Source organism: Schistocerca nitens, chromosome 1 (assembly GCF_023898315.1).
Source record: "Schistocerca nitens isolate TAMUIC-IGC-003100 chromosome 1, iqSchNite1.1, whole genome shotgun sequence".
Classification (NCBI taxonomy): Eukaryota; Metazoa; Arthropoda; class Insecta; order Orthoptera; family Acrididae; genus Schistocerca; species Schistocerca nitens.
Window position 1 is genome coordinate 689,607,719 of NC_064614.1, and position 144,179 is coordinate 689,751,897.

Genomic DNA, 144,179 nt, shown 5'->3' on the forward strand with positions numbered 1-144,179 from the left:
GGGACGAATGGAGACGTGTCGTCTTCAGCGATGAGAGTCGCTTCTGCCTTGGTGCCAATGATGGTCGTATGCGTGTTTGGCGCCGTGCAGGTGAGTGCCACAATCAGGACTGCATACGACCGAGGCACACAGGGCCAACACCCGGCATCATGGTGTGGGGAGCGATCTCCTACACTGGCCGTACACCACTGGTGATCGTCGAGGGGACACTGAATAGTGCACGGTACATCCAAACCGTCATCGAACCCATCGTTCTACCATTCCTAGACCGGCAAGGGAACTTGCTGTTCCAACAGGACAATGCACGTCCGCATGTATCCAGTGCCACCCAACGTGCTCTAGAAGGTGTAAGTCAACTACCCTGGCCAGCAAGATCTCCGGATCTGTCCCCCATTGAGCATGTTTGGGACTGGATGAAGCGTCGTCTCACGCGGTCTGCACGTCCAGCACAAACGCTGGTCCAACTGAGGCGCCAGGTGGAGATGGCATGGCAAGCCGTTCCACAGGACTACATCCAGCATCTCTACGATCGTCTCCATGGGAGAATAGCAGTCTGCATTGCTGCGAAAGGTGGATATACACTGTACTAGTGCCGACATTGTGCATGCTCTGTTGCCTGTGTCTATGTGCCTGTGGTTCTGTCAGTGTGATCATGTGATGTATCTGACCCCAGGAATGTGTCAATAAAGTTTCCCCTTCCTGGGACAATGAATTCACGGTGTTCTTATTCCAATTTCCAGGAGTGTATAAGGTAATTTATATCTGAATTTATGTACCTACCTTGATTTTTCTCATCATAACACCTCTCAGGTTCCTCTCCGTTTGAACTAAAGTGATTTCCGAGTGTCCTTACTGAAAGAACATTAAAGCCCAGTGTTTTGTAATTGATGCCTCTTGAACATAGTAAAAAGAAAGTTAAAATTAATGTGTCAAGAGAGTGAGTTAAAGTTAATGATGCTTGATGAAAATAATTTTCTTAGTAAAACTGCTTATTAATGTGTTGTTGCCAACTTCAAATTAAAAGTTCTTAAGACTGAGGCTTATAAAGTTTTGCTTAGTAAATGATCACATTACTGCCTGTTGCAAATCGTAGAAGGTGAGCCAGTATCTTACATATAGGTTAATTTTGTCTCTCACGGTAGTAAAAGTGGATAACTGCAGTTGTGAAACGTTATATACTCATGTTTGCTAAGTGTTTGTCTCTCTTGTGTATTAGAAGTGCATATTAATAGTATAACAGGATCCACAGTTTGTCTACTGTGTTAATGCTAGGTAACAAGTAACGGAAAGACCACTAATTATGAAAACTATAATTTCTTTATTCGAATCATAGTGAGAAGCAACTTTTTAGTGGATTTCAATTAACTTTCATCTTTAAATAGTAAAGTATTTAACTGAGAGAGACTTAACTTATGTCCAATTTATGACCCTGCAGTGAATGTTAATATTAATGTTATAAACACCGTTCAGTTTGAACAAGCCCTGAAGGTAATAGTGTGTTTCGGTATCTGTTATATTTTTGCAAATAGTTTGTGCTGCTCCAGTTGTTAGTTTCAATCTTACTGTAAACATATGTATGTGTCAGAGTTCACTGCACTCGCGTGTGGCAAAGAATAGGTTGTGTTTATCCGTTAAAGTTACTAATAACTATTTTCTTGAACGAGAATGTTAATCCTTCTCTTGCCTAGTTAGGCTGGCGACCGTTTTCTTTATCAGTTAAACAGTGCAGATAGGCAAAATTTTGTTTGTTACTGTTCAAATATTTACGTAATTGTGACTTTCATTTCCGATAAGCCACCTCCGTTAGGTACAACACGGTCAACATAACAAAATTCCTCTCAGAGGGTAACACTGCTCTGTTGCTTTATACCGTAATTGCTTGAACAAGATAGTTTTATTTCACGACCTGCCTACAACTTTAAGGGTATGGTATAGTAGCTACGTAAATACGCTGTTGCAGTCCACTATAAGATGCCGTCGAAGCTGGTGAACGAATCACTGTCAGTCAAGTATCTTCCTTAATTGCCTCTGTGATGACGCTGATAAAGTCTTGTTCTGGTCTATAGGCGTTGTTGCAAGCTCTTCTCTTGTGGACAGACCATTTCACGATACTAAAGAAGTATTATTAATGGTCTGTTCTTCACAGTAAACCAGTCTGGCTTCAGTAGCAGCAAGGCATTCCCAGGCATAGATGATTAAGAAAAACAGATGGCGAAAAGGAAGGCAGGAGATGAGGTGCTGGCAGAACTGAAGCTGTGGGGACAGGCCGTGAGTCGTGCTTGGGTAGCTCAGACGGCGGCACGGCTCTTCTGCGAACCTTGCCTACGAAAGGCAAAGGTCCCGAGTTCGAGTCTCGGTCCGGCATACAGTTTTAATCTGCCAGGCAGTTCCACTGAGAGTAGTTTCGTAACAAGAATCATACCAACTGGAAAATGGTTATCGTCTTGGATGAAAACTACAAAAACTATGTCGTGAAAGCTACAGAGCGCTGGCGGAAATTCTCGCCACAGACGTGTTCACATAATATGAATTTTCGTATACAGTTTTGATCATGGGCGAATAAATTGACAGCGGAGAGCTTAAGTTATTGCTGTGATGTGAAAGTTGCCTGTGTCATATGTTTTTATCCGACAGCTACTTCCTTAACTGAAAAAATCAGTTTAGAGTCCTCTACTGCGTGTATAATTAAGTCCATAAAGATTTGGATTCTCTGCAAGAACAAAACTTATTTAGGCTATAGTAATAGAACAGAATCAATAGTGTTATTAATGTTTGCTTGGTTTCTAGACACCTAGTATATTCACTTTCATAAGAATTGGTGTGTTGAAAATAACTCCGCTTGGCATGGGTATTGATACTCTAATATTATTAAAATTGAAGAATAATAATGATAAAAAGTTATAAAAGTCATAGACCTATACCATATGGGTTGCTCTGAGAGGACATCATCGGGCATTCAAGTGTGTATTTTCCATTAGGTAGCAAAGAGTACCCACAAGTAGGGGAGAATGTTCTGCCTGGAGAATAGTACACATAAGAACTCATGACTTTTCCTGCTTCGTCTTTCAATCCAGTGACCGAGTGTAGAATCAGATCATGGAACACACAATACGGACAACCCTTAGCATTTCCTACTGTTCTTGTTGTTGTGAGACATGAGATCGAATTCTGTACAGCCTGTTATAGGGATGTATTAGAGGCAAAAAGCTGAAAAGGTATTGATTCCAAAGTACTGATTCCATCGTGTAACACCCTTCCCTATATAGAAAACTCTTCAGATCGATTATAGAGATCTTTGTGATATTGCTAGAATTGACAGGATCTTATAGTACCAAAACAAATGACCTGTGGAGTCATGATAAGGAAAAATTATTCACGCTGTTCATACAAGGGAAAAAATTCTCATTTCTGTAATTACTATCCACCTACTCTGTTTGATAATTAAATAGTTGGACACTGTAGACCGGCAGTACACCCGTGGATATTTTGATTATCAAATACGCCGGGAGAAACTCAAGAATCACAAATAGCAAGAAGTTAGCATTGTTGCTACCCAGTAACACGGACAAGAGCTAAAGAAGGTACTTAATTTCCTTGATTTTAATATGCATTAGAACAGTCAACTTACGAAATAACCTCGAGGCGAAGCTACATTATCTGCTCATCTTCCAAACGGCACTTCAAAACATTTAATGTAATATGTTTGTTGTTGTGTTGCAATATTTGAAAGAGCCGAATACTTTATTCCTTGAGTTCGTATTCAGTGCAGACAAGTCAGTACCTCTACCGTGTATTTACGTGAATAAAATTAAAGCTACATTTTGATGTCACAGACGAGGAAAAAATAAATACCATAAGTCTGAAGTAGATGGCAAGTTAAAGCATTTTCTACACATAACGGGATTTTCGCACCGTTCTCAACACAGACTCGTTTTAGTCAACCGGTTGCGCTTTTCCACCATGTTAGTATCGGCATCCAATTGCCACAGTACCAGGTCAAAGCCGTGGGATGAACCCGTGAGAGACATTTATGCCCTGCAAGTCGCATTACAGTGTGTGGGAGAGAGAACTCATTGAACCACTTTACCTTTCCAACTGCGAATTGTACTGAGAAACAACAACCATCACTAAGTATCGATGTAACGTCAATAAGCTCCAAAATTAATATCTGGGGCAAACATGTATTTAAAACACTCATCGGTATCCGTGCATTATTGTTTCTATCTAAGACGTACTTATGTACTTGTGCTGTTTTTATTATTATGTTTAAATCAAATGTGGTAACAGCTATGAGCTGCAGAGAGTCTCTACGTAACTTAAAATATGAACATTATTTAAGAGTTTCTTCATGATTGGTGCCGTAGCCCTGCTAAAGCGGTTCAGCGAAGTTCTTCTCCGTTTTGTGAGTACTCACAAATATAATGTCACAGACGGCCTGTCTATCACGTGCGTTAAAGCGCAATAGGCTGATGTAGCCTCAGCTCAGTATGTCTTGCTAATAGATGCTCCTGTCTCAGAGTTTACGTATAATTCACATGGCTGACTAGCAGCGTTGCTCCACATATTTCCTAGATGTTTGCAGTTGGAAAGGGAACCATTTTAACACCGGTTGTAGCTTAAATTTAAAAGAAAAAACATTTAAGAGCCGAAGCGGATCCACACTGGTGGATTTCACCGAATCACCATTCTCAGTACGACGGAACACGTCTGTCGCTAACGCAATCACTGCAGATTAAAAATGTATCGAGCTGCGAGGTCAATCCATCCAATCTCTCTCCTGTTTATAACACGTCCACACGCCAGTCAACTGAGCAGATCCCAGACTAATGAAGCAGTGACAGTGGAAAAGACAGCAGCAGCGCACGTCAAAATCTCTGTCTGCGCACACTAGTACATGTCGTTTCAAGAGAGATATATGATTCGGCATTTAATTGTATAAACTGAGCAGTCGCTGTATCCCCGCCGATGTGTGTCCGAGTGGCTTCTGCGAGTCTGACAGTCCTGAATTATGAATGAGCCCGAGTTCTCCCGCTATCTCCACATTGCCTGCTATACTCGCGGAACCCTACCATCAGCCGCAATCGACTGTTACGCCGGCTTTTGCTCGGATTGAACCGGAGGCATTTTCTATACCACCGCCCACGTTTTATTCGGTATATCAATACAGTTTAACATAAGCACACAGCGTTCTCGCCTCATACAGTCATCTCTTTCCGACATTATGCGGATAACTTGCCTACTTTTGGCAAAAAACAGTCAATACCGTCACTGCGCGATAGCGATGGAAATGTTACTGATGATGGTGCCACTAAAGCAGAGTTACTAAATACAGTTTTCCGTAATTCCTTCACGAATGAAGACGAAGTATATATTCCAGAATTCTAAAGCAGAACAGCTGTTAGCATGAGTGACATAAAAGTAGATATCTTAGGAGTTGCGAAACAACTCAAATCACTTAAGAAAAGCATGTCTTCTGGTCCAGATGGTATGCCAATCACGTTCCTTTCAGAGTATGCAGACACAGTAGTGCCTTTCTTAGCAATCATAAACAACCGCTCACTTGACGAAAGGTCTGTTCCTAAGGACTGGAAAGTAGCACAGGTCACACAATATTTAATAAAGGAAATAGGAGTAATCCATTGAATTACAGACCCATATCACTTACCTCAATTTGCAGTAGGATTTTGCAACATATACTGTACTCGAACATTATGAATCACCTTGAAGAAAATGACTTATTGATACATAACCAACACGGATTCAGAAAATATCGTTCTTGTGCAACGCAGCTAGCTTTTTATTCCCATGAAGTAATGAGTGCTGTCGACAAAGGATCTCAGATTGATTCCATAATTCCTAGATTTCCAGAAGGCTTTTCATACCGTTCCTCACAAGCGGCTACTAATCAAATTGCGTGCGTATGGAGTATCGTCTCAGTTGTGTGACTGGATTCGTGATTTCCTCTCATAGAGGTCACAGTTCGTAGTGATAGACGGTAAATCATCGAGTAGAACAGAAGTGATATCTGGCGTTCCTCAACGTAGTGTCATAGACCCTCTGCTGTTCCTGTTTTACATAAATGATCTAAATGATAATCTCAGCAGCCCCCTTAGATTGTTTGCAGATGACGCTGCAATTTACCGTCTAGTAAAAACATCAGACGATCAATTCCAATCACAAAATGATCTAGGGAGAATTTCTGCATGGTGCGAAAAGTGGCAATTGGCACTAAACAAAGAAAAGTGCGAGGTCATCCACGTGGGTACTAAAAGAAATCCGATAAATTTTGAATATACGATAAATCGCACAAATCTAAGGGCTGTCAATTCGACTAAATACCTAGGAATTACAATTACGAGCAACTTAAATTGGAAAGACCACATAGATAATATTGTGGGGAAGGTGAAACAAAGACTGCGCTTTGCTGGCAGAACACTAGAAGATGCGACAAACCCACTAAAGAGACAGCCTACATTACACTTGTCCATCCTCTGCTGGAATATTGCTGCGCGGTGTGGGATCCTTACCAGGTAGGATTGACGGAGGACATCGAAAAAGTGCAAGGCGGTTTTCTTTGCGGCAAGATTTATTTACGAAATTTCAATCACCAACTTTCTCTTCCGAATGCGAAAATATTTTGTTGACACCCACCTACGTAGCGAGAAATGATCATCGCAATAAAATAACAGAGATCAGAGCGCGAACGGAAAGATTTAGGTGTTCCTTCTCCCACGCGCCACTCTCTGTCAGGCACTTAAGTGTGAATTGCAGAGTAACCATGTAGATGCTGATGTAGAAATACTGAAACCGCACGTAGATCGACAGATCACATTTCAACATACATTTTAGATCAATATATATTTCAGGAATGGCTCAGCTTCAAGTGATAAACACTAGAAGTAATCGGAAATTTCGAGAATGTTGCAGTTAGCAAGTGATACGGATGAATTTCTCAGACTCATTTTGTTGTCAATCAGACAAAACCGCCTTAACGAAGCATCGTCCGTACAGGCAGGGAAGGTCATTCCCTCCCCTTTCCCTACCCGACAGGGCCAAGGTGTAAACTAAGTAACTCAGAGTCTCTTGCTATCCTTACCTATTCCTTTACCAACTTCTTCATCAGAGGGTTGCTTTGAGGCCTAGTGAAGCCAATATTCCTAAGGGAAGAAAACCTTGACGACAAATCCTGACCCTCCAGGTTGAGGGTTATGCGATGGGACAGCTCCCCATCCATATAAAAAGATAGCCAGCTTAAGTACCCAGTAACATGCCTCGCTTTTCGAATATTTTTAATGGAATTCCACAACGGAAACGTAAATGGACTTTAAATTTTGCTATGTGGAACGTACTGGGAATGCGTAACAAACAAGAATAACGTCTAACGGATATATGACAGCACAACATTGATGTATCTGTACTTTCCGAAAAAATAAAGGTACTGGTTACGAATATCTTCTTGAGTTTCCGCATTGTTTTAGAGGAGTAGACAAAAGCAGTAGGGCGAGTATCAAAATGTCTGAGGAATGTGTTTATGAAAGGTTGATGAAGCTCAGTCTGAGAGCTAGAGCCATTAATGTTCTGATATTGGGAACGCATGCCCCTACCAAAGACTCGACATTGAAAGAAAAAGAAGATTTTGGGCAGATGCTGATAAATTCTATAGAAGTCGTTCCAAGTGCCATGAATTTATGCTGGGAGGAGATTTTCATAACAGAGTACGGAAAGAGAGGAATAGTAGGCTACTGGTATGTATTGGGAGGATGTTAGGAATTATAATGGGAAAAGGCTGGGGGGATTTATTGGACCAGTAAGAATTACGAGTAGAAAATACACGCTTTGCTCACAAGGATATACATCAATTTACATGGTTTAACCATACAAGGGGGTTGAAATCAATTATTGATCATCTAATCTTGAGGCAAAAGGCCAATTTAAAAATTCAGGATGTGAGAGTTAAAAGAGGGGCAGATTGTGGAAGTGACCATCGTTTGGCGGAATGTAAAATTTATGATCCCTATACCTTCCGGATTAGTGGCGACCAGATGAGGACGCAACATGCTGACCAGCATGAGATCATCAGGTATAACTTGGACTGTTTAAGGGAAGGTAGCGCTCATACCAACAGCGGTTGGCAAACAAGCTGGAGAGTGCACAGAGAATAGTAGAAGAGGAATATGAGCTCGTAAAGAAGGCCATAAATGAAGCAGCGAAACAAGCTCTTGGAGAATATGAGCAAAAGACGGAACCAGTTTGGTGGGAGGCAGAAATAGTGGAGAAGACTGAAAGGGAAAAAGAAGCTTATTTGGCGTTCCCGAAGATGAATGACAGTCAAAGTAGAGGCAGATATAGGACACTAAATAGAGAAGTAAAAAGAGAAGTGTTAACAAGGAAAACAAGGTGTGGGAAGAAATATGTGAATATGCAGAGAGGATGATCGGTGGGGCTCGTAATGCTGAAGCATGGAGAACAATCAAGCCAATGTGAGGTCATGGTCAAAGGACAACGTATTTTAAGGATTTATTCGAGGAAAATCGGCCTGAAATTGCACATATTTGTGAGGTGTGAATGCAACGAGGAGTTATGGCGTTTAGATATAAAAGTTCATCTACAGGCGTGAGGAGCTGTAAAATGAAGAATGCATCAGGAAATGGATCAATATATACAGAGCTGATGAAGTCTGGTCCTCCGAAAACGTTTGGGATGCCATGGAGGCTGTCTGAAAGAGTATTAAATGGAGATGATGTTCCATCGGAATGTAAAACATGCTACATAACACCGGTGCATAAGAAAGGGTAATGTAATGACACAAATAATTATTGAGGATTGACAGAGATCCCTTTTAACACTATACTCGGAGGTACTAAAAGATCTGGTAGAGAAAGAAAAAAACTCACAAGCAGCAAGAAGAGGAAGTAGGATTCCGAGCAGAGAGATCGTTAATGGACATCATCTTCACTATGAAACATATATTTGAAAAATGCACAACGATTGGACTGGAGATGTATGTTGCATTGATCGATCTACAGCAAGCATATGACAATGTACCACCGAGAAACTATGAAAAAGGTGAAAGAGATAGAGTTAGACAAAGACTGCTAAAGGCTGTTATGAAATACAGCTGCAGTAAGGACTGGTAATAGTTGAACAGAAGAATTCGAGGTGCGTAAGGGTCTGCGGCACGGATCTGGGCTGTCACCGATCCTTTTTAAGCTGTATATAGGAGCAATCCTGCAGGCTTGGCGTAGAAAATGTCAAGTTATGGGAGTGACAGTAGAGGACAGGAAGTTATTTAGCCTGTCTTTTGCAGATGACCAGATTGTACTAGCTTGGCCATGTGAGTAGGATGAATGAAGATAGGATATCAAATAAGATAATACGATGAATACCATCCCAGCTGAAGAAAAAGAGCCCACCACGAAGCAACTGGCAAAATGACGAGGAGGAGGCAATGGAAGAAAGGAATATGAACGTTGAGGAAAGCCACGACAGAAAAAGATGGCGACTAGGGATGGAGAAGCGGGGCCAGCCGCAGGTAATCCACAAGAAAATGAAGAAGAAGAGAGTGAGTGTGCAACGACTGGTCACTAAAACACTCATAAATTAATTTTATTTTTCCTTAATACGTTAGACCCAATAAGTCGCCTTCTTTACGATACTTTGTAACAGGATTAGCCATGCCCTGTACGCCGGCCGGAATGGCCGAGCGGTTCTAGGCGCTACAGTCTGAAACCGCGCGACCATTACGGTCGCAGGTTCGAATCTTGCCTCGGGCATGGATGTGTGTGATGTCCTTAGGTTAGTTAGGTTTAAGTAGTTCTACGTTCTAGGGGACTGATGACCTCAGAAGTTAAGTCCCATAGTGCTCAGAGCCATGCCCTGTACGAACAGTATAATGGGAAAATGACTTTACTAACTACCTACACACGCTCCAATTTTTTTTTTTTTTGCCGTATTCACATGATCCATGCCTGAAATATACAACAGAATCAGTAAAACTGTTGCACAGTCTATCGAGAACTTCTTAGTTTTACAGATTACGGTTAAAATCCCTTGAACGCCCCTTTCACACTTCCGTATGGGCTGCACTGACCAGTTACGTTAATAGCTGAATTCCTTCAATATCTGCCGTCAAGTCTACCTGATAAGGGCTTCGAAAATTGCAACAAATATGTTTGAGATTTTACGACAGTTCTTCTGTTTTGTAATACCTTAATTAAGTGTTCTGAATTTACCTTTTAGGCAGAATATTACTGAGGGTCAATCAGTTCTACGAAACACAAACAGTCCCCTTGCATTTCTGATGGTACTGTCGGAAATACCGTGATCTGGTTTTGGTAATGTGTTCAGTATTACTGCGCAAGACTGTTTCCTTGTCGTCTAGTTTCAAGCTTTCAATCTGTTATCGGTGCTAAAAAAAAATAAATAAAATTGGCTACAACTATTAAGTAAAGTTCCTTAACAAATACTCACAATTCATGGTGTTGTCATATGACGCCCATAAGGCACAATTCATGAATTATGCCTCGTGATGTGCATTAGTGACCTATGGACACACTGTATGCATTTCGCCTGATGTTAACAGGGTGAAGAAACTCTTTTATCAGTTTTTCAAAACGGAATTATCGTCACCTTTTGCGTTAATGGAATAAGGAATTATGGCTAAGAAGACAAAGTGTATGAAATGTAAGGGCGCCTCTGTGTTTATTGTAAAAACCCTATCAGTGTGCGTTACGAAGCGTTGTGAAGCCCCAAGAGTTCCTCGTTTCTGCTTACAAAGTCAACTACAAGGCACGTGAAGGTCAACCAGTATGCTACAATTAGCCTCTCCCTACCTGTCTTCACCTTTTCCGTAGATTTAGGCTCCGCTCTAGATGCTCAATAATCTAAGCCCTAATGATTTCTGTTCCCACAACTTTGCATCTCCACTGTTCCTTCCAGCCTCAAAGAAGCACTCAGATCCCGAGCGCACACCAGCCGCTTCTTGCGTTTAGGGGTTCCCGTACAGGCTACTCAAACTCCCTTATTTGTTCTTAGTATCTCTTCACTTCTAATTTCTCCTTCTTCTCCACGGCCCAGATTTCACTTGTATGCAAGACTTGGTACAGATTATGCATTACAGAAACATCCCTTTCATGACATTTGACAGTAGTAGAACTTTCTTCACTAATATACTAAAACTATCTCTGCTTAGTTTATGTACATAATTTAGCTCCCAAAACAGTAGAATTCTCTCTGAGTGTGCTTTACCCCACTTCCATAATTACCGAAGGTTTTTTCTGTCACAGCGAAGCTCTGTTTATGATTATCAGCCACCTGCCCATTCATTTATTCTAAATGGTTCAAATGGCTCTGACTATGGTACTCAACATCTATGGTCATCAGTCCCCTAGAACTTAGAACTACTTAAACCTAACTAACCTAAGGACATCACACAACACCCAGTCATCACGAGGCACAGAAAATCCCTGACCCCGCGGGGAATCGAACCCGGGAACCCGGGCGCGGGAAGCGAGAACGCTACCGCCAGACCACGAGCTGCCGACATTTATTCTAACACTATCCTACTTTCTGCTAGAACGGCGCTGCACTCATGGAATTTTACTAATAACGTTGGTGTCTGTTCCCACGGACTTAGTCTTACACTGAAATTTTCATGCATCTCATTCACCACTTATTTCAAATACAACTGGGGAAACGACGGTGGTAAGATGCAAGCCCGTGTCTAGCTCGAATACGAGAACTTTGTGAGTAAAAATTTACAGTGACGTGGGGACGGTATTCCGAAGTAAAGCCAGCCACGCCTGAAAAGGCCATGTGTGTAACTGACTAAGAAAGGCAACACGGCGAGAATGTGGCGCTCGAGAAAGTACTGCTACAGGGAGGTGGCTGGTCCCTACGGTTCGACGCGCTGAAACGTCAGTGACAGAGTTACTTTAATCGAAGTGTACTACCCTCAGTTGATTTTCGATTTTCATTTCTTTATAATTTATATTCATGTCTTCAGTCTTTATTATCCAGTAGAGAACTTCCACGGTCCATCTACCATCCGCTCACTGGACTGAATGCCCAGCCCACCTACGTTTAATTTCATTACGGTTGGTACTTAAGCCTTCCAACCCAGGCAGTTCTCTCGGCCATTTGTAATTTTCCCTGCCTCTCCCAGAAGGTCCTAAAATACTTCTGTCCAGTGATGATTGAGCATCTCACTGTTTCTTTAATGGTTTTCGCATGTGCCGTGATTCCGCGACAAGTTAAAGGGCCGTCCCACTCAGCTGGTGGCACCAAGGGTGGAGCAGTTTATCACTTTGCCGAGAGAGCGCCGGGATCGGCGGGGGAGCCAAATCCCCACCGCGCAGCAGCGGACAAACGAGGCAACGGTCCCAAACTGAAGGCTGCCATTTTCAGGGACGAATATGAATATTGACCTAGGATTTAAACTGTATGAGTGACAAAGAAAGGAAATCAAAAGAACAAAATAAAAGTATGTTTATTTCACGATTCCTGTTAAGTAGCAAAGTCTGTCTTATATGAATCCAGTTTCTTACTTTTCTAGAGTTGTAAAACTACTGTAGGCTGCCGTAGACTATCCTACGTAAGCGCAGACTACGGTATTTTTCCCAGTAGCTTTTGCCAGTTAAGATCGAACCTGCGTTACCTGTACGTTCGGTGTGTTGCATAACAATTGGACTTTATCTCATATCGATCGCTTTGTTTAAAAATGCCATCAGTGTCTTGCCAGAGACCCTAGATACGGGAAAGGTGAACAGTATAGAAACTTTACGAGGATGCTGCGTAACCTACGTGACATTTATGTTCTGCATAATCATTCTCCTGTTTGTTACTTAAAAATAAACACTGTTTTAGAAAAATTGAAACTTTCAATGTTAATGTAGGTATTATCTGAAAATTGTTGATTTGTTACGTGAAACAGAGCGATCATGCAGTAAAAATTTAAAAAAAGAAAAGGAATACAGATATGTCATTAGCGCTCGAAGGAGCAAATTCCTAAAAAAACTTTGGAATTTATCAATAATAACAGCGGACTCTTGTTTTTTATCTTGATGAAGAACGTTCTATTGAGTATAAAATAATAATAACTATATCGATTTTGTACGTTCGTGCATGTAAACTGTATTTATATCAAAAGTAATTGCTTTGGTTACGTAAAAGCGCAGAAGTTACTTGATCTACTAATTTTATTGCTTATAAAACGTAGTTTATGCTTTGTAACCATATAAAATACATAATAGACTAACAATGTATGATGTGCAGTTCTAATTATGTGCCACACATGTGGTATCAACGTTCTGTACCACACTTGTTAGGGGTTGCAGTTATCGACCGCGGTCCGTAATAATATCGTTGGACCCGTGAGTCGCAACCAGCGCCGCTCCGCGGCTTGTATCAAGTTTATAGCGAGCTCTCGTACACTCTTGCTCGGGACGTCAAGTAGTAAAGTAGCATAGAAGAAATTAAGAAAATCAGCCTTCATGTTCAAGATAACATTTTATTAGTTTCGATGCCAATAATGGTATCTTCTTTTTATTCTGTGACATGGCCGACGTTTGGCCCTCAAAATAATTGAGTTTCTGATCTGGTCGTAATTTTTGAGCTGGTCGTAGGTTGTGTTCCAAAACTGAACAGCATAGAGACAGAAGTGATGGCACTTTCTGCAGGACCTGATCATCATTTTGCAGGACAATGCTCAAGCACGTCCAGTGCAAGCTGTTACTGATTTGTTTGACTGATGGGGCTGCTAAGTGCTATACCACCTACTGCACTCCCCTGACTTAAGCCCTCGTGAGTTCAACTTGATTTCTGAACTGAAGGAAACACTTCACGGCATTCGCTTCAGAGCTGCTACAGATTCGCCCGGCAATTGACGGCGCCGCTCGAACTGTCAACACAACTGGCACTGCTAAGAGTATCAAAAAAATGGCTCTGAGCACTATGGGACTTAACATCTGTGGTCATCAGTCCCCTAGAACTTAGAACTACTTAAAACTAACTAACCTAAGGACATCACACACATCCATGCCCGAGGCAGGATTCTAACCTGCGACCGTAGCAGTCGCGCGGTTCCGGACTGAGCGCCTAGAACCGCTAGACCACCGCAGCCGGCTGCTAAGAGTATCCTAAGACTTCCACATCGCTACCAACGGGCTATACACAATGCTGGTGGCTACTTTGAAGGTCAGTAAAACTTCGAAACACGTATCCATTTTGTACGAGCTGTAAATAAATAGTTGCCACTATTGAAGTTCCAACCCTCTCATGTTTCTATTTAGCATTGGTCACCAGTCAACATTGGCAACGACTCGTTCGTCGTCATCACAACAAAACAAACAAACAAACAATAGAAATGCTACGGATACTGCCGGTAGTCTTACCATTTAATACGTCATTTATTAATGTGCAGAAACTACTGCACCATAGTTTTGGCAGAGCGCAACTCCATACTATCCTCTAACAGTCCTTCATCAAGAAATGGGCGGTAAGAATACAGGGTTCGTTTCTTACAAGCAGGAGCGAAAATGCGTCATATTATCGTTTCAAAATACTTGCATGAAACTTACGAATTGGCGTATAGGGACATTATTTTATCATCCCTTAAGTATTTCACTTCCGGCTCCTGTTTACTGACTTTGGCACATAAACTACGTCTGTCTCTTACGCTTATTTTTCTCCCTTCAATTTGTTTCTTATGACTTAATTTAATGTACCTTCCTTTCCACAGTTTTATCATATTTTCCTTTCAACTAGCTTGGACTCGAATAATTGTATAACTTAAACTAGCCTCTCCATTTTCACAATTCTTTCTAAAAACAGGCATACAGAGTGGGTATGAACGTATATTAAGTCATTGTGTATTCAACTTTTTATCAGATATTTGACATCATTTACTAACTGCAAGCGTTGCCCTGGAACTGGCGGCTTCAGTATGGGAACGCTACACTAGCGCCGGTGAGAGGTTTAGTCATTTTCAGTATTTTTGTGGGAGGAGACAGCGGCGGCGTGACCCGTGTCGACAAGCGAGTCACTGCGGCGACCGGAGTGTGAATAGCAGCGGAGCGGATTGGTCTTGGCAGTGCCCCACCATCGAAAACGAATGGCGGCTGGCGGCTGACGTCACACAAGACAGCGGCCCCAAATGCCTGTGTTGCCCTGGTACCCGAGAAGTCTGCTCCTACAGTGCACAGGCTATGTACCCTGCGTATAGTCCCGAGGACCATGGACTTTAATGCCAATGGTTTTGTCAGAGGAAGTAAAGCAGGCACTAGTGCTAAAGCACATTTACGTAGCTTAGATTAGCACTAGTTCTAACTTTGTGGGAAATTATGTCGCAGACTAATAGTGTTACAGAATTCACTTACGCGTTAAGATTAAGGATTACAGCCTCTGCCTGATTTTCTATGTAGCTGTCTTAGTTTTAAGCACGAGTCTCGTGCCTGACATTATTTCATGCAGTTCTTGTAAGAGCTATTGTGTCCAACAAATTTTGTATGTTTACTTCGGTTATACACTTGCGCCTGGAATTTAAATTACTTTTTGTAGTTTAAATTTCAATTTTGAAGGATATCTTATGGATTTTAAATTATAATTTATCTGCTTACAGTTTGTTTTATGTTTTTCGTCTGAATAATTTGGGAAATTCAGAATGGGACTCAGTGATCCCATGGATTTTGTAAAGTTATTTTTAAGTGTAATTTAATTCTGTTGCTCGTAAGAAAAAAACTGTTCTACTACCTGCTTGTGTCTCTCTCGATCGTTTCGTTACCTAATGCTCGTGTCAATTCCTTTTTTTATTCAATTATCCAAATAGCGTCAGCTCGATTTATTTACACGTTCTCATTTGATTCAAGCAATCTTTGCCAACTTTTCAGTGCTATGAATTGGTGTGCTGTCGATCGATGAGCTCTAATTGTACTAATCGATCACAATATTATTGCACCTGGTAGACAGAACACTTCGGTCGGCTGATCATGAATCAGCACGTAATTGAGGCTTTAGTATATGCATTAATGGCTTGAAATCATTGATAATGCAATGCGTTTTCCTTACTTACAATTCTACTTGTAATGTCATAGCGTTTTTCCGATAATGGTAAAGTACAATAATTCGTGGCTGAATAATATGTACTTTTTAGGATCGTAATGTCTGTTTTATTCGAGTCTACATATGATATTCATGTGACTAGTGCTTGTGAAAATTCACTATTGACCTGTAATTTATTTTTAGCTTTAAGTATGTCAAATGTGACTGTGCGGAAAGACTGGACTTAATTTCACCTTGCTAGTACGAAAAAAAAAAAAAAAAAAAAAAACTGGTACTTTGCTATCATGGACTGCACATGAAGATTCTAGGCGGATTCCAATCTCAGCAAATCACAGACAATGGTAAGACATACTCTAGACGTAAAAGCGATTAGTGGAGGCTAATTACTATACACAGGGTGTTACGGAAGTGATAGTCAATATGTAGGGATATGACAGGAAAGATCATTCGAAACAAGAAGGTCAAGTATACATAGGCTCTACAACGCATACCTTAAGAGCTGTGAGCAGTTCTTAATCTTCGATACTGTGAAACAAATCTCTTCTACTGCAAGTTCTTTTCTTTCCATACTTTGGAAAGTGGTAGTATGGACCAAAACAAGGAAAGATTGTTCAGTAAACGTGTACCGTAAAATGCGTATCTTAAGAGCTATGAGCACTTGTTCATCTTCGCTACTTTGAAACACAACTGTTCTAATGAACAAGTGCTCATAACTTTTTAGGTATGCAATTTAGAGCATTTATTTACTGGACTTTTTTTTCTTTTTTGGGTCCATACTACCACTTCCAACAGTATGGAAAGCAAAGAGCTTGCAGTAGAAGAGATTTGATTCACAGTATCGAAGATCAACAATTGCTCAAAGCTCTTAAGGCATGCGTTTTAGAACCCAACTTTACTTGACTTTTTGTTTCGAATGATCATTCCTGTCATATCCCTGCGTATTGACCATAACTTTTGAAACACCTTGTATAGTGGTTAAAAATTGTTCCATGAATATCTGTGGAGGATGAGTAATCATAAAAAAACTGAAGAACCATGTTGTTGTTCTACTTCAAAAGAAAGGCTAGAGGCCAATAATTTTAAAAAGGTTATAGACCTATCAGTCTCATCTGCATGATGTACAAGATACTTTAGTTATCAAGAGCCACATAGAATTAAGATCAAAAGCTTAAGCTCGCTTTAAGAAGTGAACTAAGACCATTTGATATTGATAGAAATTGTAGAACACAGGAATGAATGTGAACTTACACGTTTCCTGGGACTCAAAGTTTTTGGGGAAAATTTTGATTAAGTTTTAACTAAATCTGTAGCAACAGGCATTGTGAAACATGGTAGTGATTCAACCTGTGTTAGAATATTGAAGATTATACACGTTAATGTTACAGAATTCATTAGGCTTTATCAGGGTAGTGGAAAATTCAGAACCAATAGAACAGTCGATTAAAACTACAGAGGACGTTTTCGGAATGCTAAATTGGATAAGTGGAAATCAATCCGTCTTAATAGAACCTATCGATATCACATTCGTTTTGTTGCATTGCAGAAGTATGTCAATAGTGACTGGAAGAATTTAGCACACCAAGTATGAAAAGTGGCATGAAAATCGACAACAGGAAGACTAAAATCGATGTACGATCAACACGCAAAGGGAAACAGTACGAATTGACAACGGAGTGATCGAATCAATTGCTGAGTTTTTATGTTTAGGAAATACGAAAACATTGACAGGATCGATAGAAAAAAGAAAAAAAATCAACAGAGTGAAAATGACGTTGACTGAGTTTGGCGGACGGAGCGCGCTCTAATTTGTAATAAATAACTCAGAGTATGGCAGATCATACAGCTATGAAATTAGTAAGAAAGTTCTAGAACCTTTTAGAAAATATAATTTTCAGCATTCGTCTGTGGCTTCACTTGGTGAACACACAAAATTAATATTGAAATTGCTATACTTAATAACTAAGAAAGTTTTTAAATTAATTTTTAGGTTTTATCATATCTTCTACTTAATTCTAAATGTTTAATGGATATTAAAATATATCACCGTTCTCTGGCATCTCAGTTACTGTCGGAAAGTCATTTCAGTATTTACTGTCTGTGTTCCTGATTCACCTCCTGAACTACTCAAACATTAAAAAAGTCTTCAAATAATTGTACAATTTTCTCCCTACATTAATCAGACGAAAGTTGTATTTGGCTCGAATAACAGACGTAGGGTGTCCCTGGAGGAATGGTCATTATTCACGGACGTGACAGCAACGACCATTCGGAGCAAAAAAAGTCCATAAACATGAGCTCTAAGAGCTATAAGCAGTTCTTCATCTTCAATATTGTGAAACAAATATCTTGCACTGCAATTTTGTTGCTTTCCATGTTTTGAGGGGTGATAGTGCGGACCAAAACAATAAAAAAAAAGCTCGAGTAAATATTGACTTTGAAATGCATACCATAACATCTACGAACACTTGTCCATCTTCACAACTGTGTAATACATTTCTTCTACTGTACATGTAGCCATAGCTTTTAAGATACGCATTTTAGATGCCATGTTTACTAGACCTTTTTGCTTAGAATTATCGTTCCTGTCGTAATCCTGAATATTGATGATTTCTCTTGAGACCACGCGTTGTGGTTTCGGGGTGGTGCTCGATGAAATGGTCTTGTAAGTGCCACAGGAAGGTATTAAAATCTTCTCTGGTGATCTCAGTCTTCGTGTTAGGTCGGAACCCAATGGTAATTGACACAGCGGCAGAAATGGCGCAAGTGTAGTTGATGAAGTTGGTAAGAGGATACTTACCAGATTTTGCGAAAGCTGCATGGTCTTAGTTATCACATGTTTCTCAAAAAATGAATCTCGGATCTTTGGACAGTGTAGTTGCAGCAAAGGCCTAACACAGCAGCTCGTGAGCGTGATACCCGTGGCCTAGCAAAGGAGCGGCGTGGGCGTACAGCAGACAGAGTAATTCTGTGGCATCAATGACAAAGAAGCTAAACTTCTCTATGACAAAAAGAAGGCAGCAGAGCACTGGCCGCCGTACTGTTGAGGAGTTTCCGCATTGGCACTGTTCAAGGACCCACCATGTACATCATCATGCCTGCAGTTTCAGATGCTCTAGGGAAGATTAAACGTTATAAGGGGTCTGGGCCATATGATCTGCCAGCAGAACTGCAAAGATCAAGAAAACTGAATGGCTGATGTGTTCCCTCAACTACATCATTAAAGAGGAAAAGGTAACAACCGAGCGGATATTGAGCATTACAGTCCCAATTAGGAACCAGAAGTAAATCTTGGCTGAATGTTCCATCTACCGTTCTGTACGCTTCCCACCTCAGACAAGCACGGTTTTCAAACGTATCACAGCAGAATACGCAAGGCTGTCAAAATTTGATTTGTGAAAGGCTGTGGGGACCACCGATGCTAACCACGCAGCTCATGTGCTAATTGAGAAACACTGTGAGAGTTATAATCATTTCCGTGTCCCTTTGCTGAACCTGTAAATGCTTTTGACGGAGTGCCACGTGATTTCATATAGTTTAAACTCCGAAACGATGCACTAACTGGAGAACTAATTGTTGCTGGCATTTCAAGTGACTTTCATGTTTCTGTGGGCGCCCATCAAACATCTGCTCTTTCTCTTCTTTTCTGCCGGCCGGTATGGCCGAGCGGTTCTAGGCGCTTCAGTCTGGAGCCGCGCGACCGCTACGGTCGCAGGTTCGAATCCTGCCTCGGGCAGTTAGTTAGGTTTAAGTAGTTCTAAGTTCTAGGGGACTGATGACCTCAGATGTTAAGTCCCATAGTGCTCAGAGCCATTTGAACCATTTTCTCTTCTTCTCTTCATAATGCTAATGGAAATGATGACTAGAGATCTACAGAAATTACCACCTTGGACTCCGTTCTATGTTAACGATTTTCTTCTAGCAACTGAAAACTATATTGACCTTCGACGACAATCCCAAGATGGAAGAGCCACCTTTAACAGTTCGGACTGCGCCTCTCTACAGAGCAGAGGGAATAAATGTCAACAACAGTAAAATACTCTGACTTCACAAAAATCAACGCTAGATCAGCCAAGGCAAATATCTTGAAGCACCTGGATTCTGGACAGAGTCAAGCGGAAAACATATCGCTCTACAATGCGCCCAGTTGTCTTTCACGGTGCAAACTACAAGGATCAGTGACATTCATGTGACCACCACCTATGTTCCAAAGGAAATAGTATTAATTTCATACCTTCAGCTGCTGATGGTCGTTGATATATATCAACGGGGGCGGATGGAAATGTGTGCCCCGTCCGGGACTCGAACGCGGGGTCTCCTGCTTACACGGCAGACGGTCTATCCATCTGAGCCACCGAGGGCTTCAAATGGCTGTGAGCACTATGGACTTAACATCGGAGGTCATCAGTTCGCTAGAACTTAGAACTACTTAAACCTAACTAACCTAAGGACATTATACACATCCATGCCCGAGGCAGGATTCGAACCTGCGACCGTAGAGGTCGCGCGGTTCCGGACTGAAGCGCCTAGAACCGCTCGGCCACAACGGCCGGCGCCACCGAGGGCACAGAGGATAGTGTGACTGCAGGGAGTATCACTCTCACGCCTCCCGCGAGACCCACATTCTCACCATATACGTCCCCACACTACATTCGTAGTGTCCCTACCAACACACTCATTACTCGTGGAAGACTTTCTTACCAAGTCCCGTAAGAGTTCGGGTAATATGAGTGCATCCGCAAAGAATAGGTAGGCTATGGCCGGTATTACCAGAACTATATACTTATATGGATATGGTGTCTGTTCTTTCGGACATGTCCGAAAGAACAGATACCACATCCATATAAGTATACCTATGTTCCACGTCAACTCACAGACGGCACTTGGCAGCTTCGGCAGTGAAGGGTATATAAAGCGTGTCGGGAGGAAGCGGAAAACAGTGCGGTCGATGTCGCAATGCGGAAACGGAGCGATTTATGTGACGCGCGAAGGGTCGTGATCATGGGCTTTCGAAACAGCAAAGTTTTTAAACTGTTCCCATGCCGTTGCGGTTAAAGGATACCGTGCACAGCAAAACGGCACTGTTGAAAACTGGCACTGCAGCAACTGTGATGCACCACGAGCCGTAGATCACACGAGCGAAAGACACTGCGGATATGTGTATAGTTGAATAGACGTGCAACTGTTGAGAAACTGACCACCCCGATGGACCAAGCGGCTACCTTTCAGCGTACGTTGTTGCCTATGAGCCTGCGCAGCAGACTCCTGGTTAATATATCCGTGCTGAGTGCTGTTCATCAGCGACGAAAGCTGGATTTCGCACGCCAGTACCGCAACTTGGCGTCCACTGAGAAGCGACAGGTGGGGTTTTCAGATGAATCACGTTTCCTGCACCATCGAACAGATAGTCGTTGGCGTGTACATTGCATGGGGGCTTAATTAAGATGAAAGGACTAATATTTATGAATAAATGCAATAATTTTACTAGCTGTTTGACCGGTTACGAAGTCTCGTAACCGGTTGGCCCTGACTAGTATTAGCACGCAATCTGACTGCATAAAATGAATGACAAGGAATTTCCATTAACAGAATTGATTAATTAAGTCCCCTGCAACTATAAAAGCTACGAAACAAAAAAACCACAAGTGTAACTGTTCTGTGTGTGGTAGTGTGACTCAACGTACATGTATCTGGCTCGGTTCTTTCTCAATACGACAAAATATTTTAAACACCATTTATAATGAAATAATTGAAAAACCAGAAATACTACAACTGCACATAAAAACTAGAATTACAAGTCTAATAAATGAACACGAGCCAGATGCTTTGTTGACTGTACCTGTGAGCAAGAGGGATTGTCATTAAAGAAAAGTGTAATACCTTTTTACCTTATTATATATTGACGAAAATATCCCATTACACCAGCATCATAAATCAAAAGCGCATCTCCTTTCTCAAATATATTCTGACAATTGCAAATTCTTCCCTCTATACATTACACCAACCGAACAGCGTCTACTCTCTCGCCCAACAGAACAACAACTGTCCTCGACATCCTTTGAACTACTACTGCCCAGTGGCGGCGGTGGAATAATAATCTTTGACGCAATCTCTGGCGCTGTAACTCAGCGTAGCCACCTTTCAACATCTGAAAGCAAAGATCCTGCGTCCCACCCCTACATGCAGTTTAGTTTTGGCAGTGTACGTGCGTGGTTTGAAGACCACCAGGACGAGATTACCGTACTCCCCTGGCAACAAAACTTCTCTGATTTAAATCCAATCGAGAATCTGTGAGACCATCTCGATCGGGCCGTTCGCGCCATGGAACCTCAATCAAGGAACTTAGAACAGCTGGTCACGGCAGTGGAGTCGGCATCACTTCACATCCTTTTCGGTACCTTCCAGACCCTCAATCATTGTTTTCCTGCACGTCTCGCGCAGTCTGTACTGCAAAAGCTTTTGACAAGCGGTCACAATCATGTGACTGGACGGTGTAGCCCGCATCTCGTGGTCGTGCGGTAGCGTTCTCGCTTCCCACGCCCGGGTTCCCGGGTTCGATTCCCGGCGGGGTCAGGGATTTTCTCTGCCTCGTGATGGCTGGGTGTTGTGTGCTGTCCTTAGGTTAGTTAGGTTTAAGTAGTTCTAAGTTCTAGGGGACTTATGACCACAGCAGTTGGGTCCCATAGTGCTCAGAGCCATTTGAACCATTTGAATTTGGACGGTGTATTGACCCGCAACATAAGAAGCAGAGCAATGATTCGTTTTTATGGAAAGCGGAATGCATAGGTGGGCGTCTGACCAGACATTTAATGACCATGTGGCCAAGTATGAAATTAGCAGATGGTACATCGTGGCACCCGTCCTAGTTTATATGAAGGAAAGTCGTCTACGTTGGTACGGACGTGTACTTCGATTAGATTGAGCAAAACGCGGATTTTCGGTATAAGTCGGTGGTAAACGATCGTGGAAACGTTAGCTAAATACCCCTCAATGTAGACCTCAGTGGGTCTCCACCCTGAAATCAAATGATCATGGCAAGACGAGAGCCAAAAGGGCTAACGACGCGCTACAACGCAGGACAACCGTTGAGGAAGACGAAGGAGAATAGAACAGAAAAACTGTGTTCATAATAAATGAATTGCTATTTCACACCAACATTTCTCTTTTTCTTTCTACTTATTCTCATCGTTTCCAGGTGTCTGCCGTGCATCCCCTGAAAGCCTCTCGTAGGTATGTGCGAACAGTTTAGTTTAATATATGTTAAATACAGCATTGAGCCGTAACGTGGCGATAGTTGGGTGTACAGTGATGCACGCAAGCTGAGAACGGGCGGCAATACTGTACTGTGTGCATAGCACTGGCCACAGCTGGGAGTGCGGTGTAGGGTAGGCGGTAATCGCAGGGCGCGGCTGGTCCCCCTTACTGCCACACGATCGCCATGTGATCCGGCGCCGCCAATTAGCAGCCGTTCAGCCCCCGGCCTGCCACAGGCGCCCCTCAGGCATCCTAGCGGCACGTCTGCTGTAATGCCACTGCAGAGGCGCGAGTGCTCGCTACACGATCCCAAGCTCAAACCGTACGTTCTACATTTCGGTTCAGTGTTTCACAACTTCTGAACTGTTTTTTATATCTAATCCAATAATACTTACTCGTATAGTGCTTTTACCTGTTTGCCATTTCACTGAGAGCCTTAATTTTGTTGTTGCTTTGTATGTGGCGTGATATCAAGATTGCATCGAACAAATGTTCGGCTGACGATGTTCTCTCCAACATTCAGCCCTTCATGAGTCTTATTCCATAGTCAACTTACTCCAAAGACTTTAATATAGATAATCTTTGGTGTTCGTTTCTTAGAACGTATTCTTAATTTCACTTTTGGGGAAGATTACTGCCTAAATACAAGTTCGTTCAGTAGAACATTATTGCCTCTAGCGTGTTTATTGTAGGAGTTGCTATTGTTTCTTTATTATTTCTGGATACAACTTCGCCCTTGCCTCGTATTTTCGGAAACAAACGTATTTTCTTCCGTGGAATAAGACGTTTAACATTTATTACGCAAATTATTTTTAGGGTTCCGTACTTCAGTAGGTAAAAACGGAACCCTTATAGGATAAGGCTGATTGTCCGTCTGTTTTGTCTGCCTGCCTGTCCGACTGTTATGAAACATTTTTCGCAGGAGCGGGTCGCCATATCAGGTTGAAACTTATGTCACACACTAGGTCAATAATTGCTTGGAAGTGTAATAAATACGAGCTTCTAAGTCTATGCAGTCAAAAGTTACACCCACTTCTGTCAACTATCTTGAAACTCGCTAACTCACTCATCAAAACCTGTAGGGTACTTCTCGTTGAGCAAGAATTACGAAATTTGGCGAGAGGCTAGGTTTAACAGTACACGAAAAGGAAGAAAAATCTGTAAATTGTTAATTTGTAATAATATCACAGCAAAAAATACCTTTTTGTCATTTGTTGTCCGACTGTCTGTTCGTCCCTCCGTCTGTTAAAGCGCCATCTTCCCAGGAACGGGTGCACGAATCAAGTTGAAATTTATGTCACCTACTAAGGTCTATGGTTCCCTGGAGGTGTAGGAGCGTTAAGCTTCCAAGTCAATGCAATCAAGTGATACGGCTCTTTATGTCACATATTTTGAGGCAAACTCATTCACCAAAACGTATACGGTAAGTTACTTCCTGTTGAGCTAAAATAACTAAATTTGCCAAGAAACAAGACTTAACAGTACAAGTAAAGGACAAAAGAGAAAATTATTAATTTGTGATTATATCACATGACAAAATTTTTTTTGTCATTTGTTATCCGACTTCAGACTTAAAATATTCACGATAGTCTTGGAATTCCCATGATCGGTGTCTTGTGAGATCGTTGTCGATATCTGGCAAAAATCGTCGAGAGTCTTGCATCTCGGGATGGATGAACTGACTTCATAATAATTAAGTTTGTACGGAAGCCTCAGAATCCAAGCCCTACTCGCAACTGGCCAATTCTTTTCCTAAGAAATTTATTTAAGTCGTCTTATGTATATCATCGAAATTGACTGCTGTTTATTAAATTTGTCGTCGTCACTATTGACGTACAACTACACTGGGTTATGAAAACATTAAAATACCTTTTGCGTCCACTTCCTAAGTACGTGAATGATACGCGAAAGTAGAATACTATATAAGTGTATGATACTCCTACCAAATACGACAGACAGGAGATACTGCAAGTATACAAACAAGAGCAGTGCAAATGGTCACAAGTATGTTTGACCCGTGAGAGATCGCTGCGGAAAATCTGAAAACCTCCAACTTCAGACGCTTCAGTCGCCAACTATCGTGCGAAAGCCTGCTTACAAAGGTTCGTGAATCAGTATTAAGTGAAGAATATTGGCATCTACTGCAGCCCCCTACGTACCGCCCCCAGAAAGACTGTGAAACACTAATAACTGATACAACGGCAAGTGGCCTCTACCGCGCACTTCACTGTGGTTCGCAGAGTTTGGATGTAGCTGTCGATGTTGATGTACACTACATCAGATTACAGCTTAACCTAAATAATGCTATTGTATTGATATACTTGAGGGGGAATGCAAAGGAGGAGGTACGGAAATAAATGTTTGCTGATGTTATCTGTGTCCGCAGCTCGTGGTCGTGCGGTAGCGTTCTCGCTTCCCGCGCCCAGGTTCCTGGGTTCGATTCCCGGCGGGGTCAGGGATTTTCTCTGCCTCGTGATGACTGGGTGTTGTGTGATGTCCTTAGGTTAGTTAGGTTTAAGTAGTTCTAAGTTCTAGGGAACTGATGACCATAGATGTTAAGTCCGATAGCGCTCAGCGCCATTTGAACCATTTTTTTTATGTTATCTGTTACTTTCCTGCCTTCTCCAACACAGCTTATGAACACTGTAAGGAGACAGTCTCACATTTCTTCTTTTCTGGGTGCAAATGTTGCCAAGGTCATGAAATCGTGTATCACAATTGAAGATGTCCGAGGAAGTATCATGAAGATCTTCATCCAGCACGGATGTCGAATATAGATTTAAGTCGATGAGTAATACGAATACACTCCCTAGCAATCATTATAAGGTAAATGCGTTTATTGCGCCGTTATGAGTGAGTGAAGAGATGATTCACGAAACTTAAATAAAGTATTCATCGTATTTGACGCTTAACAGATATTCGTGGGCTGAAACGGAGCGCATACACTGTAGATGTGGAGATGCCGCAGTGGAGGGGGCTCACATACGGTAGGAGTGGAATTCATACTCCTGTCCAGCATTCAGATTTAAGTTTCCTGTGGTTTACCACCATCGATTTTTTCTTTTTCCTTTCCCCGCCACGAACTTCAACCTGTACAATGGTCTTCTCATTTCTTATACTATCAGACCACTTGTTTTTCACATTTCTTTAGAACTATATTAAAAAGACTTCGATTGTATCGCTGCCATTTTTCCCACAGTCCAACATATACTTTGTTGTATTCGCCAGTAGATGCGAGACTCAGCCATAGGGCCAGTCGGCAAGGCCAGCCTACAGCTAGGAGCGACATACACTATGTGATCAAAAGTATCCGGACACCCCCAAATAAGTTTTTCATATTAGGTGCAGTGTGCTGCCACGTACTGCCAGGTACTCCATATCAACGACCTCAGTAGTCAATAGACATCGTGAGAGAGCAGACTGGGGCGCTCCGCGGAACTCACGGACTTCCAACTTATTTCATTAAGTGTATCTTGCTCTATAATAACATTATCTATCAGATGCTGCTTTCCTGTATTACCTGAACAGGAAAATCAGTAACTGAGGGCAAGTTGAAACAACAAAGTAATAAATTACTTTTGAATACATTATGGGCACAGCAGTGATCAATGTCTTATAAATAATTACTATTAAAAACAGTCTTGATCACGATTTATTTAACAAGGTGACCGGTTTCAACCACTACTGTGGTCATCTTCAGACCTATAAGTTGTATACAAAGCTCTAATTAGAGGGCTACATACATTAAACAAAATACATAAAGTTATAAAGCTATAAAACGTGGAATTACCATTGAGTAGGAACCTCTTTCTGTTGAAGAATCACTACTGGAGAAACCAGTGCACGTCTTACTATATATAATGGAGGCTCCACCCACTTCTGACTGCATGATGTCATTATTAACCAATGAGTTATAAGTCGAATTACAATTTAAAATTTCTTAGTTAAAAGAACATTGTCAAGAATTAGAAATAAATACACACTAAACTTAGCTTATTAAACAGCTATTGTCAATTAAGAAGCGTTAAAAATATTTAAATATGTAGGAAAATGAGCTTCGGTTTGGCAGTACATGGGTTGCCCTCTCAAGGCCTGTCAGTGAACCATTTGGAACCACTGGTTGCTATGGTGACGTTAGACGCCGTTGCAAAGATGAAGCAGCATGCTTTTTTTCCCTGAAGTTATTGTAAGGTCGATAGTCGAACTAGTGGTTGCCATGGTGAGGACAAACGCCAGTGCAAAGATGTGGCAGCAGGCTTCTTTCCAACGAAGTTGTTGCGAAGTAGAATGGCAAAGACTGTGGCGTCAGACGATGTATTATTGAGCAGCAACTTGTCTTTATTGAAACGAAAAGAGTAAGCTACAATAATCTGTAGCTGACATGTATACTACATGCTGCCCAAATACAATACGAAGTAGTTGTCCGTATGTATGAAATATTATCTATGAAGTTGATATGTAGATTACATGTGCTGTTTTAAGGCATTGCTATTCCTCAAGTTATATGCCAGTAATATAAGCAAATAAAAATGAAAGAATTTAAAATAATAAAATTATGAGCCAGTGTCAAAAATAAAACGATGTAAATTAGCAATATGCAGTCTAAAAGCATAAAAGCAAAATTCTAAAACAGATAGTCAATCATAAAATAATGTTTGGTGAAAGACAATTACAATGTAAAGATAAAATATTTGCTAAAAGTCTTTATAATTATAAGAATATATATAATTTTCTTTAACCTTTCAAGACAAGGACAGAAGAGTAAACATTCTAAATCAGATCATCGAAAAGCTCAAAGAAATGTTTGTCTTTGAACTGAAGTTGTTCGTTTAAAACAGATAATGGATTACTTTTGTGAAGTGAAAAAATTTCAATTTCTTCTAAGGTATTTAACAGTGTTCCTTTTGGCACAGTATGTAATATTTTAAAATTGCTAGAAATGCAACCCTCAGAATGATTGTATCCATCAAGATGTTAACCAAATATTGATTTGATACATGCAGTACCAGTAGTATGTTCTTTGAAAGGTGTTAAAAAGTTACGGCCAGTTTGGCCAATATACTGTTTCTCACAGTCATTACATATTATTTTATAAACGCCTGACTTTTGGTATCTATTTGAGTCTCCAATTGTGTGTTTCAGTTTCATCTGTAGGGGGTTAGTAGTTTTAAATGCTATTGTCACGCTTGTGTTCTTAAATAATTTATTTATTTTATCTGAGATAGGTCCCATGTATGTCATTTGTGTAAATTTCTTCTTGGAATTTATAACAGCATCATTTTTTTCTTGTAATTTTTGATATAACAGATCAACCTGAAGGGAATTATAATTGTTAGCAACTGCTATCTGTTTTAATGTATCAATTTCCTTTTGGATTGCATCATGTTGGAGAGGTAATTTCAGTATCCTATGTATCATAGTTTTAAAAAATGCCATTTTGTATCTTAATGGATGGCATGATGTAGCATTTATTATTACGTCAGTTGATGTGGGTTTTCTATAAATAGAAATATTATGTTTTCCATTCTGATTTGTAATTGTGAGGTCAAGGAAATTAATACTATTGTTACTTTCGTGTTCTACTGTAAATACAAGTTTTGGATGTAAATTATTTAAGTTGTTAGCGAAAGCGTCAATTTCTTCCTTAGAGCCGTTATATAATAGCAGTGTGTCGTCAACATATCTTTTGTAGTATATAATTTTATTTGTTATTTCTGGATTATTTTTGAAAGATTGGATTTCAACGTAGTTGACGAAGATATCTGCTATAGTGCTAGCCAAGGAATTCCCCATTGCAAGTCCATCTTCCTGTATGTATATTTTATTATTAAATGAAAAATAATTAAAATCTAGAGTAATTCTTAACAGTTCGATGAATTCTACTATTTCTTTGGGGCTCATGATTTTGTGATGTGTTAAGTTATCATTAATGATAGAGATAGTCTCTTGAATCCCACTTTACCTAAGTTGAGATCGCAAATCAAATTACACAAACCAAATTTACCAATTCGTCCAATTGTTAACAATACCAACAGTCCCTCTTATAACCTGAACATAAAGCTCAATCAGATCTTAAAACCCTTCTACGTTTATGAAGAAAATTATAGTATTAAAAACAGTTTCGAATTAACTAAGTTAATCTATGATGTGGATATTCCAGAAAACGCAAGGTTCGCATCGTTGGACATCACAAATCTTTACACGAATATACCTATTCAAGAGACTGTCTCTATCATTAATGATAACTTAACACATCACAAAATCATGAGCCCCAAAGAAAGAGTAGAATTCATCGAACTGTTAAGAATTACTCTAGATTTTAATTATTTTTCATTTAATAATAAAATATACATACAGGAAGATGGACTTGCAATGGGGAATTCCTTGGCTAGCACTATAGCAGATATCTTCGTCAACTACGTTGAAATCCAATCTTTCAAAAATAATCCAGAAATAACAAATAAAATTATATACTACAAAAGATATGTTGACGACACACTGCTATTATATAACGGCTCTAAGGAAGAAATTGACGCTTTCGCTAACAACTTAAATAATTTACATCCAAAACTTGTATTTACAGTAGAACACGAAAGTAACAATAGTATTAATTTCCTTGACCTCACAATTACAAATCAGAATGGAAAACATAATATTTCTATTTATAGAAAACCCACATCAACCGACGTAATAATAAATGCTACATCATGCCATCCATTAAGATACAAAATGGCATTTTTTAAAACTATGATACATAGGATACTGAAATTACCTCTCCAACATGATGCAATCCAAAAGGAAATTGATACATTAAAACAGATAGCAGTTGCTAACAATTATAATTCCCTTCAGGTTGATCTGTTATATCAAAAATTACAAGAAAAAAATGATGCTGTTATAAATTCCAAGAAGAAATTTACACAAATGACATACATGGGACCTATCTCAGATAAAATAAATAAATTATTTAAGAACACAAGCGTGACAATAGCATTTAAAACTACTAACCCCCTACAGATGAAACTGAAACACACAATTGGAGACTCAAATAGATACCAAAAGTCAGGCGTTTATAAAATAATATGTAATGACTGTGAGAAACAGTATATTGGCCAAACTGGCCGTAACTTTTTAACACCTTTCAAAGAACATACTACTGGTACTGCACGTATCTAATCAATATTTGGTCAACATCTTTATGGATACAATCATTCTGAGGGTTGCATTTCTAGCAATTTTAAAATATTACATACTGTGCCAAAAGGAACACTGTTAAATACCTTAGAAGAAATTGAAATTTTTTCACTTCACAAAAGTAATCCATTATCTGTTTTAAACGAACAACTTCAGTTCAAAGACAAACATTTCTTTGAGCTTTTCGATGATCTGATTTAGAATGTTTACTCTTCTGTCCTTGTCTTGAAAGGTTAAAGAAAATTATATATATTCTTATAATTATAAAGACTTTTAGCAAATATTTTATCTTTACATTGTAATTGTCTTTCACCAAACATTATTTTATGATTGACTATCTGTTTTAGAATTTTGCTTTTATGCTTTTAGACTGCATATTGCTAATTTACATCGTTTTATTTTTGACACTGGCTCATAATTTTATTATTTTAAATTCTTTCATTTTTATTTGCTTATATTACTGGCATATAACTTGAGGAATAGCAATGCCTTAAAACAGCACATGTAATCTACATATCAACTTCATAGATAATATTTCATACATACGGACAACTACTTCGTATTGTATTTGGGCAGCATGTAGTATACATGTCAGCTACAGATTATTGTAGCTTACTCTTTTCGTTTCAATAAAGACAAGTTGCTGCTCAATAATACATCGTCTGACGCCACAGTCTTTGCCATTCTACTTCGCAACAACTTCGTTGGAAAGAAGCCTGCTGCCACATCTTTGCACTGGCGTTTGTCCTCACCATGGCAACCACTAGTTCGACTATCGACCTTACAATAACTTCAGGGAAAAAAAGCATGCTGCTTCATCTTTGCAACGGCGTCTAACGTCACCATAGCAACCAGTGGTTCCAAATGGTTCACTGACAGGCCTTGAGAGGGCAACCCATGTACTGCCAAACCGAAGCTCATTTTCCTACATATTTAAATATTTTTAACGCTTCTTAATTGACAATAGCTGTTTAATAAGCTAAGTTTAGTGTGTATTTATTTCTAATTCTTGACAATGTTCTTTTAACTAAGAAATTTTAAATTGTAATTCGACTTATAACTCATTGGTTAATAATGACATCATGCAGTCAGAAGTGGGTGGAGCCTCCATTATATATAGTAAGACGTGCACTGGTTTCTCCAGTAGTGATTCTTCAACAGAAAGAGGTTCCTACTCAATGGTAATTCCACGTTTTATAGCTTTATAACTTTATGTATTTTGTTTAATGTATGTAGCCCTCTAATTAGAGCTTTGTATACAACTTATAGGTCTGAAGATGACCACAGTAGTGGTTGAAACCGGTCACCTTGTTAAATAAATCGTGATCAAGACTGTTTTTAATAGTAATTATTAACAAAGTAATACTTCGACGTTAAGCTTTCTGTCAGACTCTTTGAGCAATTGTCCATTGAATTCCCCTCAAACAATAATTTGCTCCCCTCTGTCTGACAGATGGCGCAACAAAGAATCCAAATTTTTCAAAAATATCTGAATTTCCCACGTGGGACCTATACACAGCTACATTTATAAAAGTACCATTATTTACTTTAGGATCACATTCATGTGGTTCTGTATGTTGCTCACTTAAAATTTTTTAGTTTCTAAATTTTTCGCACTATGATAACTTTTAACATATATTTCAACTCCTCCTCTCCCCATACTGTCTCTGCTTACATGTGCTGAAAGCTGATATCCACCTACATTTACATTTTCCATATCTGTGACTGTATGGTCTTCAGACAGGCATTATTCCAGTCAGTTTCTAAATCTTCTAAACAAAAAAGAAACTCATCTACTTTCTTTTTTAATCCACTGATATTCTGATGCGATATACTGACATTATTTTTCACTGTGCTTTTATGAGAATCTTGTGACATACTATCATTATTTTTCACTGTCTCTTTTGTGTGATATTCCTTCATTTGTCCTGTTAAAACTTGCTCGCTGCCCAATTTCATGATTCTAGATCTACAGTAAGTACCCAGTAACTTTTAATGAGTGAGTTTGCATCAAAACGTGTGACAATAATGGATGGATCTTTTAATTGCATTGACATAGAATCTCACATTTATTGCCCTGCCAAGCGACATTAGACCTTAGTACATGATATAAATTTCAACTCGACACGTCTACCATTCCTGAGAAGAAGGGATCTTAACAAACGGATGGACAGACGGAAAATCGGAGAAGAAATCTCGTTTTTCTCACGTGATATAATTACAAATAAATAATTTTCAGATTTTTTTCCTTTACCTGTACTTTCAAACCTTACTTTTTGCCAAACGTCATGATTCTACGTCAACAGGAAGTACTCAATAGGTTTTAATGAATGATTTAGCGAATCTCAAAATATGAGACATAAATGGTCGTGTCTCATGATTGCTTCACTTTTTAGATACACTACGTGATCAAAAGTGTCCGGTAACCTGGCTGTAAATGACTTACAAGTTCGTGGCGCCCTCCATCGGTAATGCTGGAATTCAGTATGGTGTTGGCCCACTCCTAGCCCTGATGACAGCTTCCACTCTCGCAAGCATATGTTCAGTCAGGTGCTGGAAAGCTTCTTGGGAAGTGGCAGCCCATTCTTCACGGAGTGCTGCACTGAGGAGAGGTACCGATGTCGGTCGGTGAGGCCTGGCACGAAGTCGGCGTTCCAAAACATCTCAAAGGTGTTCTATAGGATTCACATCAGGACTCTGTGCAGGCCAGTCCATTACAGGGCTGTTACTGTCGTGTAACCACTCCGCCACAGGCCCTGCATTACGAACAGGTGCTTGATCGTGTTGAAAGATGGAATCACCATCCCCGAATTACTCTTCAACAGTGGGAAAGAAGAAGGTGCTTACGACATGAATGTAGGCCTGTGCTGTGATTGTGCCACGCGAAACAACAAGGGGTGCAAGCCCCCCCTATCAAAAACACGACCACACCGTAACACCGCCGCCTCCGAATTTTACTGTTGCCACTACAGACGCTGGCAGATGACGTTCACCGAGCATTCGCCATATCCACACCCTGCCATCGGATCGCCACATTGTGTACCGTGATTCCTCACACCACGCAACGTTTTTCCACTGTTCAATCGTCCAATGTTTATGCCCCTTACACCAAGCGAGGTGTCGTTTGGCGTTTACCGGCGTGATGTTTGGCTTATGGGCAGCCGCTCAAACATGAAATCCAAGTTTTCTCACCTCCTAGCTAACTGTCATAGTACTTTCAGTGGATCCCGATGCAGTTTGGAACTCCTGTGTGATGGTCTGGAAAAATGTCTGTCTTAATACACATTACGACCCTCTTCAACTGTCGGCGGACTCTGTCAGTTAAGAGACGAGGTCGACATGTAGGCTTTTGTGCTGCACGTGTCCCTTCACATTTTCACTTCACTGTCACATCGGAAGCAGTGGACCTAGGGATGTTTAGGAGTGTGGATATCTCGCGTACAGACGTACGACATAGGTGACACCCAATCACCTGACCACGTTGGAAGTCCGCGAGTTCCGCGGAGCGCCCCATTCTGCTCTCTCACGATGTCTAATGACTTCTGTCGCTGATAATGAGTACCTGGCAGTAGGATGTAGCACAATGCACCTAATATGAAAAACGTATGTTTTTGGGGCTGTCCGCTTACTTTTGATCACATAGTGTATCTTTTGATTGCTTCACTTTTTACACCGCCAAGGGAACATAGACCTTAGTTTGTTACTTAAACTTCTGCTTGATACGTCTAGGCCGGCCGCGGTGGCGAAGCGGTTCTAGGCGCTTCAGTCCGGAACCGCGAGACTGCTACGGTCGCAGGTTCGAATCCTGCCTCGGGCATGGATGTGTTTGATGTCCTTAGGTTAGTTAGGTTTAAGTAGTTCTAAGTTCTAGGGGACTGATGACCTCAGATGTTACGTCCCATAGTGCTCAGAGCCATTTGAACCATGTGATACGTCTACCCGTTCCTCAGAAACAGTGTTTTTAACGGTCAGACAGACAGAGAGTCGGACAATAGAGTGATCCTGTAAGGGTTCCGTACCTACCGATTCAGGTACAGAACTCTAAAGATACAGGTAAATAATGTGGCCTTCCACGCATAATCTACACTGATATAAAGTAGCGTTTTATAGTAAAATTACAATTTTCAATGGGGTTATTAGGATTTTTCAATTTAAGTTACTGATCACTCTAAGAGTCAGTTTTTAGTCTCGTTATGTTGGAGCCTCTGAACGCCATAAGCTTGTGGGAAGTCTAGCAGGTGGCGAAATGATCTAGAACTGCACCCTACGCAAAGCTTGCGATAACTCATTAATACCGTGCAGTAGCATAAACCATCAGCGTTGTGCGCTCACTGCTATCCACGGTTGTCATCCTTGCAAGAATATCGATTGCTTTTCAACCGCGCCTTGCAAATGCACTCGAGCACAAAGCGGCATTTACGTCCTCGTCTCGCAGCTCAAATCTGCTAACGACAAATCCAGCGGCCAAATTCCTTCTTCGCGACCAGCGCGCACTCGTGCACGCCTAGTTTCAGAGTCATTGTTAGAAAAATATACCACTCCAAACTAATTCAATTCTTCTTGCCCAGTGATTACAATACTTAAATCGTGTTGTACTTCACCCAAAACCCGCAAGAAATGGTAATTAATACAAAGTTACTGTGTACTGAAGAAACAAAGGAAGTGCTTAACTGTCCCTGTGTGGGGACGTTAGACCGCTAGAGTATATTATCCGGGTCACAGAGCTATAATGCCTTATGATGAATCCTTAGTTGGTTCTAAGTATGAAGGGCGTTCAATAACTAATGCAACACTTTGTTTTCTGAAAACACGTTGGTTTTATTCTGGATTGCAATATACCATATTATTTCCCACTCATTTGTCTACAAAACCGTGTTTTCAACATAACCTTCTTTCAATGCGACTACCTTAGGCCACTTTACTGGGAATGCTTGTATGTCCTCATGGTACCACTCTATCGGTCGTCGTCGGTGCCAATATTTTTCTGCATAAATAACCTCCCCATTATCGACATACTGTTTCCCGCGGAATGTATCCTCCATTAGGCCAAACAGGTGGAAGTTGAGAGGTGCGAGATTCGGGCTGTAGTGTGGATGAGGAAGAACAGTCCAATGAAGTTTTTGAGCTCCTCTCGGATGCGCAAACGTGCAGGCAATTCCGCAAGGATGGTCCTTCATTGCTCTTCTGTTAGGCGGCCAGGAAGCCAGCGGGCTCACACCTTTCAGTACCCTAACTGGTGGACGAGTGTTTCAGCACTACCAACAGAGACGCCCGGTTGAGCACAGAGGTGTTTGATTGTGATGCGTCGATCACCTCGAATGAGAGTGTCCGCACGTTCCAACATTGCGGGAGTCATAGCTGTGTCCGGCCGGCCGGCACGCGGGATGTCAGACATGTTTGCGCGACCTGGTTGCGATGAAGACAATAGTATAAGAACAGCCTTTAATCTCCATAGTAGACTGCAGAAGACAGTTTCAGAAAAGAAAAATGGAGTAACAGGGAAACTACTGGATCGTTGCGCAGTCCGTCGCAAACGTTCTCTAAACTTCCCCAGCAGTGGTGTTGCGTGAAAAGAACGTCGTCTTTCCCCAGTTATTCTCATTCGACCTGACGGAACATTTCCGCAACACTGCCTTGCTCGTTCCTGTGAAACACAATTAGGTCTTTATCCACATGAAGTGTTGAGTGTTACTGACAAGGGATTTCAGATCGATTCCGTATTTCTGGATTTCCAGAAGGCTTTTCACACTGTACTACACAAGTGGCTTGTAGTGAAATTGCATGCTTATGGAATATCGTCTCAGTTATGTGACTGGGTTTGTGATTTCCTGTGAAAGAGGTCACAATTCGTAGTAATTGACGGAAAGTCATCGAATAAAACAGAAGTGATTTCTGGCGTCCGTCAAGGTAGTGATATACGCCCTTTGCTGGTCCGTCTCTATATAAACGATTTGGGAGACAATCTGAGCAGCCATCGTAGGTTGTTTGCAGATGATGCTGTCCTTTATCGATTGATAAAGTCATCAGAAGATCAAAACAAATTGCAAACCTATTTAGAAAAAGATATCTGAATGGTGCGGAAATTGGCAGTTGACCCTAAATAACGAAAAGTGTGAGTTCATCCACATGAGTGCTAAAAGAAATTCGTTAAACTTCGGTTACACGATAAATCAGTCTAATATAAAAGCCGTAAATTCAACTAAATACCTAGGTATTACAATTGCGAAAAACTTAAATTGGAAGGAACACATATAAAATGTTGTGGGGAAGGCTAACCAAAGACTGCGTTTTATTGGCAGGACAGATAAAAAACGTAACAGATCTACTAAGGAGACTGCCTACACTACGCTTGTCCGTCCTCTTTTAGAATAGTGCTGCGCGGTGTGGGATTATTACCAGATAGGACTGACAGAGTACATCGTAAAAGTTCAAAGAAGGGCAGCACGTTTCGTATTATCGCGAAATATGCGAGAGAGGTCGCAGAAATGATACAGGACTTGGGCTGGACATCATTAAGAGAAAGGGGTTTTTCATTGCGACGGAATATTCTCACGAAATTCCAATCACCAACTTTCTCCTCCGAATGCGAAAAATTTTTTTTCACACCGACCTACATAGGGAGAAACGATCACCACGATAAAATAAGAGAAATCAGAGCTCGTACGGAAAGATATAGGTGTTCGTTCTTTCCGCGCGCTATGCGCGATTGGAATAATAGAGAATTGTGAAGGTGGTTCTATGAACCCTCTGCCAGGCACTTAAATGTGATTTGCAGAGTATCCATGTAGATGTAGAACCCACTCGTCATAAATCCAGCAGCATATATCGGAACTGCTTGGAAGTTTTCCTTAAATCCGACTTGGTGTGATCCTAAACACTCGACCAGAATGGGTCGCACTAGTGTCCCGTACCGTCGCCTATATACATGAACTAGACACTCCTTAGAGTTCCCCTAAAAATCCACAGTCGCCTTCCTTACAACCGGCCTTACCTGCTCGTTCCATTTCAACAGATCGTGCTCTTAGCATAACTGGAGAATGTACACTACTGGCCATTAAAATTGCTACAACAAGAAGAAATGCAGATGATAAACGGGTATTCATTGGGCTAATATATTACACTAGAACTGACATGTGATTACATTTTTCGCGCAATTTGGATGCATAGATCCTGAGAAATCAGTACTCAGAAAAACCACCTCTGGCCGTAATAACGGCCTTGATACGCCTGGGCATTGAGTCAAACAGAGCTTCTATGGCGTGTTCGGGTACAGCTGCCCATGCAGCTTCAACACGATACCACAGTACATCAAGAGTAGTGACTGGCGTATTATGACGAGCCAGTTGCTCGGCCACATTCACCAGACGTTTTCATTTGGTGAGAGATCTGGAGAATGTGCTGGCCAGGACAGCAGTCGAACATTTTCTGTATCCAGAAAGGCCCGTACAGGACCTTCAACATGCGGTCGTGCGTTATCCTGCTGAAATGTAGGGTTTCGCAGGGATCGAATGAAGGGTAGAGCCACGTGTCGTAATACATCTGAAATGTAATGTCCATCGTTCAAAGTGGCGTCAATGCGAACAAGAGGTGACCGTGACGTGTAATCAATGGCACCCCATACCATCACGCCGGGTGATACGCCAGTATGGCGATGACGAATACACGCTTCCAATGTGCGTTCACCGCGATATCGCCAAACACGGATGCGACCATCATGATGCTGTAAACAGAACCTGGATTCATCCGAAAAAATGATGTTTTGCTATTCGTGCACCCACGTTCGTCGTGGAGTACACCATCGCAGGCGCTCCTGTCTGTGATGCAGCGTCAAGGGTAACAGCAGCCATGGTGTCCGAGCTGATAGTCCATGCTGCTGCAAACGTCGTCGAACTGTTCGTGCAGATGGTTGTTGTCTTGCAAACGCCCCCACCTGTTGACTCAGGGATCGAGACGTGGCTGCACGATCCGTTACAGCCATGCGGAGAAGATGCCTGTCATCTCGACAGCTAGTGATACGAGGCCGTTGGGATTCAGCACGGCGTTCCGTATTACCCTCCTGAAGCCACCGATTCCATATTCTGCTAACAGTCATTGGATCTCGACCAACGCGAGCAGCAATGTCGTGATACGATAAACCGCAATCGCGATAGGCTACGATCCGACCTTTATCAAAGTCGGAAACGTGATGGTACGCATTTCTCCTCCTTGCACGAGGCATCACAACAACGTTTCACCAGGCAACGCCGGTCAACAGCTGTTTGTGTATGAGGAATCGGTTTGAAACTTTCCTCATGTCAGCACGTTGTAGGTGTCGCCACCGGCGACAACGTTGTGTGAATGCTCTGAAAAGCTTATCATTTGCATATCACAGCATCTTCTTCCTGTAGGTTCAATTTCGCGTCTGTAGCACGTCATCTTCGTGGTGTAGCAATTTTAATGGCCAGTAGTGTAAATGATAATGAATGTATCCTTTACATTCATTATATTTTCGGTTAGCTTGCGGTATCTCTTCATGGGACACTGAAATGTATTGCAGTTCATATTACGTAACAGTGGAAATGTCGTGACAGTAAACTGAATCAGTCATTGTGTTACCTGACCAAAGTTGTCTGTGATTCGAGTTGTGCACGTTACAGGCCATAACGGCTCGCTGGACTCGCTAGGTAATGGATTCATACGGCGTACCAGAATTAACGTGCGGCGCGTAACGTCAGAGCGGCGGCGAGCGGCCGCATTACCGCACATTGAGTCTGAACCGAGGGCGCTGACCGACAGAAGGGCTAACTCAACGTCAGCGGCCGGGGCTTGCCGCTGTCAGCTGGCGGACGCGCGCGCACCTCACACGCGCGGCCCGCGTCGCGTGTGTGCGCACCCCGGCGTTTCGAATGAAGTGAGCGAAAATAAACAAGAGATTTCATCTGTATCATCTGTAATAATTAACAAGCTGCATTTACACATTTTCGAGTGTCCATTAATTCAGCGTCACTTTTGTGCTCTCCGTACGCGCGCGACCCATCTGTCCGGCGAGTCAGACGAATTTATCGGGTTCCTCTGCTCTCACAACACTTCACGTCCACTGACACATTTCGACGATAGCCGGCGCTATTGCCCGGCGAGCGCGGGTGCAGCGGAATGCTGAAACGGGAGGGAAATCGGCGGAATACAACCGTTAGTGGGCGCGGCGCTGGCCTCGTTAATGTCCGATAAGCCTGTCAGAGCCATTAGTTACTCGGCACACAGTCGACTCTCGAATCGTTCTGCCGTTTATTCGTACCTTCCTTCGCCACCGCGCTGCATTCACAGCACTCGTCTGTGCAGAATCCATTACGATATGGTGCTTTCGGCATTCTTCCTATTAGACTAAATGAGTTTAATTGCAAAAATTCTAACCAGAGTCCCCGAAAGTGTCGTAAAAGTTTAGAAGTCTCTTTTCATTCGGGTGGAACTCCTTACTATAGAAAATCGCCTAATGTAAATGTTCCAACGCAGAAGCCGCACTGTGGCCCTAAAATCGCAATCTCACAGCGTGTTGCCGGCCGCTGTGACCGAGCAGTTCTAGGCACTTCAGTCCGGAACCTGTCTGCTGCTACGGTCGCAGGTTCGAATCCTGCCTCGGGCATCGATGTTTGTGATGTCCTTAAGTTAGTTAGGTTTTAGTAGTTTTAAGTCTAGGGGACTGATGACCTCAGATGTTTAGTACCATAGAGCTTAGAGCCATTTGAATTTATCAATTCAACTTCCTTCGACATTTAAGTTCCGCCGCTTCCTGCGCCTAATAAAGCAAATAATGCCCCGCCAAAAATCTAAGAATCAATATTTCTCACAACTTCAGGTAGCAGTAACAAATAAAAGAACAACTGCACTCCTTTCAAACGAAAATAAATATCACTAGTCACTCGTATACTCTCAGCATGATAAACAAACACGATGAACTGCTCAACACAAATATACTCATTTTTTTCCTCAACAGAAAAAGGGGGTAGTTGCGCATCGTGTTAACTGACTATCTTTATAAGGAATTCATCGTATATTAAAATCTACCCCCTAGCCAGACGCAATAAAAAATAATTCAGTCATTGAATACACTCCCGCTTAAATGTGCTATACTCTACGACAGCAATGCTCCGCGCAGACAGAAGGCTGTATTCCTGAATACAATATCGGTTGACTGCGAATAGTAATGTTTATACTTGTTCGCAACACAAGTTCTTACAATAGGGAACGTAAGTAGTGCCAACAAACATCTCCAGAAATTTTATCTCCTCAGGAAAACTTTTTTTAGCTATTACATGTCTTCTGGATCTTGAACACAGGATGGGACTTTAGCCTCTAAATTGCGAGATTCAGATGTGCCGACACCTTGCAACTAAGAGAGCTCACTGGGCTGCGGAAGTCGGGTTAACTCGTAAACAAAAGAACGAATATGACGTCAAGATGTTTTGATCTAAATGCCTCTGAACTGCCAAATAAGAAGAAAACCTATTGCCTTCTTTTACATCCCTAACTCTGCCCAGGACCTTATCTGCCTTTTTTTGTGCTGCGATAGGAGCGTTTCTCATTCTGGTATCAACTTTTACTCTACCATAATTTCGACATTAGACCTCCATAGCTTGACAACCGACGTAGATTTTGTTAACCAAGGTGATGACTGATAGTGTGAAGGTTCTTTTACTGACTTTCGAAACATGTTGGTTACATCGTGGCAACGGATAACACCTCCACAAAATAACAGGAAGACAATTACATGTATTTGCCTAACTTCTTACAAAATTTGAAACGATTACCGCAAGTGTGAAACATGTAACTGGAACCCTTCCGAAACGTTCCACAAGACAGGTTTTTTGAACGTAATTTGAAATATAGAATCGGCGCCCTACAAAAACCTTCCAGAAAAACGTGATTTTGCACGCAAAATCCGAACGGTGCACATGCAAATGGTGCCATTAGCTGAGCATTAATTTCAGCCCAATTAATATCTTTTGCAAAAGAATTGCACAAATTGTCTGGGCGCCAGCTCCGGTTCGTCGTTCAAACCTTTTCGAATGTCTATACGCATGGCCACTGGTCGGGGTAGAACTTTTTACTCCATGTTCCTAGCTCAAATAGTATTTGAGTACCATGACCACCTCTCCCCCAAATTGCGACTCTGCAGTGTAACGACAAGAAACCTTTAAAGAACGAGGAAGGAGTGCAATAGCAGAGGGGGAAATGAAAGATGCAAACTTTCGATACACATATAACGGCAATGATGGCGGTGCGGCGATAAGACAACACGTCTGCGGACATGTGGCTTCACTTAAGCACACTTAAGCACACATTGACCAACGCAGCTGAAGGCGTCAAGCATGAAAACAGTTAATCATTGGATTAATCGCACCGTTGGGTTCAGAGGCATCTGCTATTGTACTTCTTCCTCGTTCTTTAAAAGGTTTTTGTTATTTCATATTTACCGTGTAGCTACACTCCCCGTTTAGCGCAATCTTAACGTTTGCTATTTTACAGCACAACGCCAAACGTTAATGGTCGTAGACGTTCCTTTGATACCTTTATTTGGATCTGTACATTATGGGATCATACTTCTCGCTATTTATTTTTTCCTTTCTTCTCAGTTCGTAAAAAATCTGATGATGCCTGAACCGCTGCTCGACCTCATGCCCCAGGTCTTCCTGCGATGATCAGAATCATTCGACTTGGACAAAATATAAACAGACCATGTAAGAATACATGGACGAACATATTTCGATTTCATACGGACAACCAGTAAATGCTTTGTACACTTAAACACCGAGAACATACAGACACAAAATGAATATGTTACAACATAAATACTACTACTGTGTGCCGGACCGAGATTCGAACTCGGAACCTTTGCCTTTCTCGAGCAAGTGCTCTACCATCTGAGCTACCCAAGCACGACTCAGGCCCCGTCCTCACAGCTTTGCATCTGTCAGTACCTCGTCTCCTACTTTCCAAACTTCACAGAAGCTCTCCTGCGAACCTTGCAGAACTAGCACTCCTGGAAGAAAGGATATTGCGGAGACACGGCTTAGGCCTAGCCTGGGGGATGTTTCCAGAGTCTGATTCTGGAAACATCTCCCATGCTGTGGCTAAGCCATTTCCACGTTCACCAAGCAGAAGTTTTGTGCAGGTTTTCTGCAATTCCTTACCATTACTCGACGACGATAGTTTACTAACTACAGCGGTCAAGCTGATACTGCCGCTGATCCTGTCTGGCAAAATCGTTTACGTATGCTGAAAACAATAGAGGTGGTGTACATAGTCCCTTGCGGGCCACCCGATGTTATTTTCGCTTCTGTTGAACAATCACTGTTCGGTATAATATATAGGGTTCCATTAGTCAAATATTCCTCGAGCCAGTCACGTATTTGCGAAGACACTCCGTATGGTCTTCTCTTGGTAAGTACTCGACGACGCGGCACAGTGTGGAACGACTTTCGTGAATCTAGGAGGACAGAATCTACCTGTTCACCTGCACGTATTGTTTGAAAGACGTCGCGTATGAAAACGCAAGCTCTCAGGCGAGTGGTTCTTTACTCCAAGTCAGTGCTGATTTTCTTAGTAATTGTGAGACTAATCTACGAGTGCTATTTTTTTTCTTTTTACCAACATCCCATCGATCGCGAAAATAAAACCGAAGTGAAAATCCGGTTAATCTTTACGCAGATGTTTTGCGCAGTGTTTAGTATGCCGTTTTATCTCGTCGAGTCGCACGTCTCAGTTCTAAGCTCACAGTGAGCACGTAAAGATGCCTAGAATGTGATGTCTCCCGCCAAGTGTGAAGTCCAGCTGAGGGGTATCGCTTGATTTCAAGGAGCCGACATAAAGTAACAATCAATTGTTTCCTTGTTCATGACGATTCCCAGCGGTATAGTGCAAGTGCAACGAAGACACTCGTGGAGCGTTTACGAAGGGAAGTGTTTGAACACCCACCATACACCCCTGACTTGATGCCCTCTGATTTTCATCTTTTCGCTCACATTTACTGTTGGCTATGAGGACAGTATTTTGACGCAGACAGCGAGCTGCAGACCAGCGTAGGGAATTGGCGGAAATCAGAGAAGTCTGCCTTCTGCGATGAGGGTACTGGAAAGTTAGTACCACGCCACGACAATGTCAAAGTATGAGCGGCGAGTATGTAGAGAAGAAGGTGGAAGGTGTAGGTAAAAGGCGGAAAAAATTATTTTCGCCGTGTTTTGTAGTTCGCGACCGATCGGAAGTTGGAAAAATATAGCGCTAGAATTAACAGCTGTGCGAACGGTAACAGCGCTTTTTCTACGTTGCTCCATCTCTTGTCGGCGTCGCACGTGTCTCAACAGGTGCAAAAAGTCTGGCTGTGTTATGTGCGTCTTTTTTGTATACCTGCATATTATTCAAATACAAAAGTGTTGCGTGTCATTTCACGCGTATCAGCTCTCTGCTACTCTCATACAAAGACAAAATGTTCCAGAGTTTTAACAGGCACCCTCCAACAAACATATTTTCCACTTGGCGGCCATTCTCTTGCCCGCGCCGCTTTTTTTTATTGAATCGCAGTGTGCCGTTTCCGCGTCAAGTCAAATTTGGCACTACGCTGCCGCTCGTACCGTGAATCACTCATGTCGTATTCAAGCGTTACTGCTGCCGTGATTTCCGGGAGAAAACCAATGGTAATAGCTTTGTTGAGATAAGGGGCCAGCACGCGCGAGCGTGTGCGTCTGCGTGTATGTGTGTGTGTGTGTGTGTGTGTGTGTGTGTAAGAGAGACAGAGAGAGAGAGAGAGAGAGAGAGAGAGAGAACAGGCCGCTGGCCGGCGTCCAATCCATTAACAGGGAGGGGAGTGTGAGTTGCCGGCCGTCGCGATAAGCCCCGCCATTTGTCTGGCGCCTGCAGCGCCGCAGCACATCCCGGTACGCTGTTGCCGTGGCAACGGTCCATCGTTTACGGAGTACCCATATCTTCGACAAAGCTCCAGAAACAGTCTGTTCTAAAAGTTTAATCTGAATAGACACGAAGTTCCGATTATAGTAACTCTTAAGTCATTACGTCGCATTCCAATAGCTATGCTTTAAAAAAAGAAAATTAGCTTCCTTCATTGTATGACGCGCCCGCCAGGGGTAAAGACGACTAAATGAACTAATTCCATAGCTTACATATCGGTACGTTTCGTTTCAATATATAAGCTTGTCGAAAAATACATCGGCAGTCACCCCCTTCTAAGTGCTCACTGTTCGGGCTTTGGAATCCTGTGGAGTGATCCTCCACCACTAACGTCAGTTACAGCAGTGAAGTGGTGTTCGTGACAGTTGTACGAGATCAGCACAGTGACATAGGTCTACGTGGACGTACGAGAAAAGAGGTTTCGCGTTTGGACGTGACCACGGCCACACTCCGCGTGAAGTGTCCCGATTTATTGCTGTGTCAACTTTATTATATTTCAATTAATTAATTTATTTATTTAAGAAAATTCTCTTCTTCTTATTTATTTCTGGTATTGTTATTTATGATTTTCAGTGGTTTTATTTAGGTTACAGCGTCAGGCTTTTAAAAGCTAAGGAATGTAAGTGTTTGGTTTTAAATACGACAGGAGAGCTAGATACATGTCCCGCAACGTCGATATCGCTGAAACTCCTCGTCGAAACTACTCCACCTGGAATCTCTAAAATGTTTATTTCGTTAGGAAGATCGTTCGGTACAACTAGGTGCTATGTTGTATGATGCGTGTGGATTGATGTGTCTAACTTTTCTATCAACGAAAAGTTTATTGCTTCTGATATATTATCTCGAAGAATATTGACCGTGAAAAGATGCAGGCTCGCAGTGTCATTGCGCACTGCACCTCCGATCGACCTACGTCACGTGATATCTGAAGAATGTTTGTCAAATCTTTTATAAATTGATAAATACACATCTTGAATGCGTATTATTTTCTTGAATTTGTTTATTGTGCCATCCACTAACTAAATATTCACAATAGAGCTTAATAGCGTCCCACAACAATAGCAAAAGCTCTCCAAGAGCGTCCAATTTTCGCACGCAGTTTATACTACTCTCGACATTAATAATTCCCCGCATCTGAGTGATAGGTTTTCACCATTTACGATACATAACACTACGCGGCCTGTCCAATGTGCCTGCATGGAGTGTACACCAGTCACAGGTGCATAACAAACACTAAGAGCACTTGTAATCAACCGAACTGGGACTAAGTTGAGTGTCCCGCCTTGTCAGTGACACTCCATTTAAAGCCCAACAGGAATTGCTGCTCTCTGTTAGCAGAGTGCAATCTCAACCAGTTTCCGTGTGGAAATAACGAAGACCTCTGAACAGGTCGCGTACCTCGCAAAGGGCCATTGCCAACAGCGATACATAGAGCTACACTCCCTTCAATGGGCCAGGCAACGCAGAAACTGGATAGCGGGTAGCTGACTTTGCCTCTTTTGAAATGGGACAGGATTTCGATTGTACCGGCGGTCCTATGTGGCGTTTAACCAGCGGAGTGTGAAGGGTACAGATCAGGCCTAAGGGAGATACTTCGGTGGCGCTCTGGTGGTATTTTCATACCTCGACAAACACGACTTGGGTCAACTCATTCAAGCTGCCGTGAACGTGAACCAGGATGTGTGTTTCAGTATTCTTGAAGACCAAGTATTGCCCTTTCCAGACACCTGACACGCGCAACATGATAACTGTAATCTGCCAGGAAGTTTCAACATGATAACGCTCTTCTTCACACGAATGCGCGCATGCGTTCCTAACAGACATTCAGGCAACCTATCGCACCTCTACTGGCCTGTTAAGTAACCTGATCTGATTCTCACAAAAAATGTCTGACTATACGGAACAGCGGGTGGAACGCAGCTATCAACAATGCCGCAATCGCGTAGCTCTAGGCACCAGTGAGTGATGTAAGCTGCAGATGGTATGCCTGAAGAAACGTGGACGCTCTTCTTCTCCGAACCGAGGCTCGAGCTGGCGTTATACCTTATTAGCGTAATATCTCATTGTTTAGACTCATTCTTTTGTTTGCTAGTGTATTGCCTCAAGAGTAACTCGAGTAACTGTACAGCGTACGAGACAGGAATCAGATTCGTGTCTTGCTTATGTCGTTCTGGTGTTCATAAACGGTGAATCACATCCCTTTATTACGTTATTGTCCAGATTATGATCACGTAAATTCCCTCTATCACGAGAACGCCATGCTACTACCTAGACGTCTAGCTCCGCCGATAAGACTTATGATACTGTAGACGTCATAGTTGGTTGTGGTCAGCGACAGTTTTTATTTGTTTGTCTTACAGAAGTGTACGGAAATGTACTTGGTGATCAAAAAGTCTGTATAAATTTGAAAACTGAATAAATCACGGAATAATGTAGATAGAGAGGTACAAATTGACCACATGCTTGGAATGACATGGGATTTTATTAGAACCAAAAAAATACAAAAGTTCAAAAATTGTCCGATAGATGGCACTTCATCTGATCAGAATAGCAATAATTAGCATAACAAAGTAAGACAAAGCAAAAATGATGTTCTTTACAGGAAATGCTCAATATGTCCACCATCATTCCTCAACAATAGCTGTAGTCGAGGAATAATGTTGTGAACAGCACTGTAAAGCATGTCCGGAGTTAGGGTGAGGCATTGGCGTCGGATGATGTCTTTCAGCATCCCTAGAAATGTCACGATACGCTTGCGACTTCAGGTAACCCCGAAGCCAATAATCGTACGGACTGAGGTCTGGGGATCTGGGAGGCCAAGCATGACGAAAGTGGCGACTGAGCACACAATCATCACCAAACGACGCGCGCAAGAGATCTTTCACGCGTGTAGCAATATGGGTTGGAGCGCCATCCTGCATAAACATCGTACGTTCCAGCAGCTGTTTATCAGCCAGGCTGGGGATGATGCGATTCTGTAACATATCGACGTACCTCTCACCCGTTACGGTAGCAGTTACAAAACCAGAATCACGAATTTCCTCGAAGAAAAAAGGACCGTTTTTTTTTTGTTCTAATTAATCCCCATGTCATTCCAAGTATGTGTGTCAATTTTTACCTCTTTATCTACATTATTCCGTGGTTTATTAAGTTTTCAAATTTATACTGACTTTTTGATCACCCGGTACTTTCAAATAACAAACGTAAATAGTCTAAATTCACATAATAATAACTTCCATAGCAAGCTTTCGTAAAATTTGAATTTTCACGGACGGAAATGTCACAATTAATAAAATTCTCTGGGCTATTATGCCGTATTCGAATGGATTTCATTCTTATACGCACCGTTTCCTTCAGTTCCGCGGAGGATGTTTTCGAGGGAGATCATAGCTTCTTTTAGTGTCAGATTCGCACCCAGGCTCGCTACTGAGTGCAGGAAAATTCTGTTTACGCGTGCTTCCGCGCAGTAGCGTGACGTCACCTATCTTGAATACCGGTACGCAACTGGCCGTTCTCGACTGCCGTCTTCTGCTGTTGCTATTACCCTATGGTTAAAGACTGGTACACACCTTCTTCAGCACTGGAATCCAGATTTCATTCTATTTCACGTCCTCCTCCCTCCTGTTGAAATTCCTGGGGTAATTTACAATCTCTATGACCTCTCTGCATAGCCTTTCATGGTATCCTCTTGTGGCTGCCAGTACTTGAGTCCTATCAAATGAATGTGGAGGTCTCCTGGCTGCAAAGCATGTTCCGCAACAGCTGATCTCTCAATTACCCTTCTTCTGCAATTGCCTTTGTGCTCTCCTACTCGTGTTTTGACCGCTCCTTTTTTAGTACCCTCGTGCACGTTCCCGCTACTACAAGGGATCCCATAAATAAAATAATCACATTAAAAGCAAGAGCAAACGCTGTGGTATCAAGACCTTGGCTTTCGCTGAGGCAGCGAGCTACGGTGGTGGGTGTTCACCGGAATGCGTAGCCGAGGCGCAGCGCCGTGTTATGCAACGCACTGGGCCAGGAACCGCTTCCACTTAAGCCTAATTTACGGCAGCGCACGCGCACATACTGCGTGGCCGCTTCTCGAGAAACTAATTACGCTTACGATGAGCCGCCTAATTTGCGCAGCGTTTGACGTAGGACCTCTTGGCAGGCACAGGGAAGCTCAGTCGATGCACGGTCGTCACGAAGTCACATTTGCAGGATTCTAGTCATTTGTTATGAGTTGCTGTTCTGTGAACCATTTCTAAAATGGAGATACAGTGCGATCGAAAAAACATGTACATGAAAATAAATGTGACTATAAGTAGGAGTTGCAACCGAAACAACCACGGGTACTACCGACAACAAACGAAGACGCCAGCGCAACGAATACAGGTCACAGGGTCTGTATTTTTGCCTTGTTCATCCATAACAACAAGTGTTCGTTGTTGGACATTATTTTTCCAGTCTTTGGTACAAAATTCGTCACACAGGAAAGGTGCCTGACGTGAAATAAAATACAAGACGTTGTTTATCTTTACTTTACATGACTTTTTACTCAAAGTAGGCTCCTAATGAGTCAGTACGCAACTGGAAGCTTTGGAAAAAGTGTTCGAAACAGTTTTGATACTTAACCTTTGAAATTTCCTGTAGCACTGTTGTAACTGACAATTTGAAAGTTTTTACAACACAACTTTTATTTACGTGAGTCTACATGGAAATAACTGAATAACAACGAAAAGTCACAATCATAAAGCCAGTAAGAATTTCCTACTATAGGCAACAAAAGATAACTTCTAAGTTTCCAACAAGAGTCCGTGGTAGCACACATACACTTAATTCCAAGTCCTATTCCGATGGCTAAGACATAGTCTTCCGTGGAGACGTCCTTGAGGTCGGTATTCGGCGTGAACTGACGTCCGGTGCTGGTTTTAGCCTTTTAATAGTATTTGCCAGCCAATCAGATGTTGGTATAGTAATACTCCTGCGAGCCATCTCAAACTCCCTCTGCAAGAAGTAGTACGCAGAATGTTTCCAAAACAGCCGATGTTTACCACTGCTTACGCCTTGGGCTTAGACAACCTCGGTCCTGTGTGGTGTTAGATGTGTTGCCAGCCCGCAGGGGCTACCTTGGCGACGGCGTAACATCCCTCCCCCTTGGAAGAGCTTGAGCGGCACGGGCGACCGTGGGGGAGAGAGAACCAATGTAGCCCGGTGTCGTAGGTCTATCGGCAGCTAAATCGTCCTGGAGGAGGTAGTGGAAACCGGCCCGCGTCGTCCAACCGTGGCGGCGCCGAAGAGGGGCTGGGAAGTGAATCCTGGGGAAGGTCTCGGGGTTGCCCCAGGTCTGGAGGAGGCGGCTGTGGTGCAGGGATAGCAGCCGGCGGCTGTTGGCCATTTCCTGGAAGATCCCCCACTAACTGAGGAGAGGGCAGCAACGTAGGTCCCATGGAAGGGGCCAGCAACGGGAGAGAGAGAGAGAGAGAGAGAGGAGCCTGCGTTTGGGGCTACAGCTGGTCGAGGAAACGAGTATGGAGTTGGTTGCAGTGGTGCGAAACCACCGGGTTGGCCAGGTGGACGTCGAACAGTTGTCGACCATGGGGCCAGAGAACGACCCCCGGCAGCTAGCGCGGCCTGGACCCAAAACCGCGCGCCCACATTGTGGAGCCGGATGAATATCTGGAAGCGCTGGGCCGGGTGCGAGGTTCCACCCATGGCAGGAGGAGATGGAGTAGGCTCTGAGGCTGGCGATCATGGAGCAGTTTGGCTAGACTCTTGTCACCCACCAGCGTGGTCCTGTAGCAACTGAGAAATAACGTAAGAGCATCTTCTGGAAAATGGTCCTCCGTGTACTTCTGCATCTGAGTTTTAAATGTGTGAACAAGGCACTCTGCCCGACCATTGGATTTTGGATGAAAAGGCGAGGTAAAGACATTGTGGATACCATTATTGTGGCAGAATTTGGCGAACTCTTGACCTCGAAATTGCGGGCCATTATCAGTGACGAAACTGACGGGAAGGCCTTCAATGGAAAATATTTTGGACAGGGCCATGATAGTAGTCTCCATGGTGAAAGAGGAGCATCGGACAAAGAAAAAGAAGTGGGAGTAGGCATCCATGACGAGCAACCAGTAAATGGCGGGGAAGGGTCCCGCAAAATCCATATGGATGCTTTCCCATGGGAGGGATGTGGCTGGCCAGGATAGAAAGGACTGGCGCGGAGCAGGAAGGACCTGGCTACACTGCTGACAACCTCGGACCATATACTCCATGTCTGCTGTCATGCCGACCCAGAAGACATGGTGACATGCGAGGGTTTTCGTCCGGGCAATATCCCAGTGACCTTGTAAGACGTTGAGAATCTGGGACCACAGGGACATTGGTACGATGACTCATGGAATGGCGTCTTGTTCCACACAGAGGAGCACCCCGTCGATGGCCACCAGGTGATGGCGGATGGAGAAAAAGAATCTGTGGTCAGCCTGGGTGCGAGGTGGAGGAAGCGTCGGCCAGCTGCGGAGGACATGGCGGTGCACCAGTTGCAGGAGCGGATATGCGGCCGTCGCGGCGGCCACCCGCGCAGCTGTGATGGTGAACACTGCCAATGCCGCCTGTATGTCTTCATCGACCTGAAAAATTAGGATGTCTGATGAATGCTGAATCCTGGCCGGAGGGGAGCCGAGACAAGGCATCAGCGTTGGCATGCTGGGCGGTGGGCCAGAAATGGATGGTGCACCTAAAACGTGAAAGGAATAGGGCCCATCGTTGCAGACGGTGGGAGGTCTTCGTGGGTAACAGGGCTGCTGGTGAAAATAAGGCCACGATGGGCTTATGGTCAGTGATTAAACGAAAAGACGTACCATAAAGGTACGGGAGGAATTTGGTACAGGCAAACATGATGGCGAGGGCCTCCTTTTCAGTTTGGGAATATTTACATCGGGTCTCTGTAAGGGATTTAGATACATATGCCACTAGGCGTTCTGATCCATCCGGTAGACGGTGCACAAGAACAGCCCCAATACCATAGCCTGAGGTGTTCGTAGCCAAGAGAAGAGGAATAGAGGGGGTATATGGCATGAGACACTCCGCCAAGGGCAACTTCTGCTTTAAGGTTCGGAAAGCAAATTCAAAGCCGGGGACCAATGAAAAGGCACGGTCTTTCAGCATAGGCGATGGAAGGACGCCGCAATGTGAGCGGCGGAGGGAATGAACTTTTCTATAATAAGCAATTTTATCCAGGAAAGAATGCAATTGGTGGACGTCGCACAGACGAGGAAGGGCCTCTATAGCGGCGACGTGGGAAAGGTAGGAGATATGCCATTTCGAGAGATGATGTGACCCAGGTAGGAGATAGCAAGTTGAAAAAAGGAGCATTTGGCAAGGTTGCATATTAGGCCCGCAGACCGCAGGCGCAGTAACAATTGTCACAGATGACTGAGATGTTCATCCATGGTACGGCCGGTGACGACGATGTCGTCGAGGTAGTTGATATACATCCCGCAAGAGCTGTTCCAAGTAATGCCATACATGAGGCGGTTCAACCAGAACAGCCCAAACGGCGTGTTGACGATGGCCAAGTGATTAGAAGGCTTAGCGAATGGTATTCGGAGGCAGGCCTCGGAAAGCCGATCTTCTAAAAAAATTGTCCCCCAGCGAGCTTCGAGAACAGGTCCTGTAGCTGAGGGTTTAGCGTAGCCTTGAAGTCGCCACAAACCCGAAGACGCCCATCTGGTCTCTCGAGGACGACCAAGGGTGTAGCCCACGACCAGTAACGGACTGGAGGACGACTCCCTCCGTGGTGAGATGGTCCAGTTCCTGTTTAAGAGGATGCTGGAGAGCGAGGGGAACCTGCAGAGCCCGGAAGTACTTCGGGCAGGCAGACGGTTACAGCTGAAGCGACGCCTGAAAATCTTGAGTACAGCCGACGCCCGGCGAGAATACGAGGTATGGCTAGAAAAAAACCGGACTAGTACTGGTGAAACAATAAAACGAATGCAGTAAGGCTGAAAGTCGCGTGGCCTGTCACGTGACTCTCGCTCCGCCTACTGCTCGAGTTTCATCTGCCTCCTGCACTCAGTCTGCCCGTGGCGTCTGTTTTAAGTAGTTGACGTTTTGTCTGTGCGTCGGAAAATGTTGAGTGTACAGAAAGAACAGCGTGTTAACATCAAATTTTGTTTCAAACTAGGAAAATCTGCAAGTGAAACGTTTGTAATGTTACAACAAGTGTACGGCGATGATTGTTTATCTCGAACACAAGTGTTTGAGTGGTTTAAACGATTTAAAGATGGCCGCGAAGACACCAGTGATGACACTCGCACTGGCAGACCATTGTCAGCAAAAACTGATGCAAACATTGAAAAAATCGGTAAACTTGTTCGACACTTTCCTTGTCAACTGCTGTTAACTCAGACACTGCTCTGATTGTTAAACGGCGATCTTGTCGAACAAGTTTACCGATTTTTTCAATGTTTGCATCAGTTTTTGCTGACAATGGTCTGCCAGTGCGAGTGACATCACTGGTGTCTTCGCGGCCATCTTTAAATCGTTTAAACCACTCAAACACTTGTGTTCGCTATAAACAATCATCGCCGTACACTTGTTGTAAAAAAAATGGTTCAAATGGCTCTGAGCACTATGGGACTCAACTGCTGAGGTCATTAGTCCCCTAGAACTTAGAACTAGTTAAACCTAACTAACCTAAGGACATCACAAACAACCATGCCCGAGGCAGGATTCGAACCTGCGACCGTAGCGGTCTTGCGGTTCCAGACTGCAGCGCCTTTAACCGCACGGCCACTTCGGCCGGCCACTTGTTGTAACATTACAAACGTTTCACTTGCAGATTTTCCTAGTTTGAAACAAAATTTGATGTTAACACGCTGTTCTTTCTGTACACTCAACATTTTCCGACGCACAGACAAAACGTCAACTACTTAAAACAGACGCCACGGGCAGACTGAGTGCAGGAGGCAGATGAAACTCGAGCAGTAGGCGGAGCGAGAGTCGCGTGACAGGCCACGCGACTTTCAGCCTTATTGCATTCGTTTTATTGTTTCACCAGTACTAGTCCGGTTTTTTTCTAGCCACACCTCGTAGGTCCTGGAATTCCATGCACAAGTTATTGACTGCCGGCAACGGAACCAGGGAAGACACCAGATGAACATTGTCGTCGATGGCGAAGCCAAAGGCACGGAAGGCATCCAAACCAAAGAGGTCCGTAGTGGCTGCATTGTTGACTACAAGGAAGGTAACTTCCCAGCGAACCGATTTATACTGGACGGAAGCTGTGAACTGACCCGAGAGAGTGATCGCTTGCTTATTATAAGTAAGGAGGCGCCGAGGTGAGGGCGCCAGGGGGCGGGGGGGGGGGAGGCAATCTTCGCATAAGAGGAATAGTTGATCAGTGAGACCGCTGCTCCGGTATCCACCTGCATCTGCAGTGGCTGACCGTTGACCTGAACGTCGATCATCAGCTTGTCCAGTTTCAAACTTATTCATTTGCCATTGCTTTCTGTGAGTATGTTCTCTCATGTTCAGAAACAACAGAACGCCTTGAACGACTAGTTATAGGACGTTCTTATTCACAGGACATGTACATTAGTATGTTCTGCAGAAATCAGAAATGATTAGCATTTGAACAATGTCGGCCGACGGGTTCAAGGTCGTCATCGATATAGCAGTGCACCAGCATCTACCGGTAAAAATTTGCCTGCGGCTCTCGTTATCGCTTTAAACCGAAGGGAATGGATCAGTTAGAATTTTGCAGACATGCAGGATGCCTCGCAGACGTATAGGCGAACCGTACCGTCAAATCAGTGGCTTTGGAAGAGGACGCATTGCTGGAATGAAAGAATGTAATGAATCTAACGGGGAAGCTGCTGCTCGTGTGAGACGACGAGATGGGTCAGGTCACACCACCCAGACCAAGCCCCGAGAAGATCGACACCTCATCCGAATGGCATTGCAAGACAGTGGCGCAGCAGTGGAACACATCGTACGCTATCAGGGGTGACAATCCGTCGCCATTTATTAAGGCATGGGTTACGTGCGCATCGTCCACTTCTCCACCTACCTTTAAAGAATGTGCAGAAATGCTAGACGCCAACGGTGTATGGAATGACATCACTGGAAACAGGAATGGCATCAGATAGTGTTTGTGCAGGAATCCAGGCTCTGTTTGAAAATGATGGCCGCATTTTGGTTCGCCGCATACGGGGGGAGCGGCATCACAGTGACTGCATTCGCACAAGACATACGTCGCCAACTCAAGACCTTATAGTGTGGGGTGTGCTGGGTTCAACTTAAAATCACTCTTGGTGCTTGTTCAGGGAACTGTTATCAGTGCGACCTACGTGAATGACATAGGTACGACCCGTAGCCATACCCTTTCTGCATAACACCCCAGACGCCATTTTTCAACAGTACAATGCACTACCATATGTTGCTCCACGAACACGTGCCTTCTTGGTGTCACCGGCTGTCAGCCTTTGGCCTGACCCACCAGAACACCAGTCTTGTGGCCAATCGAAAATGTGTGGGACACAGTGAAACGACAGGTGCAGCGCTGTGATCCAGTGCCAATCACCACAGATAAACTTTGGAACCAGGTGAATGCAGCTATACCACAGGACGCCATTGGCACCTTATACGCATCGATGGCACCACGCATGCAACTGTTATCAGCGCCCAGGGAACAGGACCTATGCTGACCGAGGTGACAGAAATGCTTATCATTCTTGCAGAACATACTAATGTACACGTCCTGTGAATACGAATGTCCTATCTCTACTCGTTCAAGGCGTTCTGTTGTTTCTGAACATGAGTGTATTTGTGTTACAATATAAAAGCTGCATCTCTGAGACCAACAAAAATTGGACACATTTTATATGGATTGTTGTACTGGAACGTTCCACATCTCTTCCTACAGAGAATTTTAACCAACCCCGGTACGCATTACAGTTATTGTCTGCAAAGAAGTGCTACGTGAGTAAGAACAACATAGCTCCCATTGGGGTAGGCGTGACATAGTAGGCGGATAGGCAGAAAGGGCAGGAGAAGAAGGACAGAGTGCGAGGTTGGGGGGGGGGGGGGGGGGAGGAGATGTGTGCAATATGTATGCAATATGTGTGAAATATGCGCGCGGCCGAAGCAGCGGATAAAATATTACAACTTCGCGCACTCGGACGCGAGAGCGCGATTCCCTGCATGCTAACGGTAGAGAAATATCTGTAACAAAATTTGGTTCCGTACATATTTCAGATAGAAAATCATTGTGAGACAAACTCAATTTGACAAGACTGCAATCACAAGTAGGACATGTATTTTCATTCTCGAGTAGGCAGCTGTGCTGTCTAATTAGTGCATCGGGTACAGTCTTGCATTATAACCCTCGAGTCCACGAGTTTGACTCATGGTCTAGTTGCACTTTTTTCTAACTTTGATCTGCCCAATAACGCTCTAATATATACTGTTTCTTAAACGGTACGTGTTCTACAACTAACGTTTTATAACTTCCTACATTAGTGAAGTATCTGTCAGTGGCAGTCACAAGTAAATAGCCCAGTTATAGGCAACAAACGAAAGTTTATTCAGCACATTTTCCACAAAAATCTTCAACACATTGAAACGAAAGAAAGGATGGTTCTTCCATAAGTGAAACAAAAAGGATGTTAGCCTCTCAGTTGTAACCTCCCAACAGTAAAAATATGTATATTGCATTTACATTTAGTGTAACCTCCCAACAACAAAAATATAATTATATCTCATTCACATTCAGTGTAACTACCCAACAGATAAATTTCATAACCTACCAACAGTAAAAAATATAATTATTTATATCATTCACATTCAGCGTAACACAGTTACAAATACCTCCCAACAGTTTACTATCCCGTAACCTACCAATAATAAAATGTGACTAACCTCCTAATTAAAAAATCTGACTCATATACAACCTTTCAATAATTGACTGACTGTGAATCTAAACTGGTAAATTTGGACGTCAGCAGTGCTGCGTCATGGCCCTGAAAATTCATTCTGAATAAATTGAAAATTCTTACCTCAATAAGGTCGCCGGATAACGCGTATATATCTGCTCCTATAAGAAATTTTTCTGGCACAGCCCAGTGCAATGCTGGCCGATAGATTTGTCATGTATAAAAGGAAACAACTGATTTTTCTTTACGATAATCGGGATGACCATGGATTGGAGAAATTAGTAAATTAGTTAAATTGAGATGAATGATTGTCAAAAGTTAATTTTTATAAGAAAGATTATTATTAAGAGATTTTTTTAAACATTTACATGGGACTGATATAACAGTACTACATATGCGCGAGGCTGTTTTTACCTTATATATTGCTCAGGCACCTTATATATCGCTCAGGCACTGCCATCGCTCGCCACGATCGGCCCAGCCAACTCCATACACACGACTGCTCGCTAGCAACTACTTACTCCTACTGCTACTCAGTTCCAACTGCATACAACAGTGCTCTCTGGTCTGAGATTCTCTTATAGCTTATATATCGCAGACAGCGCGTGAGCAATCCATAGAAATTACATGAGTTCGAGTGCGCTAGCAACAAATTCCTTAGTCATGGACATCTTACACAGTAAGTGTAACAAAACAAATGATGGTTCGTAAATAACAGAACCACTTAGACTAACAGACTCACGAATTAATAAATAAGTTCCGTGATACTTGAAACTTTTACATCTCCAATAAACACAATTTTAAAGTCTTAAGAGTTTTACGTTGAAAAAAGTAAATTAAGTTTCTGTAGTCACACACAGTATTTAATGAGTAGTCTTGAACTCATTAGTAAGTTAAGGTTAGATGGAAAAATAAGCTTCGCACTTTTAAAATCAAAATCCAGATCCAAGCTTCAGTCAAGAAGAATAACAACTCTTATGGAGTACTTCGCTGAAGACGTATTGAGGGCCAACAGTAGTGAAATATCTGAGTTCGACAAAGATAGGTACTTCCAGTCAGACACTATCTTGTCGGCTAGAAGAACAACAGTACAGTTATACCAAGTCTCAACGAGCGTGTCGTTGATCGCGCTGAAGAGGCGGCATGCTGTCCAGAAGTCGATGGTCCAGTCCTTGGCGCAGTGTAGCTGTGATCTTCAGGTCGCTGGCTGCAACAGAAATGCTCGTGCGCCGTCCTAAATGGCTGCCTGGCGGACAGATATGTGCGGGCCTATTTTTGGCATATGACATGGCGGATACATGAAGAGGTGTGGTTAGCCATCGACGCCTACCGCCACCACGCACGCCACCCGGTGCCCTGACCAGAGCACTGTTGATGCCCTGTGCTGGTCTGGCCGCAGAGTTCCGGGGTTGCAAAGTTCCATGTCGTCTGCACTGTAGGGGCTGAGCTCACTGCAACACGGACAGTGAATAAGTTGTGCGCGGTGCCATCAGTGCCTCATGTCTAGGGCGCCACGGCAATGAGAATCATTGGTCAGACCTGTGAGCAATGCTCATTAAGAGTAATAATAAATTAAAAATAAATTACCTATCATACGACAAAAATAAGTAGAAAACTTATCAGTGACGAAATGTTAAACGCCAATTGCATTATTTTCAATACACTATCAGTACCAGCTTGAGTTTTACAAAACGTACTTAGTCTACACAGAAGATACTCAAAGTGAACACAATACACCTACAAACATTTGGCAACTCCCTGAATCACGCTTCTCAGAACTCTGCATGGCCGCGGGGGATTAGTCCATCGGTCTGAGGCGCTGCAGTCATGGACTGTGCGGCTGGTCCCGGCGGAGGTTCGAGTCCTCCCTCGGGCATGGGTGTGTGTGTGTTTGTCTTTAGGATAATTTAGGTTAAGTAGTGTGTACGCTTAGGGACTGATGACCTTAGCAGTTAGGTCCCATAAGATTTCACACACATTCGAACTTTTTTTTTAACTCTTCATGCACAGTTACAAAAGCAGCATGTAAGCACACTACCAGTTTCCCCATGTTTACAGTCAGTGAAAGCACGTGTAAACGCTTCATTCATTGAAATGAACTGTTGCTCCTGAGGCGCTTCAACCGTATTAAAAAGAACACTGACAATGGACGAGAAAGCATGGAGGAATGTAACATGTGGAAGTGAAAGCAGTAAATATTCGAAACCAAAATATGTCTTTAAAAATGAGATGGTGTAAACCGTTACACTCTCATTTCCGTAGTACTACTAAATAATTACATTTCTTTGTATAAGAACTGCTGTAAACGCTGTATAGCGATTGAGAAGGGGCAGACTATATCACGAAGTCCTAAAAATATAAATTTAAAAAAATAACACCTACACAAGGAACCGAGTATTATGACGCAAAATTCTACTCTCTGTGCTAACTGGTTAGCACAGAGAGCATTCCTTACTGGATGAAGATACTTGGCCCACGTGAGAAAATAGTGTTGCCAAACTCCCTCTCTTTCACGTCTATTTCTTATTGAAAATATGCACTGGAAGAAATTTCGTTGCAGGCAGTTTTGTACTGTTGATACTTAAGACACCGCGCTACGATGTCCGAGTGCGCAAATACTGGTCACCAAGCTAGTCTCGTGCAGAACTTGAGTACCAGGATAACGTACCATTGTGAAGTTAGCTCCCTGAAAGCAAGGGAGAGCTCTGAGTTATCATCAGGCAGCGACAAGCAAGTATTTGTACAGTGTGCATTCCCTAGGCCCCAGCCGTGCTGCCTTGCCCGTTGTCCAGAGAGACGCGGCCTTCCGCTGTGGTGTGCCACAGGTCGATCTGTCGATATATCGGAGCATGCAGGCCAGATGGTAGTTGCCCACGTGCGCAGATAAACTCCGCCGAAATCTGCTACAGGCTACGGGCGGCAGTACAATGTGTTACAGCGGCTGCGCGCAGTTCCAGATCTGGCAGTGGGGTGGAAACAGCCTGTTGCCACTGATGTCCGCAGCCCGCATTTTCATTTACCTACGACTGCCATAGATCTCACTTACTGCGCCTGTTGCTGCCGATGTCCTCAGCTCGCATTTTCGCTCATCAGCGATTGCCATAGGTCTCACTTACTGCTTCAGTAATTCAGTTACTTCTTCTACAAATTGACCTGAAGAAATTTACACCCACGCAGACATACTACCATCAGAACAAACTTCATTTGTTAAGCACGGTGTACGAGAGTTTGACACACCACCAATAGAGGGGCAATTAGTGATGGAGCAAAGGTAGGAAGCGTTAGCTGCGCCATATTCGCAACAAGATTTCAGAGCTACGCAGGAAGCATTCGTTTTGTTATAAATCCAGTCATGGATCACAAAAGTTTTACTAACCGATTGATTAATTCTGATCAGCTATAAAAATTTTCGGACCTGAGTCAACCCAGTGCGTTACTTAATTCGTGTCATGCCTATATACAGGGTGATTCACCTAACATTACCGCTGGATATATTTCGTAAACCACATCAAATACTGACGAATCGATTCCACAGACCGAACGTGAGGAGAGGGGCTAGTGTAATTGGTTAACACAATCCGTAAAAAAATGCACGGAAGTATGTTTTTTAACACAAACCTACGTTTTTTTCAATGGAACCCCGTTAGTTTTGTTAGCACATCGGAACATATAAACAAATACGTGATCAGTGCCGTTTGTTGCATTGTAAAATGTTGATTACATCTAGAGATATTGTAACCTAAAGTTGACGCTTGAGTACCACTCCTCCGCTGTTCGATCGTCTGTATCGGAGAGCACCGAATTACGTAGGGATCCAAAGGGAACGGTGATGGACCTTAGGTACAGAAGAGACTGGAACAGCACATTACGTCCACATGCTAACACCTTTTTATTGGTCTTTTTCACTAACGCACATGTACATTACCATGAGGGGTGAGGTACACATACACACGTGGTTTCCGTTTTCAATTACGTAGTGGAATAGAGTGTGTCCCGACATGTCAGGCCAATAGATGTTCAATGAGGTGGCTATCATTTGCTGCACACAAGTGCAATCTCTGGCGTAATGAATGTCGTACATGCCGCAGTACATCTGGTGTAATGTCGCCGCAGGCTGCCACAATACGTTGTTTCATATCCTCTGGGGTTGTAGGCACATCACGGTACACATTCTCCTTTAACGTACCCCACAGAAAGAAGTCCTGAGGTGTAAGATCAGGAGAACGGGCTGGCCAATTTATGCGTCCTCCACGTCCTATGAAACGCCCGTCGAACATCCTGTCAAGGGTCAGCCTAGTGTTAATTGCGGAATGTGCAGGTGGACCATCATGCTGATACCACATACGTCGACACGTTTCAAAATGGTTCAAATGGCTCTGAGCACTATGGGATTCAACTGCTGAGGTCATTAGTCCCCTAGAACTTAGAACTACTTAAACCTAACTAACCTAAGGACATCACACACATCCACGCCCAAGGCAGGATTCGAACCTGCGACCGTAGCGGTCTCGCGGTTCCAGACTGCAGCACCTAGAACCGCACGGCCACTTCGGCCGGCTCGACGCGTTTCCAGTGGGACACACTCTATTCCACTTCGTAATTGAAAACGAAAACCACGTGTGTACGCTTACCTCACCCCTCATGGTAATGTACAGTCTTAGACATAAAAACTGGCCGCCGGCCGGCCGCCACAGAGACTAAATCCGAGTCGTTCACTTAAGGTGGCCAATAAAACTGGCCGCCCCTGACAACTCTAAGTCCGGCCATCTGCACAATCTGGCAACACCGTAAGATGCGGAAGTGTTAGGAGAAAGTGTAGTCTACTTCCGATGTGTGCTCGCACTGTGTGAGCCCGTGGTCTAGCGGTAATAGTCGCGCATTCTAAACTGATAGTCGCCTGTTCGCGTCCACCTAAATGTATATTGTTTTCTTTTTTTTACTACATTTCGGCCCTCGTATAAAGTTATGAGTCTGATTGAACATCGAAGATAATTCGCTTGACATTCTACCCACCAGCAATAACAATTATTCCAGAAACAATTCCGCAGGACAGCTCGTGGCTGCGTCGCGATCATAACAGCTTACGCTCGAGCGTTTCCTCGCGCTGCACCGGCTACCGGCCACCGGCCAGACGCCACCCACCGCATGAAATCCGGCGCCGCCCATGTGAACGCGGCGCGACGCTGTCAGTATATGTTTTAAATGTCATTTTCGAATTTGAAGTTCTAGTTATCATGTTGCAGTTAAGCATTGCATTTTGCATACTTGAAAATCATGAACTACGGTTAAGCATTGTAAAATTGAGTCGCAAGTGGAAGAAGGTGTAACATCTGCAACACAACGTTTACTTTTGGTATAACAGAGGGGTGAATGCAGAGGAGGCAACTAGAAAGATTTGAACTGTGTGTGGAGCGAGTGCTTTTGGGAAAATTACGCCAGAAAAAGATATTCTTGTTTCAACAAAGATCGTTCTGGCATGAATGATTTTCCACATTAAGGAAGTCTCGACTACTGATACATGTGATAGATTACCATTTCACCATCATGCGACATTTGCAATCAACAGGCAAAGTTCAGAAGTCTGGCGTAGGAGTACTGCATGCTCTAATTCGAAACAACAAAAATCATGGAGTGACTATTATTGAACGTCATCAGGTCGCTCATTGAGCATTCGTATGCAGTACTGTTGTTGGTGACGTGTTATGATGCCTTTATCGTTAACTTCCTAAGAAGAAATGAAAGGCTGAGCCCCACCAAAAGACGTAAACTCGAGCAAAGAGTAGTGTTCAAATGGTTCAAATGGCTCTGAGCACTCTGGGACTCAACTGCTGAGGTCATTAGTCCCCTAGTACTTAGAACTAGTTAAACCGAACTTACCTAAGGACATCACAAACATCCATGCCCGAGGCAGGATTCGAACCTGCGACCGTAGCGGTCTTGCGGTTCCAGACTGCAGCGCCTTTAACCGCACGGCCACTTCGGCCGGCCAAAGTAGTGTGAACATAATATTTTACATCTGATAGCTCCAAAAGTGTGTTTTGGGCTACGAATTCTGCGCCACGGGGTGTGTGCAACACAGCTGGAATTTGTTGCCAACAACTAAGACACCTTTTGGTGGCAGCGTAAGGAAATCGAGCAACAAAACTACATCACCTGTGCTACTGCATGATGACGCACTCTGTTGATTTGAGACACAAAACTGTCCAGGAGATTGATAGTAAAGTCGTCTCTCAGGCATTTGTATTGATAGGGAAGTCCTCTCTCAAGCACATGTCCCTCTCGTCATATATTCGTAAAAATTCACCTTTCCCGCTCTTGATCGATCAACCGTCAAGGCAATTAATTTCTAGACGAAAATACTCTTAAAACTACACTGGTTTAATGACATCGTTAGAACTAGTGGGTTTCTACGGGCGTAGAATTTGTAAACAACATTAGCATTGTCAGATTGTTTTAGATATCGTGAAAGAAAACTGTGCTCCTGATTAATTTCTCTTTGGCGGTTACTGATGCGTTTAGTAAACTAATGGAAAATTTAATTAAAATATTCACTGTACTAATACAAATTAAATTCAGCTTACTACAGTAACAACACGACAGCAGTCTATCTTAATAAAACATTAAGTGCCTATAAGACGATTGATCCTATTTTAACGCGAATTAGTAGGATATTACCGACTTTTGACATCGAAAAGATCTGTATTTACTTCATTTCGTGTATCATTCGCAAGTATTATGAAAATGTGTCATTTCATAGATAAAATTACGTATTCACGACAACAAAAAATATGTAGGTAGAAAACAAAAGTGGCATTCTGAATTTGGCAGTACCGTAAGGTTTTCGTTCTGACACTAACAAGGGGAGGCCGCCAATTGTGAAATTCAGATTCGAATCATACTGCGCATAATAAAAGCTCATGGCCAGAGGTGTAATGTGGCAAAGCACCAAGATGCACTTCTCAGCCGTTGTCGAGAAAATCGACAGTTAATAGAAACCGTTGTGGTGAAATACTCTCTACGATGTATAACTTCCTATAGCGTCGTGACTCAGCGGTAAGTGCTTGGATTCGTAAGTAAAAGGTCGCCGGATCGAATGTCGTGCCATGCAATTTTTTTTAGTATTTGTATTTTGTAATTCAAATATATATATATATATATATATATATATATATATATATATATATCATGGGGTCTCTAATTCGAACGTTTGACTTACACTGTACGTATTCGTTTCGGAATATCGTTTCTACGTCTTCCGTTAACTACACGTGTAAACATTATGAAGACAGTTAATAACATTTGTGAAATACAACTTTGTTTGCAGAAAACACAATTATGTTCGAAGTCGCCAGTTTTTCCACGACAAACGACTTTCAACAACTTATTATATGCATAATTGTTGCAACTGATTGCCGGGAATTTTATATATATATATTAATTACAAATAACAAATACTAAAAAAAAAAAGTTGCATGGCGCGAGATTCGATCCGGCGACCTTCGGATTACAAACCCGAGCGCTTACCGCTGCGTCACGACGCTGTAGTAAGTTACAAATCGTAGAGAGTATTTCACCGCAACGGTTTCTTTTAACTGTTGATTTTCTCGACAATGTTTGAGAAGTGCATCTTGGTGCTTTGCCACATTACACCTCTGGCTATGAGCTTTTATTATGCGCAATATGAATCGAATCTGAATTTCACAATTGGTGGCCTCCCCTTGTAAGGGTTTTTGAAAGTAGCAAGACCAATTTTGCTCGAGCGTTGTCTTACGATTCCCTTATTGAGTTTGTATCTGCCTGCTTGTTGCTCTGCTACAAAAGAATTAAAAATCTGGCTTTCAGCGAGTCTCGAAAGGCGAACGAAAGCAGCTTGCACCTGGTAGCCAAGCATGTCACCTCAGAACTGGTTTTTTCCTAAAGTGGGAAGACATCCTTTTGAGGTTCAATTGTTGGCAAATGTCAGTCAGACATGTGCCGTTGGTCTAAACGTTTCGGTGTGTTGAATTTGTACCAATGATTTTTCTACAGGTTTTTTCTGTCCCAAATAGAGAGTTGAAGTCTCCCATTAGTATTTTCACGTCATCTTGGTGAATTTTGCTCATAGTATTTTGAGTTTGTTCCAGAATTTTTCGACATTTTCTGTGTTTTTCTTATTTTCGATGTTGGTGGGGACATGTGCATTGATGAGTTTATATTTTTTACTGGGGCTCTTAATGGGCATAGTCATAAGTCGGTTGTTGATGGTCAGGCCGCGGTGGCCGAGCGGTTCTAGGCGCTTCAGTCCGGAACCGCGCGACTGCTACGGTCGCAGGTTCGAATCCTGCTTCGGGCATGGATGTGTGTGATGTCCTTAGGTTAGTTAGGTTTAAGTTCTAGGGGACTGATGACCTCCACTGTTAAGTCCCATAGTGCTCAGAGCCATTTGAACCATTTCATTGTTGATGGGTGTGATTTCTTTGACAGAGTTGATGATAGATCTGTGTTCGAGAAATTCAGTGCCAAAGATTGGTACGCCTTTCGCTACCTTTTGTTGTATTTTGCTCTTGAAGATTCAATGGTTTCCGTAATGCAAGGATTCATTGTCAGTTAGTCGTGGTTCTTGAAGAGCAAGGGTGAGAATTTTTTGTCGGTCGATTTCTTATGTGAGATTATTTAGTTTTCGTGTTTGGAGCAATGTATCGATGTTTAGTTTTCAAGTGCATGTTTTCTGCTAATAGGGAAATTTACCAGAGATCTTCGATATTCTCTGCCGTGCTAACCTGGACTCCCCAGAATCCGAAAATCCGACTGCCGCCTGTCGACAGGCGGGTTGTGTACCACCTGGGGTAATGTTGACTTTGCTTTCATAGTTCATGTTTGTTTGTGTCTCGTTGGTTTGGCCTGGGTGATTCCAGGACCGGACAGGACCATAGGGTGTTGAAGCCTTTGCAACCAAATATTTTCAGCAGAGCTCATTGAGCTGACAGACGGTGACCAGAGTAGCGGTGATTTTCACTCAACGCATTGAGTAGCCGTTCAGGATTGTGTTAGTATTTGGTTCATCCCAAGTATTTGATTTCCTCGGTACCACCCATATGGGGGAGGGTTTCCCCTATCCGCCACACTGGATTATTATTATTATTATTATTATTATTATTGTTGTCATTATGTAATCAGCAAATCCGATATGGTGTATCTTCGAACCACTGAAATAGATGTGTATTGTTCGATTCAGTATTTCCATCACATAAATATGGGTTATAATTACGTTACATTGCTGCTAGTAGACATATTTCTCACTTTATCTTAGACAGTTGCTACCTGTTACTCCATCATAGGAATTTATGTGCGCAGCATTGTTGCAATACAATCGTTCAAATTATACGATTTCTGTAGTTTCATTTCGATACCAGATCGTTCTAATCGGATTCAGTCAGTCAGTCTTAATGTGGATATTCGACTACGACCCTCATCATATGATAGGCTGGGTAAATCACATTCTTAATCGGACTGTTGAATCTACTCGTAGATATCTATGACAGGGCCTGAATTCTTAAACATTGTGGAAAATAATAATCCAATGTGCTTATTACAAACACGTTATTTAAATATAAATATATGAACTAACGAGATAACAGTTTATTTACAGGAGCAGAGCCCCATCCATCATAGCAGAGCAGTGCGAGATTGGTTTCAGGGCCAAGAGAGGATAAAGCTGTTGCCGTTTGTTGCACGATCGCCGAACATCAGCCAGATAGAGAATATGTGGGTAGAAGTAACAAGGTCATTGCCATGTGGACCTACAAATGCAAGCGACCTTTGGACGAATATAGAAATCGTATGGTGGGAAGTAAACCATCACGCTACACTGTCGACAACTTAATGAAATCAATGCCCCTACGCCTGCGAGAAATCTTACGTAATGGACGTTGGTCGGTTGGTTACTAAAAGCATAGTCCACAAAACCCATGTGGACAATTTTCTGATAATCGGTCAACCTTTGCTTTGTCGCAGCTCTTTAGCATAAAAGTCCATTTACTTTCAGTCTCCTCCTTACAATTCTTGCAATGCAAGGTAATTGAAAAATCTCATCCACTCGACGCCAACTGAGGAATTGACTGGTGCATGTGTTGTTCAACACACAGTAGTTGTCACCCTCACTGGAATCAATGACTGTTTGTGCGCGCGTGTGTGTGTGTGTGTGTGTGTGTGTGTGTTTTCGTGTTCACGCACAATCTGAATCAATACTACTAACATTAGAGAGACAACCAACAATAAATATTGCATCAAATATGACTGTAAAGTATTTTAATGCGATGAAACTGAATTTTTACGCAACCCACGTCCTGCGTATTACGTTAAGTAAGATGTATTAACTCCATAGTATCGTTAGCAGAGACAGTGCGCTCTTGTTGTCGAGGCTCGCGACAAGTACAGCGATTAGCAGTGCCCAATGCCGCCGCGCTTTGTTTATGCTGGCTGAGCGTGGACACTGCAGCAGACGCTTCGCCATAAACACAAGGAAATCACCTTGGCTCTGACAGCAGTGAGCGGATATCACTGCCTGCGTGTTCTTATAGTAACCAACGTGAGACTCTACTCACAGGTGCCATGGAGCAATTGCAACGGGTATCATGTCATTAGTCATCAGAATATCAACCAGTGATGAAATGTCCACTCTATTTGAATCCCACGAAAACAGGAACCTTATCAGAAAGGAATGTGAGGTGGTATTAAAATTTATCCAACATACAAAAATTAACTGCAGGGTTTTCATGTATGCAGTAGTAGCACACAAGGAAATATTATGTCTTGGAAGCGCATATTTCATTTCCTCTTCTCATATTAACGCCCTTGTTTTAGTATGAAGTGAGAAAATAAACACGAAAAACTAAAGTTCCTGAGAAGTCTTTAAGTCATTATCTCTTCTCATATCACAACGTTTGTTTTAGTATGAAGTAAAAAAATAAGTAGTTTAGGGTTCTGAAGCATAGTATGACACCAGATTCTTATCGTAGGCGCTATCGGAAACGCAAAAACAGGGAGCTGTCCATCCTTTTGTCCAACAGGCTGTTTCCTTTCATGCCTTACTCTCGCTAGGAGATTCTTATTTAAGGACTTGTGGGCATCAAGTTCTTCAGCAGAATCTACATCTACATCTACATCTATACTCCGCGAGCCACCTTACGGTGTGTGGCGGAGGGTACTTATTGTACCACTATCTGATCCCCCCTTCCCTGTTCCATTCACGAATTGTGCGTGGGAAGAACGACTGCTTGTAAGTCTCCGTATTTGCTCTAATTTCTCGGATCTTTTCGTTGTGATCATTACGCGAGATATATGTGGGCGGTAGTAATATGTTGCCCATCTCTTCCCGGAATGTGCTCTCTCGTAATTTCGATAATAAACCTCTCCGTATTGCGTAACGCCTTTCTTGAAGTGTCCGCCACTGGAGCTTGTTCAGCATCTCCGTAACGCTCTCGCGCTGACTAAATGTCCCCATGACGAATCGCGCTGCTTTTCGCTGGATCATGTCTATCTCTTCTATTAATCCAACCTGGTAAGGGTCCCATACTGATGAGCAATACTCAAGAATCGGACGAACAAGCGTTTTGTAAGCTACTTCTTTCGTCGATGAGTCACATTTTCTTAGAATTCTTCCTATGAATCTCAACCTGGCGCCTGCTTTTCCCACTATTTGTTTTATGTGATCATTCCACTTCAGATCGCTCCGGATAGTAACTCCTAAGTATTTTACGGTCGTTACCGCTTCCAATGATTTACCACCTATGGCATAATCGTACTGGAATGGATTTCTGCCCCTATGTATGCGCATTATATTACATTTATCTACGTTTAGGGAAAGCTGCCAGCTGTCGCACCATTCATTAATCCTCTGCAGGTCTTCCTGGAGTACGTACGAGTCTTCTGATGTTGCTACTTTCTTGTAGACAACCGTGTCATCTGCAAATAGCCTCACGGAGCTACCGATGTTGTCAACTAAGTCATTTATGTATATTGTAAACAATAAAGGTCCTATCACGCTTCCTTGCGGTACTCCCGAAATTACCTCTACATCTGCAGATTTTGAACCGTTAAGAATGACATGTTGTGTTCTTTCTTCTAGGAAATCCTGAATCCAATCACAAACCTGGTCCGATATTCCGTAAGCTCGTATTTTTTTCACTAAACGTAAGTGCGGAACCGTATCAAATGCCTTCCTGAAGTCCAGGAATACGGCATCAATCTGCTCGCCAGTGTCTACGGCACTGTGAATTTCTTGGACAAATAGGGCGAGCTGAGTTTCACATGATCTCTGTTTGCGGAATCCATGTTGGTTATGATGAAGGAGATTTGTATTATCTAAGAACGTCATAATACGAGAACATAAAACATGTTCCATTATTCTACAACAGATTGACGTAAGCGAAATAGGCCTATAATTATTCGCATCTGATTTATGACCCTTCTTGAAAATGGGAACGACCTGCGCTTTCTTCCAGTCGCTAGGTACTTTACGTTCTTCCAGAGATCTACGATAAATTGCTGATAGAAAGGGGGCAAGTTCTTTAGCATAATCACTGTAGAATCTTACGGGTATCTCGTCTGGTCCGGATGCTTTTCCGCTACTAAGTGATAGCAGTTGTTTTTCAATTCCGATATCGTTTATTTCAATATTTTCCATTTTGGCGTCCGTGCGACGGCTGAAGTCAGGGACCGTGTTACGATTTTCCGCAGTGAAACAGTTTCGGAACACTGAATTCAGTATTTCTGCCTTTCTTCGGTCGTCCTCTGTTTCGGTGCCATCGTGGTCAACGAGTGACTGAATAGGGGATTTAGATCCGCTTACCGATTTTACATATGACCAAAACTTTTTAGGGTTCTTTTTTAGATTGTTTGCCAATGTTTTATGTTCGAATTCGTTGAATGCTTCTCTCATTGCTCTCTTTACGCTCTTTTTCGCTTCGTTCAGCTTTTCCTTATCAGCTATGATTCGACTACTCTTAAACCTATGATGAAGCTTTCTTTGTTTCCGTAGTACCTTTCGTACATGATTGTTATACCACGGTGGATCTTTCCCCTCGCTTTGGACCTTAGTCGGTACGAACTTGTCTAAGGCGTACTGGACGATGTTTCTGAATTTTTTCCATTTTTGTTCCACATCCTCTTCCTCAGAAATGAACGTTTGATGGTGGTCACTCAGATATTCTGCGATTTGTGCCCTATCACTCTTGTTAAGCAAATATATTTTCCTTCCTTTCTTGGCATTTCTTATTACACTTGTAGTCATTGATGCAACCACTGACTTATGATCACTGATACCCTCTTCTACATTCACGGAGTCGAAAAGTTCCGGTCTATTTGTTGCTATGAGGTCTAAAACGTTAGCTTCACGAGTTGGTTCTCTAACTATCTGCTCGAAGTAATTCTCGGACAAGGCAGTCAGGATAATGTCACAAGAGTCTCTGTCCCTGGCTCCAGTTCTGATTGTGTGACTATCCCATTCTATACCTGGTAGATTGAAGTCTCCCCCTATTACAATAGTATGATCACGAAACTTCTTCACGACGTTCTGCAGGTTCTCTCTGAGGCGCTCAACTACTACGGTTGCTGATGCAGGTGGTCTATAGAAGCATCCGACTATCATATCTGACCCACCTTTGATACTTAACTTAACCCAGATTATTTCACATTCGCATTCGCTAATAACTTCACTGGATATTATTGAATTCTTTACTGCTATAAATACTCCTCCACCATTGGCGTTTATCCTATCCTTGCGGTATATATTCCATTCTGTGTCTAGGATTTCGTTACTGTTCACTTCCGGTTTTAACCAACTTTCCGTTCCTAATACTATATGCGCACTATTTCCTTCAATAAGCGATACTAATTCAGGAACCTTGCCCTGGATACTCCTGCAGTTTACCAATATTACGTTAACTTTTCCTGTTTTTGGTCTCTGAGGACGGACGTTCTTTATCAACGATGCTGATGTTCTCTCTGGTAAGCCGTCAGGTATTTTATCGTTTCGCCCAAGGGGGGGTCCCTCTAACCTAAAAAACCCCCGTGTGCACGCCACACGTACTCTGCTACCCTAGTAGCTGCTTCCGGTGTGTAGTGCACGCCTGACCTGTCTAGGGGGGCCCTACAGTTCTCCACCCAATAACGGAGGTCGATGAATTTGCAACCATTATAGTCGCAGAGTCGTCTGAGCCTCTGGTTTAGACCCTCCACACGGCTCCAAACCAGAGGACCGCGATCGACTCTGGGCACTATGCTGCAGATATTAAGCTCAGCTTGCACTCCGCGTGCGATGCTGGTTGTCTTCACCAAATCAGCCAGCCGCCGGAAGGAACCAAGGATGGCCTCAGAACCCAAGCGGCAGGCGTCATTCGTTCCGACATGTGCTACTATCTGCAGCCGGTCACACCCAGTGCGTTCAATAGCTGCCGGAAGGGCCTCCTCCACATTACGGACGAGACCCCCCGGCAAGCACACCGAGTGCACACTGGCATTCTTCCCCGACCTACCCGCTACCCGCATTATCTTATCGTGCTAATTACGGTACGGAAAAAAATGCAACAAAGACGAGTTCCCCTGAAGCAGTGAGGATATTTGCACATGTCTGTATTCAGCAATGACTGCCAGCTGCCACAACACTTCACAGAAACCATGCGGCAGGCAACACAACTGTGCGTGCGCTTCAGACTTCATTCAGTAAGCCGTCAGGAGATGGATGGAAACGTCAAATCAACGTCGCTTTCCGAGTCGTACTCAATCCAGAATGAGGTGTTATTAAGGTAGTTGAGCGTTCTAGCAATTACACTTTCATAATTCCAATATGAGTATCCCGACAGCCAAAAGAACCCGTTAGTGTGAAACCATCGGGAACTGCAAACTGCAAGAACTTGAGGCAATACGTCGACTCTTTTCTTCGCTGGGTGACCTATTACTGTTATTTAGGATTCTCTGTGTCCTAGTCGTAATGCAAATGGAACTTCAGAGGCGCTTTCCGCTATTCTTGACAAACATCAGCAACTTGTAATCACTGCGAGTTACAACTGCGTGATGATAATGGTTCAGGTTGTCAGTAGTTGTGGTGGTGTTATGCTGTCAAACTGCTTACAGTAACGTTAATGTTGGCGCACATAATTTAGCGCTGACTACCTACTTAAGTAAAGATAGTGCTGTAGCGTCGTCGCTTCTCTTTATTTATCCTCAGCTTGAGTAATACAATTTTACGAACATACTACACCATTCGCGAGCTGCTAATGATACAGTATGACTACAGAGGTCATCGTGCGGGTATTACATTAATTCTGCAATGAATTGCTTAGCAAATATTACCCTCAGCTATGCAGCTGGAATGACTCATTACACAGGTACTCTATGTTGCATTTGGTTAAGTGACCAGTTCGCTGCAATCCTGCTTCTACTGTTCGTAAATACTACTATATACTTAAAAAATGGTTCAAATGGCTCTGACCACTATGGGACTTAACTTCTGAGGTTATCAGTCCGCTAGAACTTAGAACTACTTAAACCTAACTAACCTAAGGACATCAGACACACCCATGCCCGAGACAGGATTCGAACCTGCGACCGTAGCGGTCACGCGGTTCCAGACTGTAGCGCCTAGAAACACTCGGCCACCCCGGCCGGCATACTTGTATGCTGACCATCCGTTATTTGACTAAATATGAACTACAATCTGATTCGCATATATATGACATGGGTTATCGCCGGCACAAAGCAATGACTAAGGGTTGGATGCCGTTGAAGTCCCGTTGCATTGATGGCAAGACAAATGTTCGCAAATCTCCTGTGCTGCCTCAAAAAGCAATTGCATCTTAAATATCGAAGGACCGACGCCCACACTGCCACAGCGCGTTGATTAAATTTTGTGACGTCTGGGCTTCGAACCTGGACCTCCTGCTTACTAGACAGAAGTGCTGATCACTGCACTATTATTAATTTCTTTTTATAGTTTGAGAAGACTTTCAGCACCAGGTAGGCGAAGGCAAAGAAGGCAGGTGTCGCAGATCCGAGGCCTCGCCACAATGCTTGCCCCATACCTGTCACTGAGCAGCTGCATCAATCCCATGTATTCCATGTTTGCACCCATATATTCCTTTAATTTGAAGTAGTACTTAAGGTAAAATAAATTACAGTTGCCGCCTCCAATGGCGTGCGTTCCTTGTAGAACATAACTATCACAGTGAAAAGGGTGACGGAAAAACACGTAACAAACGTGTCATTCAGCAATATGTTCACAATTTAGGTTATTATGCACTGGATGCATATGAGGTCTGTAAGGAAGCCATATAATTTTCAACAAATAAAAGAAATTTCGGAGCCGGATGGGTTTTGCCAAATTAGAACAGTTCTGATCTTAGAACCAACGTAAAAGAATATTCCAGAAATAAAAAAAGTGAAAGAATAGTATTCTGCTTCTAATAAAAAAAAACGTCCCCCTTTTTGTAGCCCACATAAAGCAATAGATAAAAAAATTTGATACCATTCCTTATATTTGCTATTCTTCTTCAGCTCAAAATGTTCTTCTTCGTCATAAAACATGTACTCTTCTAAGTTCTAAGTTTTGCTTGTTACGACGTAAAACCCAAACGATCCCAGATACCACGAATAACTGTTATTCTTTGCGGACGGGCAACATTTCCAGTCGGATTGTAAAGCTTCAGTTATCGGTATCTGACTTCTTGCTGTTCTGTGCTAATTTCTTCTCAGTCCAGTTCCAAATTCTGATTCTGTTTTCACATAAGAACATGAGCGCTACAGTTTCTACCAGCCGACATTTGTGGCAGTATGGAGATGGTCTCAATTTGATTTTCCATAATCGTTCCGCTGTGGGTATGGTTTCGTTTACAACGTCGCACCATACAGCATTGACTCTAGTTGGTAGAATTTTATTGTTGATATTTTTCCTGACGTTCCTCCAGTCTTTTGTAGGTTAATTTACCGAAATTAGTTTGTGAAGACGATGTCTGGTAATATAATAATCATAGACGGTTCTAGTGTTGGTTTGTGCTGGCGGAAGTCTTATACAGCTCCAATCGCCATAATACTTTCGGACGTAATCTAGGCTGGCATGCTACATTAACAGGAGCGTTCCTATCCCCAGGATCTAAGGAGAGGAACAGAAGTTTCGTGACGCCTGTCTTAGTAGCATGTATTAGTTTAAAAGCACGTCTTCAATTCCAAGTCCTCTGCCTCTACAAGTCATTGCCTCTGCAATGTCGCCGTGTGGAAGGATACTTTGAAGATATTTTGTTTCCACACATACCAAGAGCCTACAGCTAATATTTTATGTGCAGTGACCTGCGATATCGGTAAGACTGCTGCGACATGATATATTTTGCTAAGTATGTATGTATTTATAAACTTAACTTTCTGCAGTCGGTCTAACGATCGCATGTCGTTGTCCTTCAACAAGGTTCCGATGACATTAAGTTTGCGCTTCCAATTGTTAGTAACCATGCGCTTGGGATTCGCCCTTAACCACAATCCGAGTTCGAGTCTCCACTCGCTCGCGGATACATTGTATTCCCGTGATGGTTCCGACGATGACGGGCGTCTAGCACTGAAAACTTTCGATTACCCGTCGAGAGCCAAATAATCATACAGGATGTTTCAGGAGGAATAGTAAATATTGTAGGAGGTGGTAGTATAGACAAATTGCAGAAAAAAGCCATATATCTTGTGTCCAATTTTTATTGCGTACATATAGATGGGTTCAACGCATTTTCGTTTCGTATGTTGGTCCTTACGGCACCCTGTTGTCTACAGTTCCTTGAAAATGAGCTTCCAGTGTTATTGGAAGAGTTTCATTTGGCTACAAGGATGCGTATGTTCCTTCAACATGACGGGGCTCCTGCACATTCTAGTCGTCAGGTGACACAGTATCCAAACCTAATATTTCCTGTAAGATGGATCAGTAGATATGGGAACTTTTCTTGGCCTTCAAGGTCGCTGGGCCTTATCGCTTTGGATTTTTGCCTGCGGGGATGGTTAAATGCGAAGTCTACAATGAAAAAGTAAACCCAAGAGCCGATTTGATCGTTCGGATTATGAATAGTGCAGTCCTCATAAAAGAACGCAAAGACGACATCAGAAGAACTACACGTGGTGTTATCAAGAGAACTCAAATGTGCATTGAAGTTGGTGGGGGAAGTTTTGAAAATCAACTCTGAACGTCCTCATTTGCCTTTGCTTTGAGTTTGTTAGGGTTACGTACTAACAGCTGTATCTCTGTACTCAATAAAAAGTGGACGCATTTATTTGGAATTTTTTATGCAATTCTTCTGTATTAACACCTGCTAAAATATCTATTGTTCCTCCTGAAACACCCTGTATATGGATATATGTGTGGTGTCTGTTCTTTCGGACATGACCGAAAGAAAAGACACTACGAATCCGGGTTCGAACCTGGTCAGAGACAAATTTTCATCTGACGCCGTTGTTCTATTTTAATGCCCATGACAGCCTGGACATCTGCCTTTCAATCTTTAATTATTTAACAAGGCTGTCTATTTCGATTCGTAGTGTCTGTTCTTTCGGAAATGTCCGAAAGAACAGACACACACAAACATACACACACATTTTTATCTTAAGTGCTATTCAGAAAATGTTCGGCAATTCAGTGATATTGCCGTACTGGAGCTGCATCAGCCTACTCATTTCACTAGATATAGTTGTAATTTTCTGAACAATTCCTGTTTAAAAAATGACAGCGACAGTGCGTCTCATCGTTTACTTTGTCGGAAACCTGCTTCTTTCTGCCCTAGCCTATACTATAGCAAAGAGTGATTGCTCACATTCTTGATACCTCACTGGACGTGCTACTGCAACTGTAGCCAAAGATTCAAATCCCGCTGGATAAGTATGTTTCAAGTCAGATTGTTTTGCTCCTCCCCTTTGTCATTGAAAACGATCACAACGAAATTAAGTATAGGTATCCTATGAAACCCTTGAGTTCATATTGCGGTGCTGTGAAGATGGAAAAAGTAGTTTTTCACAATTATATACCGAGCGAGGTGGCGCAGTGGTTAGCACACTGGACTCGCATTCGGGAGGACGACGGTTCAATCCCGTCTCCGGCCATACTGATTTAGGTTTTCCGTGATTTCCCTAAATCGCTTCAGGCAAATGCCGGGATGGTTCCTTTGAAAGGGCACGGCCGATTTCCTTCCCCATCCTTCCCTCACCCGAGCTTGCGCTCCGTCTCTAATGACCTCGTTGTCGACGGGACGTTAAAACACTAATATCCTCCTCCTCCTCCACAATTATCAGATGACAGATGGAATTTGTCAGATTCCACTAATTATGATTGCATTATTAACTGTTAGTTCACAGGCGCTTTTCTGCCGCTAATTGTAACTGTTATTTGAATGTTAGAACTGGAAGAATAGAAACATCAAATTTTCGCCATATGGAATGGTCGAATTCACCTTAAGTCTTCACGTTTAGCAAAGGCAAAATATCCGTCATGAAAGCTGACAACAATAAACAAGGCCATGCCTGTCTTCTGGGGCATATGCCAATGACAGTGATCTCAATAACAATATTGTACAGCAAAGAGACATTGCCAACTCAACCACTGGAGAAGCTCCAAAATTGTGAATCGCGTCTGGTGAATACGCTTTCAAGGTTTCGGTCCGATGAAGACAGTAAAACACAAATAATTGTCGCAGTATTAATTAATGACATTTAGTTTGCATTCAGTACATCGATATATTACAAGTAATTGCATTCTAGCTCCAAAACCTAGTTACAGAATGTGAATAAGACTCATTGACATATAATGAGGGTTTTGCGGCCCTAGCCACCCGCAACTTTGAGACGAAGCTACAGTCACTTCTGAGGTCACTCACAGAACACATCAGCTGGTATCCTTCCTGGCAGTATAACTGATACTTGGCAACAGCGCAGAATATGTTTGGCAACTCTGTGACCGACGAGTTACTTCCTTGATGGCATAGAACTATCCTGCTAAATTCACTTGATATTATCGTGTCGTTTCAATTGAATACTGTGAGTGATTTTCTCTTGAGATGTGACATAAGGAGATCAGTTAATGCTTTTGAGTCAACGAAAGTGGTTCCACACGGCAAATACAACTACTCTCGTATCTTATGTTGCGATTTATCTGCCATAGCGGCTACTGAGCCAGTAAGTACAGCAAAGGCCCGCACCTGTTCGCTAGCTCCTTGGTAAAGTGCTTGCCTGTCAGGTGCACGCTGCCTTTGTTCGCCTTTCAAGACTCGCTGAAAACCAGATTTTTTAGTTCTTTTGTAGCAGAACTACAAGCAGACAGATACAAATTCAGTGTGGGAATCGTAAGACAACGCTCTACCAAAATTCGCCTTGCTACTTTTAGTAAACCTTAGTGTCAAAGCAAAAACCTTACGGTACTGCCAAACTCATAATGCCACTCTTGTTTTCTGTCGACATATTTTTTGTTGTTGTGAATATGTAATTTTATCTATGAACTGCCACATTTTCACAATACTTGCGAAGCAAATCATGTGAAGTAACACTTCACCAACTTGTTGGGAAGGTGGAAAAAGCACTACCCTTTCTGGATGCTCTCTGTATCTTCCTGGATGTCGAGGGGGTTCTAGTAATACGACCTTCGAGTTAGTGGTTAGAGATGCAGAAGCTAGTGGTGAATGAACTCATAGATGAGCTGAATGCGAGAGACTACTCTTGAAAAGAATAAGCAGACGATTTATTCACAGTAAGACTCAGGAAATTTGCTAGTACTGTTAAACCTATGTGCACTGAAGATTATGGAAAAGTATTTAAAGATGAGCCCCACGAAAATTGGTGTAGTATTATTTATGGAGAAGCATGTCCAGCACACATACTGAGAAATTATGTTTCTCGATGAAACTGTAGAGAGACTTGTAGTGCATCTAGCGGTAGCCCTGGATGGAAAACTATTATGAAACCTCACATAAAGAATATGTTCCACTGCTAAAGATAATCGTATAAGCACTATAAGCTGCTGTAGGGTAAACTGGGGTCTAAACCCAGTACGTACTGGATATACACCTCTGCAAAAAGACCAATGATAATTTTTTGGCCTACAATAAGAACAAAGTTGAACAGAAGGTGGCTGCTAGGGAGTCTGACAAACTACAGAGACTGCCGTGCTTTCACAAACAGATGGGATTAGCAGCCCTCTTAAAATGGATATTATGCTAGACGTGCCTCCAATACACCTGTGGCTTAAAATGGAGGCAGCGGCAGGGACATAAAGGCTAAAAATTGGAAATAACTGGATATAGTTAGAATACACGGAATCCCAAATCAGTATTGTTATGGCTGGGGAAATGCCGACTAAGTATACAATAGCGTATAGCTGTTTCAATAAATCTTGCCGTGTAATAGTTGGAAGCAGGGAGCAGTGGAAGAACGAACCACAACACCGTGCAGGAGACATAATATAGTGGTTTACTGACAGGTCGAAAACAGATGAAAGTACCAGGTCTGGTGCACTGCCTAGAATCTCTTTAGGGAAGATGGCCACAGTACGACACGGTATCTTCTATCAGCATGTGCACGGAGGAGAATTAGAGTAGACCCTACAAAAATTGTAACATCTACTTTTATTCAGGCAGCCAAGAAGCTCTGAAATATCTATCAGCCCCTGCAACTAGATCGAAGGTCGTTGCAGAATGCCATGAAGCATTTTCTTTTGGACATGTCCGAAAGAACAGACACCACACATATATCCATATACAGGGTGTTTCAGGAGGAACAGTAGATATTTTAGCAGGTGGCAGTGCAGACAAATTGCATAAAAAATTCCATATAAATGCGTCCACTTTTTATTGAGTAAGCCGGCCGCAGTGGTCTCGCGGTTCTAGACGCGCAGTCCGGAACCGTGCGACTGCTACGGTCGCAGGTTCGAATCCTGCCTCGGGCATGTGTGTGCTGTCCTTAGCTTAGTTAGGTTTAAGTAGTTCTAAGTTCTAGGGGACTAATGACCACAGCAGTTGAGTCCCATAGTGCTCAGAGCCATTTGAACCATTTTTTTATTTTATTGAGTACAGAGATACAATTGTTAGTACGTAACCCAAACAAACTCAAAGCAAAGGCAAATGAGGACGTTCAAAGATGATTTTCAAAAATTCCCACACCAACTTCAATGCACATTTTGTTCTCTTGATAACACCACGCGTAGCTCTTCTGAGGTCGTCTTTGCGTTCTTTTATGAGGGCTGCACTATTCATCATCCGAACAATGAAATCGGCTCTTGGGTTTACTTTTTCTTTGTAGACTTCGCCTTTAACCATCCCCGTAAACAAAAATCCAAAGAGATAAGGTCCGGGGACCTTGAAGGCCAAGAAAAGTTCCCATATCTACTGATCCATCTTCCGGGAAATGTTAGGTTTGGATACTGTGTCACCTGACGACTAGAATGTGCAGGAGCCCCGTCATGCTGGAGGAACATACGCATCCTTGTAGCCAAATGAAACCCTTCCAATAACGCTGGAAGCTCATTTTCAAGGAAGTGTAGACAACTGGGTCCTGTAAGGACCAACATACGAAACGAAAATGCAGTGAACCCAGCTACATGTACACAATAAAAATTGGACACGTGCTATATGGTATTTTTTCTGCAATTTGTCTATACTACCATCTCCTACAAGATTATCTATTCCTCCAGAAACATCCTGTATAATTACTCAGGTCTCGACGGGTCATCAAAAGTTTTCAGTGCTAACCACCCGTCATCGTCCGAAACCTCGTGGGAATACAGTGTGGCCTCGAGAGAGTGGAATAATGGACCGGGGGAATTTGCGTCTGACGAGGAGCGCGTGTAGATAGGTGCTGCAGTGAGGTTGGCTGCTGTGTCCCGACAGTGTCAATGTCGGGGGTTCGAGTCCTCCCTCTGGCATGGGTGTGTGTGTTGTCCATAGAGTAAGATAGTTTAAGTTAGATTAAGTAGTGAGTAAGCTTAGGGACCGATGAATTAAAGCAGCTTGGTCTCATAAGTTCTTACCACAAATTTGCATAACTGTAACTCCAAAATACTGCATCTCGGTTCTTACAATATTGCATTAGGTGCGCCCTGGTTAGATGTAACTGAAGAGAGACTCCAACTCGGATTGTGGTTAAAGGCGATTCCCAAGCGCATGGCCACGAACAATTGGGAGCGGAAACTAAATGTCATCGGAACCTTGTTGAAGGACAACGACATGCGATCGTTAGACCGACTGCAGAAAGTTCAGTTTATAAATACACACATACTTAGCAAAATATATCATGTCGCAGCAGTCTTACCGATACCGCAGGTCACTGCACATAAAATATTAGCTGTAGGCTCTTGGTATGTGTGGAAACAAAATATCTTCAAAGTATCCTTCCACACGGCGACATTGCAGAGGCAATGACTTGTAGAGGCAGAGGACTTGGAATTGAAGACGTGCTTTTAAACTAATACATGCTACTAAGACAGGCGTCACGAAACTTCTGTTCCTCTCCTTAGATCCTGGGGATAGGAACGCTCCTGTTAATGTAGCATGCCAGCCTAGATTACTTCCGAAAGTACTATGGCGATTGGAGCTGTATAAGACTTCCGCCAGCACAAAACAAAACACTAGAATCGTCTATGATTATTATATTACCACACATCGTCTTCACAAACTAATTTCGGTAAATTAACCTACAAAAGACTGGAGGAACGTCAGGAAAAATATCAACAATAAAATTCTACCAACTAGAGTCAATGCTGTATGGTGCGACGTTGTAAACGAAACCATACCCACAGCGGAACGATTATGGAAAATCAAATTGAGACCATCTCCATACTGCCACAAATGTCGGCTGGTAGAAACTGTAGCGCTCATGTTCTTATGTGAAAATAGAATCAGAATTTGGAACTGGACTGAGAAGAAATTAGCACAGAACAGCAAGAAGTCAGATACCGATAACTGAAGCTTTACAATCCGACTGGAAATGTTGCCCGTCCGCAAAGAATAACAGTTATTCGTGGTATCTGGGATCGTTTGGGTTTTACGTCGTAACAAGCAAAACTTAGAACTTAGAAGAGTACATGTTTTATGACGAAGAAGAACATTTTGAGCTGAAGAAGAATAGCTTTATGTGCTTTATGTGGGCTACAAAAAGGGGGACGGTTTTTTTTATTAGAAGCAGAATACTATTCTGTCACTTTTTTTTATTTCTGGAATATTCTTTTACGTTGGTTCTAAGATCAGAACTGTTCTAATTTGGCAAAACCCATCCGGCTCCGAAATTTCTTTTATTTGTTGAAAATTATATGGCTTCCTTACAGACCTCATATGCATCCAGTGCATAATAACCTAAATTGTGAACATATTGCTGAATGACACGTTTGTTACGTGTTTTTCCGTCACCCTTTTCACTGTGATAGTTATGTTCTACAAGGAACGCACGCCATTGGAGGCGGCAACTGTAATTTATTTTACCTTAAGTACTACTTCAAATTAAAGGAATATATGGGTGCAAACATGGAATACATGGGATTGATGCAGCTGCTCAGTGACAGGTATGGGGCAAGCATTGTGGCGAGGCCTCGGATCTGCGACACCTGCCTTCTTTGCCTTCGCCTACCTGGTGCTGAAAGTCTTCTCAAACTATAAAAAGAAATTAATAATAGTGCAGTGATCAGCACTTCTGTCTAGTAAGCAGGAGGTCCAGGTTCGAAGCCCAGACGTCACAAAATTTAATCAACGCGCTGTGGCAGTGTGGGCGTCGGTCCTTCGATATTTAAGATGCAATTGCTTTTTGAGGCAGCACAGGAGATTTGCGAACATTTGTCTTGCCATCAATGCAACGGGACTTCAACGGCATCCAACCCTTAGTCATTGCTTTGTGCCGGCGATAACCCATGTCATATATATGCGAATCAGATTGTAGTTCATATTTAGTCAAATAACGGATGGTCAGCATACAAGTATGCCGGCCGGGGTGGCCGAGTGTTTCTAGGCGCTACAGTCTGGAACCGCGTGACCGCTACGGTCGCAGGTTCGAATCCTGTCTCGGGCATGGGTGTGTCTGATGTCCTTAGGTTAGTTAGGTTTAAGTAGTTCTAAGTTCTAGCGGACTGATAACCTCAGAAGTTAAGTCCCATAGTGGTCAGAGCCATTTGAACCATTTTTTAAGTATATAGTAGTATTTACGAACAGTAGAAGCAGGATTGCAGCGAACTGGTCACTTAACCAAATGCAACATAGAGTACCTGTGTAATGAGTCATTCCAGCTGCATAGCTGAGGGTAATATTTGCTAAGCAATTCATTGCAGAATTAATGTAATACCCGCACGATGACCTCTGTAGTCATACTGTATCATTAGCAGCTCGCGAATGGTGTAGTATGTTCGTAAAATTGTATTACTCAAGCTGAGGATAAATAAAGAGAAGCGACGACGCTACAGCACTATCTTTACTTAAGTAGGTAGTCAGCGCTAAATTATGTGCGCCAACATTAACGTTACTGTAAGCAGTTTGACAGCATAACACCACCACAACTACTGACAACCTGAACCATTATCATCACGCAGTTGTAACTCGCAGTGATTACAAGTTGCTGATGTTTGTCAAGAATAGCGGAAAGCGCCTCTGAAGTTCCATTTGCATTACGACTAGGACACAGAGAATCCTAAATAACAGTAATAGGTCACCCAGCGAAGAAAAGAGTCGACGTATTGCCTCAAGTTCTTGCAGTTTGCAGTTCCCGATGGTTTCACACTAACGGGTTCTTTTGGCTGTCGGGATACTCATATTGGAATTATGAAAGTGTAATTGCTAGAACGCTCAACTACCTTAATAACACCTCATTCTGGATTGAGTACGACTCGGAAAGCGACGTTGATTTGACGTTTCCATCCATCTCCTGACGGCTTACTGAATGAAGTCTGAAGCGCACGCACAGTTGTGTTGCCTGCCGCATGGTTTCTGTGAAGTGTTGTGGCAGCTGGCAGTCATTGCTGAATACAGACATGTGCAAATATCCTCACTGCTTCAGGGGAACTCGTCTTTGTTGCATTTTTTTCCGTACCGTAATTAGCACGATAAGATAATGCTTATTCTGCTGAAGAACTTGATGCCCACAAGTCCTTAAATAAGAATCTCCTAGCGAGAGTAAGGCATGAAAGGAAACAGCCTGTTGGACAAAAGGATGGACAGCTCCCTGTTTTTGCGTTTCCGATAGCGCCTACGATAAGAATCTGGTGTCATACTATGCTTCAGAACCCTAAACTACTTATTTTTTTACTTCATACTAAAACAAACGTTGTGATATGAGAAGAGATAATGACTTAAAGACTTCTCAGGAACTTTAGTTTTTCGTGTTTATTTTCTCACTTCATACTAAAACAAGGGCGTTAATATGAGAAGAGGAAATGAAATATGCGCTTCCAAGACATAATATTTCCTTGTGTGCTACTACTGCATACATGAAAACCCTGCAGTTAATTTTTGTATGTTGGATAAATTTTAATACCACCTCACATTCCTTTCTGATAAGGTTCCTGTTTTCGTGGGATTCAAATAGAGTGGACATTTCATCACTGGTTGATATTCTGATGACTAATGACATGATACCCGTTGCAATTGCTCCATGGCACCTGTGAGTAGAGTCTCACGTTGGTTACTATAAGAACACGCAGGCAGTGATATCCGCTCACTGCTGTCAGAGCCAAGGTGATTTCCTTGTGTTTATGGCGAAGCGTCTGCTGCAGTGTCCACGCTCAGCCAGCATAAACAAAGCGCGGCGGCATTGGGCACTGCTAATCGCTGTACTTGTCGCGAGCCTCGACAACAAGAGCGCACTGTCTCTGATAACGATACTATGGAGTTAATACATCTTACTTAACGTAATACGCAGGACGTGGGTTGCGTAAAAATTCAGTTTCATCGCATTAAAATACTTTACAGTCATATTTGATGCAATATTTATTGTTGGTTGTCTCTCTAATGTTAGTAGTATTGATTCAGATTGTGCGTGAACACGAAAACACACACACACACACACACACACACACACACACACGCGCGCGCGCACAAACAGTCATTGATTCCAGTGAGGGTGACAACTACTGTGTGTTGAACAACACATGCACCAGTCAATTCCTCAGTTGGCGTCGAGTGGATGAGATTTTTCAATTACCTTGCATTGCAAGAATTGTAAGGAGGAGACTGAAAGTAAATGGACTTTTATGCTAAAGAGCTGCGACAAAGCAAAGGTTGACCGATTATCAGAAAATTGTCCACATGGGTTTTGTGGACTATGCTTTTAGTAACCAACCGACCAACGTCCATTACGTAAGATTTCTCGCAGGCGTAGGGGCATTGATTTCATTAAGTTGTCGACAGTGTAGCGTGATGGTTTACTTCCCACCATACGATTTCTATATTCGTCCAAAGGTCGCTTGCATTTGTAGGTCCACATGGCAATGACCTTGTTACTTCTACCCACATATTCTCTATCTGGCTGATGTTCGGCGATCGTGCAACAAACGGCAACAGCTTTATCCTCTCTTGGCCCTGAAACCAATCTCGCACTGCTCTGCTATGATGGATGGGGCTCTGCTCCTGTAAATAAACTGTTATCTCGTTAGTTCATATATTTATATTTAAATAACGTGTTTGTAATAAGCACATTGGATTATTATTTTCCACAATGTTTAAGAATTCAGGCCCTGTCATAGATATCTACGAGTAGATTCAACAGTCCGATTAAGAATGTGATTTATCCAGCCTATCATATGATGAGGGTCGTAGTCGAATATCCACATTAAGACTGACTGACTGAATCCGATTAGAACGATCTGGTATCGAAATGAAACTACAGAAATCGTATAATTTGAACGATTGTATTGCAACAATGCTGCGCACATAAATTCCTATGATGGAGTAACAGGTAGCAACTGTCTAAGATAAAGTGAGAAATATGTCTACTAGCAGCAATGTAACGTAATTATAACCCATATTTATGTGATGGAAATACTGAATCGAACAATACACATCTATTTCAGTGGTTCGAAGATACACCATATCGGATTTGCTGATTACATAATGACAACAATAATAATAATAATAATAATAATCCAGTGTGGCGGATAGGGGAAACCCTCCCCCATATGGGTGGTACCGAGGAAATCAAATACTTGGGATGAACCAAATACTAACACAATCCTGAACGGCTACTCAATCCGTTGAACCCAAAATCCAGACACGTCTGAGTGAAAATCACCGCTACTCTGGTCACCGTCTGTCAGCTCAATGAGCTCAGCTGAAAATATTTGGTTGCAAAGGCTTCAACACCCTATGGTCCTGTCCGATCCTGGAATCACCCAGGCCAAACCAACGAGACACAAACAAACATGAACTATGAAAGCAAAGTCAACATTACCCCAGGTGGTACACAACCCGCCTGTCGACAGGCGGCAGTCGGATTTTCGGATTCTGGGGAGTCCAGGTTAGCACGGCAGAGAATATCGAAGATCTCTGGTAAATTTCCCTATTAGCAGAAAACATGCACTTGAAAACTAAACATCGATACATTGCTCCAAACACGAAAACTAAATAATCTCACATAAGAAATCGACCGACAAAAAATTCTCACCCTTGCTCTTCAAGAACCACGACTAACTGACAATGATTCCTTGCATTACGGAAACCATTGAATCTTCAAGAGCAAAATACAACAAAAGGTAGCGAAAGGCGTACCAATCTTTGACACTGAATTTCTCGAACACAGATCTGTCATCAACTCTGTCAAAGAAATCACACCCATCAACAATGAAATGGTTCAAATGGCTCTGAGCACTATGGGACTTAACAGTGGAGGTCATCAGTCCCCTAGAACTTAAACCTAACTAACCTAAGGACATCACACACATCCATGCCCGAAGCAGGATTCGAACCTGCGACCGTAGCAGTCGCGCGGTTCCGTACTGAAGCGTCTAGAACCGCTCGGCCACCGCGGCCTGCCCATCAACAACCGACTTATGACTATGCCCATTAAGAGCCCCAGTAAAAAATATAAACTCATCAATGCACATGTCCCCACCAACATCGAAAATAAGAAAAACACCGAAAATGTCGAAAAATTCTGGAACACACTCAAAATACTATGAGCAAAATTCACCAAGATGACGTGAAAATACTAATGGGAGACTTCAACTCTCTATTTGGGACAGAAAAAACCTGTAGAAAAATCATTGGTACAAATTCAACACACCGAAACGTCTAGACCAACGGCACATGTCTGACTGACATTTGCCAACAATTGAACCTCAAAAGGATGTCTTCTCACTTTAGGAAAAAACCAGTTCTGAGGTGACATGCTTGGCTACCAGGTGCAAGCTGCTTTCGTTCGCCTTTCGAGACTCGCTGAAAGCCAGATACAAACTCAATAAGGGAATCGTAAGACAACGCTCGAGCAAAATTGGTCTTGCTACTTTCAAAAACCCTTACAAGGGGAGGCCACCAATTGTGAAATTCAGATTCGATTCATATTACGCATAATAAAAGCTCATAGCCAGAGGTGTAATGTGGCAAAGTACCAAGATGCACTTCTCAATCGTTGTCGAGAAAATCGACAGTTAAAAGAAACCGTTGAGGTGAAATACTCTCTACGATTTGTAACTTACTACAGCGTCGTGACGCAGCGGTAAGCGCTCGGGTTTGTAATCCGAAGGTCGCCGGATCGAATCTCGCGCCATGCAACTTTTTTTTTTAGTATTTGTTATTTGTAATTAATATATATATATATAAAATTCCCGGCAATCAGTTGCAACAATTATGCATATAATAAGTTGTTGAAAGTCGTTTGTCGTGGAAAAACTGGCGACTTCGAACATGATTGTGTTTTCTGCAAACAAAGTTGTATTTCACAAATGTTATTAATTGTCTTCATAATGTTTACACGTGTAGTTAACGGAAGACGTAGAAACGATATTCCGAAACGAATACGTATAGTGTAAGTCAAACGTTCGAATTAGAGACCCCATGATATATATATATATATATATATATATATATATATATATATATATATATATATATATATATATATATATTTGAATTACAAAATACAAATATTAAAAAAAAAAAATTTGCATGGCACGACATTCGATCCGGCGACCTTTGACTTACGAATCCAAGCACTTACCGCTAAGTCACGACGCTATAGGAAGTTATACATCGTAGAGAGTATTTCACCACAACGGTTTCTATTAACTGTCGATTTTCTCGACAACGGCTGAGAAGTGCATCTTGGTACTTTGCCACATTACACCTCTGGCCATGAGCTTTTATTATGCGCAGTATGAATCGAATCTGAATTTCACAATTAGCGGCCTCCCCTTGTTAGTGTCAGAACGAAAACCTTACGGTACTGCCAAATTCAGAATGCCACTTTTGTTTTCTACCTACATATTTTTTGTTGTCGTGAATACATAATTTTATCTATGAAATGACACATTTTCATAATACTTGCGAATGATACACGAAATGAAGTAAATACAGATCTTTTCGATGTCAAAAGTCGGTAATATCCTACTAATTCGCGTTAAAATAGGATCAATCGTCTTATAGGCACTTAATGTTTTATTAAGATAGACTGCCGTCGTGTTGTTACTGTAGTAAGCTGAATTTAATTTGTATTAGTACAGTGAATATTTTAATTAAATTTTCCATTAGTTTACTAAACGCATCAGTAACCGCCAAAGAGAAATTAATCAGGAGCACAGTTTTCTTTCACGATATCTAAAACAATCTGACAATGCTAATGTTGTTTACAAATTCTACGCCCGTAGAAACCCACTAGTTCTAACGATGTCATTAAACCAGTGTAGTTTTAAGAGCATTTTCGTCTAGAAATGAATTGCCTTGACGGTTGATCGATCAAGAGCGGGAAAGGTAAATTTTTACGAATATATGACGAGAGGGACATGTGCTTGAGAGAGGACTTCCCTATCAATACAAATGCCTGAGAAACGACTTTACTATCAATCTCCTGGACAGTTTTATGTCTCAAATCAACAGAGTGCGTCATCATGCAGTAGCACAGGTGATGTAGTTTTGTTGCTCGATTTCCTTACACTGCCACCAAAAGGTGTCTTAGTTGTTGGCAACAAATTCCAGCTGTGTTGCACACACCCCGTGGCGCAGAATTCGTAGCCCAAAACACACTTTTGGAGCTATCAGATGTAAAATATTATGTTCACACTACTCTTTGCTCGAGTTTACGTCTTTTGGTGGGGCTCAGCCTTTCATTTCTTCTTAGGGAGTTAACGATAAAGGCATCATAACACGTCACCAACAACAGTACTGCATACGAATGCTCAATGAGCGACCTGATGACGTTCAATAATAGTCACTCCATGATTTTTGTTGTTTCGAATTAGAGCATGCAGTACTCCTACGCCAGACTTCTGAACTTTGCCTGTTGATTGCAAATGTCGCATGATGGTGAAATGGTAATCTATCACATGTATCAGTAGTCGAGACTTCCTTAATGTGGAAAATCATTCATGCCAGAACGATCTTTGTTGGAACAAGAATATCTTTTTCTGGCGTATTTTTCCCAAAAGCACTCGCTCCACACACAGTTCAAATCTTTCTAGTTGCCTCCTCTGCATTCACCCCTCTGTTATACCAAAAGTAAACGTTGTGTTGCAGATGTTACACCTTCTTCCACTTGCGACTCAATTTTACAATGCTTAACCGTAGTTCATGATTTTCAAGTATGCAAAATGCAATGCTTAACTGCAACATGATAACTAGAACTTCAAATTCGAAAATGACAGTTAAAACATATACTGACAGCGTCGCGCCGCGTTCACATGGGCGGCGCCGGATTTCAGGCGGTGGGTGGCGTCTGGCCGGTGGCCGGTAGCCGGTGCAGCGCGAGGAAACGCTCGAGCGTAAGCTGTTATGATCGCGACTCAGCCACGAGCTGTCCTGCGGAATTGTTTCTGGAATAATTGTTATTGCTGGTGGGTAGAATGTCAAGCGAATTATCTTCGATGTTCAATCAGACTCATAACTTTATACGAGGGCCGAAATGTAGTAAAAAAAAGAAAACAATATACATTTAGGTGGACGCGAACAGGCGACTATCAGTTTAGAATGCGCGACTATTACCGCTAGACCACGGGCTCACACAGTGCGAGCACACATCGGAAGTAGACTACACTTTCTCCTAACACTTCCGCATCTTACGGTGTTGCCAGATTGTGCAGATGGCCGGACTTAGAGTTGTCAGGGGCGGCCAGTTTTATTGGCCACCTTAAGTGAACGACTCGGATTTAGTCTCTGTGGCGGCCGGCCGGCGGCCAGTTTTTATGTCTAAGACTGTACATTACCATGAGGGGTGAGGTAAGCGTACACACGTGGTTTTCGTTTTCAATTACGAAGTGGAATAGAGTGTGTCCCACTGGAAACGCGTCGAGCCGGCCGAAGTGGCCGTGCGGTTCTAGGTGCTGCAGTCTGGAACCGCGAGACCGCTACGGTCGCAGGTTCGAATCCTGCCTTGGGCGTGGATGTGTGTGATGTCCTTAGGTTAGTTAGGTTTAAGTAGTTCTAAGTTCTAGGGGACTAATGACCTCAGCAGTTGAATCCCATAGTGCTCAGAGCCATTTGAACCATTTTGAAACGTGTCGACGTATATGGTATCAGCATGATGGTCCACCTGCACATTCCGCAATTAACACTAGGCTGACCCTTGACAGGATGTTCGACGGGCGTTTCATAGGACGTGGAGGACGCATAAATTGGCCAGCCCGTTCTCCTGATCTTACACCTCAGGACTTCTTTCTGTGGGGTACGTTAAAGGAGAATGTGTACCGTGATGTGCCTACAACCCCAGAGGATATGAAACAACGTATTGTGGCAGCCTGCGGCGACATTACACCAGATGTACTGCGGCATGTACGACATTCATTACGCCAGAGATTGCACTTGTGTGCAGCAAATGATAGCCACCTCATTGAATATCTATTGGCCTGACATGTCGGGACACACTCTATTCCACTACGTAATTGAAAACGGAAACCACGTGTGTATGTGTACCTCACCCCTCATGGTAATGTACATGTGCGTTAGTGAAAAAGACCAATGAAAAGGTGTTAGCATGTGGACGTAATGTGCTGTTCCAGTCTCTTCTGTACCTAAGGTCCATCACCGTTCCCTTTGGATCCCTACGTAATTCGGTGTTCTCCGATACACACGATCGAAGAGCGGAGGAGTGGTATTCAAGCGTCAACTTTAGGTTACAATATCTCCGGATGTAATTAACATTTACAATGCAACAAACGGCACTGATTACGTATTTGTTTATATGTTCAGATGTGCTAACAAAACTAACGGGGTTCCATTGAAAAAAACGTAGGTTTGTGTTAAAAAACATACTTCCGTTCATTTTTTTATAGTTTGTATTAACCAATTACACTAGCCCCTCTCCTCACGTTCGGTCTGTGGCATCGATTCGTCAGTATTTGATGTGGTTTACGAAATATATCCAGCGGTAACGTTAGGTGACTCACCCTGTATACCAAGGTGACAAGTGTCAAGGGTTCGCGATATGAACATATGCATATGGCGGTAGCACCGCGTGCGCAAAGTATAAAAGGGAAGTGCACTGACGGAGCTGTTTTTTGTACCCAGGTGACTGATGTGAAAAGGTTTCCGGCGTGCTTATGGCTGCACGACTGGAATTAACAGACTTTGAAAGTGGAACAGCAGTTGGAGCTAGAAACATGGGACATTCAGTTTCGGAAATAGTGAGGGAATTCAATATTCCGAGATCCACAGTGCCAAGAATACCAAACAGAATACCAAACACCTCTCACCACGGACAACGCAGTGGCCGACGCCCTTCGCTTAACTGTCGAGAGCAGCGGCGTTTACATAGAGCTGTCAGTGCTAACAGAGAAGCAATGTGGACGTACGACGAACGTATCCGTTAGGACAGTGCCGCGAAATTTGGAAGTCATAGACCATGGCAGCAGACGACTGGGGCGAGTACCTTTGCCAATGGCTCGTGACTATATAAACCGTGCCCGGTCAGATGAGTCCCGATTTCATTTGGTCAGAGTTGACGGTAGGGTTCGAGTGTGGCGCAGTCCCCACGAAGCCACGAATTAAAGGTGTCAACAAGGCACTGTGCAAGCTATTGATCGCTCCGTAATTGTGTGGGCTGTGTTATCATGGAAAGGACTGGGTCCTCTATTCCAAGGAACCGATTATTGACTGGTTACTTGTAGACCATTTGTAGGCTTCCATGGCCTCGTGTTCTCAAACAAGGTATCATGACACTGGGCCACAACTGTTCGCGATTGGTTTGAAGCACATTCTAAAAAATTCGAGCGAATGATTCAGCCACCTAGATCGTCCGACATGGGACATAATCGAGAGATTAGTTCGTGCAAAGAATCCTGCACCAGCAACACTGTCGCTGTTTTGGACAGCCATAGAGGCACCGTGGCTCAGTACTTCTGCAGAGTACTTCAAACGACTTGTTGTGTCCCTGCCTCGACGAGTTTCTGAACCACATCGGGAGAAGGTAGGTCCCACACGACGTTAGGAAGTAATGGTTCAAATGGCTCTGAGCACTATGGGACTTAACGTCTATGGTCATCAGTCCCCTAGAACTTAGAACTACTTAAACCTAACTAACCTAACGACATCACACACATCCATGCCCGAGGCAGGATTCGAACCTGCGACCGTAGCGGTCACGCGGTTCCAGACTGAAGCGCCTAGAACCGCTCGGCCACACCGGCCGGCGTTAGGAAGTATCACAAGACATTTGTCACCTGAGTGTAGATGGCACAGTCACATTAATCACTCATACACTCTTCGTCATAAAATGTACGGTACACAAAAATACTTTTAGATTTTATGACGTAACTTGTATGGCTAGTTAATGGACTGTACCATCTATATACGCAATGACACGATTTATGTGGTGTACTCGATTAACTCAGGTCTGAAGATTGTCGCAGCTGACCAAAATTAATTAACCGGTTAACAAAATTTTTGTGATCCATGCCTGGATTTATAACAAAACAAAGCGTAGGGAATTTCAACAAATGTGTCCTTCCCATATGAACTATCTCATAATTAACATGATTGTGCGGCAACTGTTACTGCGTGTTATGCCACGTTTGTAAACTATGTAAACGACAGCGCAGGTTGCTGGCAATGTGCTTCTTTTGCATATGTTACTATTCGCAGACAACAGGACAAAATTTTTTGGTAATTACATTTCATTTACAATTTCATAAAAATATTCAAATTGAAAAAGTAAACTGTTTGTGGGTCACGTTGACGACACCTCGAAAACCTCCTACTGCCAGTCACTTGTTTTTGTGTCTGGTTCAAATGGCTCTTGAGCACTGTGGGACTTAACATCTGTGGTCATCAGTCCCCTAGAACTTAGAACTACTTAAACCTCACTAACCTAACGGCATCACACACATCCATGCCCGAGGCAGGATTCGAACCTGCAACTGTAGCGGTCACGCGGTTCCAAACTGAAGCGCCTAGAACCGCACGGCCATACCGGCCGGCTTTTGTGTCTGGTTTTAACTTTGATTCTCCCGTTGTGGGCTGTACTGGCTGAAGAGATACGTTTGAAGTGATCGCTATCACATTGTCTTGGTAAACAGGACACATTCTGTCTCTTTCCCATCAATGTATTTTTCAAGGGAAAAAATTTGTGATTGCTGTGTAATCTTCTCAGTCCTTTACGTATGTTAACGAATGTTTTCGAACTTGGAAGCGGCACTCCGGCAAAATCGTCGCGTATAGCGAGAAACCACATAAAAAAGGAAAGGTTGTCTGAGCGAACAACTGTGGCAACAAAAAAATGACGCAGTTCAACAAACACATTAGCCAACAGAGAATATGATACCAGAGGAAGGAAAAATATTTATATCCATTGGTATAATGTTGAATCAAGATGGAAACGTAAACTTACAAACAGAATTTCTAAATTCGTTTAATATTCCCGGAATTCCTTCGTAAAAAAGCTTAGAAACAACACTGTAGATAGGAAAATATTAACCGGAAAAGAAAAGACGCAAGTTAGTTTTCACACCGCTAATTCCCTTATTTCATCTAATTTGCTATTCAGATTGAAAAGGCTCCATTTTCAGTAGGATTAGCTTACAGTATGAGTATCTACAAAACGGAGGAGCGAATATTCCATTGTTTCGCAATGAATGTAAAAGAATCGTGTTCTTTTTGTCGGACAGCTTATAACCTCACCCTTCCTAATCGGCCTACTGGAGTGCGATGAAATTGACCTTGATCGCATATGTCTAATGAAATTTTACAGTGAGTAAGGCCATAGTTATCGAAGAAAAATAATATCGGTTAGTAAGAGGAAAGTGTACAACATACATAACATAAATGAAGAAAGAATTTACTCTAAACCTCATCTAAATGCTAATTATAATTTTGAAATGGGTGACATATAGTCCAATAGCTCACGAACCACACAGGGGGGGGAAAAGGGCACCAAGTAATATTTAATACAAAAAATACTGATAATACAAAAAAAACGATTAGCTAAAAAGGAGATAATTAAACGATCGCCAGCCCAGTAGGGCAATGAATATCCAGAATCCGAAGAAAGGTGATGGTAAAGAAAATGAAGCAAATAATCGCTGGCGTGCACTTTTCCACGACAGTTCACGAGAAAATAAATGAATCACAAAGCACTGAGTTTGCAGTTACGTATTCTGAAGTACTAAACTTAGTAAAGTTATAAGAAGTTACTGGTTAAATAAATGTAACTAAAATTTTATTATGGAAAATAAATCTCAGTGTAACGTAATGCAAAATTTAGAAAAATTTGCTTTCGCTTATTGAAAGATAGTATTGAATTACTTTTAATAGGACAACAATAAATTACACACCAAGTCAGCAGAAGTCACTCATTGAACTAAACACAGAATAAATGAAATTGCGCACTCTTTAATTTATGCTGCATCTTTAGTTAGTTTTGCCAGTGAAATTTTACGTTATTTTAAGTGAATGAAGTTAATACTCAAAGCTGCAAATTAGATAAACCTCTGTTATGTAATACAAGGATGAACAGCTACCGAGGCAGAAAATTTATACTGCAACTGGTCATCAGCAAACAAATAAAACCGGCAATAAATAGTTAATCAGTTTTCATAATTTTACGACACACGATGACTGAATGGATAGGAAAGGGGCCCTGCTTGGCAATAACGTCTGAGGACAATGACAATACAGGTGTCCTACAAGTTTTGACTATTGTAGGTTATTATTCAAGTTCGTCATATTTGGGGAAGGAATGTGCCACTGGGTAATGCCTCTACAATATTAGTTGTATTTTGTCACTTAACAGTCTTACGATGTGGTAGCTGTGCGGTCGACAAAGAAATAGTCGACGACAATGCTGAGCTACCGCTGTTGCTGCTGCTGGTTGAAGAGCCATGGATAATTATGGGACAAGTAGTAATTGGAACTGGAGCTTCCTTCGCCTGTCCATTCCTATCGCGCTCTCAATACTCTCGGGTTAACGAATTAGGTGCACGTACATTGACGCGAGCTCAGCTGGACACCGCGTCTGCGAGGGCGCCCAACAAACGCTTCCGCACTCTTTCATCACACAAGCTGTTCTGCTTCCTATCTGCTTGCAACGCAACACAGACTCTCCATACGCAAAGATGAACACCGGCACAGCTACTGCCATTTGATCGTTGCTATCGATACATTGAATTAAAGTTCCTTTGCATATTATCCAGCAATTTACAATATTTACAATATAATTTCAATCAGCTATATACATTCACAAGTAAATACTCTATTACATGTATTACATATTAAATATGGTTTCTGTAATTAAGCTTACAGATTCAGAATTAGAAGTACAGTGCAAGTTATCAACGGATATTAAACGCTCAAAAATTATGGCTGGTGTAGAAGGTATTTTATCTGCATTTTCGGTGTTACAAGCTATACTAGCTCGTTCACGTGTTGGGCAATCATATAACTTATTCATCTTTGTACCCGAAAGCAAGAGACAAAATTTAGTTCATAAGAGTATACTTTCAATAATTTAGATCATTCAGTAAACAAGTGGGAAAAAGAATAAACTAAGTGGGTCCCTTTCAGCTTTCTGTAAAAGGAATTCAGTTTTCTTGTTGTCATTGATTTACATACAGAATTGCAGCTTAAGCAAGCTGTGCAAATTAATGAAACGTAATATGAAGGGGTAGAGTGAGAAGTAGAACACCAGTAATGGAATAATTATGTCTAGACCGCAAGACACATTTATTGAAAGGTGACCGGATTCGATCATCACGTCATCATCTTCAGACCTAGGGCCATTTTGATGGCTAATGGCCGTGTATGGAGCAGGAACCGCTTAATGACTATAGTCATGGAACTGTCATGATGTGATGATCGAAACTGGTCATCTTTGAATAAACGTGCCTTGCGATCTAGACTGTTACTATTGCTTTCCAAGATTTTATTTAAATCGCTGAGATCTCCAGTAGAGATGGGCAAACTCGTTCATCCTTGGGAACTAGTTCACTGCTGGTCGTTCTTTTTTGGGAACCGTTCATTTTTACTCGTTCACTGGTCATTTGTGCTTGGTATACGGTTCTTATGAAAAACGTAAAACTAGTAGTGTAGGTGACTGAAGGATGGAGGGCACCAAGAGGGGGCACTTGCCTCCCCCCTGGAGTATAGAGTTTTTATTCATTACAGAATTCTTACACACTTTTAGAAGTAATTTCTGTGATTCTGCAGAACCTCTCGTGTAGCCAACTGTAGCGTTGTGTGGCTGACCGCAGGGAAATAATATAGGATGGCGCACGGAAAACCGGCCCCGAGTACAGACTGCTCGCCAATTAGGGACGATGTGTTTCCCGTTACGAGCAGATACAACAAACAGACAAACATGTAATAATTAGGCAGTGAAGAAATAACAAGCTAATGCAAGCAACAATTGAGAAACAATCGATGACGATGTGTAGAGAGCTGGAGAAGAAAACATGAAAATCTCACGCGACGCGCATGGCTTATAGCTCATGTAGTCTTGTAAACCTGTTGGTGGCTGTTTCCCAACTTAATAGACCACAAGTGTCTTGTATAAAATTCTTCGTTTCGACTCCCACTACATAGCTATGCTACGTTGTAAACAATAATCGTTTACACCCTATATATACTTCACGTTGTGTCTGAGTTCGTAGGCGAAGTAGAGACTTTATGGAAGAATAAAATAAAATGTGGTTTCCTCTACATACTTGCGTCACACGCTTAGTAAAAATTAGGTTTTTATGTTGCATTATTAAAGTTAATGCAGCAATAATAATAATAATAATAATAAATTTCGCAATAATAAAGTTTTTGGTTTGGAAGCTCCTTCTGAACAAATGTTTTTGAGATAATAAGTAAATACGATTTTATAGCAATCTATATCTTTTCAAATGGAGAGGCACCGATTTCCTGCTGAGCCATGACCCACAACCCACTTTTTTTTTCAAAGAAACCTAATTAGCAGGTAATAGAAATTGGAAACAACCAAACTTCAAAATAATTAGAGCCTCCCCAAATGTAATGTTTTGTATATGAAAGATAAACGAAAATCGTTTTATTTGAATTTTCTTACACTAAAAATTAAGCAAATTTTTGAATGTTAGTTGCTAAATCAAGTCGATGAAACCAAAAAATATATGAATAACAGAAAAAAACTTGCCTTGTTATGTCTTCTGCTGTTCATCGATATAATGAAGTGAGCTGATATGCCCTTTTGTTACCCGAAAAGACGTACCTATTAGATACAACATAATTTTTGTGTAATTTACGTAACAATAAAATACTTTTTGATTACCGGTCATGGACGCTGAATAGCCAGAACCAAGTGCAAGAACAGTTTGGAACACATGTAAAATGGGCGAGCGCAGTGAACCAAACGAACAACTGGTTACTGAACAACTGGGAGCAGTCAGCAGTGGAACCGAGACAGGTGGTCATGTGAAGAACGACGAGTGCGGCCGAGGAAGACCGAGACTGAGACGAGCACGGGACCGAGGCTGGGACGAGAACTGCTGAAGTGACCACCGCGACCTAAGTGAACTAGTGAACTATGAACCGATCGTTCCTCGTTCCCGGGAACTATAAGTAGACCGCCGCGACCGAAGTGAACTATGAACCGATCGTTCCTTGGAATTCGTTCCTCGGTCCTTTCTTTCATCTTGGTGAACCGTTCCTTTGCACTCGTTCGTTCGCGAACTACCCATCTCTAATCTCCAGTTAACCAGTAACGGAGAATCTGTTTTGGGGGGAAGAAAAGAGAGGTAAAGGAGACTTACATTAACCTACAGTAAACACACTCTTCTAAAACCGCAAGATGAAACTTTTCTACAGAGTGGAAGCCATGTAAAGATAATAAGAATATAGGACGTTAGAGTAATATTTAGGAACCAAACATCGTTTTCAGGTACGATATACAGATAATTATTTACTAACGGGCAATCGTACATTAAATGTGAAAAAATAATTAAAATGGGAAAGCTATATAGAAGAATACTGTAATCTTAAGAAAGAATTTAAAGATAAACGATATCATAGTGCTGTGTAGTTGAAAGAAGCATAATGAATTGCTAAATATCAACTTTTGGGACCTTACATAACCAGTGAAATACTGTACTTCTATTTAGGAAAGGAGGCTACGTACCATTGCCAAATATGACCGGCACAGGCGCAGAACTAAATAATTTTACATATTTAAAGAAACTGACGTAACAGCTTTGAACTGAATTGAAATACGGATAGCTGCGCGGAGTGGCCGTGCGGTTTGAGGCGCCATGTGACGGACTGCGCGGCCTCTCTAGCCGGAGGTTCGAGTCCTCCCTCGGGCGGGGGTATGTGTGTTGTTCTTAGCATAAGTTAGCTTACGTTAGCTCACGTAGTGTGTAAGTCTAGGGACCGATGACCTCAGCTGTTTGGTCCCTTAGGAATTCACACACATTTGAACATTTGAAATACGGATAGTGAGAAATTCGGACAAGAAAGAACTAGAATCATTTGAAATATAATACTATGAATGGATGTAAAAAATTAGTGACAGGTGGTTCAATATGAAGAGGTACTATAAAGGACTGGTGAGAAAATACCTTCGTAGAAAAATATTTACAACATCATGGACATATTTGTGGGATCTTTTGTTAATTGACTTGATAATAGTTAACTTGCCAAGAGAAGGTTCATATCTTACGTACAGACAAAGAATAGCATGTATAAAATAGATCAGAATGACCTTCCTGCTGAAGACTGACGCCAACATCGTTACCTATGTCCTTCGTTCTGTAAACCACTTGTGGTGGAAAACACTTTTGGTGGAAAATACTGTCACGTTCTACAATAGAGCTAATACGCAACGTCCATGGACTTCAGAAGATAGATTTCATAGAAAAACACTCTTGAAGGACATCATAAAAGTATGTACAGAACAATTTATGCTATACGGCGTACAACAATCATTGCGGAGGTAATATCTCACGCCAATCATATCCCATCTCAAAAGACGACTTTCTTCCATCAGTTATATCATAAATATACACTTGGTTTTTTTTTTATACATACATCGTTCGTAAATTCAATAACTTATGTGGTCCCTCAAAATTTTCACATCATCTCGTGTGGCGAATGGCACTAAATTACTATTTAACAGGAAGTAACTACAATACCAGTCTACGTTTGGATATTAGAACAGTCATTACCGCATGGGACAGTATGTGGAAACACTGCACTTTGCGACTGTGACAAGACAAAACTATGATTTAACTTCATAAATTATAAGTGGAACGAGGTTTTCAACGTATTTAATCAAAGTGGCAATTCGGCTGAATCACACATTAAATATTAATACGAAAGATTTTTGGGTGGATTTCTTACCAGCTTCAGATAGCCAATTTCATAAAACTGGAATTCCATGTTCAATCCAAAAGACTAGTTTGATGCAACTCTACAAACTAGTCCACCCCTGCAATGTCTTCGTTTTACCGTAATTACGGCACCCTACATCCATCAAACTTACTTGCTGTAATCAAGCCTTGGGCTCTTCTACAAAATTTCCTCCCCGCAGTTCCGCCCATTCGCAAGTTAACTATATCTTGATGTGTAATGATGCGTCCCGTCAATCCCCATAAATAACTTTTGTCTCCAATCCGATTCAGTACATCTACGTAGAATATTAATGAGGCAGTTTACATATTAAACATGTTCAAAAAAATGAACGTCGACTAGTGCGTGCTACTTAGCTCTTAAACTGAAGCGTAACCTTATAGGAAGCATAGATACTAGGATGTGGAAAAGACTGACGATACCAAACTGCTGAATGAAAATCTATTCTTGACAAGCTTGCTGCACCTTTAACTCCACACAATTAGATCTACACATCATTTTGGTCAGCATTGGCAACAATATCACTCCAATAGTCACCAAAACACTTCTAGAAACAAACTCACACCGCTTGTCCGCCATAGATCTGTTTGCAGTATCTTTGTCTCTCTGAGGAGCGCGATATTTTTCGGTGTTCACAGACCCACTTTTGGAAGACCTTCTCTGCACTGCGCCCATACTGTAATACTTCCAAATTCTGCATCCAATAACATCATCGCTTACGTTAAACACTGCGTGGTCAACTGTGACTGTTTCCTTATTAGAAATGGCTCTAGGCACTATGGGACTTAACATCTGAGGTCATCAGTCCCCTAGAACTTAGAACTACTTAAACCTAACTAGCCTAAGGACATCACACACATCCATTCCCGAGGCAGGATTCGAACCTGCGACCGTAGCAGCAGCGCGGTTCCGGACTGAAGCGCCTAGAACCACTCGGCCACCGCGGCCGGCCCTTATTAGATCTTGCTCCCATTCCACTACTTCCACAACCTGTTCTCTCATCCTCATCGTCACAACATATTTAGTGTATATTTCGTGCGTCACAGCGTGGAAGACGGACGGCCAACTTTATGGAAAATGTCCACACGTAAGAAACACTCCTTCCTTCCCTTCGATATGCGTGTCGAGACCTGACAGCGTGTAGCTGAGAGTCTTTCTCGTAAAAGCTTGGACTCCCGTTCCTTTAGTAGATGCAATCAAATGTTTCGAGATGTTCAAGCAGTAATTTGATTACAGTCTTCCACACAATAATTCCGAGTTGCTGTTAATGTGTAACATAGCGAATAGCAATAAGCATGTGTGAGTTACATAACACACAAAAACTTTGTCAGTTGGTAACTGTTCCAGATGTGGGACCGTCAACCTGCTAGTAGCGAGCAGACGATGGCCACAGACACATTAGAATTTTCCGGAGCAGAAGTCAGCAATGGCGTCGAAGCGAGCACGCGTTCGGTGCAGCCAACCCTATAATCATAGCCAGACGTGCTGCTGCCGTTCGCTCTGACCTTGCAAGCGCACTGCGGAGATAATAAGCGACCCATGCGTGTCAGTCCATCATTTCTCGTAATTTATCCTACTCTTCCATCCATCATTCGAGCAGTGCGACGACTGGGAGACAGACATTTTGGATTATTAAGTCGCATTATGTAACCAGGTACTCTGTAATAGTTACAAAGAAAAATCGCGATCTGTGCAGGGCTTCGCGCAGTCCGACCACGAAAAGGAGGAATGAGTGCAGCCGCTGTCCTTGAGCCGACGAGCAGTTAATCAGAAATCAGCAGCTTGGTTGCGTACTGCTTCGGGCTTAATCTTTTCAGTTTTAAAGATATTAAAAAATGTTTAATTTTAAAATTATTGACATACTTAACCGTTACTGTCATAGTAGGCAACAAATACAAAAAACACTGACAAAAAATATATGATAAATTGTTTTAAGGAGGCGGCTGCACTTTGGAATATAAAAATTAAATTTTTCACAAAATTATTATGTATTATCAGACTAAGCAACAAATATTAGGTGCAATTGGAGAAAGGTAAGCAATTATTGTTTTAAAGATGTGACTTCGCTTTGGAACCATTGGGACAAACAGTTTTCAACGACCCATCGTTTCATGTGATATATATAAAAGCAAATTATCTTTTTTCCAAGACAAAATCCCATATCTTGAAACCTCCATGAACTCATAATGCCTAAAACAAATCATAGCCCTAAACAACAAGCAACAATGGGCCTAAAATTTAATATTGAATGTCACATGAATAACACGAAATTTTCTAAATACATTGTTCGCTTTTCAACAAAATCTTTCTTTTTGCTAACCATATGCCTTCTAGTAGATACAGTCTATAGTAGTTAGAATCTTGTTATTTAGCTGGCCGTTGTTGCTACATGCTGTGATTGCTGTAGTTCGTGTTATGAAGATTTTTTGGGGGATAAGTGACTTATGAAAATGAATGGGGTTTGCACTACCCGAATTCGTGATTGAAATGAGTTTAGGCAATTAACAGAGTTAGAGGTAGTTCCATATTTCTTTAATTTCTTAGTTTTTGGATTTGTGTTATTGTTAGGATTTTTTGCAATTCAGGGCCATTCTTTGGTGTTAATTATTGGAAGTCATGTTGTCAATGTATAGTAGTCAGATTGCGTTGGGCTTGTATATTGTGGGTAACAAATGAATAGGTTACGCTTGAGTGGTCTTTGTCAGGGAAAATTCTATAGGTCAGTGTTTCATAAAAAAAATAATTAAAGAGTTAGTTTCAATAGGGCTGCTGGCGTCCTCTCGAACGTAGTGCTCTTTCAATCAGACATACAGAGTGACACAGAAGTAGATACAGAATGAACCAGAACTCAAACAAACTTTCAGAGTCGGTGCTATGGCCCAAAACTAGAAAAGAGAGGTCTAGTAATCATGGACTCTAAAATACCTTGCTTAAGAGCTACGAGCACTTCTTCATCTTCGCTAGTGTTAAACCCGTCACTTTGACTGAACAAGTGCTCATAGTTCTTAAGACATGTAGTTTGCAGTCCATGTTGACTCGACATTTTTTCCTTGTTTTGTTCCACGTTATCACCTTTCAAAAAATTGAAAGCAAGGAGCTTTCACTAGAAGAGATGTGTCTCACAATAGCGGAGATGAACAAGTTGATTTGTCCATAGTTTGTAACCAATGCTCCATCTATAAACAAAATCTTACGTAGAAACGCCACTTCACTTTGCAGTTTTGGTAGACACCATTCTGGGAACTGTAACCCATTTTGGAAGTCATTGCCTTAAAGTTGTCGATACAGCGACGTGTAGAAAGGATTAAATTTGGAATGTAGCACTCGCAGAACACTCATTTGGACGATCAGGACATTCAGGCTGGCATTTATATTGTGTGTTACAGTTTCTAAAATTTTAGTTGCCCAACAGCCTTTCTTTGTTGCTGATTTATTTTATTCTTGAGATTTATTGTCTCATGATTTCTATATTTTGCACAATATGTATACAGACAGACGATTGATTGTTATAACAGTTTTCGACATTCGTCTTGAACGAAAAACATATCGACTTTTTCGAATGTCATGTACATAGTGAAAATCTGAAGAGCTTCACGAACAAGTCATCTGATCGCTACAGCAGCAGAGCACAGACTGACAGGGTTCAAACGTACAGATAAAAACACTGAACTGTAACTAGGATCAGCCTTGGATTGACCAGTCTTAGCTTCCTCGCCTGCATCCACGATATAATGAAGAAGAAACTATAACATGTCATTGTTGTGCACTTCCTTTTCCAGCACGATGTCTTTCAGCTCCTACACTCTTAAGTTGTACCTTCACATATCCCTGTTGATGTGCGTGTCCTTCCTGTCACAATATTCCATTCCTTATTGTCAGTGAAATGAAATTTCCACACGAATAAAGTCAATGTGAGTTACAGAGACTTTGAAATATTTCATTACGAAAAACGACTTGTATCTGTTGATGGTACTCATTTCCGTGGCTAGAAACACCTGCATACGAATATTACGTTTCTCGACAGGATTATTTTTAACGACTTTACACCTTACATAAAAGACGATGTGAAGATGTTACAGCAGAAATGAAAATTTCCTTTGTATTACAGTAGCATATCAGCGTTCCTTCATACGTCTCCATATGACTCTGAATTGAGATGCGAATCGAGCGAAATTGTAGAAGCGGATGTTTCAAGGTAGGTCGCTCGAAGTGACTTGGATAGAAACATATTCTACGGCTGAATAACAGGAAATGTAGAAAAGATACCTGAAGGCCGGGGAAAGGAGCAAAGACACCACACACCGAGTCGCGAAAATCCACTCAGCGGAGTAGCTAATCCACTCATCGCAACGGTAGTTCACCCGACGATACGGTTACACGTAACACAATATTCGATAGAAATTACTGATCGACGAAAGAAGAAAAGAAAACAACGTTCAAGAAAAGACAAAAGTATACGTTACATAGGAACGAAGTAAACATGGAGTGCAGGGCGGCCAAGGCACAGCAGAGAGGGGATACGTGTCAACACCACACTGTAGGCCTGGACGACGCGGAGGAACAGTCCGTTGATGTGACTGAAGAAGAAATGGATTGATAGTAAGTCGACGAAAGACGAAAGTAACGGAAATTAAATTAGCGATAAATTTAACATATAAATTGACGACCACGTAGCAGACGAAGTTAAGGAATTCTGCTATCTTAGAAGCACAGCGACCCATGACGGACGAAGCAAGGAGGACACAAAAAGGAGACTAGGACATAGAAAGAGGTCATTCGTAATGAAAAGAGATCTACTAGTAACAGACATCGTCCTTAATTTGGAGAAGCTCTTTCTGAGGGTGTACAGTTGGAGCACAGCATTGTACGGAAATTATTAATTAAGGACTGTCGGAAGACCAGAACAGAAGAGAAAACAACTTCCTGAAATGTGGAGCAATAAAAGGTAACGAAAATTTTGGTGAAGTGATAACAAATGAGGAGGTTCTCTGCTGAATAGGTGAGCAAGACATGTGGAGAATGACAAGCACAAAAAATCGTTGGACGTGTGTTAAGAAATCAAGGAGAACCTGCCATGGTACTTGAAGAGCTGTAGGGGAAGACAGGCGTTACAGTATGTAACCGTCCTGTTACATTGTTAGAAACTTAGTCAGCCGGTGTCGTAATTTTGAAATGAGAGATAGTATTAATGTCGCGTAATTAATATTTCGCGTGAAGCGTCGTTGCGACACAGGCAATGGTCAATTGTCGAAACTAAGCCACTGAATATTAAAACTAGCGTTATTAAGGAATACACCTGACTGACAACACAAAATTAGAGGGTACGTACATTTGCCAGGAGTGGTTCAAAATTAGAGTTAATATTGTAAGGCAAGAGGGTCGTAAGTATAGCTACGTCGGTACACGCTCAGTTGTATGCGAACGTACGATCGGGATAGAGGCACGTACATTTTAAGTACTATCATTCCCCGTGGGATGGGTAAAAAGAATTGTGGTTAAAATGCATTTATTCACCTGAGAAAGAAAATAATCGGACTTGGTAATTAAATGAAAAGAGAGATTGCAGGTTCTGAATGTCGCGGCAAATATGACCTAAATATTAAAACTGAAAGGGGAAGATATGAACACCTTCTCCTACCTCTCTTGTTGAACAGCGCGGTCGTGAAGATCTATCTAAATTCTCCAAACAAAGTCAAAATAATAATAATCTTCCAAAGTTACAGGAGCTGGGATCCATGGTATCGTAAATGAGCAAATCGTATTGTTTCAGAAGTTTCTTTCATTATTTACCACGATTTCACCTGAAATTGCAGAGCACTTCGTTTGTACATCTTACCAGCAGAACATGAGAACAACGAAAGGTAACTATTACTAAAACTAATAAATGAAGAGCGGAAATTTTCTTTTGCCCATGTGTTAAATACTTTCCAAATAAATCTTGAGAGTCGAATAATTATCTATACATTTATCAATAAGAAAAAAATATTTTCTTTACAAGTATATCCAATAAATAATCGGGGACGTTGGGTACAAGTACACAGAAGACAAAGTGGCGGCGGTAGCATCACACTATTCAGTAGAACAATGTACAAAGTATTGTATTTTTCTAAAAAAAGAAAATCGAACACCCGAAATTGCTCTAATCGTTGAGTCATACACACTGAAACTGTTCTCGACCGAAAATATTACCAGAATTACGATGATTAATATAATTCTTTTACGCACTTTATAAAAAGAAGTTTAATACAAGAAAAGAGGTGAAGATACAATGACTTACAATAACAAAAGACAAATTTTTCAGCAATGTGAATGCTTTTCTCAGTGAATGCTTTTCTGAATACAATAATTGGTTTAGACGCGACAGCAGTTGGTATTATGACACGTATGAATTAAAACACATACACGATTACGGCAACAGCACGAGCTAATCCTTCAAATTCTCTTTTACTCTGTATTACAAAATGTTTAGTTGTAATATATATTTGCAGCATATGTTACTGATTAGGCCAGGAATAAAGATGTCGTTTGTCATTTGAAATTGGTCACTTCGACGTAAAATGAGAATGCAATATCGTATTAGTTGATAAGATGGTTTTATTGAATCCTTCTATTGCCTGTAGTGTTTCGCACACAGTATGTTAATCGAATTTTAGCCTTTTAAATGGAAATGTTAAAATAGATTAAATTTATAAGATTGCAAATTAGCCAGCGTTAAAAATTCGTTTATTTTGACGTATGAACTATAGTATTATCAACTGAATAATTTTAATGATGTGTAATTTAGCAATTTCAAAAGAAGCGGTACGACTTTCGACCATTCTAGGGGCAGGGCTGGAACCATATGTAATCAGGCGCATTCTCACGGCCGACATCACAAAGTGCAGTCCTTTGATGTAATAATAGGGCAAACGACTGTTTTTATAACCGATTGTTCAGTCGATTGTTTTTTCGTTCAGTCGGCTTATTCAGTCGAATGAAACAATCGAATGAAACTAGTCTCTGCGCCCATGTCAGCTATATGAATTTCACTCACACACGTGGTTTAAAGTGATTTCATTCAACGCGGGACAACCGATTGAAACAAATATCCGCGGGTTGCGGCCGTAAAATGAATGTTTACACTCACCCGCCTGGTCTGAATGGTTTTATATACGTACGTTTTCAGCCTTTTCGGTTGTATAGAAACCATGTCTAGGATTGACTACTTTTTTACACACAAATAAAGTATCTTATCTGAAGGAGAAGTGAATAAAACGGAAATTTCTAAAAATATTTTCAAAATGTATGTATTTCACTTAACTTAACTTCCCGATAAGCTAAACACTTGAAACTTTTAACATAGCTCGGAACCGGATGACGTAAGTAATTAGTCAGCATCAATTGCCTATTGCATGCGTCCCACGTTTTTCGTTTTAAATTTTACGAGTATTATTATAGCTATTAAAAATACACAAGCACTAATTTTCAGGACTATCATTATGGTGTTAGGAATCTGTATGGGGCTAGGAGAATTATTTAAAATAATTTAGTCCTTTTCAAAAACGTGTTGTAATAAAAAGTTTTTTACTTAAATAATTATTTTCAGTTTAAATTTTACTGAGGCTCTGTCTATCTCTTCCCACTGGTTGGCACCGTACATCGATAATTTTTTTGGTAATTCTGAGGTGACGTGAACGTAAAGTACATAAGACATAATTTTTTATTGGTAACTCGATCAGTTGCATTTTTCACGATTCGTTATTTTTCTTTGAATTTCTTTGCTTAATACAGTTTCATAGTATGCAGATAATGTATATCGCATTGAATTTATCTTGAGGCTGACGCCTTACTCAGTTATAGGATTTCTGTCGCTCATATATTATTACTCCGATTCATATAAACGTATGTCTTAATGGTTAAGGCTTCTTTGTTTTCATAAGGCTTTGGCTACATCAGAATCACTTGCAGTATTATTTGTTTCCATGTAAGATGTACAAACGAACAAAATACATTCATAAATTTCAAACACTGCGGCTTTCTAGAAAAATGGTAACACAATAATCTGACGATGTAACCCAAGGTTGCCTATAAAGGTAGTCTTACGTGTGTTGAAAGTGTTTGCGTAATAGTGTTAATATGTAGATATGTGTTTCATGTTGTAAGCGTTTTTGTATCGTGTAAATGAGGCTGAAATGGTTAACTAGTTAAGAATTCGCATAGATGAGTGTGGAGAAACCGCATAAAAAACCACACTCAGGCTGGCTGGCAAAAGCGATTCGAAGCGACGGGGAATCAAACCGAGACGACTGTCGCCTTCCCAAGTCTGGCACACAGCGAGCGGGCACACTTTTAAAATAATGCCTTATAATTTATCAGTTGAATTACATATCAACATCTCGTACCAATGTTGAAACAAGCCATGAGGGTATTCGCTCGATGTTACTATGAGCACAAATACATTTCAGTTAATTAGCTTAGAGTAAAGTTAAAATTTTGCAGCATGGGGTTTGCCCGGATTGGTCCTCAACTGTCCTGAATAAATCCGAACCTTTTTTCGCGTCGGGGAAAATTCGATTGCTTGAAAACGAATAGAGTGTAACAAACATCAGCTAAAATTCATTGATTGAGGATAGGCGCGTAAGTAGTTCCTTCGTTTTAGTCTTTAGAAACCTAGAAGCAAGCACGTTTAGACGCTCTCCTAGAAACATGTAGGTCGTCCCAAAATCATCTTTACAACTTTGTTCGCGTATATTTCAGGAACGGAAATAGATAGAAAGGTACCGTTTGCAGCATAGTGTTCACAGATATGTAAATTCGTTTTTCTTCTTATGTGGCCATGTTATTTATTGACTGCCCCCCCCCCCCCCCTCCCCAGCAGCTGCCGCAGAGTGCGGAATGATTGCCGCGCGGTCTAACGCGTCTTGTCACTGTCCGCGTGGGTCCCTCCGTCAGAGTTTCAAGTCCTCCCTCGGATATGGGTGTGCGTGTGTGTGTGTGTGTGTGTCGTCCTTAATTAGTTTAAGTTAGATTAAACATTGTATAAGCTTAGGGACAAATGACCTCAGCAGTTTGGTCCCATAAGACCTTACCACAAATTTCCAAATTTGAAATGGTTGGTAGAGACAACATCTGAAACCTAGGTTCTTTGCGCAGGACCTGCAAGAGCTGTGAGCTCGCATCAGAGCTGAAACAGCACATGTTAGCGAGGATACACATGGTACTGGAATATCGAACGATGGAAACTCTAGGTAGGAATGTCAGCAATGTAGGAAAAGACAGATTGCTACTTACCGTAAAGAAGACACGTTAAGTTGCAGACAGGCACAATTAAAGGACACTTACACAAAGCTTTTGGCCATAGCACTCGTCATCAAAAGGGAAACACACACCATTCATACACACCTGATGCACACATATCCGGAATGCCATGGGATGCGCTTCCTTCTGCGTGTAAATGGTGTGTGTTTCCCTTTTACTGAAATATGCTGTGGCCGAACCCTTTTTTTTGGTCATCAGTCTACTGGTTTGATGCGGCCCGCCACGAATTTCTTTCCTGTGCTAACCTCTTCATCTCAGAGTAGCACTGGCAACCTACGTCCTCAATTATTTGCTTGACGATCTCTGTCTTCCTCTACAGTTTTTGCCCTCTACAGCTCCCTCTAGTACTATGGAAGTTATTCCCTCATGTCTTAGCAGAAGTCCTATCATCCTGTCCCTTCTCCTTATCAGTGTTTTCCACATATTCCTTTCCTCTCCGATTCTGCGTAGAACCTCCTCATTCCTTACCTTATCAGTCCACCTAATTTTCAACATTCGTCTATAGCACCACATCTCAAATGCTTCGATTCTCTTCTGTTCCGGTTTTCCCACAGTCCATGTTTCACTACCATACAATGCTGTACTCCAGACGCACATCCTCAGAAATTTCTTCCTCAAATTAAGGCCGGTATTTGATATTAGTAGACTTCTCTGGCCCAGAAATGCCTTTTTTGCCATAGCGAGTCTGCTTTTGATGTCCTCCTTGCTCCGTCCGTCATTGGTTATTTTACTGCCTAGGTAGCAGAATTCCTTAACTTCATTGACTTCGTGACCATCAATCCTGATGTTAAGTTTCTCGCCGTTCTCATTTCTACTACTTCTCATTACCTTCGTCTTTCTCCGATTTACTCTCAAACCATACTGTGTACTCATTAGACTGTTCATTCCATTCAGAAGATCACTTAATTCTTCTTCACTTTCACTCAGGATAGCAATGTAATCAGCGAATCGTATCATTGATATCCTTTCACCTTGTATTTTAATTCCACTCCTGAACCTTTCTTTTATTTCCATCATTGCTTCCTCGATGTACAGATTGAAGAGTAGGGGCGAAAGGCTACAGCCATGTCTTACACCCTTCTTAATACGAGCACTTCGTTCTTGATCGTCCACTCTTATTATTCCCTCTTGGTTGTTGTACATATTGTATATGACCCGTCTCTCCCTATAGCTTACCCCTACTTTTTTCAGAATCTCGAACAGCTTGCACCATTTCATATTGTCAAACGCTTGTTCCAGATCGACAAAAAAGTGTCTTGATTTTTCTTTAGCCTTGCTTCCATTATTAGCCGTAACGTCAGAATTGCCTCTCTCGTCCCTTTACTTTTCCTAAAGCCAAACTGATCGTCACCGAGCGCATTCTCAATTTTCTTTTCCATTCTTCTGTATATTATTCTTGTAAGCAGCTTTGATGCATGAGCAGTTAAGCTGATTGTGCGATAATTGTCGCACTTGTCAGCTCTTGCCGTCTTCGGAATTGTGTGGATGATGCTTTTCCGAAAGTCAGATGGTATGTCGCCAGACTCATATATTCTACACACCAACGTGAATAGTCGTTTTGTTGCCACTTCCTCCAGTGATTTTAGAAATTCTGATGGAATGTTATCATCCCTTCTGCTCTTTCAAATTCCGATTCTAATACTGGATCCCCTATCTCTTCTAAATCGACTCCTGTTTCTTCTTCTATCACATCAGACAAATCTTCACCCTCATAGAGGCTTTCAATGTATTCTTTCCACCTATCTGCTCTCTCCTCTGCATTTAACAGTGGAATTCCCATTGCACTCTTAATGTTACCACCGTTGCTTTTAGTGTCACCAAAGGTTCTTTTGACTTTCCTGTATGCTGAGTCTGTCCTTCCGACAATCATATCTTTTTCGATGTCTTCACATTTTTACTGCAGCCATTTCGTCTTAGCTTCCCTGCACTTCCTATTTATTTCATTCCTCAGCGACTTGTATTTCTGTATTCCTGATTTTCCCGGAACATGTTTGTACTTCCTCCTTTCATCAATCAACTGAACTATTTCTTCTGTTACCCATGGTTTCTTCGCAGCTACCTTCTTTGTACCTATGTTTTCCTTCCCAACTTCTGTGATCGCCCTTTTTAGAGATCTCCATTCCTCTTCAACTGTACTGCCTACTGCGCTATTCCTTATTGCTGTATCTATAGCTTTAGAGAACTTCAAACGTATCTCGTCATTCCTTAGTACTTCCGTATCCCACTTATTTGCGTATTGATTCTTCCTGACTAATGTCCTGAACTTCAGCCTACTCTTCATCACTACTATATTGTGATCTGAGTCTATATCTGCTCCTGGGTACGCCTTACAATCCAGTATCTGATTTCGGAATCTCTGTCTGACCATGATGTAATCTAATTGAAATCTTCCCGTATCTCCCGGCCTTTTCCAAGTATACCTCCTCCTCTTGTGATTCTTGAACAGGGTATTCGCTATTACTAGCTGAAACCTGTTACAGAACTCAATTAGTCTTTCTCCTCTTTCATTCCTTGTCCCAAGCCCATATTCTCCTGTAACCTTTTCTTCTACTCCTTCCCCTACAACTGCATTCCAGTCGCCCATGACTATTAGATTTTCGTCCCCCTTTACATACTGCATTACCCTTTCAATATCCTCATACACTTTCTCTATCTGTTCATCTTCAGCTTGCGACGTCGGCATGTATACCTGAACTATCGCTGTCGGTGTTGGTCTGCTGTCGATTCTGATTAGAACAACCCTGTCACTGAACTAAACATGGCTCTGAGCACTATGGGACTCAACTGCTGTGGTCATAAGTCCCCTAGAACGTAGAACTACTTAAACCTAACTAACCTAAGGACATCACACACATCCATGCCCGAGGCAGGATTCGAACCTGCGACCGTAGCGGTCGTGCGGTTCCAGACTGTAGCGCCTTTAACCGCGCGGCCACTCCGGCCGGCCGGTCACTGAACTGTTCACAGAAGCACACCCTCTGCCCTACTTTCCTATTCATAACGAATCCTACACCTGTTATATCATTTTCTGCTGCTGTTGATATTACCCGATACTCATCTGACCAGAAACCCTTGTCTTCCTTCCACTTCACTTCACTGACCCCTACTATATCTAGATTGAGCCTTTGCATATCCCTTTTCAGATTTTCTAGTTTCCCTACCATATTCAAGCTTCTGACATTCCACGCCGCGACTCGTAGCACGTTATCCTTTCGTTGATTATTCAATCTTTTTCTCATGGTAACCTCCCCCTTGGCAGTCCCCTCCTGGAGATCCGAATGGGGGACTATTACGGAATCTTTTGCCAATGGAGAGATCATCATGACACTTCAATTACAGGCCACATGCCCTGTGGATACACGTTACGTGTCTTTAATGCAGTGGTTTCCATTGCCTTCTGCATCCTCATGTCGTTGATCATTGCTGATTCTTCCGCCTTTAAGGGCAATTTGCCACCCCTAGGACAAGAGAGTGCCCTGAACCTCTATCCGATCCTCCGCCCTCTTTGACAAGGCCGTTGGCAGAATGAGGCTGACTTGTTGTGCCGGAAGTCTTCGGCCGCCAATGCTGATTATTTATCAAAATTTAGGCAGTGGCGGGGATCGAACCCGGGATCGAATACGTTTTGATTATGAATCAAGGACGCTACGCCTTTTTTTTTTTTCGATATAGTTCGTTGCGTTTGGTCGGGGCGGACGTCACAAGACATTCGTTTAAATTGATCGTTGGTTCCTTGACTCAGTTTTTTTATTACAGAGAGCACGCAGCCCTCTGACCGAACACGCTGAGCTACCGTGCCGGCTATGGGGGACTATTCCGGTATCTTTTGACCCCTAGACCACGGCGTCTTTCACTTGTGTCTGTCTACAGCTTAAGGTCCCTTCTTTCCGGTAAGTAGCAACCTGTCTTTTTTCCTGTACTGGAGTATCGCTTAGATATCCTGGTCGCTACAGATGGCACATAACTGAAGGTGACAATCATGATTTTTCTAGCTCTGTCCCCAATTTTTTCAAAACTAATTTGTGACACCTATTTATTCCGGATTTATGACTTTCGAACTGATTTATCCCAAATTAGGTGTTCAGTTCACCCGTTTATCAGTATGCTGCTCATGAAAGAAGTAAGAAATGTATCGAGCAGTGACACAGAACAGTTCGTTGTAGAAGCTACAAAAGCAGGGTTAGTGACCCGAGTGAATTAGGATGAAGCTTGAGGTGAATGTTTTCATATGCTGCTGAAGAATACAGACATGTCGAACAAAACTTACAGCAGTGGTAAATACTGTATATCTGCTCGCACTCCTTCGTCTCTTTAGTAAAATTTAAATTAATGTACTTTTTGTAATAAACTAAAGTGATAGTTTTATTAGTTTTAGTTAAGATTTTTTTGCAATACCAAAATTTGGATCTATAAAATATGGTAACATTAACACACTGGACTCTGTTAAGTGGCTACTAGAACATTTAGTGTGTATGAACATTATGGTGAAAACTACACGTTTCTAATTCTCCCCATTACTGAAATATAAGGGATCACAGTTGTTAAGATCATTTTGAAACACACTGTACGTTCCATGCTTCTTTATTAAGACAATAAGAAGCCGCCGACAATCGGCGATCGCATGCACCGCGACACCAGACAACTGAATATTCTTCTACTCAGTGAGCTGCAATGCAACTGACTCAATTTGCGGTCATATTCCTTACTGCAAATCAATACTACGTTTGAGTATGAACGTCTCTACAATGCGCTTTGATAAATCCTTGTTACTCTCGTATGTCATACCTGCCTGACCGGTAGGTGGCGCACACCCGCTGGCGTTGTCAGCACTGAAACGCAAGCGAGGGTACTTCCCCCTCTCATGTCCCCAGCTCTCCGTGGTACATCGTGGCCATCGACCCACTTAGCGTCTACTGACTGTGTGTGTCCAGGAAAACAATCCGAGTTGACCCAGATGTACTAGATTTTCGAAGTCTTTTGCTGGGGTCGGCAATTTAAGTGACAGCAGGCCTACCTCAGCGATACATAAAAAAATGGTTAAAATGGCTCTGAGCACTATGGGACTTAAGTTCTGAGGTTATCAGTTCCCTAGAACTTAGAACTTAGAACTACGGACATCACACACATCCATGCCCGAGGCAGGATTCGAACCTGCGACCGACATAATTCATAACAACATATGAATCAGTTTTAAATGATGAAAGAAAAATTACTTCATTCAATACGTCATTAAATGAACTTGTATAATTCTTTCTTTGGCATATCTCCTGAGATAAAATGTCGACACTTACCCCTGGGGTATGGCTACCTGTGGCGGCATAATGTAGCACTTAGTTCAGCTGATGAATTTCTGTAGGATGGTTTCACTGAGAAGAATGAATGGCTAGCTCAGTCAGCTAAATCACTAAGCAGTGGTTTCAGTTAGAAGAATGAATACATGGTACAACCGACAGAAAATAATATTAACCTAAAGGCGAACGAGGCAGAAGGAATAATATGAACGAGGCATAAGGAACACTGCTCCATTAAGTTTCGGGAATGCAGCCGCATGTATTCTGCTTCTTCTTCTAATATTTCGGCTGCATACCTTTCAGCCATCTTCAGAGAGAGCCGTACGACTGACGCTCCAGCGCTCGCTCCATCCTTTTAAACTCGCGGACCGCGCCACTGCGCATGCGGCCACAGATAAACAAGGCGCCAGTGATGTTGATTGGCGGCAAAGACGTACAATATGCATGAGTTACGTCTGTGACTGCGCATTCAATCCATGCTGGGAGGTCGATATATTACTGGGAGCTGAACTGTAGCGACGTCTTTGTAAGTTCAATATTGAAAGTGCCGGATTCCATGATTTATCTAATGTGAAACCGCTGTCTCTATTAATTAAATTCTTTGTCAAGCGGATTTCAATGGCCTCTTTTACTACGGAGTCCCAGAAAGATGAAACAGAAGCCAGAATTTCGACATTTTCATATACCATAGAGTGACCAGAATCAATACAATGCTCTGCCACAGCCGATTTGCTGGGTTGTAAGAGCCGAGTGTACCTGCGATGTTCCGTACACCTCTCTTGGACTGTACGATTCGTTTGTCCGATGTATGAAAGGCCACATTCACATGGTATCTTGTAAACTCCAGGCTTGCGGAGTAGTAAGTCATCTTTAACGGAACCCAGGAGTGCAGCCGTCTTCGCCGGTGGACGAAAAATCACTTTTACTTTATGTTTAGTGAGGATCCGTCCTATTTTGGATGAAAGGCTTCCCACATACGGCAGGAAAGCCATGGATTTAAATGTTTCCTCATCTTCTGCATTCCTTATGGACACCTTAGGTTTTATTTGTAGTGCCTTACGTATCTGTTGTGGAGAATACCCGTTGTCCTCAAAAACTCTCTTCAGATGTAAAAGTTCGTCTTTTAAACTACTTTCATCAGATATGACGTGTGCTCGGTGTACCAAAGTTCTTAGAACACTACTCGTCTGCGAAGGATGGTGACAGCTATTTGCATGTAAATATAAGTCCGTATGGGTCGGTTTCCGATATACTGCATGACCCAAAGTGCCATCTTCTTTGCGCCGAACCAAGACATCCAAAAATGGAAGACATCCCTCCTTTTCCACTTCCATTGTGAACTGAATTTGTCCATGGATAGAATTCAGATGGTTTAAGAAGTCCTGCAATTTGTCCTCGCCATGGGGCCACACTACAAAGGTATCGTCAACGTACCTCCAAAAAACTGTAGGCTTCAAACTAGCAGACTCCAGGGCCTTCTCCTCGAAGTCCTCCATAAATAAATTGGCCACCAAGGGTGACAAAGGACTACCCATGGCAACACCGTCAGTCTGTTCAAAAAAATCGTTATTAAATAAAAAGTATGTGGAGGTCATCACATGGTGAAACAAAGCTAAAATCTCCTTATCAAAACTTTTTCCAATGAGATCTAAAGATTCAGAAAGAGGTACCTTAGTAAATAGCGACACTACATCAAAGCTGACTAATAGATCAGAGGTGTTCAGTTTCAAAGATTTTAATTTGCCAATGAAATCTGCGGAGTTCCTTATATGATGATCACATTTTCCCACAAGCGACCTCAATAGTGACGCCAGGTGCTTGGCACAATCATAGTTCGGAGAACCAATATTGCTCACGATAGGACGTAGAGGAACGTCTTTCTTATGGATCTTTGGGAGTCCATAAAGCCTTGGAGGCACTGCACCACTTGGTTTCAGTCTTCGTATGACTTCCGGTGGAAATGGGGAGGCATTCAAAAGCGACGCCGTCTTCCTTACCACCTTGTTGGTGGGGTCCTTACTGATCTTCCGGTACATACTATCATTCAATAAGCTGTATATCTTATCATGATAGTCGTCACGTGACATTAAGACAGTGGCATTACCTTTATCAGCAGGCAGAACCACCGTTTCGGTATCTTGGCGGAGCATACGTAGTGCAGTCCTCTCTGCCACAGATATATTGCTTCTTTGTGGGCGAGCCTTCGTAACAGCTCGACACGTTTCGCGTCTTATTTCATCTGCAGAATCCGTAGAAAGTGGTCGGACAGCTTCTTCAACGGCACTGATGAACGCAGGTATAGGCAAAACCTTTGGCGTGGGTGCAAAATTCAGTCCTTTGCTTAAGACCATCATCGTAGCATCGTCCAAATCTCTATCCGTCATATTAATGACGGAGCGTCGAATGATACTTTCTTGCTGTGGAGATGGCTCAAGTCGGCTGAACTTTGCAGTCTGTCTTGATGTCGCTACCTCACGAACCCAGTCTGATTTGGCCCATGTTGTACCATCTATCCAGTTCCAAGAGTTGCTGGGTAACTCCACAGACATCTTCAGGTGCAGACGATAAAGTTCTTGAGAAACAAGATCCAGCTTCCTTCGTGTAAATCGGATCCTCTCCTTAACGATAGCAGAGCCAGCTTTAATTAAAATCTTATTCATGGAAGTCGATTTTATAAAATGTACTAACCTGGCAAACTTCGGAATAATGCCATGGTCACGGCACCTCAGTAAAAAACTTAAAGAGCTCAATAATCTCGCTCTCAAATGTCGTAGCTTGTCCAATCGTCGAACACATAAAACCATCTCCTCCCCGAAGAGGTACTTGATGTGAGTCTTCAGGTTTTCGCGGCGCAATGACTGCTCCATTAAGTTTCGGGAATGCAGCCGCATGTATTCTGCTTCTTCTTCTAATATTTCGGCTGTATACCTTTCAGTCATCTTCAGAGAGAGCATCAACTGCTTACAAATACCGACATTTATGCAATATCGTCACAGTTTGTCCCTTACTGTAGCTACACTGCGCAACGCAATAAAAAGGGTCACTTTTTTGATACCCAGTACACTTCAAACAGCAAGTTATCGACACAAGAGCAAATAGGCCAGAACTCCGAAGTTCACGTGAAGTACATGATATAATGGGGGTTAATTATGTCACGTTGGTACCACAATTCACCACTGTTCTGTGCCACGCCACTGAGGACGTGTCACACGATGAGAAGATCGACACAGTCACTCTTGCACAGATTTCACCCCTTCCTCAGACGGCTCTGCGATGGAGGTCAGAACCGCCATGGCCGACGTAAAAATCGCGCGTTTTTTGTTAAAGGTGGCCAAGAAAGCCATTTCAGATACACCACCTCCCATGGAAAGGCTTTAGGGGATGACAGTGAAACGAACCCTTCCCTTCGAGCATCGATTGCCACACATTTCGTGGTCGCAAACGAGAGTTTGCAGTGCAATAAGAAACAGGAAGAGGTTCACGACACGACAACGTTCGTTACTGCTTACACACGCTTCCCCTCCCCCCCCCCCCCCCCTCCCCTTGACGATTCAGCCCCTCTCTGAGGTCACTGAGGGTCAACAGTACCAGAGAAGGTCAGGGCGTCCCTTTGCAGTGTAGCTGTACTCAGGTGTACAGGGTGGAAACCACTAGGGACCGGCGCCTAAGACTCAGTGAATGCTTGTCTCTGTACAGGGACACATTTTTAAAGTGCCCAACAAAAGTGTTGCTGAAGTGGCGGAGGTGGGGGGCGGGTGGGTGGTGTCTTAGAGGGCCCCTTTCCCGTTCCATTATACACTCCTGGAAATTGAAATAAGAACACCGTGAATTCATTGTCCCAGGAAGGGGAAACTTTATTGACACATTCCTGGGGTCAGATACATCACATGATCACACTGACAGAACCACAGGCACATAGACACAGGCAACAGAGCATGCACAATGTCGGCACTAGTACAGTGTATATCCACCTTTCGCAGCAATGCAGGCTGCTATTCTCCCATGGAGACGATCGTAGAGATGCTGGATGTAGTCCTGTGGAACGGCTTGCCATGCCATTTCCACCTGGCGCCTCAGTTGGACCAGCGTTCGTGCTGGACGTGCAGACCGCGTGAGACGACGCTTCATCCAGTCCCAAACATGCTCAATGGGGGACAGATCCGGAGATCTTGCTGGCCAGGGTAGTTGACTTACACCTTCTAGAGCACGTTGGGTGGCACGGGATACATGCAGACGTGCATTGTCCTGTTGGAACAGCAAGTTCCCTTGCCGGTCTAGGAATGGTAGAACGATGGGTTCGATGACGGTTTGGATGTACCGTGCACTATTCAGTGTCCCCTCGACGATCACCAGTGGTGTACGGCCAGTGTAGGAGATCGCTCCCCACACCATGATGCCGGGTGTTGGCCCTGTGTGCCTCGGTCGTATGCAGTCCTGATTGTGGCGCTCACCTGCACGGCGCCAAACACGCATACGACCATCATTGGCACCAAGGCAGAAGCGACTCTCATCGCTGAAGACGACACGTCTCCATTCGTCCCTCCATTCACGCCTGTCGCGACACCACTGGAGGCGGGCTGCACGATGTTGGGGCGTGAGCGGAAGACGGCCTAACGGTGTACGGGACCGTAGCCCAGCTTCATGGAGACGGTTGCGAATGGTCCTCGCCGATACCCCAGGAGCAACAGTGTCCCTAATTTGCTGGGAAGTGGCGGTGCGGTCCCGTACGGCACTGCGTAGGATCCTACGGTCTTGGCGTGCATCCGTGCGTCGCTGCGGTCCGGTCCCAGGTCGACGGGCACGTGCACCTTCCGCCGACCACTGGCGACAACATCGATGTACTGTGGAAACCTCACGCCCCACGTGTTGAGTAATTCGGCGGTACGTCCACCCGGCCTCCTGCATGCCCACTATACGCCCTCGCTCGAAGTCCGTCAACTGCACATACGGTTCACGTCCACGCTGTCGCGGCATGCTACCAGTGTTAAAGACTGCGATGGAGCTCCGTATGCCACGGCAAACTGGCTGACACTGACGGCGGCGGTGCACAAATGCTGCGCAGCTAGCGCCATTCGACGGCCAACACCGCGGTTCCTGGTGTGTCCGCTGTGCCGTGCGTATGATCATTGCTTGTACAGCCCTCTCGCAGTGTCCGGAGCAAGTATGGTGGGTCTGACACACCGGTGTCAATGTGTTCTTTTTTCCATTTCCAGGAGTGTAAGTGTCAATGTCTCATTTCCCTGTGATCGCGCCACAGGAGGGGTGCGAAACAATAGGGCTTAAAAATTTGCTTCAGATGACGTTCAGATCTAGTTTGAAAGGCCGCTATTGGTTCCACTAGGCATACCACATCAGATATTGCGATCACGCTACACTCCAAAGGGGTCAGATCGCACTAGCCATGTTGCAGTCCCATGGTGTCCTTAGAGAAGGGTTGAATCGACCGGAGGCTGTCAGCAGTGACATAGATTATCAAGAATGTTCTTCTATTGCACATCGCACTGCCATTCATCGTTTTAGACCGCAAAATGTGTTCAAATTAACACCCAAAGAGCAAGATTGATGCCCTCTGAACCACCTCTGGAAGCCTTTGTGTGGCTATTCTGAATGTCGATGTGGCTGAAGTTTCCGTTGGACACTGATAAAAAAAAACCACGTGATGGGCCTCACTGTTCAGACCTCCATTGCAGAGGCGTCAAGAAAGTTGGTGAGAAGTAGCTAACGGGAGATGTGACACGGCCACAGAGGCGTTGGGCAGAATTGTGGTGAAATTTTGTGGCAGTGTGACTTCACCTTACACCTCACATGAACTTCTGAGCTCTAGCCTACTCTTCATTTTTCGTGTGTGTTTCTGTTTGAACTGCCGTCGGTCCTGGGGGTGACGGCGCAGGGCTCCGCGCTTTTGCACAGTTACAGAGGGAGGTTGCAGCCGCCTTTGAGCTAAATTTCAGACCTCTGTGGCTCAATGGGAGACGGGTTTCGAAAAAGTGACCCTTTTATTGTGTTACACAGTTTGGTAACGTGTTACGCATCTCGAAACAATTGTGATAATATTCTTGTAGCTATTGCTGCGGTAATTCTTGAAGCAGAACTGTATCTACAACCTATACGGATACTAGACTAATGCTAAAGGCATGAAAGGGAATAATAAGTTGAGAAGGGCTGAGAAAGGATTAGTAGTCGGAAATTATATAAGTTGAGGTACCTTTGCACAGATGATGAGGCATGCACGGAATAGGGCTCTATCACACCAGTCTTCAGACTGAAGTTCACAACAACAACAACAACAGCTTTAAAGAAACCTTGTACACAAACTATGGAAATCGCTTTCGGCCTTACATGAACCATAAATACATCTCAAAATATGCCTAACTGAGGAACTGCAACACAGTCATCAATCCAGAGTATTTTTATAGGGACGAGGCAGTCATTGTAAACAGACAGAGAGACAGAAAAGTAAACAGGGAAATTTTGAGTCGAAATTATACAGAAAAAAAGAAAGTACACAGAGCAAATAAAGAAACTTGAAGGCATATGATATGGAAAACGTAAGCTAAAATTCTATGGGCACATTAAAGGAATGACGCGAGCCAGATTAAGTAGGAGAAATTACGGGATGCTATGAAACTCGAAGTAAACCAAAAATTCAAACAATAGATGGATTGGCACAATAAGAGAATACGTAAAATAAGCTGGAATAACACTTTAACATGAGTGATGTGAAAGGAAAATATTTTGGCAAGAAATTCGCAACTGGGCAGTTGGTCTGCCAGAAGGACCCAGGGAACATCTTGGTCCGACGTGCGGGGAAGACACTCCAAGTAATATTAGAAGATGCCACGGTGGTACGTCAATGTGGAACGTACCTTTGATCAATTTTTGCATCGGAATGACCCCTGACACAGATCCCACCTTAAAACTCAGTACTGAAATCTGCACACAATGGACTATCTGAACGCTTATTAATTCCCCCTTTGTCAGAAAAGTTCCAGGATAGGTTTCTTTTAAAAACAGAAAATAGCACTTAGCAAGTAATGATCCTATCTATACACGGCTGCCAACGTTTCTGGGGGTTTTGGAAACAAGCAGGGAAATTTTCAACTGCAATGCTCGTTAGGTTATTTGTCACGACCCGTTGGATGTTTGCGATATCTTGATGAAGCTTTCCTTTCAGTCGGCTTTTCACTCGTGGAAACAAGAAAAAATCGCAATGCGAGGGGTCGGTCGAATGTGGCGGGTGTGGGATGGCAGTAACAGAATGTCTGGCCAGATACTCGATAACAGTGAAGCAGTGGGGGCTCTGCATTATCATGCAGCGAGAACCAGTCCGGAGAATGTCACAAATTAGGGTGGTGATGTAGAACTGTTTGTCGCAAATGTTTCAAGACTTCGATGTAAAGAGTTTGATTCACTGTCTGACCTGGAGGAACGTACTCATGGTGAACTAATCCTTTACTATCAAAAAAAGCGATCAATATTTTCTTTGTTCTCGAAGGTTGTCTCTTGACTGTTTTCGAGGGAGATGATACACGATTCAGCCATCCAGCCCTTCGACGCTTCGTGTGAGGGTCATACTGGTAGCACCAGCTGTCATCCCCAGCAGTAAACTTTGACAGAGATTTGGGATCACGTCTGGCTCCACCCAGTAGTTGAGCAGAAATTCTTCGTCATTGTTCTTTCTGTTCGTCTGTTAAGGTGTGAGGACGAGTCTTGCATAAAGTTTCCGTTTGCCTATATCTTCGCGTTAAATCCTATGACACACACCACGATTCAAATAAAGTTCTTCTGATATCTCACACACAGTTAGGTGACGATCTTCTTGCAATACCTGTCTTAAACGCTCCAAATTTGCATCTGTATGTGCTGTAGACAGGCGAGCAGCTATGGGATCGTCTTGCACCGAATCTCTGCCTTCGCGAAACCTTTTGTGCCACTCGAAATCACCAATTATTGAAAGTAACTCGCCTGCAGGTGCTTGCTTAATCATTTTCCACGTTTCACTAGGGGTTTTCCCGAGCTCAAGGCAAAATATTTAAAAACATGTACACTGAAGCTCCAAAGAAACTGGTATAGGCATGCGCATTCAAATCCAGAGATACGTAAACAGGCAGAATACGGCGCTGCGGTCGGCAACGCCTATATAAGACAACTGTCTGGCGCAGTTCTTAGATCGGTTACTGCTGCTATAATGGCAGATTATTAAGATTGAAGTGAGTCTGAACGTGGTGTTATCGCGGGGCACGAACGATGGGATACAGCATCTTCGAGGTATCAGTGAAGTGAGGGCTTTCCCGGACGACCACTTCACGAGTGTACTGTGAAAATTAGGAATCCGGTAAAACACCAAATTTCTGACATCGCTGCGGCCGGAAAAAGATATTGCGAGAACGGGACCAATGACGACTGAAGAGAATCGTTCAACGTGAAAGAGGTACAGCCGTTCCGCAGATTGCTGCAGATTTCAATTATGGGACATCAACAAGTGTCAGCGAGCGAACCATTCAACGAAACATCATCGATATGGGCTTTCGGAGCCGAAGGCCCAGTCGTGTACCTTTATGCCTGCACGACACAAAGCTGTACGCCTCACCTGGGCCCATCAACACCGACATTGGACTGTTTATGGCTGGAAACATGTTGCGTGGTGAGCCGACCCTCGTTTCAAATAGTATCAGCGGATGGACGTGCAGGCCAGCAGGGGACCATTCAAGCCAATGGAGGCTCTGTAATGGTGTGGGGTGTGTGCAGTTGAAGTGATATGGGAGTTCTGATACGTCTAGATACGACTCTGACAGGTGACACGTACGTAAGCATCCTGTCTGATCACCTGCATCCATTCATATCCATTGTGCATTCCAACGGACTTGGGCAAATCCAGTCAGACAATGCGACACCCCACAGTCCAGAATTGCTGCAGAGTGGCTCCAGGAACACTCTTCTGAGTTTAAACACTTCCGCTGGCCACCAAAATCCCTAGACAAGAACATTATTGAGCATATCTGGGATGTCTTGCAACATGCTGTTCAAAAGAGATCTCCACTCCCTCGTACTCTTACGGATTTATGGACAGCCCTGCAGGATTCATTGTGTCAGTTCCCTGCAGCACTACTTCAGACTTGGCGTAATAAAGCGCTTCAACTGGTTGCCTAATAAAATAAGGTTGAAAATTGACCGTTTGAATGGTGTTTAATTTGACATCCTCTATCGAACAGCCGGGACCCGCGACCATCGCTAAAAACATGGACATACAGAGACTTCAGACATTATTCGAGTCGATGCCACGTCGTGTTGCGGCACTTCTGCGTGCTCGCGGGGGCCCTACACAATATCAGGCAGGTTTGCCAGTTTATTTGGCTCTTCTGTGTATGTTTTAATTATGACAAACCTTTTATAAAAACATTTAAAAACCTAAATATATTTTAGTTGTGGTGGTGGTGGTGGTTAGTGTTTAACGTCCCGTCGACAACGAGGTCATTAGAGACGGAGCGCAAGCTCGGGTTAGGGAAGGATTGGGAAGGAAATCGGCCGTGCCCTTTCAAAGGAACCATCCCGGCATTTGCCTGAAACGATTTAGGGAAATCACGGAAAACCTAAATCAGGGTGGCCGGAGACGGGATTGAACCGTCGTCCTCCCGAATGCGAGTCCAGTGTGCTAACCACTGCGCCACCTCGCTCGGTTTTTTAAAATGGTTCAAATGGCTCTGAGCACTATGGGACTTAACATCTATGGTCATCAGTCCTCTAGAACTTAGAACTACTTAAACCTAACTAACCTAAGGACATCACACAACACCCAGTCATCACGAGGCAGAGAAAATCCCTGATCCCGCCGGGAATCGAACCCGGGAACCCGGGCTTTAGTTGTGACAAAACATTTATAATGTGCTGTTTTTATCCACTTGACAACTTGGCGTGAGGTCATGTTTCATAACGAAATCATTTTTTTAAGACCTGAAGATGACAGCAAAGTCTGTCGAAACCGGTTAAGTAAAGAAATATTTATACGTCTTGGCTTTTGAATTTTTTACTCTGGTGGTTTCAACCCATCTCATCAAACGTCATAACAGTAATAAAAACGAAGGAGAGGCAAGCCCTTAGAACTTGTCGGCTTTCAATACGGGTATAAAGGGAAGCTAAGACAAATGGCTGAAAGTGTCCCAGTAGATCAACTCACTTACGTCATAGCGCAACGTGGATCACTACAAGAAAAAACATTGTGTTGATACCAACGCTCCCCACTTCACTCAGGTAGATTGTATCAGTAATGCTCGGGAAGCAGAAGACGTTGAAACCCGGCCATTGAAACTGTTAGGTGTGTATTCAGCGCGACGGTGAGGGAGGTGAGTGATGGCCATAGCGGCTGCAGTCGAGCCGATTTGTCAGCGCAGGCGCCGCGGCCGCCGTCCAGCGGCAGGCGACGCATGATGGATGGCCCGCGCGGCGCCTGCGCTGACGTCTCCAGAGCCGCCACCTGAGGCGCCGCTGGCTTATTCACCGCACCCCGCGCCTCCACCTGCCTCTAGCTCTCTGTGAACCGAGAGCACCGTCTCTGGCCTACGTCTATGCTGCAGGGAAAAACGTAAGGATCACGACAGATTTCAGCACAGAAGTGTTAGTGCCCTAACACCCTTGGACAAGTCAGGAAATGAAACTGAGGGAACCAAAGCAAAAGCTGAAATGTTTTTCAATATTCCTTTACAAAAGAAAATCCAGGAGTAGTTCTTGTGGTCTTCAGTCCAGAGCCTGGTTTGATACAGCTCTCCATGCTACTCTTTCCTGTGCAAATGTCTTTATTTCCGAGTACCTACTGCGACCTAAATCGTTCTGAATCTGCTTAGTGTATTCATCTCTTGGTTCAAAATGGTTGAAACGGCTCTGAGCACTATGGGACTTAACATCTGAGGACATCAGTCCCCTAGAACTTAGAACTACTTAAACCTAACTAACCTAAGGACATCACACACATCCATGCCCGAGGCAGGATTCGAACGTGCGACCGCAGCAGTCGCGCGGTTCCCATCTCTCAACGAATTTTACCCTCCGCGCTTCCCTCCAGTACTAAAGTGATGATCTCTTGATGCCTAAGAAGGTGTCCTACCAACCAATCCCTTCTCCTAGTCAAGTTGCGCCACAAATTCCTCTTCTCCCCAATTCTATTCAGTACCTCCTCATTAGTTACGTGATCTCCCATCTAATCTTCAGCATTCTTCTGTAGACCACATTTCGAAAGCATCTATTCTCTTCTTGTCTAAACTATTTATCGTCCACGTTTCACTTCCATACATGACTACACTCCATGCAATACTTTCAGAAAAGAATTTCTGACACGTAAATCTATACTCGATATTCACAAATTTCAGTTCTTCAGATACGCTTTCCTTGCCATTGCCAGTCTACATTTTATATCCTCTCTACTTCGACCATCATCAGTTATTTTGCTCCCCAAATAGCAAAACTCATCTACTACTTTAAGTCTCTCATTTCCTAAACTAATTCCCTCACCATCATTTGATTTAATTCGGCTGCATTCCACTATCCTCGTTTTGCTCTTTTTGATGTTCATCTTATATCCTCCTTTCAAGACACTGTCCGTTCCGTTCAACTGCTCTTCCATGTCCTTTGCTGTCTCTGACAGAACTACAATGTCGTTTGCAAACCTCAAAGGTTTTATTTCTTCTCCATGGATTTTAATTCCTACTCCAAATTTTTCTTTTGGTTCCTTTACAGCTTGCTCAATATACAAATTGGACTGGCTATAATGTCCATCCAGAATCGGAAGTACCGGCGATTCTGCTTTCGGTTTACCCTGTCTCACTCCCTTCTCAACCACTGCTTCCATTTCGTGCCCCTCGACTCTTATAACTGCCATCTGGTCTCTGTACAAATAGTAAATAGCATTTCGCTCTCTGAATTTGATCCCTGCCACCTTCAGAATTTGAAAGAGAGTATTCCAGTCAACATTGTCAAAAGCTTTCTCTAAGTCTACAAATACTAGAAACGTAAGTTTGCCTTTCCTTAATCTATCGTAGGGTCAGTATTGCCTCACGTGTTCCTTCGTTTCTACGGAATCCAAACTGATCGTCCTCGAGGTCGGCTTCTACCAGTTTTTCCATTCGTCTGTAAAGAATTCGTGTTAATATTTTGCAGCCCTCACTTACTAAACTGACAGTTCGGTAATTTTCACACCTGTCAACACTTGTTTTCTTTCTGATTAGAATTACTATATTATTCTTGAAGTCTGCGGGTATTTCGCCTGTCTCATACATCTTGCTCACCAGATGGTAGAGTGTTGTCAGGGCTGGATCTCCCAAGGCCATCGATAATGCTAATGGAATGTTGTCTACTCCCGGGGCCTTGTTTCGACTTAGATCTTTCAGTGCTCTGTCAAATTCTTCACGCAGTATCATATCTCCCATTTCATCTTCATCTAGGTCCTCTTCCATTTCCATAATATTGCTTTCAACTATATCGCCCTTGTACAGACCCTCTATATACTCCGTCCACCTTTCTGCCATCCCAAGGAGTATGTTGTCCCGATTAAAGTCTGATATCACAGCAGTGACATAAATGTGTCTGCTGGTGTCGAGAAGCAACTGAAACCCTTAAAACTGAGCAAAGCTCCAAGGCCAGACGAAATCGCTAACAGATTCTACACCAATTCTACGGCTGACTTAATCCATTTTTAACAGTAATTTAGCGCAGATCCCTCGTACAGACAACAGCGCTCAGTCGTTGGAAGAAAGTACAGATTACACAAGAGGTGTAATGGAAGTCATTAAAAGATGGCAGGTCCTTTCTAACCGCTTTTCTTTCACTTTATTTGCTCAGTTCATCTGATAACCACACGTTCTATGGTCGCTGAGATTATTAGAGAGGACTGACAATAGTAGCTAGATATGTGCAGTCACTTGACGTGGAGGAGACGGTTGCTTGTTTTGGTCTGGCAGCCACAGCTATGACAGGTGAAGCTGAATAGTGCCAGCTCTGAGAATGCAACGAGCCACAAGTGTGCCAGGGACAGCCGACCGGCTGTTTGCCACGGCGGTGCCCATTACAGAGGAAGCAGCTTGAGCCACAGGGAGTCCCTGGACAAACGGAGTGGCAGCAGCGGCAGGGGCTCGGCTGAATTGCCCATGTAGCCAGAGGAGAAATGCACAACTTCTTTTGCAGAAGTTGCGTAGGAGAGAGAGAGTGGCAGCTGTTCCCTGACGAAGTGGGGTGCAGTCCATACTTCAGGTGGGGGCCTGATAGTGTCTCCTGTTTTCTCCAAGATCGATATTTGCTCGTGGCCTGGCACTCTGTGCCCAAGACTGTTGTGGGTGACGTCGTCCCAGGCCCCGTCGGTGCTGCGGCCCACGCGGTTTCCCGCGTTTACAGAATGACAGTGTGTTGATTGGGCCGCATTCTGTGACGTAAGAAGCTGTAACAGTGGACGCCTGTCGGTGTGCTAAGATTGGAGAAACAGAGCATGCACGAATCATTTCTCACAGTAAAAACGACCTTCCTCAGAAGCAGATGGGTCTTTGTTCATAGGCTTTTGTGACCCCTGATTCTTTTTCTTTCTTTTGTTTGCTTCAAGAGATCTCTTGTATGGAGACGAGGTGTGAACTATTGTAGAACCTCTTTTTCTTCCCCTAGTGCATGGTCTCTATTTTTGGAACGCACGAGATATTCCAGGATGCTCAGATGTGGCGGAAGATGATACCGCCTCGACTTTGACATTAGCCTTCCCTTTTTAGAAGTCACAGCCCCTGCAGACGCTTCATTCAGTGGATCATTAGGTAAATCCTTAATTGATGTCAATGAAATCTGCATCCGTGTAAATGTGAGCGTTTAACTGGTATGTTACTGTCACCTTAAAAGCATTTACAGTTATCTCACCGGTCTGGTACATCAGGTAGTCCTTCCCAAACAGTTAGGCGATGTCTATGTTTATTACTGGAAGTGATCTTCTCACATCCATTTGCATATCTACTCAGGGTGATTGGCTTTCAAAGGAATTAAGTTCTGCTAGTGGTTGCATCTTTTGGGAGGCCTGAGAAGGTAGACACAAGATGCTGACATGGTTTTCGTGTGCTGGATTTATAACACCCAGATTTCTGGAGTGGCTATAATGTCATCCAGAATCGGAAGTACTGGCGATTCTGCTTTCGGTTTCTGCTTACCCAGGATTGGAACCAAATAGAGCGCCTCTCATTACCTGACTGCTGAGATTCTAACGAGGTGATATCATCATAGGTGGGACAAAATTTTCTGTAGCACTTATGCATTCGACGACGGACACAAGTGATCCATGGTCTGAAGGACACATGACTGCTACTTTTAACTTTCCCTTTCTGAGTATGAAGTGAGGAACTTTGCCCTCCACAATGCATAGACTACTTTCGTCCACGTTGTGTATTCTATCCTGTGGATAGCTGTTTTTTCCATCCCTTGTGAAAGCAGAGAAAAATATTGCCACAGTTTCTTTTGTGAAACCCGGAGACCTATTGAATGAGGTTCCTGTGTGTTTTCAAATCGAAATATCCCTTTTCCGTCACTTCAGGAAAAGGCATAACTACCTTCTTCGAGGCCTTTCACATAAAATTGGGTTCTTGAAGTTGCTAAGTTTGACAAATTGAATTCTTGGAGATCGTTTCCGGTAAGTCCAAAAAATTTACTATTCATTGTCATGTTATATCCAATCAGTTGTACTTTTTGTTTGGAGATACATAGTCTTTCGTCCAAGTTTGGGCTCTGTGGGTGAATTAGGTTGTAAATCTGATTTTACTAGCCTAAATTGAGTGGCTCTGGGAACTCTGAAAGTTTTCGCCACCTTCAAGAAGCCCATCTTTTCTCTAACATTTTAACTGTCGTTTGCATATCCATTGCTTTCGAGTTCTTAAAGTCCTTTCTGAAGCAATACTTATAAATAAAATTGGTTGTGACAGCATAGTACAAATATGCAAAGCTAAACACAAATCTGGAATACTAGTAATTCATATTTGTATCCTGGTATTCCATATTTGTACCCTAGTATTCCATATTTGTACCATACTTAGTAGTAGAATTACTAGTAAAGATATAAATCAAGCATGATGCTGAAGTTTGACTGGATAACGAGCGAAAATGTAGTAAGCGATAAGCTTTTCCCCTGTCATCTTTCCGTTGCGGATCTCAGCGACAAAAGTTGGTAAAGGTTTGAAATTAAGTATAAAGTTTGTTGGGAGTCTCTACGTGCTGTAGAACAGAGTGAGTTACTGTGAACAGCTCAGTGATGGTGTTGTTCGCACCAGACTCCACAGCAAACCAACACCCACAACAGTAGTTCACGTACGCAGGCCGACATCGCAAACAGAAATTGAAGAGATAGAGGAAGTATATGAGGGTAATGAACGGGTCATTCATTACGTAAAGGGAGACTAAAAACTAATGGTTATGGGCAACTGGAAAGCGGTTGTAAGGGAAGGAGTAGAAGAAAGGGCTAAAATGAGAATGCGAGAGGAGAAAGACTAATTGAGTTCTGCAATAAATTTCAGATGGTCACAGCGAATACTCTGTTCAAGAATCACAAGAGGTGGTGGTACACTTTAAAGAGGCCAGGAGATACAGGAATATTTTAGTTATATTATATCGTAGTCATGCATATAATCCAGATATTGGACTGTAAGGGATACCCAGAGGCAGATATAGACTCAGATCAAAATTTGCTAATGATGAAAGGTAGGCTGAAGCTTAAAAAGCTACTCAGAAACAATCACTCCACAAAGAACTGCGATACAGAAGTACTAAAGAATTAAGAGAGAGACGCCCGAAGTTTTCTGAGACATACATACTCGGATAATGAATAGCTGAGTAGGCAGTTCAGTTGAAGAGAAATGGACACCTCTATAAAGGTCAGTCACAACGTTGGAGAGAAAAACCTAGGTTCAAGGAAGCTAACCGGGAAAAAATGATGGGTGACAATACGAGTAAATACTGCAGTTGATCGACGAAAGAAGGAAGTACAAAATTGCTCAGGGAAACTCAGAAACACAAAAGTCAGGTCACTTAGGAATGAAATAAATAGGAATTACGTGGGAGCTAAGACGACATGGCTACATGAAAAATGCCAAAAAATCCAAAAAAAGACTGTCGAAAGGGCCGACTCAACCTACAGAACACTCAAAACAACCGTCGGCGAAACTGACAGCAACTGCGATAGAATTAAGTGTGCAATGTAAATTCCACTGTTAAATGCAATAAGCGAGAGCAGATAGGTGGGAAGATTACATTGAGGGTCTCTATGAGGGGGAGGACTTAACTGTCTACGTGATAGAAGAAGAAACGGGAGTCGATAGGTAAGAGATAGGTTATCCAGTATAAGAATCGGCATTCAGAAGAGCCTTTTAAGATCGAATATGGCAAAGGGATCGATAACATTCGATCAGAATTTGTAAAATCATTGGGGGAAATCACAACAAAATGATAATTCACGCCGGCCGCTGTGGCCAAGCAGTTCTAGGCGCTTCAGTCTGGAACCCCGCTGCTGCTACGGTCGCAGGTTATAATCCTGCCTCGGGAATGGATGCGTGGGATGTCCTTAGGCTAGTTAGGTTTAAGTAGTTCTAAGTCTAGGGGACTGATTACGTCAGATGTTAAGTCCCATAGTGCTCAGAGCCATTTGAACCATTTTTGATAATTCACTTAGGTATGTAGAATGTTTGAGACTAGCGATACGTCATCAGTCTTTCGAAAAAAATACCATCCACACAATTTCCAAGACTGCAAGATCCGACATGGTCGATAATTATCGCACAATCAGCTTAACAGCTCATGCATTCAAGTTACTGACAAGAACAATATGCAGTAGAATACAATAGAAAATTGAGGATGTGTTAGTTGACGATCAGTTTGGCTTTAGGAAATGTAAAGACACTAGAGATGCAGTTCGACAATGTAAAATGGTGCAAGATGTTCGAAATCCCGAGAAGACGGGTAATGTGCAGTGTGTACAAGAATCAAGGAGGAACAAGACGAGTGGAAGATCAAGAACAAAGTGTTCGCATTAAAAAGGGTGTAAGACAAGGCTATACACTTCCGCCCCTCCTATACACCGAAGAAGCAATAATGGAAATAAAAGAAAGGTTCAAGAATTTAGGGGAAGGCGGAGCAAGATGGGGAAGCTAACTTTAAACCCCTACAAAAGGGACAAAAATAAGCAAATTCAAATAGGTTTGACTATCATTTGTTTACTTAACCATTGAATTACAATAGCATGCAAAGAAACCTTCAAACTTATTACATTTAGTTAGCAATATCTCGATTTGAAACATAAACTACCAATTCCCCGTCTTGCCCCATATGCAGGGTAGGATGGGGAACTAGCATGAATTCATCTCTAAAGCTTAAATAAGGACTGGAATAACGAAATCATGTGACGATAAGGTTTCGAAACATGGTTCTGCGAATTGTAGAATCAGGAATTACGTTTTATTTAGGCCTCTTACTTTCACATAGTACACAAGTGTGGACAGCCTCGTCATCATCACTTTCTATCCCTGCACAAGTGTCGTGGGCCCAGCGTCCGCAGCTAATACACCGTATCCAGCCTCCTTCAGAGAAGTCATAGCAGTATAAACATTCTTCACTCTCTTCCTCGTTGTCATTCGACCTCAGTTTATTATCCCTTGAGCATGAAAGGGTGGTTAAGACGTCTGTAACGTTCGTCACTTTTTCGTTGTCATTATGTCCTTTTAGTGGTATCCCAGGTTTATTAAACGTCTTTTTGAAGAGTTTTCGTTTACATGCAGCACGTTTGGGGACTCCTTTTCGTTTAATTGCTTCAGATAGTTGACTCCTATAAGGAGATTCGGTTAAAACAACGGGTTTTCCACGCGTTAGATGGTTTCCTTATTTACCTTTGGAATAGCTAACACCATTTCAGGGCTGGTAACCTGAAAGTTAGACGAAACAGAGGCTTGATCGTCAGTTGTTAATTGTTCAGGTGTTTTACGTCTTGATAACATCTCTGGTATTTGGTCTTCCGTTTCTGTAACTTCAGATGTGTGAGCTTGATGAATGTCTGTAGTTGAACAGGGGAGGTAATCACTTTCTTGAAACACATTTCTGTTTACAGGCCAAATGCGTGTTTTCCGAAACCCGTTCACTGCTGTGGACATTGTAGCTGAATGAATGAAGGCTTTGCCGAATAAATTTGCGATCTGATGCAGCGTAACAACTTTTCCAGGATGGGTGCGGAGCCACGATCTTACTTCATCTTCGTAAAATTTACTGAGAGGTTTCATAAATGCCACGTCCAATGGTTGAAGACGGAGTGAGCAGTGTGGTGGCAAACACAGCAAGACAACCACATTGTCGCGGGCTACATCTATCAGTTCTAAATTCTTGGTGTGCGTTTTGTGGCCGTCCAACATGAGAAGTTTGGTCTTTCCTTTGACGCTCCAGTAAATGCGATTAACTTCTTAAACCAAGTCAAAAATAGTTGTTTCGTCATCCAACCAGTTTCTTGGACTTCTGCCCAGGCACCAGGGGGCAGGCCAGTCTCAAACGCTTGTTGCATTCGTTTTCGAGAATAAATTAACATAGGTGGTACGTAGCACCCCGACGCTGAAACACAGATTTCTGCAGTCACAATCTGGCCTCTTTCTGCTGAAGTAACTGCTCCCACCTGTCTGCGCCCTTTCAAAGCAACCACCTTTGTGTGTCCTTTTGGAATGACTGTTAAACCAGTCTCATCGCAATTGAAAATTCTGTCTCCCGTAAACTTGAATGTGTCTAATTGACTTTCTAACAGATCGAGAAACCGATCTACAGGAACTCGATTAAACCCCATTGCTCGTGCGATTGATGTGGCCTCTGGTTTTCGTATTGTTAAGGTTAACCCATTTAACCAGTCTCTTGCAGCAGATTTGGCTGCAGTATCAAATGGTTGTTTGATGTTGTTTCGTTCAGCTAGCTGAAAAGCAAGTTCACAAAGTTCTTTAAGTGTTAGGCCAAAATACTGTCCTTCCATCTGTGTTAAGTAGTCTGTAAGTTCTGCCTCTTGTTCTGGGGTAAACACACTAGTGATTGGTCCTAACCTTTTCACAACTGTGTGGCCCGGATTAGCACGTTTCTTTGCCACATGTCGTTCAATCGTTGTCTGTCGCACGTTGAACTGTCGAGCAGCGCTGAAAGAACCCATATGACCTTCTATAACAGCATTTAGAGCGCCTTCCATTGACTCCAACGACCAATCTTGCCTAGACGTTTGCGCCGATACTTGCGAACCTTCTGATAAAACACGTGGAACGTACCATTGACTCAGATAATTCCTGGTAATCTATATTATGTAGTAAATACCATATTTTCATAGTGAGTCGTTAAAGCATAGCAAGAATACTGACTTTGCACGTTTTGTGTATTTTTATTCACTAAGGCATACTTTGGAATTTATTAAGAAACGTTGGAATAACGAATACCATTCTATTTACAATTGTATTCAACGTATAATGTACGTGTTCAAAACCCGCAGTGAGGTAAACACATGAGGCGATAAGAACGTAATGGTTGGACAAATAGTAGGGGCGAGACGGGGAAGCTCCCCATCTTGCCCCACCCCGTCTTGCCCCCTACCATGCTGTCAGGTTATGCTACGCCTACATGAACACTATTTAGTGAACATTGACTACTGACACAGCAGTTTACTGTTAATAAGACGTACTATTCAGTGCTATAAATACAGTCTGGACAAATGTTCACGAAACACATGTTTTAGGACCTCGAAAGGTGTAAAACACGTACCTTGCAAAGCTCACAGAAACCGCCGCGAAACTAAGGTTCAGCAATGTCAACACACTGGGACTATTGATGATGTTGACGTAGCTATCCACAGATGGCAGCACTCTAACTGTAGCTTGTAGCCCTTCCCCGTCTTACCCCACCTTGCCGTCTTGCCCCGCTTTCCCTAAATTAAAATTCAAGATGAATATACACTAAATACAGTTGTATAATAGTGTAGTATGTAGAGTTTCATTGATCTTTCCACGCGTAACAGGATGAACAAATAAATACTGAAAGAATTATGCCAGCGATTCAAAAGTATTCAGCAAACAGCGTTCGAGTGAAGTATCTGTCTCTATACGTCTATACATACGATAAAATTGCATAATTTCATTGGCAACAAATAACGAATCCATTACTGAAACATTTGGATTTATAGCAGAATATATCATATTATTCTGTTCAATACGAGCGAGCAACGGACTTTAATAGGGAATCTGAGTTAATTTTCCGAGGTGCACAAACGCAGTTGTGACCTGCCTAGCCTGAAATTGCTCGCTCCACTCCGGTTATTTCCAATTTCGTGTTGAGAGAATTAAAAGATTATCGCAGGTGGATATCTGTTTTTCGATTTTATACTGTTTTCACCAAATTGAATACTGCGCACTACTGGATTCAGTAAACAGTAAACACGAGGGACCGTGAGCAATAAATTCTCCCAAATGATAGCCTCATGAGGCCTTATCAGGGTTGATGGCTGTTTCTTAGGACGCAGAATAAATACAAATAGTTTTTTGTTGCGGTCTATTCTAGCATTAATATTTCAGACACGTCTGTTCTTTTGAGATCTACGAAATCAGACAGATTTCAGAGAAAAATTTATCCGAAGATTATACGTAATTACTGTATTATAAGTACAAAAACACTTTTGCGAAGCAAATGTGTAATACAACATTTGGTCTGTGTCTCTTCCAGTTCAGTTGGAGTTTATCGTCGTCATACGGAAACTGAGGTTTTACTTTCCTTCTTTATTCGTGATTTAATAAATTCAGTTATTAATCGACACGTAAAATATTATTTAGGGGTATTCACTTGTGTTGCGGCAACGATAAACATGATAACTGGGGCCAAAATTTATCTTTGACTTAATTATTAAATTCTGTAGAAATGCTTCAATAAAAATGTAGAATTTTCAAAACGGCGCCGTCCCACAGTTCACATGGAAACAATTCGTTTGGTTTGATTATCTGATTCCGTAATATTGGGTTTAATTTCGTGAATCTTTAAGTTCGAAAAGACTGTCGGATCTTGGAAAAAAGTAAAATGATTGCAGTTGCTATTGTAATTAATCACTGAAAAATGATACTGACGAACTTGGCAACTGAAATTGATTTCTGTACCAAAGGAAAAGTTTCTGTATTTAAATAACTCACCTTTTTTCCTTTTTATGAACTTTTCTATTAAACAAAATGGAAAGTTACTGTTAAAGGAAGTAACCGGGATGCAGTTAACTCTTTCACATTAATTACTTGAAACACTGAGTTACATGATAATGTGCGACAACTCACACGAATTAGCAGCCTTGACAACGAAGCAAAATCAACTGAGAGCCAATCTAATGCAAGGCAATATAGCTATGGTCGATTTAGCCACTTTCTCGTCTTTATATTACACTCGATCCTTGTCCTCTTTGTTTTCATTACAATGATATTAGTACATTATTTATAATGACCACTGGTCTTCCACAGACAAGTACCGTTTGTTATCCATTAATTACTATTTCACTTCGTGCGTGCGTGATGTTCATGTCATAACTAATGATATGAATAAAAATCGGGGAGAAACGCCTTTAATTTTGGCTGCGATATTATAGAACGTTATTTAAAGGAAATGATTGAAACATCCTTTTCTGGTTGGAATATTAGAAATCACTTATGGCATATAGCCTGGACGTAAACATACCGTTAGGTACAACTTGCTATAGTCCTAATGGTCTCACTGAAAGTGTGATCTCACGTTTCATAAAATAAGCTCTTCGCATGTGCCCTGAAGAAACAAGGCACCAAAGTAAAACAAAAGGAATCTCTGGAAAATTTAACCATAATCAACCTGAAACACAGACTGTTACGGTGTGGCACAAGGTCGGAGTGCGGAAGGATGGAGAAGGATAGAGAAGGAAACCGACAGCATATTTTCAAAACGAAGCGCCCACTCAGCGATTCAGGGGAATCGCGGAAAACCAAAATAAGGATGGCCGCATGTGGAGTTGAACCACTGTACTTCCGAAAGTGAGTGCAGTGTGCTAACCACTGCACTACCTCCCTCTGTACTGGACTGTCTCTCTGACTGGGGAGAAGAGCAGTATGTCACGTCCGAGCGACTCTCCAGATTTTACTATCAACGACAACGGCTACAAAAACCTGCACACTTACTAGGCGCGTTCAGAAATGATTGTCACTGCAGTTTCACAGGAACCATATTATAGATTTTCCTCGCCAATGTCTCATCACTTTTACCATCATTCTGGATGCTTCCATATTTGGGAAGAAAACCATTCTTTGCGGTATTCCGACACCACTGGTGGCCAACTGCATGAAGTTTCGTCATTTGTGGCGACCGTCTTATACCGCATGACCCCTTTCATTGTGACGTATAGGACATAGTTGCAAGAAGCCAGATCTGTCGAATATAAGGCATCTAGCAACACAGTAAACCCTAGTTCACGCACGGTTGCACGCTGACCTTGTCTGAATCCTACTCTTTCTGCCAGACGTTCTACAATACGTTGCACTGTTGAACTACTTGATAATTTTCTGCGTAAGGAAGTCATTCATTTACTAATTCGTCCAAGTCAGTGTGTGTGGCTAAAATGTCCACTATTTAGAGGGGGAAAAGAGGGAATGTTACTGTACGAATTGTTAAGCATCAATCACTAAGAGACGAAAATTACCATGAAATGAACATGTTGTGTTCACATGGCTGCCGAAGTCTACATGCCTAGTGAAGTTCTTAACGGTAAAAGGAAATGTATGATTGAAAAGAACGCTGGCTGAATTAAGTCAATCCCAAACTAATTATCTTATCTTTTACTGTGCTGCTTGTATCAAAAAGGGATAGCGTTGAATGGCAGATTATCACTGTTGTTAAATCGTATGCCGAAAACTCTGTTTCAAAAGAGTAAACAAGAAAAGTAGTTAATGCGAGAAACAGAAGGCAAAGGAACGAAGGAGGAAGTTAAATAAAATATGAATTGGATTGCTACTAGGAAAGGAGAAATACCTTTGGAAAACATCAAAAGAAGAGGGAATTTCCTATTGGAAGAAACAGCAGAGAGAAAAACTGCGGAAGCTGAAATAATTAAAATATGCCAAATATATTGCAGAATACGTTAGATGTATCAGAAACTCAGAGATTAGTACACGAGAGGAAGAAATGGAGATTAGACGGAAGTTAATTAAAAGGTTAATGGGTTAATGACTACAAAACAAAATTCACAGTAACGAACAAACCCTAGAATTGGAGAAGGTAACAGTGTATCCATGAGCATTGCGCATAGGTGGATATGTAAGCACCAGTTCAGTAGCATAGCCTGTACATTCCCCTACTCCGTCTTTACAGTTTGCTATCCCTCAGGACACCTAAAACAAATGGCTCATGTATCAGCCAATCCTAATGAAAAGACGCCTCACCATCGTGCCAGGGCAGCATGTGCGAATACTTCAAAGCTTTTGGTAGCCCATGATCCAACGACTGCTTACGTGCGAAGAAGTAATCCGAAGATATTGTGAATATTTGTTATGTGTTTGTGACTTGAGAATTTCGTAAACTATTGAAAAAACGTAATATTCCGCTTACGGCTGTAGACGATTTCGTTTTGCAAATGCAATTTCAGCATTGCTTCGTGTTTAAGTATAAATAACTGGTACAACGTCTTGACTATCTTGTAAGTTATGTTTAACTAGTAATTAAGTAAACGAAAGGTTTTAGGACATAAACACTAAAGAGGAAAAAAATCGCAGCACGAAGAAAGACTTGTGCGACGTAAACGAAAGTTGGTTGGCGTCCGAAAGACGATGTCTCTTCAAATTTCTAGCCCGTCGCATAAGAGTTGCGCTAGTAGCACCACTATGACGAATCAAATCAGGTTTTCTTTAAATATACGCTTGTTATCGTTGAGATTTGACATCGTGAGTTGATGAATCCCACGCACACCGACTTCAAATTGTACGTCAGTCTGGTGATTCGACCTGGTTTGCTTTCATTCATGAACAGCGTTCCAAGTAGTGCTTTCCAACAGGATAACGTTCGTCCACATTCCACTGTTGTCATCCAACAAGCTCTTTAGAGCGTTGACATGTTGTCTTGCCCGTCCCAATCACCAGATCTGTCTCCAATGGAGCACACATGGGACATTATCGGACGATAACTCCAGTTTCATCCACAAACAGCATTAACTCGTTCCTGTACTGACCGACCAACTGCAACAGGTGTGGAATTCCATCCCACGATCTGACTTTCGGCACCTGCTCAACACAATGCATGCACGTTCGCATGCCTACATTCAACATTCTGGAGGCTATACCGGCTTTACTGTACCAGCATTTCATATTTACAATGACTTATCTCACGCTTACATTAACTCCTGATCTTGCAATGTTAATTTCTGAAACGTATTACCTAGACAAATGTATTCCCGAAATTTCATTACTCACATAAATTATTTTTTAGAGTTGCAATTTTCTCCGTCATAGTATTTATATCGCATGTTTTTTCTTATTTTGAGTCATGAATCCTATTTCAAAGTTTGCAACGATATTTCATATGCACTCTGCAAACATCCAAGTCTGGTCAGATCAAGGTAAGTGAGGGTGATTCACCCAGAGTAAATGGTGAACCACTCAGAAGGAGCAAAGCCCACTCTGTATCATCTATTTTTATTTCTATGACCGGTTTCGCCTACATTATTCTTCAGATCTACAAGCTACGCCCAAGTAGTAATGATACAAGTTTTTCTTTCTGAAAGCAGATTGGTTTTATCTAGGATTCCAATACACTATATTCTTCCCCACTCTTCTGGCTACAAAACCATATTTTTCATTGCGATGACCATATACCATCTTACTGGTAGTGCCTTTATGCCAGCATGGTGCCACGCTACTGGTCGACGTCGGAGCCAATGTTGCTCCATCAATAATATCCCATCCTCCACGTACTGTTTCCCGTTGGCTGCATCCTCCATTGTACCAAACAGATGAGAGTCGGAAGCTGCGAGGCCCGGGTTGTAGGATGGAAGAGGAAGAACAGTCCATTGAAGTTTTGTGAGCTGGTGGCTGTCTGTAAGCACTACCAACTGAGACATCCAGTTGGGCAGCAAGGTGTTTGCTTGTGATCCATTGATCACCTCGAATGAGAATGTGCACAAGTTCCAACATTGCAGTAGTCACATCTGTGGCCGGTCGGCACATGGGAGATCAGATAGGACTCCGCGACTTTGTTGAGATGATGAAGAGGCCTCACTCAACGACTCACTGTGCTTTTGTTCACTGCCAGTTCTCCACAGACATTCTGTGCGCACCCACGAATTTATTCATTTCTCTGCTTTTCCGCCGAAAGAATCTCAATGACAGCTCTCTGCTTGAAATGCACCTTCGTTACAGAAGCCGTTTTGAATGCAACATACAGCGTCACAACCTATCGGAAATTCATGAAACTATAGGGACTAAAGCAAAGAAATTCCAAACTATGTTCCGCAACAAATTCTGCATTTTTTCAACCGAAATTAGCCACGTACTGAACGCCTCATTTTGCATTTTACATCTGAAGACCTGTTGGTGGTAATGTGAAACTACTTTGGGGTCGTTGGAAATTTCAGTGGGAAAATAAAATTAAATGGTTTTACTCACACATAAAAATTCTCATCACCGTGGGAAGTGTGCAGGATCGTTCACATCGAGACTTCAATTAACACTCCTCAGCCAATATAACTTTACAAATTAGGTCCACAGCACCTTAACTGGACAAAACTGTTAAATAAGAATTACTGATAATCGATCAACAATGCTATTAAATATTTCAGGGAGATGCTTGCTCTCAACTCTCCAAAAAATCATTCATAGGAACATGAAGTACGAAAATTTAAATTTACAACTAATTTTATTCTCTTTTCAACACATACAATTTTTGTGTACCACTGTTTACTATTGTTGAAATATTTACAGCCAGTTTCAACAACAAGAGTAAGATAAAATTTCAGCAATTGAAGTTACATAACAATCTCTTCAGATGTTCCAAGAAAACGGTCTATAAAACGCGCAGGCCGCAAATATTATAGAGTGCGTTTGACTAAAATACAACAAATGATTCAGGTTTACCGAGAAAGGAGTTCATTAAAAGGAAACAAAAAACTAAGCTCTTTGACATGAAACCATCACATGTCTGGCAATGTCGTCTGAACAGATGGATCCGACATTACGTAGTGCAGGGCTGGTATGTTACTCACCGAACTATTTTTCCAACCAACCAGTGGGAACACGCACCAGGCACAAACATACAATGACAGCCTGATGAACAGAGAAGTAATTTTTAAGTAAAACGAATAAAAACTTAAGTCATCAGTTCACACGCTATCAGCATAGACTAAACATTTATGAAAAGTCGCTAAATGATAATAGGATAAATGGCCAAGGCAAGCAAGTCCACTTACGACATGATAGTGAATAAGTCCAATGACCAACCGACATTCACCTTCAAATCATATCATACCACGAGGTGGAAATAGTAAATACACTCCTGGAAATGGAAAAAAGAACACATTGACACCGGTGTGTCAGACCCACCATACTTGCTCCGGACACTGCGAGAGGGCTGTACAAGTAATGATCACACGCACGGCACAGCGGACACACCAGGAACCGCGGTGTTGGCCGTCGAATGGCGCTAGCTGCGCAGCATTTGTGCACCGCCGCCGTCAGTGTCAGCCAATTTGCCGTGGCATACGGAGCTCCATCGCAGTCTTTAACACTGGTAGCATGCCGCGACAGCGTGGACGTGAACCGTATGTGCAGTTGACGGACTTTGAGCGAGGGCGTATAGTGGGCATGCGGGAGGCCGGGTGGACGTACCGCCGAATTGCTCAACACGTGGGGCGTGAGGTCTCCACAGTACATCGATGTTGTCGCCAGTGGTCGGCGGAAGGTGCACGTGCCCGTCGACCTGGGACCGGACCGCAGCGACGCACGGATGCACGCCAAGACCGTAGGATCCTACGCAGTGCCGTAGGGGACCGCACCGCCACTTCCCAGCAAATTAGGGACACTGTTGCTCCTGGGGTATCGGCGAGGACCATTCGCAACCGTCTCCATGAAGCTGGGCTACGGTCCCGCACACCGTTAGGCCGTCTTCCGCTCACGCCCCAACATCGTGCAGCCCGCCTCCAGTGGTGTCGCGACAGGCGTGAATGGAGGGACGAATGGAGACGTGTCGTCTTCAGCGATGAGAGTCGCTTCTGCCTTGGTGCCAATGATGGTCGTATGCGTGTTTGGCGCCGTGCAGGTGAGCGCCACAATCAGGACTGCATACGACCGAGGCACACAGGGCCAACACCCGGCATCATGGTGTGGGGAGCGATCTCCTACACTGGCCGTACACCACTGGTGATCGTCGAGGGGACACTGAATAGTGCACGGTACATCCAAACCGTCATCGAACCCATCGTTCTACCATTCCTAGACCGGCAAGGGAACTTGCTGTTCCAACAGGACAATGCACGTCCGCATGTATCCCGTGCCACCCAACGTGCTCTAGAAGGTGTAAGTCAACTACCCTGGCCAGCAAGATCTCCGGATCTGTCCCCCATTGAGCATGTTTGGGACTGGATGAAGCGTCGTCTCACGCGGTCTGCACGTCCAGCACGAACGCTGGTCCAACTGAGGCGCCAGGTGGAAATGGCATGGCAAGCCGTTCCACAGGACTACATCCAGCATCTCTACGATCGTCTCCATGGGAGAATAGCAGCCTGCATTGCTGCGAAAGGTGGATATACACTGTACTAGTGCCGACATTGTGCATGCTCTGTTGCCTGTGTCTATGTGCCTGTGGTTCTGTCAGTGTGATCATGTGATGTATCTGACCCCAGGAATGTGTCAATAAAGTTTCCCCTTCCTGGGACAATGAATTCACGGTGTTCTTATTTCAATTTCCAGGAGTGTATTTAACTGTCGCACGGGACGTAAAACATAGGTGGAAGGAACACACAAATGGTTGGCTGATGAACCTCACCTATTTAAACATAAGCTTGCCTTGGAAGTATAGTCCGCAGCTCGTGGTCGTGCGGTAGCGTTCTCGCTTCCCACGCCCGGGTTCCCAGGTTAGATTCCCGGCGGGGTCAGTGATTTTCTCTGCCTCGTGATGACTGGGTGTTGTGTGATGTCCTTTGGTTAGTTAGGTTTAAATAGTTCTAAGTTCTAGGGGACTGATGACCATAGCCGTTAAGTCCCATAGTGCTCACAGCCATTTTTTTGAACCTTGGAAGTATAACCCACCAAAATCAATGCAGAAAGATTTGCCCCATTAGAGTGCCTAAACTTGCGGCTCCGAGTAAGTGAGCGACTTGACGATTTAGTGAACAATGTACCAGACTAAAAGCAAATTTGAATGTCCTAAATAATGACGCATTAAACATTAAAGCGAGTCACAAAACACCAACAATTTAAAACATCTTCAAATCACAGCTCTATGACACTTACCAAGTGGAAGCTATTATGTTTTGATACGAGCCACACACACCTCAAGTCAATTACACGCTCATGCCACAGAACAAGATCAGTTTTTACAAATGCTGCATGGTCTCAGCACTGAAGCAACTAACTAATAGTATCTCACCCAGCATACAAAACCGCTGTGCGATGACAAACAATGGAAAAACTTGGAGTCGCCAAAGATGAGGATGACGACGATCCAACGCTCGCTTCCATACCTGGTCGACCAAAGAAATAACGTGTCCGTTCCCATTTCGGGTGCAGGTCCCTCGTGTCCTGAAGATGCTCAGCCAGACTAGCTTGGAAGTCACACAGGCTGTAAATAAAACAGCCTGCCCATTGTCCTGCAGACCTGTGCTGACAGTGCTGCTTCGCACACTGTTCAGCAAACGTGACACCCCCCCCCCCCTCCACACCAAAGACTGTGTTCCAAAAGACATGACACAAGTGTCAATTGTGCAACAGTTTAACTATGGTCTGGCAAGTTTAAAAACTGATGAACACTAAACAAATCTTCTGAACCTACTGGCTAAAAAAATGTTAGAAGAGGCCTGGACTGCAGGCAATATACAGGGTGAGTCACCTAACATTACCGCTGGATATATTTCGTAAACCACATCAAATACTGACGAATCTATTCCACAGACCGAACGTGAGGAGAGGGGCTAGTGCAATTGGTTAATACAAACCATAAAAAATGCACGGAAGTATGTTTTTTAGCACAAACCTACGTTTTTTTAAATGGAACCCCGTTAGTTTTGTTAGCACATCTGAACATATAAACAAATACGTAATCAGTGCCGTTTGTTGCATTGTAAAATGTTAATTACATCCGGAGATATTGTAACCTATAGTTGACGCTTGAGTACCACTCCTCCGTTGTTCGATCGTGTGTATCGGAGAGCACCGAATTACGTAGGGATCCAAAGGGAACGGTGATGGACCTTAGGTACAGAAGAGACTGGAACAGCACATTACGTCCACATGCTAACACCTTTTTATTGGTCTTTTTCACTGACGCACATGTACATTACCATGAGGGGTGAGGTACACGTACACACGTGGTTTCCGTTTTCAATTACGGAGTGAAATACAGTGTGTCCCGACATTTCAGGCCAATAGATGTTCAATGTGGTGGCCATCATTTGCTGCACACAAGTGCAATCTCTGGCGTAATGAATGTCGTACACGCCGCAGGCTGCCACAATACGTTGTTTCATATCCTCTGGGGTTGTAGGCACATCACGGTACACATTCTCCTTTAACGTACCCAACAGAAAGAAGTCCAGAGGTGTAATATCAGGAGAACGGGCTGGCCAATTTATGCGTCCTCCACGTCCTATGAAACGCCCGTCGAACATCCTGTCAAGGGTCAGCCTAGTGTTAATTGCGGAATGTGCAGGTGCACCATCATGCTGATACCACATACGTCGACACGTTTCCAGTGGGACATTTTCGAGCAACGTTGGCAGATCATTCTGTAGAAACGCGATGTATGTTGCAGCTGTTTGGGCCCCTGCAATGAAGTGAGGACCAATGAGGTGGTCGCCAATGATTCCGCACTATACATTTACAGTCCACGGTCGCTGTCGCTCTACCTGTCTGAGCCAGCGAGGATTGTCCACGGACCAGTAATGCATGTTCCGTAGATTCACTGCCCCGTGGTTTGTGAAACCCGCTTCCTCGGTAAACAGGTAGAACTGCAACGCATTTTCTGTTAATGCCCATTGACAGAATTGCACTCGATGATTAAAGTCATCACCATGTAACTGCTGATGTAGCGACACATGAAACGGGTGAAAGCGGTGACGATGCAGTATGCACATGACACTGCTCGCCGACCGTGGCCCGTCTTTGTTACAACACGCAACTGAACGTCGGAGGTTTCAAGCGTCAGCTTTAGGTTATAATATCTCCGGATGTAATTAACATCTTACAATGCAACAAACGGCACTGATTACGTATTTGTTTATATGTTCAGATGTGCTAACAAAACTAACGTGGTTCCATTAAAAAAACGTAGGTTTGTGTTAAAAAACATACTTCCGTGCATTTTTGTATGGTTTGTATTAAACAATTACACTAGCCCCTCTCCTCACGTTCCGTCTGTGGAGTCGGTTCGTCAGTATTTGATGTGGTTTACGAAATATATCCAGCGGTAACGTTAGGTGACTCACACTGTATATACATATTGGACAAAGCGCCTGCCATAACCGTGATTTGACAGTGCAGTGTGTATCGTTGGAACATCTTTTTCATCAAATTTTGTACGCTATAACCTACCCCTTTTCCGACGGAAAAAATGGTTCATAAGGCTCTGAGCACTATGGGACTTAACGTCTGGGGTCATCAGTCCCCTAGAACTTAGAACTAATTAAACCTAACTAACCTAAGGACATCACACACATCCATGCCCGAGACAGGATTCGAACCTGCGACCATAGCGGTCGCGCCGTTCCAGACTATAGCGCCTAAAACCGTTCGGCCACTCGGGCCGGCCCTTTTCCGACATTTAGAGACAACCACTGCATAACATTTAGAGCAGGGGAGGCCAAGATTTCGGGTCATGGGCCTTGCCCAGGCATGAGTGCCAAAGTCCTCAGCTTCACTTCAAATTTCCCCCATTACCACGCCATGTTGCCTGAGCGTGAGGAGGAGGAACAGGGGAAAACAGCAAACGTGCTGCATTATAATGGAAGTGCAGTCGCACTGCATACTATTTGGTTTTATATATATTGTTCAAGAACACATATGACAAACAAAACAGTTTTTTCTTGGAGA